Below are 144179 nucleotides of genomic sequence, written 5' to 3'. Positions count from 1 at the left end.
GGAGCAAGAAACAGGGTCTGGTCATTTTATTAACTCTATGCTTAGTACTCTTATCTGCCTTTTCCTAAAAGCTCCCACAGAAGACTATGGTTTTCCATCATATGTGATTTTAAAGAGCAGAACTACTATGCAATCAGGTACAATGTGAGGAAAATTATGAACATCATCACTTTATTTTTTTTCTATTTATTTTTTAATAGTGAGGCACCATGAGGTACAGTTGTAGACTTACACATTTTTGTGCTTGGGTTTCGATTATACAATGATCAAACACCCATCCTTCCACCAGTGCGCATTTCCCACCACCTCGGATCCCAGCATCCCCTCCCCCCCCCAGCCCCATCCCACCCTGCCTCTGTGGCAGGGCATTTCCCTCTCTCTCCTTTTGAGTGCCATGGTCGGCAAAAGAGGCATTGAGTGGCAATCATGCTTGGTCGACAATCTACCCTCATCATGCTCTCCCATCATGGGCGGATCCTCCCAACACCCTTTATTTGGTGTTCCTTTCTCTTTCTGAGCTCCCCCTTCCCCTAACATGTATGGTTGTCCTCCGGGTCATTGAGTAAAATTCCTGGTACTAATCTCTGCCATACTTGGGTGTTAGTTTCCTATTTTGTTACTTTATGTTCCCCAGATGAATGCAATCTTTCTATGTCTATCCCTTTCTTTCTGAGTCATTTCGCTTAACATGATACTTTCCATGTAGTACCACTTGTATGTAAACTTCATGACTTCGTCTTTTCTAATAGCTACATAGTACTCCATTGTGTAAATGTGCCAGAGTTTCTTCAACCAGTCATCTGTTCTCGGGCACTCAGGTTTTTTCCAGATTCTGGCTATTGTAAAGAGTGCTGCAATAAATAGACAATTGCAGATGTCACTTCGGCTATACTTTTTTGCCTCTCTGGGATATATTCCCAGGAGTGGTATTGCTGGGTAAAATGGGAGCTCAATTTCTAGTTTTTTGAGAATCATCCATACTGCTTTCCAGAAGGGCTGAATCAGTTGGCATTCTCACCAACAGTGAAGGAGTGTCCCTTTCTCACCACATCCGCACCAGGACCGGTTGCTTTTGTTCTTGTGGATATGTGCCAGTCTCTGTGGTGTGAGGTGATACCTCATTATGGTTTTGATCTGCATCTCCCTGATGATTAATGATGTGGAACATTTTCTCGTGTGTCTTTTAGCCATTCGGATTTCTTCTTTGTCAAAGTTTCTATTCATTTCATCTCCCCATTTTTTGATGGGGTTGAATGTTTTCTTTTTGTGGAGTTGAACCAGTATTTTGTATATCCTTGAAATTAACCCCTTATCAGATGTGTAGTTGGTGAATATCCTTTCCCATTCAGTTGACTGTCATTGTATTTTGGTCACTGTTTCTTTTGAGGTGCAGAAGCTTCTTAGTTTAAGATAGTCCCATTTATCTATCTCTGTTTTCACTTGCTTGGCCAGCGGTGTGACATCTTTGAAGACACTATTAGCTTCTATGTCATGAAGGGTTTTGCCAACATTTTCCTCAATGTATCTTATAGATTCTGGTCTGAACATCATCACTTTATCCCCAGAGGTTTATATCTAATCTCAGTTACTCCCAGAAAGATTAGCATCATGATTTTCTGAGGGTCACAGGTGGACAACCGGTTAAGTTCCAAGTCTACCAGACATGTCGGTCTAATGACTGTGTATGTAGTATTCCTCTTACACGCTGTTTGCACACACATCTTGAAGTGATACAGAAGGACAAAGTGCCAACTATACACACATTGTTATCAACTTCCCATTGTCTTGTATCCATTGACAGATCAGAAGCTTCTAGACATTTTTGGTTTCCCTTTACACAAATATGCAGATAGGCATACCATGTGTGTCATTCTTAGAAATCCTGGTGGTCTTGAAAAGTTTACAAGCAACAAAGACGCACTGTAATAAAAGACTCAGATCCCCAAAAGATTTAAGAATGAAGGATAAATTTTGTTTAGAATTCAAGCTCGACATATTTGAATATGATATGGTGAAATTATATATCATTGGTTCAATATATGGTGCAAATATATATATATATATATATATATATATATATATATATATGGAGCAATAGCACAAGCCCCCGGCCTGGCCATGCTGGGTTCAATTCCTCCACCCCTCTTGGAGAGCCCGGCAAGCCAAACATAGTAACAACAAGTCTCACAATGGAGACATTACTGGGCCCACTCAAGGAAATCGATGAACAATGGGAGGACAGTGCTATAGTGCTACATGGTGCAATTGGGGATATCCACACCACAATGATACAAACCTACGATTTATTTTATACTATAGTAGACAGGTAAAGGCCCTCCCGTTGATCGTGGATTTGCTCGAGCGGGCCCAGTAACGTCTCCATTGGAGACTTTGTTGTTACTGTGTTTGGCATATCGAATACTCTCGGTAGCTTGCTGGGCTCTCCGAGAGTGGCGGAGGAAACGAACTCGGGTCGGCCATGTTGGCCGCTTGTAAGGCGAACGCCCTACCCTCTGTGCTATGCCTGGGTAGGCTGAGCGATAGCACAGCGGGTAGGGCGTTCGCCTTACAAGCGGCCAACATGGACGACCCGAGTTCGATTCCTCCGCCCCTCTCGGAGAGCCCGGCAAGCTACCGAGAGTATTCGATATGCCAGACACAGTAACAACAAAGTCTCCAATGGAGACGTTACTGGGCCCGCTCGAGCAAATCCACGATCAACGGGAGGGCCTTTACCTTTACCTTTTATAGTAGACAGGAGATGAGAGGGAAGGAACCATTTCAGGCAACACCATTTGGTTTTGTTCTTTTCTGATGTATTTGAGTCTTACAAGTGTGAGGTGGTATCGCATTATTTTGACTTGCATTTCCCTGATGGTAAGTAATAGGGACCATTTCATTCATACGGTTGTTATCCATCTTTGTATCTTACTTGAGAAGTGTCTGTTAACTTCCTCATTTTTGATTTTCAAGTTTATAATAAAATTTTGTGCTCTTTTATTTATAGCATTGGCAGTATTTTCATATTAATGAACATTATTTTTCATTACTGGGCTGGAGCGATAGCACAGCAGTAGGGCATTTGCCTTGCACGCGGTCGGTAGGCCAAGCCAGTTTCAATTCCTCCGCAATTCCTTCGCCCCTCTTGGAGAGCCCGGCAACTTCCCAAGAGTATCTCGCCCGCAGGGCAAAAGCCTGGCTATTTACCCGTGATGTATTCAATATGCCAAGCACAGTAACAACAAGTCTCACAATGGAGACGTTACTGGGCACACTCGAGGAAATCGATGGACAATGGGAGGACAGTGCTACAGTGCAGTGCTATTTTTCATTACTATTTAAAAGTTTACATCTGAATGGGACATCATTAGTTGTTGTTACCTCTATTTTCGTATGCTGAATATTTAAATTCGTTTCTGGCTTTATGTTTTCCAAAAGAACCATGGAAACATTAAAGACTTTGACATTTTTGTGTAGACATTTAGAAGGGACCATGAAATATAGCTAATAGTTTGAGTTTCCAGTCAAGACTCTTCAGTTTTCCAGAAATATTATACAATTTTATCATATCCATTAAATAAAGGGCTGGAGCGATAGCACAGTGGGTAAGGCGTTTGCCTCACAAGCGGCCAACATGGCCGACCCGAGTTCGATTCCTCTGCCCCTTTCAGAGAGCCCATCAAGCTACCGAGAGTATCTCACCCGCATGGCAAAGCCTGGCAAGCTCCCCATGATGTATTCGATATGCTAAACACAGTAACAAGAAGTCTCACAATGGAGACTTTACTGGGCCCGCTCGAGCAAATCGATGAACAACGGGAGGACAGTGACAGTGACATCAAATAAAAGACCTGTCTCTCCAGGTCAGCTCTGAATATTATTACTTACCAAAGAGGATTACAGCTGGATGAAGGAATCATAGAACATCTTGCAATCATTTCTCTAATTCAGAGTACCAATGAGATTAACCATAAATGTGTTTTGTGCTGGAAATCTTAGGTGATCAAAAGCAAGCCAAAAGTTGGATCCATGCATGACTGGGCCCCCGAGCACTGCTAAGTGTGGTCCCAAGAAAATTATAAAATGAACAGTTTTAGGGTCTGCAGAGATAGCACAGAGGGTAGAGCGTTTGCCTTGCATGCGGGCAACCCGGGTTCGATTCCCAGCATCCCATATTGTCCTCCAAGCACCATCAGGAGTAATTCCTGAGTGCAGAGCCAGGAGTAACCCCTGAGCATCATTGGGTGTGACCCAAAAGCCAATAAATAAATAAATAAATAAATAAACAAACGAACAGTTTTACTGAAGTATCTTTACTTCTATTTAATATCATTGTAAAAGTGTATAATGGGAAATGTACTCTGGTGAAGGAATGGGTGCTGGAACTTAAATGACTGAAACCCAGTCCAGGACAACTTTGTAACTATATCTCACAGCAATTAAATAAATGAATAATTTAATTAAAATAATATCATTTATAGAATATGTATATATTTTTTATGGGCTGGAGTGACAGCACAGTGGGAGGGTGTTTTCCTTGCACATAGCAGACCTGGGTTTGATTCCTTTGTCCCTCTCCAAAATCCTGGCAAGCTACCAAGAGTATCGAGCCTGCACAGTAGAGCCTGGCAATCTGCCCATGGAGTATTTGATATGCCAAAAAAAAGTAACAACATGGACTGGAGAGATAGCACAGAGGGTAGGGCATTTGCCTCGCGCGCAGCTGACCTGGGTTCGATTCCCAGCATCCCATATGATCCCCCGAGCACTGCCAGGAGTAATTGAGTGCATGGGCCAGGAGTAACCCCTGCGCAATGACAGGTGTGACCCAAAAAGAAAAAAAAAAAAGTAACAACACATCTCACAGTGGAGATGTTAATGGTGCTTGCTTGAGCAAATTGATGAACAATGGGAGGACAGTGATTTTTTTTTCATAAAAACACCCATCTGTATTTCAAAATTGGACTAGAATATTAAGCCAATGCTGACTATGAACAAGTTCCAGCAAAGAACGAAATCCTATTTGCACATAGGTTCCTCCAAAAGTTTGTTACCAACTTAAAAATGTGTTTCTAGGAGCAACTTGCCTTGCTTCAACCTGCAGTTCTCTCTCAGCTTCTGCCTTTCTCAAATCCTGATTCTGTAGATTTGGAGACGCCAGGATACACAAGCCTCATGCCACTTTGGATTCAATGTGAAAAAGAATCTGACTGCTTGCTAGCTCAGGCCTGTCAAAACAGAACTGCCACCCTTCCCTCTCTCTGTGCAGTCTCACTCAAGACGGGGGAAAATAAAAAAGCGAAACAAAATCCAAAGTTAGCCTTTTTTTATGTGGCAAAAAGAAAATCAAAGCCACTCCAATTCCTCGAGTGTTTTTTGGCTTGAGTGCTTTTCAGAGCGTTCCTCACTGATGCCTCTTCCTCCTCATCGTCCTGGTCACTTTGTCTGATACAGTCCGGCCAGAGACTAAAATATATTGAAAGCTCCCTGGAGATGGGAAAGAAGGTTCTTTTTATCAGTCAATTCCCTTTGTCAGAGAGAAATGTTTCTCTGTGCATTTCTCACCAGAAGCCTCTGCACTACCCTGGCAGATGTGAGGTCCTAGGGTTCCTAGGGGACCTAGGAGAACTCTCCTAACATCAGTTTTTGTGCGAAGATGTTGGCAAAAATTGTCTTTAGTAATGGCCAGATGTGCATACACACACGTGTTCTATTTACATGACCATGTTGAGTACATGTGTCGGCTCACATGTGTCTGTGTGTCCGTGGGTTACATATTGATATGTTTCTGTCTGCTCACACATCCTCATATGTGTATGTCTGCTTGTCTGTTCATGTGTGTATGTGTCTCCTCACATGTCCACGTGTGTGCTCATCCCTCTGTGTGCTGCGTGTGTGATTCTAGTAGAAAGATCTAAGTAACATGTTGGACTGAAAAAGAGAGACAGTCAGTATTTGACTTTGCTTGTATGAAATGGCTGGTAAGCCAATTATTTTGATTATCAGAGAAACCTACCTAATGAGTCTCTTGTTCATAATTCATTCTAATAAGCTAGAAAACGTTGACACCTTATGTTCATTTCAGCTGTAAAAGCCACTGAGAAACTCAAGGACCAGTGGTGCATCTTTCTCATTATGGGTTCTTTCTTCCTAAATGTGTTGTTTATGTGAAACAGGAAAATGCCCACTCTCGAGAGCATTTGCTTCTTTACCAGGGAGTGAGTACTCGGACCCTGAACAAACAGTCTGAATTAGCATTTCCCTTTCTTGCCAGCAGTTCAGTGGCATTTCAGAGTCCACAGCCATGGTGCTCCATGGGGAGCAGGCAGTATTGCTTTCTCTCCCGTGGCAATATTAAGCAACCGCATGTTATGCAAAGCTTCCTAAAAACATTACACATGAAGAAAACGTGAGACTCCTTGCAGACTTGTCTTATATATGGGCATATTAAGGCAGAACATTTTGGCAACTCTGTACTTTGAAATGAAAATCAAAGACTTTCTGCTACCCTTGGATGGGGAGACATTTCTGTTAAATTGTTTGAAAATGACATTTCTGCTACTTTTGCTCCAAAATAGATGCAAATAATTATAGATGTGGCCAAATATATAGTTAACTATGTAAATAGTATTTGGCAATCTGGATTCTCTCAAAATATACAGATGTAAGTTGAAATGATATAGAACAAAATAAAACAATTTAACTACATAGAGAAATTGCCAACATTCTATCAAAGGGGTAAAATCTAGCTAACTTGATATATAATTGCTCATATTTTAAATAAAGCTTTTCTTTTTTAAGACTTTGGAAAATCTTGCAAGGGGAAATGATATTTTCAGGATCATTTTGTATCGTACTTATGAGCATTTCTTTTTTGAAGCAGTGACTTCAGTTTCCCTGAGAAGGTTTTTAACTTTATCTTGACATTTGGATTGAATACAAAAGTTTTAAAAGTTAATTAGTTCTTGCAGTGGTTTTTAAGAAATATAGAAAAATATAATGACCATTTTTACAGTTATTACACTCTGCATCAAGAAAATTATTAATTGAAAATTGAATAATCCTAAAGAGATATGTCTACTTAATATGGCTTCACAAAATTTTGTTTCAATATTTAAAATCTTGTCTTAAATTTGATAACATTACAAATAATCATGGCTGTATCCTTCCTAAAACCCTTTTTATCTTTAGAAAATATAGAATGAAGTTTTAGCTTTGCACAGTTTAATTTTTAATTAAAGTATAAAGAATTACATTTTTGGAAAAGAATAAATCTTTTACTCTAATGTAATTTTTAATGGCATTACATTATTTTGGTTATGATCATGCAAATTCTCTTTTTTTGTAGATGAATCAACACGTAAAACTGTTATTTTCATTACAGCTGTTTCCAGTTGTATTCAACTTTGAACATGGAGTTGAATAATAAAATCTTCAAATTGCAGTCAATTCTAAAGTACAGTGTGATGGAATCAGTTAAAAATAAATGAGCTATGTATACATAATATCAATAGGTAACAATTTTGAAATGATGTCAGATTCTTGAATATAACTTCAGATGCATATTATGGTTTTTGTATAAAATGGATAATAATTAGGCATTAGTATTTAAAGCATCAGTTCAATTTTTCAAAATATTTCAACTGCTCACTGACTAAATTCTTTTTTTAATGGTTAAATATCTTTAATCATAAAATTTGGCAAATAAAGTAATACTTGGCTCTATATATCTTTTTAAATTTTTTTATTAATGAAACACCATGAGGTACAGTTGTAGGCTTACAAATTTTTGTGCTTGGGTTTCAGTTATATAATGATCGAGTACCCATCCCTCCACCAGTGCCCATTCTCCACCCCCACTGATCCCAGTATTCCTCCCACCCCCACGTCCCCATCCCACCCTGTCTCTGTGGCAGGGCATTCCCTTTTGTTCTCTCTCTCCTTTTGGGTGCTGTGGTTTCCAAAAGAGGCATTGAGTGGCAAACTGTCTATAGTTCACTGACTAAATTCTTATGCACTTTAGAGACTCTGCAAAATCTAACAGGTTATGGAATATCAATAGTAAGTCTATGTCATTCAAATTCTATATTAAAGCATTATCAAATATTGATCAAAATAATTTAAAACAGAGAAGAAGAATATTGTTTGAGGATGAGAGATTTTTGCAACGAGGCTCCCTCTTTCCAGACTGTAGAAGCCTGTATTCTCTCTAGAGCTTAAACTTACAAATAAAACCCATTATACATTTAAAAATATATATGTATTTTTCGAATGAGCTTAGTCTTAATACTTATTTACACATGTGCACCATGGGTGATTTAAAGTGTTATATTTAGAAAACCATTGCCTATAAAACGGTATATTCCAATGGAGCCCATCCAGTCACTTATAAGTTCAAACTCATCACACATAGTCATTTGATTCTCTGATAATCATTAATGATTCTCTTCTGCTTCAGTGTCTTTTTGGTTGAAACCAGAGAAAAAAGTGTCTTCATTCTACCCTTTTCTGTTTGTGCTGGAAGCAGATGTTAATATTTTATATACAATTTTTGTTAACTGATAATTGGCAATAAAGACAAAATAATTTACTGTTTCAAGATTCCTTGATGTTAACTAATTAAGCCAGCAGCAGGCCTGGAGCATGGGACAATGGCAAACTTTCAGATGAATTAATTTTATGGAAGGCCAGCTGAGTAATTGGACTCCAATTATAGGCAGTTTAGCTCCATCATCACCTTCATATATAATTAAATTCAATTGGTTGATACAGCTTCTATTTTTATGAGGCCACTTACCAGCTTTTTGAACCCCACTGTGACTTTGGATTCAGGCCAATCAATTATTAGTCATTCCTCTTTCAAATGGAAATGTTCTGGATTAGTCCTATCTTCAAAATGATCCCATTTAAAATCTCTCTCTTTTCGTAAATTGTGGTATAGTTGGATCTCTATTTTTGATACTGCATAGCAAAGATCTTCATTTATGCGGAAATGTAATAAGATGGGCACGGGCAGGGCAAGGTTCTATGAGTCTGATGGCTTCCTGAGATTACATCCAGTGTCATTTCATTTGCAGATGAATTTTGTGCATGTGAAAAAACAGCAGGATAGATATCACTATCTACCTTGCTGTTCTCCTTTTTTTAGGAATTGATCTCAAAGTTATTTTGCTTGTTATTCTAAAGCTCAGGCTGTTTAATTCTGTTGAACAAGACAGTTTTATGTTTTCTGGAATATAAACCAGGACTATAACAAAACTACTTACTCACATCTTTGGACAAGTAAAATTCCATGAATATAATGTGATTGATAGAATGCCAATGAGATATGCATGTATAAAAATTTTCCTTGTTCTCTCTTATACTAGGATTATACTAAGTATAACTAAGTTTATACTAAGTTGAGAGACTATTTAAATACAACATATTTTGATTTAGTACATTCTATTTATTGTCATTTATTCATTATTACAAAGCTAGTGTTTTTTTAAAAGATCTTTAGAAATGAAAATTATTCATAAAAATTCTGTTTGATATAATTTAATATTTTAAGAGTGTATAATATAGCAAAAAATCAATAGAAATATTAATAGCATCTTGCTTTTAATACAAAAAGTTGATAAAATTTTACTGATAAGTCAATATAATTATATTATAAGCATCGTTTTGTTCTTATTTCTGATATTTAAGCATAGTCATAAACTATTGATGATAAAAAACTACTTAGCAATTGAAAGGGAATATTGGTAATGATCCTTCAAAATGCAGCAACGGAAGCCTGGATCAATAATACAGTGATTAGGGAGTATGTCTTGCATGTGGCTGACCAGGATTTAATCTGCAGCATCCCCTATGTTCTCCCAAGAGCCTATTGGAGTGACCCCTGGGTGCAGAGCCAGGAGTAGACCCTATACATCGTGTGGTGTAATCCTTCTGTGGAAAACACAGCAAAATGATGGAAAATCCTATTATTGTGTTTTTGTGGGTTTTTTTTTACTTTCCTATCTGAACAAAGCAAGACTAATGTTTGACTAAAAAAATGAGCCAGCAAGGGGGCAGTTGAGATAAATCATAGTGCTACGAGGGAATTCAGGGACTGAGGTACATGTGACCTACCTGAGTTTGTCCCCCAAAACCACACAGCCCACATAACATTGTCAGCTTCAACTCTGAGCATCTTGCGCACTGCCAGGGGACCCTGGGTATGCTCTGCCCGAGGCCTACATCCTGGGAAGCCCCACATTGCACTCTTGGGTCTTTGCATAGAACTAGAGTTCCAGCTGGTTAAGAGGCTCCTTTGGAATGTCCAGGACTCTTAAGACCATCTGCCAGCCCCTGCGCCCCAGCTCCGAAGTCCAAACAATGAAGGCCATCCAAGGCAGAAGTGTGGAAATATTTATTGCTGTTGCCCGGGACTTAATTTGAAGGACTTCAAGTAATGCTAGTATTATTCTACCCCTTTTTTCTGGTTTCAATTTTCTGACAAAACGATTTGGAATTTAGGAAATTAAGAAATTGACAATGAAATGCTCAAACATGAGTTTCATTGAATAAGATAATAAGGTAAAGGTAAAGGTAAAGGCCCTCCCGTTGATCGTCGATTTTCTCGAGCGGGCCCAGTAACGTCTCCATTGGAGACTTTGTTGTTACTGTGTTTGGCATATCGAATACTCTCGGTAGCTTGCCGGGCTCTCCGAGAGGGGCGGAGGAATCGAACTCGGGTCGGCCATGTTGGCTGCATGTAAGGCGAACGCCCTACCCAAATAAGATAATAAGCAAGATTAAACCCCAGGGTGGTTAAAACTCTTAAAAATATACTATTTGGGAAAATTGCTGACATAAAATTATAAAGATTAATCAAATCGTATGGGTTACACTAAATATAACATGTAAAGAAGAGCTTAATTTTATGTTTTTTATAAAGGTAAAGGTAAAGGCCCTCCCATTGTTCATCGATTTGCTCGAGCAGGCCCAGTAACGTCTCTGTTGGAGACTTTGTTGTTACTGTGCTTGGCATATCGAATACGTCACGGGGAGCTTGCCAGGCTCTGCCGTGCGGGCGAGATACTCTCTGTAGCTTGCCGGGCTCTCCGAGAGGGGCAGAGGAATCGAACTCAGGTCGGCCATGTTGGCTGCGTGCAAGGCAAACACCGTACCGCTGTGCTATTGCTCCAGTCACCATGTTTTTTTTTTTATAAAATATAAATATTTTCTTATAGAGAAATAGTTAATATCATAAGTTTGCATATACATATAATGATGTATGTTATGTATCTCTCAAGATAACATTGTAATGAGAAATATTCCAATTTAACTTTATAACATTCAATTAAAAATAACTTTACTGAAGATAAATTTGATATTCTGCACCCATCCATAATCTTTGTCTGCAAATATTTAACTTAGTTTAAAACTCTGTAAAATATTTGATAAATTAATAAACGTCAGTCTTATTTAACAAATACACTGCACTGTAGCACTGTAGCACTGTAGCATTGTTCATCGATTTGCTCGAGCGGGCCCAGTAACATCTCCATTGTGAGACTTGTTGTTACCGTATTTGGCATATCAAATACGCCATGGGTTGCTTGCCGGGCTTTGCTACGTGGGCGAGATACTCTCGGTAGCTTGCTGGGCTCTCAGAGAGGGGCGGAAAAATTGAACCCAGGTCAGCCAGGTTATCTGTGTGCAAGGCAAACGCCTTACCCACTAGAAACTTTATTTTAGATATGCTCATCTGTAGTTTAAAGAATATGTGGGTAGCCACAGATGGTGGTCTTTAGGGATTACTCCTGACACTGAGCTCAGAATTATTACTGAAAAAACTCAGAGAACTATGTGAGGTGCCGAGAATTGAACCCAAGTTGGCTGTATGCAACGCAACTGCCGTACCCACTGTACACACCTAGCCCCCTTTATTATTTTCATTTGAAGACAAAGGAAAATTATCATGTGATGGGATAGATAGCACAGGATCCACGGTGTTTACCTTACTTTTGTCAGACTGAGGTTCAGCTTCCTGAACCTTATATTGTCCCCCAACACTAGCCAGGAATGACACCTGAACACAGAGCCAAGATTACGCCCTGGTATTTGTTAGATGTAGACCTAGAACAAGAAATACAAAAGAGATAATTATTTTTCTATGACAATAATTTTAGAAGGGCCTTTTCTTATTTTAAATTATATCTGTATTGCTCTCCTTTCCGGAGGTGGGGGAGGGGGGGAGCTGTGCCACACTCAAGGTTTCTCAGGACTTTCTCCTGAATCTGTGCTCAGAGGTCAATCCTGGCAGTGCTCAGAGGACCATATGGAGAGTGAGACATCAATCCCAGACCATGCATCCACTGTGTGCAAACAAGCAACATACCAAGTGTACTGTCTTTCTGCTCCAACAATAATAAGATGCCAGCAGAATTCTGCTTCTCCTTGATATGTCCCTTCTAAAAATATTTTTTTACAGTGTATCTACAATGCAATGTTGTGAGTTCTAGAGGATCTACTCTATAACAGTCGCTTATAATGGTTTAACCATGCAGGAAGAACCTGTCTGCAGCCAAGCAACTTGAATGGAGAAACATCAGGTTCCTTTTTGCACGTTTGAGAGGCTTCCCGGACACAGCAGCTCTATGCTCTTCCAACATCTCTACTATAAATGTAATGGCTACCCAAACAGCATCATATTGGAAGAAAGGCCTGGAGATAATCATTCAAGAACTGAGAGTCTCACATCAGAGTGTGATGTGAGGCCTAACGCATATTACCCTAACACACTATCCAATTTCATATTTTTGTGTGAAGGGGACAGTTAGTTCAGTTCTCCTCTTTGTATAAACAGGACCATTGGAGTCACCTGCACATAAAAAATAAAATGTAAGCTTTAAAAGTTTTTAAATATCTGGTACTAGTAACAAAGCACTATGTAGGTCATAAATTCATTGCAGTCTTAAAACATGATTTTATTATGAAATACACATTACTTTGCTTCCTGCAGTACTTGTAAATTCTGTGTGAATTTTAATAATACAATTTGGGGAGCAAAGAGAGAGGCAGCATTGCCACATCACTAGATGGGCTATTAACCGAGGATGTCATATCTAAAAGAAACATCGAAATAAGTGGAATTGACTAGCCCCATTTTTTAAATAATTTTCATTATGCTTTTTTGGAATTATACTGTTTCAAATTTCAGAGAGAAGAACAACATAAGAATTAATAGTGCTAATCCAATGATTTTATTTTTAATATACACTAAAGAGAAAATACATATTAATATTAAAAATTAGCAAATCTCATCAGAATTTTTCCAAAGTGCTGTGCCAATCCCACTATATTTTGAGTGAGTCTAATATGCATAATATTATGTTTGTGTTTTAATTTGCATTTCGATACAATAAACATATAAAATTATTTAAGAGTTGACTTACAGTAAAACTTTTATGCATTTTTTTAGTTACTGGGAATCTTAATGTTGAACAGTTTACTACAATCTACAGTTTTATATCTTCAGTAGTTTTGTTTTTCTAAAGGGTGTCATCAGTTACCACTAGTATATTCATTTTTTTTTTTTTGCTTTTTGGGTCACACCCGGCGATGCCCAGGGGTTAATCTTGGCTCTGCACTCAGGAATTATCACTGGTGGTTCTCAGGGAACCATATGGGATGCTGGGAATCGAACCTGGGTCGTCCACGTGCAAGGCAAATACCCTACCTGCTGTGCTATTGCTCCAGCCTTACATATTCAACTTTTTAAAAGAAAAACAAAACATGATGATGAGAGATTTTGGACCAATTGGATAAACTTCAATTAAATGTAGACAATCCTTAGAGCAATGTTTCTCATTATATATGACAACACATATTATAATTAATGTTTGACTTTGCTGTAGTTTAATCAGTGCAGGTTTGTTATTTTGTGAACTGTCTCAGTCAGTCATAGATCTGGTATTACGCAAAGAAAAAATAAGGGGGGTTGGGGAGTGGGGGAGTGGAGGAGGGGATTTGAAGTTACTGATCCTTGGGAATAGATTTTCTTCCAAGGTTCCAGAATAGAGTTTCCTGCACTCCCAGAAACAAGGAGAAAATGTAAGAAAGAAATCTGACAGTCTAGGCAGCTGTTCTTGGAAGAGTCAACTGATTAGTGTTCACCCCCCAACACACATACCAAGCACACACACACACACACGCACTCTGCATCGCCAGCACACAACAAAAGCCACCATGTGCCCTGGTGTGTGCGTCCTGGCGTGCACTGAGAACTGGGCCCTCTGGAGCTGAGGCCGCATCAATAACTCTGTGGGGAGCAGCAGTACCAGAAGGGACCAAGGGCCAGCCAGGGCAAGGCTGGTGGGTGATGGGCCACAGATCCATAGACAATGAAGAGAAGGACATCAGAGGGCTTCATCCTGCTTTCAGGGGAGACCAAACATCGTATCTTCACAACAAAGCGCTGCCTGACAGATGGCATCTGAGTGGCTCACTCCAGCTTCTGGGGAGAACTTCAGAGAGGCCTTTGTGCTCCAGAGTTATTCTGCTCAAGGGTTTAGGGACCCGGAGCTACTCTGGCTCAGGTCAGGAGAATCAGTCAAGTGTAAGCCAATTTGTTTACCCAGCTCCCTGGCATTATTTGTTGGGTACCTGCAACCCGTTGTGGGATTTCCCAAACCTGGCGTGCATATTGTCAAGAGTTGGCCAAAGAAAAACAAGATGCTGTGGCAGTCACATGGACAACAAACCTGGCTTTTCCATTTTTTTTTATGTTTGTTTTGTTTTCTTGGCATTGGCGCAGGTAATCATTTTCTTTTGCTTCCTTTGGATTGCGTACGACTTTATTATAAGATATTTTCTGGATATTCATAGCTAACTAAAGCATATTTTATGTTTTATGCTGGTGACAAAACATAGCTGGGAAAGTCAGGGTATCATCAATTAAATGAAATTCTAACACTGGATAAGTATGTAGAGTCATATTTAGGAGAATGTGCTCTTTCCTTGAATCTTACTTAACCATCTGAACAGTGTAACTCTTTCATTCTTGGTATTAGAGATGCAAACAAGTATCATGCTGTTCTGGAAGAATGCCATTATCCAAAGGTGACATAAGAACACGGGGAAGTTCCTGGGAACTTCTCTGATAGTTGTATGTAATAACTTTGCCCAATCAGTGCTATCAATATAAGCACTATCGTAAGCATATTGCTGAAACTATATTAAAATATTAAAAGCAAACCAAAAAATGGCAACAAACACCTCCGCATCGAATCTTTTGAGAGATTCTTCCTTACTGTTTGTGCTAAAGTTTAAAGCATCTGGAGATTAGCTTTGAAGAATTTAGTTTTAAATAAGTGGAAGAATTCTTTTTAATGTGGGAGTCAAATGAAATAGAATTTTTCCTATGGTAATTTCAAAATTGCAACATCATGTAACCTCCTCAACATCCTTGCCTCTGTGATCTAGAAACTTACCTTAATTCATTTCTTCCCATTCCATTCACTTAATGGGTTAATAAATTCATCTCCTTCTATTTTATTATTTTTGAATAAAATATGATTTGCCTCTAGGTTTATTTCCTTTATACTAAACTAAGTATCACTTGTTTCCTGCTGTAATTTTGAGTTTAGTGATTAGCATGATACTTGGAAGAAAGCATTGACAAAATTTTATAAAACCATCTTGTTAGGTTTTCACTTTGGTAAGCAGTCAACAACCCACAACTATACTCAAATTCATATAATAGCTGAATACTTTGTAACCTTGATGAACCTTGTAAAATTGGCCTTGGATATTTCAAGAAATAAAATATTAGAAAAGCGTTATAAATCCACAGCAGATTTTAAGGAAATAGTGAGGACTCATTATTGTTCAATTTAATAGAATAGAACTCTGTGATGGATATTTGTGAATATGTTCAAAAGTATAGCAATATGAATATGTATTAGAATTTGCTACCAATTCAATTACTCTTTTCCACATCATCAGTTAGGTAAAAGCTTAACTAAACAAATTAATATTGAGTAGTTCCCCGAAGGCCAAGAAACTTAGCTTTGTTATAATGAAGAGGAAATGAGTTCCAGACATGTGTGTTCTCTGGGGAAAAAGGCAGAAGTTCAAGTCTGGGGATGAAGGGCAGCCATCCCTATTGATCCCCCTTCTCCAAGGGTGGGTTTCATGGAAGAAAGTAATTTAGAAGTAACCAGGGATTTAACTACCACACAGATCAAAATCAATTGAGAGCTTCAACTGTAATATCCACGTGCTGTTGGATTATTAAGTGATAGACTAGGAATTACATAAAGGCTTTCTTTGAGAGAGAAAACAATTCTATTGTCTTTTATTTATATAACAGTAGATTATAGGACATATTACATAAATACCATCATGTAAACATTGTTTAAAGCAGATGATAGATGTCAAGATAATGAGAAAAGTAAAATTCCATATTTTCATCATTGCTTTATTTCAAAGTCATTGTAATAAAAAATTGAAAGGGTAGATTACTCCATCCCCACATTTACTTTGCTGAGACATTTTATAATACAACTGAAGAAAATGTCTGAGTATAAGTTATCCAATTATAACTTATAATTGGATATATAAGAAATCCAATTATAAGTTATAGAAGTATAAGAGTATAAAAATCCAATTAGTTGATTGCTTTGAGTTTGAAGTTTTGAGGTATATTCGTCTCAGTTATTCATTCATTTACTTATTTATTCATCAAATACTTAAATGAGTGAGTGCTGTTTGCCCAGAAATTCTGGACATTATAAATGCAATATTGAATAAAGCAAAGAATTACCATTCATGAAGAGAGGCAATTAAATATGATCTTTTTGAAAATATGCAATGTATATATTAGTTATTGATAAGTCTGTAACAAAGTAGACACCTTCAGGAATATGGATTTTGGCATAGTTAGATAAATAAGTAGGTATAGGAAGAGAATGGGAAGAGAGAGAGAGAGAGAGAATGTAGAAAGACAGAAAGAGATGGCAGGAATCCAGTCAGAAAGAACAGCGATGCAAAGGTCCTCGAGCAGAAATTGTCTGGGAAGACCACAAAGTGTTAAATTAATCAGACTGAGATGAGAAAAGGAAGACAAAGAAAAGTCAGGTAAAGGAGTAGCTCAATCATATTGCAACATGCTAAGTTTTACTTGTATATTTACTAACGTGATCAGGGCTCTAAAATTCAGAAATAAGGACTGAACATTACTCTGGGTGACAGGGAAGTTTAGAAAGTTTAGAACAGGCTGAGTCTTGAATGGATCGTTCCATTTTAAAAATGGAAGTAGAAGGTCTAGTCATGATGGAGGGTGGGGAACAGATGACTGGATTAAAAAGGAGGGCAGAACACTGACGAGAGATGAGACAATAGCAGAATAGCAAAATAAAAAAGAATAAAGGACATCAACAAAATCTTAATTTGGTTCCCCAGAAATACTGACATGATTGTTCCATTGGAATCTTTCTTTGTAACAACCAAATTTGAGTTAATTTAGCTTTAAATAATAATAGCTCTAATTGTCTTCATTATTCCATTTGCAATATTTTAATCTTTATATTTTATTCTTACTTTATTAACCTTTCTCAAATTGTCACCTATCTGACTCTAACTTTTGGATAACTTATTCATTCTCTTTGGATTCACTGAATTCAAGCACATCCTATTTTCATGCAATTTCATCTGAGTATTTTTGAATTTCTGGAGCTCTCTTATTTCCAAATTTATCTTCCATCTTGAAGAATGATATTGAGCAAGGCAATTGGATTTCTCTTTTTGTAGGGGTGTAGGTGGGCCTTACCCTCTTCTGCTCAGGACTTATTCTTGACTCTGCATAGGGACCAAGCACCAGCGACCTGAAGGGACCATATATGGTTCCAGGGACCAAATCCCAGGTAAGTAGCAGGTAAGTAGCATGCAAATAAATATCTTACATCCTGTCTTTCTCTTGATATTCAAAATCTCTTCATAACATGATTTACACATCTTAAAAATACAAATGTTGGGACTGGAGCAATAGCATAGCGGGTAGGGCATTTGCCTTGCATGTGGCCAACCCGGGTCCGATTCCGAGCATCCCATATTGTCTCCTGAGCACCGCCAGGAGTAATTCCTGAGTGTAGAGCCAGGAGTAACCCCTGTGCATTGCCAGGTGTGACCCAAAAACCAAAAAAAAAAAACAAATGTGATATTTCGTTTTTGTTAATGCAGATAATAATTTTTGGATCACTTTTTCTGGACTTCACCAATGGAAACATTGCATGCCTTATTGATAATCAATGAAGACATTACCAAGATTATTGACTTTAAACAGAATTCTTGACCAGGGGAATTTGAGTACTTTTTCAGAGGATATAATTTTACTATTTTTAACAGCTTAAAAGTATTATATCCATACATACTCTATAAAGGGAATGGATTGTTTTTGTGATTAGGCAGTTAAGGGAAATGAAAACATTTCCTATTTTGATTTTGTGTCTCTGTGCCTATTATGAGAATCATCTACCTTGATGTGAACTTCTGTCACGGGACTTCAAATTACTAAACCCCTGAGTTTGTTTATCTAATTCAGCAGATATCTCTAGATTAAAGCTTATTTCATGGCTTTTCTCATATTCATAATTCCCTGTTTTTGATTTTTACCTGAAATCTTAATGTTCCTCAGTTTCTTCCCAGACCATTGATTCATGAAAGATAATCATTTTAGATTTTGTTTTGGTATTTGTTTTTGAGGTTTTGAATCATGCCTGATTGTACTTCATTATGGATATTGGTAGTACACTTGGGGCCACACATAGTGCCAGGGATTGAACCCTGGCAGACCTCATGCAAGGCAGGAACTCTGTCACTCTAGAACTATCTCTCTAGAACTTGTTCAGCATTTTAATTGATTCAGACAGAAATTTCTGCTGAATATTCATCCTTCATATTTTCTGAAATAAAAAATTTTATATGATATCTACACTTCCTGTGAGAGCTGATGAATATCCAGACCCATCCAGACACTGCAGAACGATCTCACTTCTCACTAAAATGACTAAGAGATAATTTCTCTGAATGTAAGGAGCCTCCGGATGTCAAACATCAGTAAGACAAATTTTTTCCTAATTTGTTTCCTACCTTTGATGAAATGTATCTGATTCTAGCACAGATTTTCTTTCTCATCCATCCACTTCCCTGTATAATAAAGTCTGTCATGAAAAAATTTATATATATGTAAAATTTAAATGATCACAAAAGAATCTTCTGCTCGCAGTCAGTCATATAGTTATTGTTTTATATATATATATATATATATATATATATATTTACACATATGTATGTCTAAAGTAAGTAGGTATAGGAGATGTATACATATAATACATATGCTATATAGGATATATAACATACATTATAGATTGCACATATTATCTTAGGTTAATTGGGACTCCATTTCCCATAATGCCCTTCCCTGAAGTCCGTTGGGATGACTTTGTTTCCAAGAATTCCCTACTTGTGCTTGCCTCACGGTTCTTTACTAACAGGCCATAAGACCTTATCACACTATGGTCCATTGTAGCTGGTACAATGGACCATAGCTGGTACCAGTGGATATGTAACCTAGTCCATTGTAGCTGGTCTTTCCTGTACTGGCCTGGTAGGTGTAAGACAGCTCTCAGGTTTGCTTCAACTCTGACTCTCATGCATCTCCTCTCTGATGATTAATGTCATCTCTATGTGACCCAGATAGCGGTCATTCTGTTTCTTGCTGTCCCTGTGAGCATATTTGTGGCAGATGTATCAGTTAGACTCAGCAGATTGCGTGAAAAATATATTTTGGGCAACGCAGTAGCTTTGTAAAATCAACTGATGTCTCAAGGTGGAATAAAGTAGTAATCACTTAATCACTTAACTTCCCGTTAGTCGTCGATTTGCTCGAGCGGGCGCCAGTAACGTCTCCATTTGTCCCTCTCGCGTGCTAGTGTAGCCCAATGGCATCTGTTCGCTCCGGGAACATGAAGGGCCTCAAACCGATCGTTCATGATCTTGACGAAGAAGTCTGACCATCTGGTAGGTGGGCGGCCACGCGGTCTTTTGCATCCCCTGGAATCCAATCAGTAACAGCTCTAGTCCAATGGTCATCTTTAAATCTCATTACGTGACCAGCCCATCTGATTTTCCACACCTTTGCAAATGAGACACTTCCCTGATCCTTGATTGTCGACGGATGTCAGAACTCCGGATTCTTTCTCTCATTTGAGTGAAATGTGATATTCCAAGCATAGCTCTTTCTATTCTTCTTTGGGAGACCTGAATAGCGTTCTCATCTTGTTTGCGTAGGGCCCAGGTCTCTGAGGCATATGTTAATGCAGGAAGAACAGTGGAATCAAAGAGATGTGCCGGAGCCGGAGGTTCTTCGTCCTCTTAGCTATTTCTTCGATGTTCTTGAAGGCATTCCAAGCCGCTCTCTTCCTCCTGCGCAGCTCGGGTGCCAGGTCATTTGTCATGTTGACCTCTCGACCCAGGTACACATAGCTGTTGCATTCGGGGATGGTCGTTCCATTGAGAGCGAATGGGGCATCAGGAACAAGGCTGTTTCTCATAAACATTGTCTTCGTAAGATTCAGCTGTAGTCCTACCTTTCCACACTCATGGTCAAAGTCGGCCAGCATTTGTGCCGCTTGGCTGATGTTTGGTGTTATTAAAACAATGTCATCAGCAAAGCGGAGGTGGTGTAGTTGCCGACCATCTATCTTCACTCCCATTCCTTCCCATTCCAGTCATCGCATGATGTTCTCGAGGGTGGCACTGAAGAGTTTCGGTGAAATGGTATCACCCTGCCGCACCCCTCTCTTGACATCAACGATCACTTCTTTGTAGAATGGTGAGATCCTGGTAGTGAATCTGCAATACAGCTCACGGAGGATCCTGATGTATTGGGCTTGAATGCTCTGATTGGCTAGGGCTTCAATGACCGCTTCCGTCTCAACAGAATCAAAGGCCTTCTTTAAATCAATGAACGTTAAGCAGAGCGGCATCTTGAACTCCCGAGAAATCTCAATGAGCTTGGTTATCGTGTGGATATGGTCGATAGTGCTGAATCCTTTGCGGAACCCTGCTTGCTCGCATGGTTGTCCTTCATCTAGTGTTCTGCCAATCCTATTCAGGATGACTCGAGTGAACAACTTGTAGATGACAGACAATAGGCAGATCGGGCGATAGTTGCCAATGTCATGAATGTCTCCCTTCTTGAACAGTAGTACGATCCTGCTGGTTTTCCATTGGGACGGAACCTTGCATTCAGACAGGTAGCGAGTGAAGAGCCGAGCCAGTGTATTGATGAGTACTGATGGCAGGTTCTTCAGGTGTTCAGGTCTGACCTAGTCTGGGCTGGGTGCTGTTTGTTTCTTTACCGATGAAATGGCGTGTCGGATTTCGGAAGGGAGAACGTTGGGAACGACATACCCATCCTGTGGAATTTGGTATGTCGGCAAGTGGACATGGCTATTGAAGAGATTTGAGTAGAAGTCATGGATAATCTTCTCCATTGCCGTTCTGGAGGATGTGATGGATCCATCAGGACGTCAGAGGGCAGTCATCTTGGTCTTAGAGTTGGCGAAGGACAGGCGGGCGTTACGAATACTTTTCCCGGCTTCTGCCGCATCTACCAGTACTTCTGCTCTTCTCTCTTTGAGGTCTTCCTTGATTGCATCTCTGCACTGCTTTGCAAGCTCGGACGTTAGCTTGCGGTTGCCTGAGGCATGCGCCAAACCACGCTGGCGAATTAGCTCAAGAGTTTTTGAAGATAGGCGACTTTTTGTGGCTATCTCTCTTTGGCGTTCCTTGCACATTCATGGAGGTGCTGAACCAGTCGATCGTATTCCTCGTCAATGTTGTCAACAATGGCAACAATGGCATCTTCCCATGTTGCTGCAATAGTACCAAAGAGTTCCCAGTTGGTGGTCATTCTGGGAGTTCTCTTTTTTCCCCATCCTTTACTACTTTTTTTTTTCAAAAAAAAAAGTAGTAAAGGATGGGAATATAGACTCTGGGCCAGGCAAATAGTCCTAAATCCTCTTGATCTAAGAAATGAGAACTCCTGGTTCCAGACCTTCAAACCCAGTCTGGGGTAGCACTATACACCCTTCTATTCTTGAGCCTCTGCACTTGAACTGATACCAAATACCACTAACTTCTCCAGTTTTCAGGCATCCAAATGACCCACTTACACTTAGGTCACATAGGGAAGACTAATCCTCAAGATAAGGTTCTTTTCTAGCTGTGTATCAATACATTATGCTGTGAATATTCGGAACCCTAACAGTGTGAGATTGGGAGGCTAGAAAGAACATCCCATTAATTAGCAAATTGGCAAAGTGCAGGGCCCAGGATTGCATCTTCTACAGGTATAACCTGTGATTCCCTTCAAGAGTAATTAAAGGTAACATTCACCAAAATGACAACAGAGATACTATTGCCAATTGTGGTTGTATTTCCATGTAATATAAGGAGGTGTTTATCTTGAATGGAGATAATTAAGCATAGGTATGACCCTGAACTTGAGTTTCTCCTTGTTCTTTCCCTCTGTTGTCTGTTTCCTACTGAACTTTTTCCTCTTTACTTAGGTCTAACATAATTATAAAAGTTAATGATAGATACCTATATTTGTAACATATAAACATTAGCTGTTTAATGTTAAAATATTTAGAGGAAATACTTATAGTATTCACTATAATGTTTATTTATGACTATGAGAGTTTTATCTTAAGGATTTTAATATTTAATCAATTTTACAAAATTACAATTAAAATTGAAATTAGCTGTATAAGGCTATATGGAGCACTGGGCATTTTTTTAAAGAGTGACTTTATCAGGGCATTTGGTTTTTCATTCTGTTTCTCATTTGCTCGTTCAATGGTTGATTCATAGAATTAAGGATTGTCTGTCAGAGTGAGGCACTTATACTGATAAAAATTGTACACAGTTATCTCAAACTTATCCTACCTCAAACTCTTTGAACCTCAGTTTTCTCATGTAAATATTATGAGTTAAATGAAATATTTTACTATTGTCCTTTCCTGCTCTCAATTACAAGTTTAAATAATCCTAAAGAGGTATATGAATTATTAAATTTCATAGGCAGTGAAACCTATTGTGGTAAGATTTGAAGGGAAAATATCTCACAAAAAATTTGAATTGATATAACACTAAATCTAAACTATATTTTGAATTGAATCTTCAGTACTCACTAAATATCTCCAGGACAAAAGAAGAGGAAATAGAGCTTGTACAGTGAGAGACAATATGATAGATTCTTAGAGTTCAACACTTCACAAAGGAACCAGGAGAACAAGAGAAATACTGTTATTGGCTTTTAAATATGAAAGTACTTTATTCCTACTCTTAGTTTCACTGTAAAATGCTGTTTTATATTGACAGAATCACCCAACACACAGACACATATGTTGAAACCAACTGGATTATTGAGGAGTATTCTACTTTAGTGTTTCACCCATATGAATATCCCTGACTTTCAGAATTGAGGTGCTTCAAGGATGAAAAAACATACTTTATTAGACCTGTCCGTTCCTTTTTTCCCTTTTGTTATTTAATTTAATCTTTTTTAAATATTTGTAAACAAATAGAGGGATCATTATGTATTGAGTAATTTGGAACAAAAATTAGAATTATTTCCTATGCATCACAGGGAAAAACAGTTGGAAACCAAACTGTCTGCTGGGGATTCAATGATTTTGCAAATAAGTCAAGCCTGCTATTTCTCCTCTGTGCATTTGAAAGACACAGCTAGTTTGCTCAGGGGTCTTTCTGCATTCATCTCTGTACTTTAGTTATTTAAACAATCTAAAGGGAGTTTGACTTTTTCCAGGGAAAGAACTTGGTTTATCCAAACAATTGTCAGATTTTATAAAAGATATTTAAGCCAAGCTGTTCTTGACATTTACTATTTCATTTAAGTAACCGGCACTGAAAGATGAGACAAACTTGAATCACTGGGTGGAAATGAATACAATTTTAAGTTACTTTTAAGCCATGGCTAAACTAATCTAAAATCTTTAACTCTTGGGTATACGTTGGGCAAAACACATCCAGGTAGCTTGCTAGTGGCAACCAATATCCACATATTCAAAAGAGCACAACTAGTGCGGAGAATTAACATTCCACATGGGAGGGCAATTTATGTTAATCACTAAACCAATATCTCCTTTCACTAATAATCTCTTCTGAGACTCTACAATGGTTTAAAAGTAACAATTGCCAACTGTGCACATCTTGAAATAGTGAATACAACATATAGTGCACATTATAATTTTAGTTAACCCAATCAAATATGTATTTTAAAAATTGTCAAAATTAAAAGAAGAAAAGAACAAAAAAGGACTTTGTACTAGGACTTAATGCACTGTTCAATCCCTGATAATAGGAATGGCACTCCCAGGCAAGGTCTGTGGTAGCCACTGAACTCTCATTAGTATCAGCAAGGTTACCTCCATGGTCCTCGGTACTTTCGAATATGAGCAGCATTGTTGCAACATTGGGCTCTCATTGAACTGTAGATTATGTTGGCTGAGCATCAGAGGGTGTGGACCCAGGCCACTCTGATCACTGCAAGGGAGTCCCTTCCCCAAAACATAAGTAATAAACATATATGAGATAATTTGCATATATTTCATAAGGGTTCAGTCTTCTGTCAAGGACAGCCCTTCTTTACATGGAACATCTGTACTCCAGGGACTCGTTGAATATGTGACTCAGACAAAACAGCTGTAAGACACTGAGAAAAGCTTACAGTTCTCAGAGGGAAGTGAGCAATGAAAGGAGAGAAGCAACATCTCTCATTGGTAACTTCTCTGGGGGAGAGGAGTCACCCAGGTAGCTCTCAAGAGCTACTAGAGACTGTGCTCTGAGGTTACTCCTGAGGTACTCAGAACCTCATGTGGTGTTCAGGGAAGCAGAGACTGTTAGAGATCAAATCTGGACATGCTACATGTAAAGCTTCTCTTAACCCCATTGAGCTTTCTCCTCAAAGCCCCCATGGCTAGCTTTATTCAATACTTAAAGATTTTCAACCCAACATAACACTGGGACTAAGGAAAAGTTTGTTCCTGGAACAAGCTCACCCACCTGCTGTCTATCTCCACCAGGAGCTCTGGATGTCAAAAAAATTATCATTGTCATCCCCCTACAGGAGGAAATTTCCAGCTTTTTCAACCATTCATTGCCAAATTCCCAGAACAAAGTGGCTCTGTGTGGTCTTGCCATGCTCAGAGGGATGCATTGCTCAAGGTTCCCTACACATGTAATTTCAGAGCACTTTAGCCAACAAAGCCAACTGTATGCTCGCACACTGACATAGTACTAGAACTACATATGTGTGCTGAAATGTACTCAGAATACCAGCAACAGCTGCATAGTGAGAAGACGAAGATAAATACTATCAGTGACAAATAAAGGGTTTCTATGAGGCTCTACGTCATAAAATTCACAATTAGCAATCTTTGTTACATTATTTTCTTTCTTTTCAAATTTACTTTATTTTTTCTTTTCTTTCTTTATTTATTTACTGCTTTTTGGGTCATACCCGGTGATGCACAGGGGTTATTACTGGCCTTTTCACTCAGGAATTACTCCTGGCGATTCTTGGGGGCACCATATGTGATGCTGGAAATCAAACCCGGTTCGGCAGCATGCAAGGCAAATGCCCTACCCGTTTTACTTTTGCTCCAGCCCCAAATTTACTTTATTTTATCTTTGGTACTGGACATGGACCTCAGGGCCCCTGCCTGAACGGGCATACTCTATCACTGAGGATTAAGAAATTGAGGATTAAACTGAGGATTAAGAAACAACTCTTCCTTAGTTGTCATCCATGTTTAGTGATGGTGCTCACTGATTTGGTGGTGGTACTCCTCAGGCATTGCATGCTTAGTTGGTGCTAATACACATGATTTTGCACTGGAAATCACAAGTTTTGTCGTGGTTCAGGGAATCTCAGCCAGTATAACTCTGCCTGTGTGAAAGCAGAGCCTCAAATTCACCGGGCAAATACTTCCAGTCTTTGACTGGTTTTCTGGGCCAACAGGGGCAATTGATATTTTGTTTTACTTATTTTTCAGTGTGAGGCATTGAACCCAGGCTCCGTTCCATGCAACAGCATCAAGTCTAACACTTGAACCACAGTTGTATGACCAAATATTTTCAATGTCATATTGATTTGTTCAGATTTGTACTTTTGAACCAAGACTACAGCATTTAGTCCTTAATTTGTGCTTAGAGGTCACTCCTGGTGTTTCTTGGGGGGGCAGACACTATGCATAGCTGCAGATGGAGCTGGGAGTAGTGGCAGATAAGGCAAGCACTTTAAACCCTGCATTACCTCTCCAGCATCTAATTTTAAATGCTTGACTTTTTTTTAAATGAATGGTGCTTAAGAGGAAGATGAAGGCAGGAAGGAAAGAAGGTGAAAGGTAGGGAAAAAAGAAAGACATAAATGCAATTACAAAGACACTGAACACTTTCAGAAACACAAAAAGCTGTTCTAAATAAGGAAAGTATGCAAACAATGTTTTCAAGAGTTTTTCTGTAGGGAAATAGAAGTAAACATAGTTAACAAAAATAGATCCAAACCAGGTTAAGTAATCAGTATTCAGCTTAGGAGAATTACTTGAATTTAGGGGCTGTGTGTGCTTGTGTGTGTGTGTGTGTGTGTTGGGATACTGAGGAAATTTTATTGATAAAAGTCACAGTCTCATGGTTCAGTGTCCTCAAACTCTAAACTGAGTCTTATAAAACTTGCCTTGATACAAAATGTATAGTTTAGAACGTAAGTTTGAATGTCAATCAGGTTTGCCTTTCAATGAAAGATCATCTCAAACCGAAGAAACTGGCACACATCAAAAAGAACAAGAACAAACTGTGCTGGTGTGTATGTGAGGAGATAGATACTCAATTTCATTGTGGGTGTGAATGCTGACTGGTCCAGACTTTTTGTAAAACAATATGGGCATTCCTTAAAAAACTAGAAATTGAGCTTCCATATGATCCAGCAATACCGCTTCTGGGAATATATTCCGAAAGTGTGTAAAAGCACAGTAGAAATGACATCTGCACCTGTATGTTCATTGCAGCGCTGTTTACAATAGCCAGACTCTGGAAACAACCTGATTGCCTGAGAACAGACAACTGGTTAAAGAAATTGTGGTACATCTACACAACGGAATACTATGCAACTATTAGGAAAGATGAAGTCATGGAATTTGTTTGTTAGTGGCTGGTCATGGAGAGTATCAAGCTAAGTGAAATGAGTCAGAAATAGAGGGACAGACATAGAATGGCTGCACTCATTTGTGGAATATAAAATAACATAATATGAGACTGATACCCAAGGACAGTAGACACAAGGACCAGGAATATTGCTCCATGGTTAGCAGACTGCCTCATGAGCTGGGGAAGAAAATAGCTAGAATAGAGAAGGGATCACTAGGTCAATGTAGTTGGAGGTATAGTTCAGGATGGGAGATATGTGCTGAAAGTAGATAAAGGACCAACACGTGATAGCCTTTCAGTATCTGTACTGCAAACCATAATGCCCAAAAGTAGAGAGAGAGTATGGGGCAAATTGTCTGCCATAGAGGCAAGGGGATGGTTCACATGAGTGAAGGGGATACTAAGGATATTGGTGGTGGAAAATGTGCACTGGTGGAGGGATGGGTGTTTGATCTGATTGAAACTCAGACATGGAAGCTTTGTAATTGTATCTCATGGCAATTCAATAATTAAAAAAAACTCAGGTTTTTCTTTGATATTTACTTAGCAAAAAATACTTTTTCCTTACGCTGTCTCCTGAAAAGGGAAAGCAATTCTTGTACTCCTTTAAGTTTCCTCTGAGCTTTCATACAATCAGTAATTATGATCATCTCCACTAAATATAGAGCAGCAATCTGGAGCAGAATATCTTGTGGAAAATCGTTGATGTGATTCATCTTAGACACATCAGGTTTTTAATAAAGTGTATGAAGAGGTAAAGGAGCCACAAGATACAACAACCTACAGAGGCACCCAAGAGGGCGGTTGCATGGATACAAATGTGGGGCGGATGGAGTGGTGGTGTCTCTCAGAAATCTGAACTGTGGGGTGTAATGGATAAAGACTCTACACAATTTCATGGGTTTGTCTGTGTCATTTCTTTAAACAAGGGAAGTATTGAGGCCAGACTGACACCTTGAACTAATGTGGAACCAGGTTTCTACCATGAGCAATAAGCTTGAGTGGATGGTCTTCCATAGGGTATCTACTTTGAGTCCCCTAGGTCCATCTCATAAAGTGTGCTACCCATAGCCTATTTTGGAAGAAAATCCCCCGAGCGCCAATTGGCTGGAGTCCAGATTTGAGAATCAGGGTATGTATTCCCGGTCAGGGTATGCTGGACTAGTTCCTGGGGCCTGTCCAGAGAACCCAATCCATCACAGCAGTTTCCCTGGCCCCAGTGCCAGTCCCTGCTGGGAACACTGCTGCCACCAACACTAGGGTTCAGAGTGTGCTGTGCCACCAGTGGGTCAACCTGGACCCAACGGTCAAGAGCATCAGCAGCCTTATGGTGTCCTTGGGTATCACACTCATAAAGAGACCACTAGCCTCCAGCATTACTCAAACAACTCTGATCCAGTTTTTTAAGAAATTAAACCACCAATATTAGGTATGCAGGAGTCACATCCACAAACCATCCCAGGCTTTGTCATACAAGTTCATTTATGGACCTTGCTCTATAGACCCACAAATAAATCTTAAATCAGATCTAAAAGATGCAGTGCATTTTCTCAGACCCACCCGTGGCTCAATAATTGGGGACATGTTGGGGGCCATGTGGAAGGGGATCAGATGAACTCAGTGGCTGCCCAAACAGAGCCCCTGACAGCCACTTGCTCCCACAATCCTAAATAGCCACCATATTCCTCTGGAGAGGGATCTCAGTGAGAAATTAACCTGCTGAAAACATGTGTATGCAGATTTTGTGACTGAAATCTCCAGGCTTTCTAGGAGTTGGGATGGGTTAACATTCACCTATTTCCCTATACTCCTAGAGTCCCTGACAGTCCATGAACCAACTCCAGTGCTACCATGAAAGCTCTTCTACTGGCTTTGCTCCAGAGACCCAAAAACAAATCTCGAAAGAGATCAAAAGCTGAAGTAAATCTAGGACCTACACAAGGTTGTATAATCTGGGGCCCATCGGAAGGGGCAGGTTAGCCCAATGCCCACCCAAACACAACATCTGGAAGTAATTTATTTGCAATATACAAACTTACTGCCATGCCCCTGGCCAGATTCCACCATCTCAGGATGAACATCATTCAGATATTTATCTGCTGAAAATTCAGGTATGTGAGTTTTGTGACTGAAATCTCCACGCTTTGCTCAGAACCATGTTGGACTAACTTCTTCCACCTGCCTGTACTTCTGGACACCCTGCTCGTCATATCCACACCCCAAAGTTGCCACCCAGTTAACAAAACTGCTCCAGCTATATCTTCCCAATGAAAAATCCATGGTGGAAAATGTGCACTAGTGAAGGGACGGGTGTTCCATCATTGTATGACTGAGACTTATATCCGAAAGTTTTATAACTGTTCTCATGGTGATTCAATAAATAAATTTATATAAAAAATACTGAACTGCATGAACAAACATGATGACCTCTTGATATGTGTATTACAAACCATTATGCGCAGAAGGAGAGAGCATGAGAAGAAAATTGTCATAGAGGCATGCTGATGGGGTGTAAGGGAAAGTGGGGATATTGGAGTTGGGAATGTAAAAGGAATGGATGGTGGACCACTATATGACTAAAATCCAATCATAAATAGTTTGGGAAGGTTTATCTCACGGTGATTCAATAAAAATGGCTACCATGTTTAAAATGCATAGTTACCCTTAAGAAAATATATAATGTATGCCTTTCCTATACCAGTTACTGAATTTGCATGTAATTTTCCATAAGTAATCAACATATTAATCAATATTTAATGTGTCAAGAATCACATTTTTGTAGGATATTTGTTTGCTTTCTGTAAACATCATACTTCTGTTGGATATCTATTATCATTTTAACCCTTGACAATAAACTGCAGATTCATTGTATCTACTGGTCATAACTTTATCTTGGGAATAATTGCTTTTCAACAGACTGTGTAATGGAGTTAACTATGTCAAGGTTGGCCTGTCTTTACTAAATTGCATTCTTACCTGATAAAATTCTTGAAATATACTGCCATTTATCTACTTTTCAATCTCCAGGCAAATCATGAACCTCCTGATAGGCCCTAATATCAAACAATCTTTGATGTAAGTTCTTTTTTCTCATGCTTATCCTCCATGCCTACCTCAAAAGTCAAGAGCCCTCAGTACATTTAAGGGTCTTAGTTATGATCTAAAAATGTGCTAAACAACTATAATTTAATGTGTTCATATCATTAATATGTTGCCTCTCTCTGAAACTATAATTTTAGGATTCCACTGTAACCCTGCTGTTTGTTTTTGGTAAATATCTAATTGTAAATAGTCAAGTTGGGTTTTTGTTCTACCTGATTATGTATCTTATGACAAGACAATCTTTTTTTTTTCTTTTGTAATCCATTGAGGAAGACCTCTGCCATAATATTTTACAGATTATGGCAGATAAAGCCAAGTAACTTGATGGAAGGTGAAACAGTGATAGTAGAATTGAGTCTGATTTTCTCAAATTTACAAGCTCATGTGTTAATCCAGTGTGCTTAATGATTTTTTTGGCATTTAAATACCTTAATTTTCCTTCATCTTACATAGGAAATAAAAAATTTAAAAAAAAAAGAAAATTGATACCAAACCTGGTAGTGTTAAAGATGTAGTCTTGATTATGTCCTAAAATAGAACTTGGGTTGACCAGATATCAGGCCACCATATTATCTTCTGTGCATTCCCTCTCTCCCCCAAAAGAGAAATTTTGAAGAAATAATGTCAGTTTAAGCTTTAATCACTTTTATTTTAGTAATGGGCCCAAGTTAAGTTTTTTATTAGATTGAGATTGAAACAAACTAGGATTAATATATCTTAATATATCAATGTATTTAGCAGAATTTTTAAAAATTTTTTGTAAAACAAGAATGTAAGAATAATTCTAAAGCTAAGACATCTATCAAAAATCAATATACATTTATGAGTTGAAATTATATGTGCAAGCTGGAAAAAACCTCATCAAAAAAACTTGTTGAATAGAAGTGAGATACATATCTGTCTAGATTTCCAAGAGGAACTAAAGACAATGCATTGTAGTCACAGGGACTTTATTTGTGTAAGAGAAGTTATGTGCAAAGAAAAATCTATGGGTAGCTTTAGCCAGCAAACATGAAGAGTGGAATTGAACATTTATTTTCAAAATAGTTTTAGGTCAGACCAGTTAATTTTGAGATGACTTGTAAAAGGTATTATAAATTTAATTTTAAAGAGTTTTAGAAAAATTGACATCTACTCATTTTAGTGGATAAGCTGACAAAATATTCATATTCAGTTTCATGCATATTTTTGTGGTGGATTAGAAATTTTGTCACTTACAAATTTGCCTGTAAAATATTAATACCATAAATAAGAAAAGTTGGAAATAATAATAAATGGCTTTAAAATCTCAAAACACATGAAATTTTCTTTAAGCACATGGAATGAAAGAAACTTTTAATTACAAGTCATCTACTTCACCCTGATACATAAATTTCATTTTTCATTTCAGCTGAAATGTTGCATCTTGCCAAAAAGTAAATAACTGTTATACAGTAAAAGGTTTGTCATTCCATTTTATGTTTTTTTCAAAACATGCTAATCAATCCCATAAAAATTGAGTCTCATAACTTTTATGTCTATGTCTTCAAATACAATATTTTCACATTTGAACAGTGAATGAAAGATCATAAATAGAGCAGTGGTTCCAAGAGAATTTTTTTATACTTAAATGTCACATAGTTAAAATGTGATAAAACAGTTGACATTGTAAATAAAAGAAGGGGTTTCTATTCACTCATTATAATACTAATAAATATAAAATTGAATAAACCTTCAGTCATTAAGACTGCTTACTACCAGTAAAATGTTGATCATAGTTAATTTAGGCACTAAATAAAAATTGATGTTTATCATTGATAGTGTATGAAATTTGTTTATGAAAATCATTTGTTTCATATTTTCTGCAAGATAAAATGCATGTGAATTCATAAATAAATGAAAAGTATTATAGTCTAGCCCACTGATATACCTAAAGCAGCACACATGTGTTTGGTTTTAACATACTTGCTCATATTCTCTTATAAACATTCTCTATCCCTCTTGGAGAGCCCTGCAAGCTATGGAGTGTTTCCACCCTCATGGCAGAGCTTGGCAAGCTCCCTGACGCATATTAAATAGCCAAAAATAGTAACATTAACTGGTCTCATTCCCCTGACCCTGAAAGAGCCTCCGATAGGTCAGTGTTAGGAAAGTCAAGTAAGGAGAGGCTGCTAAAATCTCAGGGCTTGGACGAATGGAGATGTTACTGGTGCTCCTTTGAGCAAATCAAGAACAGGATGACAGTGATACAGTCATTGTTTCATTGTTTTTGGGATGTTCATTGGGCTGGGATAGCACACTGGGTATTGCTGAGTGATCACTGCTGATGGTGTTTGAGGAGCCATATGCAGTCCTGATGTCTTCATCCCTTCATTGTCTGTGTTCATTTGAAAATATATATCTTTTCAGGGACACACTACACTACATTACACTTGAACATTTTGTAAATATTTCTTTGTAAAAAGTTGGACAAATTAGCATTTTAAATTCATTTCTTCAGCTTGTGGAAAGCAGGTTTGAGCCGGGGCTGGCGGGAGCGGCAGGGACCTCATGGGAAGGGGGGCTTTGTGGGCCGTCCCCCACGCCCCACCGAGGTCGCCAGCTGCCCCCCACGAGCGGCTCTCCGGCACGGCCACAGCCCCGGAGGCACAAGGACTTAGCACAGAGAACCAGCCGCTTGGAGCAGAAAAGCAAATGGACTTGTGTTAAACCGCACCACCAAGCCAGCCCGGAGGAGAAAGGGCGTTGACTGGCCCGCCCGCTCCTCTCTGGAAAGAAAGATGGCGGCCGCACGGGAGCCTTGTGGAAAGCAGGTTTGAGCCGGGGCTGGTGGGAGCGGCAGGGACCTCATGGGAAGGGGGGCTTTGTGGGCCGTCCCCCACGCCCCACCGAGGTCGCCAGCTGCCCCCCACGAGCGGCTCTCCGGCACGGCCACGACTCCAGGGCACAGAAACCAATCTCTTAACTAGCTAACTTTTAATAGAAATTCTTCCAGGGTCAACAAGTAAAATAGCAGAAATTCAAAACCGCGCGGCCGCTATCGCGGCCGCGCGACATCATTTTATTCTTAAACCAAGTTGTAGAAAGCAAATCATTTCACAACACTGTTTCAGCATGTCTGATTGGGGGGAGGGTGGGTCGTAAACTCTAAACAATAATTGTGCATCTTCTATCGAAATAATCTATCTAGTCAAAGTAGATAGAGTATTAACTAGAACTCATCTGCCTCACAAGAATTGGGAGGGGTGGGAGGTGGGGGTCTATTGGGGTTCGGGGTTAAAAATGAGTATTGGTAAAGGGAAATGTGTTTGGTATCTACATGACTGAGACCTAAACCCAAAAGCTCTGTAACTTTTCCCACAGTGATTCAATAAATAAATAAATTATAAAAAAAATTCATTTCTTCAGTTATGTTATGCACTTATATAATTGACAATAAAGCTTATTTTTGTTATTCTCATAAATTCATCTCTAAACTCATCAATAATATTGATAAAGGTGTTATTTAAAATCTTGTGGAGACACTTTTTTTACACAACATTCTCAATCACATGCTCTATAAAAATATTGTTTATGCACTTGAAGTGTTTTACTACAGTTTGTAATTGATTTGCTTTATTATTTATTTAATTCTATTCCTTTTCTCATACTCAGCTGTGCTCAAAGATTATTCCTGACTCTGTGTTCAGGGATTATGCTGGATTTGTGCTTAAAGATGGGATTCGGGAAACTATACGTGGTGTCACGGTTTGAAGCCGGCACAAATTGTGTGCAAGTCAAGTGCTATAACCCCTATGCTGTCTCTTTGTCCTCTACATTTTTTACTTAAAGTTTCATTCTCTACCTAAGGATTTGTTGTGTTATCCATGGATATTTCTTGCTGGAAATAAGAAAAGCATTCCTAATGATCAACTGTTTTCTTTATAGATGCCTAGAAAGAATACACACACACACACACACACACACACAAACACACACACACTCACACACACACAAATGATTTTCTAGCCTAATTTAGGGATATTCGTTTTTAACAATAAATATCAATGTAAATGAGTACTTTCTATTCCTAATGTGAATTTTGTGGGGAATGTGAAAACACATCAAGAAATTGTAGAAATACTGAAATTGCAATGCCCTTATCATCCAAAAATAAATGCCCTCAGATCATTTCCTTGGTCAACTGTGGAGGCTCAAAAATTAAGTAAAACTCAGCTTTTAGACGGTCAAAAGTAATGTTACAACTAATGAAATACTTTTTAAAAAACTGTTTCAATGAACTCAAGCTATTTTTATAATCATTCAACTCATCTTCATGCTGGTGTCCTAATTTTCTGCTATAGTAGAAGGATTGCAGTCAAAACTCATGAGTTAATATGTCAGAGGCTAGAACCACTGAAAGTTCAAAGCAGGTGAAGTCATTTATCTTCTCTGTAACAAGAAAATGGTTGGTATAGAGTAATAGATCAATATATGTTGTTATTTCACACTCCAGACATATAAGGAACAACACAGAGAAAACACAAAGCTCAAAGGAATATATTTCCCCACTCCTACCCTGAAGAAGAACTTGGGAAGATGAGTAAGTATTTTAGGTTCAAAATACATGCAAAATGTAGGCTTTTTAATTCCAATAAGAAATGCATCAAAAGAGTTATTTACATTCAATTTCCTTATAAATTATAAATAGCTCCACATACATTTGCTTCATATGAGATATGTCTGAGAGGGTTTTTTTTTTTGTGCTTTTTGGGTCACACCTGGCGATGCACAGGGGTTACTCCTGGCTCTGCACTCAGGAATCACTCCTGGCAGTGCTCAGGGGACCATATGGGATGCTGGGAATTGAACCCGGGTTGGCCGAGTGCAAGGCAAACGCCCTACCTGCTGTGCTATTGCTCCAGCCCCAGTCTGAGAGTTTTGATTTCAACTTTCTCTTAAAGTTTTTAATATTATTATTTTTTAGATACCTTAATGTAATATACAAGTAAATTTCTATAAAATGTGTCATCCTGGTTCTTTTAAAAGATTGTCTTATATGACATAGAGTAAAATCAGTTTGGGGCCAGAGAGGCAGTGTAGGAGATAAGGTGCTAAGTTCACTTGCAACTACCCCCAGTTGGATCAGAATACCACAGAAGTTAACCTTTAGCACAATCTGCAGTAAATCCTGAATACAGCTTGGTATGGCCCAAAAATTAAAAATAAAGGTGAAAAAAAAGCAATTTAAATACACATGGCTTATTTTACTTGGGAAAGAAATATCAGTGTATCTTTATCTCCTCCATTCCCCCAAAATTAAAAGTCGTTTTATGAATATGAAGATGAGCTATTAACTGTGCAGATGTTGACATTTCACCCCCAATTTAATACATTCTATCAATGGTAGTTTAAACTCATACTTGAGAGCAATGAATCATTTCATTCACTTTACCAGGTGATCTTTCCCTGAGAGCTTTTAGCAAATTCTGTCTTTAAAGAAAGTGGACTTGCCTTAATAGAAATTAAGGTGGGATACATAGAAAAGCTATTGAAAATGTTTCTAAAACATAGATTGTTAGGAGGCATCATTTTGATATTTATCTTAACAACTACTTTAGTACAAAAGAAATAGAATGACTTGTCATTACTAAAAGTTCTAACTCATCAAATACCATAGGTATTGCAGAGAAACATACATCTTTTTCAAATTGATAAAATGAGCAAGTCAATTAAAATGATTTTAATGCAATTTTCCTATTCTTTCTGAAGAACTTGAGACTGAAGCCAGTCTTTCCTAGAAGACAATAAGTGTAAATTCTCTTCAAAACAGATGCATTTCAATATGCTTAAATATGGTCTTGAATTCTTTTTGTCTCTCCTCTGACATTCTCTGCCTCGACAATGCTACACTTATCTACCAAATTTTGTTCTGAGAAAAGAACTGTAAATGGCACTACTTTATTATCTCCAACCGAAATCTTTAAGACATTGCTCTGAAAGGTTTAATGTCACCATGACACCTTGTATGCAAGGGGTAAGCATTGTCATTTTCTACCTCATTTCCTCCTCCAGGACACCTTGACATTGGAAAATAAGTTTTCCCAGAAAGTTAATTCATTTAAGTACCCGGCAGGCCATAGACAATTGACTCTTCATGGGAAGTCCATTAAGAGGGAGAGGTCTTCTAAATCAAGACATTCTCTGGGAACCACACTGAAGTTAATGGCTCAAGCTGTTGAAGGTTAATACCTGTCCCTAATATTCTCCAATCAAAAATCAGCTCAAATATGGGCTAAGCTATTGGACGTTTTCAGTGACCATGGAACACTTGTTTATAGTCTTGAGCAGGAAGCAGTTTTACCGGACTATAAAAGCGGGGCATTAAATTAGAGAAGCATGGATTTGAGTCATGATTCTGTTGTATAATCGAGGTCTTTTTTTTTTTACAAAGCAGGCAGTATCTTATAGCTTAGTTCTTCCTCTATAACGTGGCAAGCTTATCCTGACAAAGTCATTACAAATATATCGAGTCAACTAATGGAAATCGTTAGTTAAGTGTGTGGCATGGCTATTTTCACTGTGATTACTTTAGTCTAATTTACCTAAGATTCAGGCATCACCTGCAAATGGAATCACCTCGGGTTCATAGGTTGCACTGTGTGTAAATGTGAAGAGTAAATAAGTAAAAATCAAACTTCCATTTCCTAAAGCTCAATAATGGGCATGTGTATTTTAATTTACTTGCACCTGTCCAGTTTACTACTAATTATTGTTGTAGTTTGGGTGGCATGGTTAAATATTGCTAATGTTTTTGAATTTGATGTATAAAGTTACTGTAAGTCCCTGACACCAAAGTGACCAAAACACCCTACAATTGTCATGATGTTACTTCTAATTGGCCTCTTTCTCCATTGCTACCATCTCTCAGATTGCTTAATAATCACAGTCTCATAATAGATGTCCAAGTGTTTGTCATATTTTCACACTTGTCTATTCCTTGTTCTATTGTCCCATATACTAGGAATGAGTGAGATCATTGAGATTTGGCCCTTATTCTTCTGACTCAATGCTCTTAATATATGTTCCCATTCTATCCAGTTTGTGGGGAACTGTAGGATTTCTTAATTCCTTCTTTATCTATGTTCAATATAACTGCACATATATTCCAGAATTGCTAAATCTAGTCGTCTATCATTGAGCATTTGGAATGTTCCCATATCTGAGCTACTATACTAAGCACTGCAATGAATATAGATATGCACATAACTTTAGAAATTAATGGTTTTTGAGTTTGGAGCATAGATGTCCTGAAATGAAATTTCTGGGCCACGTGGAAGCTGCACTCTCACATTTTATGGCTACAGTTGACTTTTGTTTGGGAGTCACACTAGAGTCACACTAGGCTTTGTTCAAAGCTTACTCCTAACTCTTCTTTCTGGGATCACTCTTGGAAGTCTTGGGAGACCTTGGATTGAACCTGGTTTAACTGTGTGCAAAGGGAACACCCTTCCATCTGTACCTGCACTCCTGTCTCACAACTAATATATATATATATATATATATATATATATATATACACACATATATATGTATATATGTATATATATGTGTGTGTGTATATTAATTTACCATAGAGACAGAAAAGAAGACATTCCCAGCAATCTTGAGAGAGAGACCCTTTCTAACCACATCCTCTCCAACAGATGCTTGTTGTCTTTTAATTATGTCATTCCTGCAAGTGTGAAATGATGTCTTGTTTTGATCTGCATTTCTTCAATTAAAAGTGATGATGAAGACTTTCTCATATTCTTATTGGTTGTAATATATTCTTATTAGATAGCATATAACTTCTATCCCATTTATTGGATGAAGTTATCAGGTTTTTAGTTGTTGAGCATTGTGAGCATTTTATATATTTTCTATATTAACCAAGATTTTGTGTTAAAGCATTTTGTTGAATTCAGTAATGCATGTCTTTACATTTTAGGCTGAGTATCTTTTGCAATGTAAAACATTTTTGATGTCATTTCATTTGCTCAGTTTGTTCTTTTCTTTGTCATGGGGGTCCAGTAATTAAAACTACCTTTGAGACCATTATCCTAGAAAGCTTGACTTTTTTTTTTAATATTCAATGTTTTTTTTAATATTCAATTTTTTTTTTTATATTCAATGTGGGCTGGAGCAATAGCACAGCGGGTAGGGCGTCTGCCTTGCACGCAGCCAACATGGCCGACCCGAGTTCGATTCCTCCGCCCCTCTCGGAGAGCCCGGCAAGCTACCGAGAGTATTCGATATGCCAGACACAGTAACAACAAAGTCTCCAATGGAGACGTTACTGGGCCCGCTCGAGCAAATCGACGATCAACGGGAGGGCCTTTACTAACTTTACTAATATTCAATGTATTTTCATGAATCTGGTCAAATGTCATGGTTTTTAATCCACTTTGAGATAAATTTTGTGTATTATATTAAATATGAATCCAGTTTCATCTTTTTAGCATGGAATTTGGCAGTTTCACCATCACTTGGAGTGATTTTTCCTGTATCACTTCATATATGTTATAGATTAACTATCCATAAATTTTGCTTTTAACTCCTGGGTTTTCTATTTTATCCCATTCTCCAGAGAGTATATGTTTCATATCACACAGTTTGAGTACTACAAATTTGAGTGCGATTTAAAATTATTAAATGCTCTATCTGCTGTCTTTGTATTTCTTTGGCAATTAGAGGAGTTTTAGCATTCCATATACATTTGAATCAAACTTCTGTAATTCCATAATGAATATCATCAGAATTTTGAAGATTGCATTTAATCTGTATTATATTGTGAATTATGGTCATTTTGACAATGTTAGTTCTTTTGTTTCATGGACATGGTCTAATTTCACAATTTCCCATTTCCATTCTATGGATATGGAATAATTTTCCATTTCCTTTTTTTTTCCTTCAATACTGACTTAAACTTTTTGATGTGTAAGATTTATGATCCATTTTTAGTTATTTCTCAGGTATTTTTTTTGTTCATTTGGTGGGACCACACATTGTTATCCTCAGTACTCCTGGCTTTGCTTTTCTGGTTAGCTCTGGAGGACCAATGATGAGAACTTCCCTAGGGTCAGTAGAGTACAAGACAAGTGCTTTACCCATTACACAATTTCCCAAAACTCCCAGGTACTATCTTAAATAGGGTTGTCTTTTTTGAATTATCAATTTCTCTTCTAAATTTTTGTTTTCAGATATAAATATAATATATTTTTATACATTGATTTTGTACCCAATATGTCTCTGTTGGTTTATTTTCTTAAGAGTATTTAGTGAGGTCTTTGTTGCTTTTAATGTACGTTATCATGTCATCTGCCAATAATGACAGTTTGATTTCTTTTCTAGTTTCAATGCCCTTAATCTCCTTTTCTTGCCTCATTACTGTAGAAATTTAAAAAGTATCCAATAATAATGTTTTGATAAATATTACATACTGCCCCTCTCTGTGCTATCGCTCTGGCTGGATTACATACTGCCCCTCTCTGTGCTATCGCTCTGGCTGGAGCGATAGCACAGCGGGTAGGGCGTTCGCCTTACAAGCGGCCAACATGGCCGACCCGAGTTCGATTCCTCCGCCCCTCTCGGAGAGCCTGGCAAGCTACCGAGAGTATTCGATATGCCAGACACAGTAACAACAAAGTCTCCAATGGAGACGTTACTGGGCCCGCTCGAGCAAATCGACGATCAACGGGAGGGCCTTTACCTTTACCTTTACTGCCCCTCTCAGAGAGCCTGGCAAGCTACCGAGAGTATCTCGCCTGCACGGTAAAGCCTGGCAAGCTACCCATGATGTATTTGATATGCCAAATACAGTAATAACAAGTCTCACAATGGAAACATTATTGGGCCTGCTCGAGCAAATCGATGAACAACGGAAGGACAGTGCTACAGTGGAATACATCTAATACATTATATCAATTTAATGTTTTAATAATGATTAATAATTCAAATAATCAAGTTTATTTAATTATAGTTGAGAAAGTTGGCATCCTTCCTTTGTACCTAATCTCAAAGAGAAAGCTTTCAGTTTTCCTCTCTTAAATGTGATTCTGAATGACAGTTTGTTATATTTGAGCATTATTACACTGTTATTTTTCTATGTTTTATTGATACTTTTTAATTTTATGTGTGAATGTGAAATACTGTCCAGAATTTCTCTGCATCTTTAATATGACCATATATATTTTTCATTCATTTTGTTAACTACATTGACATATTTGTACATTGGTTATATACAATGTGTGTATTATACCATCTGAATTTGCCCAGAATAGATTCCCCTTATGGGATATTTACTTATGATTGTTTTTTACTAAGTTATTTTTGAGAGTATTTGTTTCACTGCTTTTCAGCATAAAGTCCACTAATATTATTTATCTGCTGTGGTGATTGGAAAATATCCCAGTCTGTTTTGAACATAGTTAGTTTTGGTATAAAAATGATGGTCTCAAGTGGTTGTGGTTTAGCACCCTCCTATCCTAGTTTGATACTTTCTGGTAAGTTCCAGTTACTTGACTTGCAGGTCTTTTCTCTTTTTGTCTCTGCTAAACCCACCCAGGCACCCACTAAAAACAGTCCCTAGTACTGTCTTTTCTGTGGTTCTTTCCTATAGAATTGAATCTCCTGAGGTAATGGCAGTTTTCTCCTATCTAGTTTCTAAGGAGACCCCATGGAAGGGTGCAGTGCTCTATTCAGTCAGGAGAGATATCACAACAGAAGTGCCGCACAATGACATTATTTGGCCAATTTGGCCCCATCCAACAGAGGTAAGTGATTGAAGAATAGGTGATCAAAAAAAGGTTTTTGAACATTGCTTGTAGAGACTGAATGATAACATTCTAAACAGCAACATCCCAGGGAATTAGTTCTTCCCAGTTCAGAAGAAATACAAATTCTTTGTGTCCCATTTAGTTCCTGCATGTTTCTCGAAGAACATAGCCATCTTGTTTACTCATCTTGGGGAAAATTGATTTTTTCAGGAGTACCTGCAAGAACTAATGCCAGGACACATAAGGCCCGTGGCATAGAACACCTCCCCCATATTTCTAATTAAACAAGAGAGTCAAACATTGAGAACAAATACTTTCCTGAAATATTATCGGTCACTTTGAAATCATTTAGTATTCACCACACCATGACTAGTATGACTACTTTATATGCAAGGAAAATGTGACTGGAAGTGAGTGAGCACTGCTGGGTGTGGCCCCCATATGTTTTAAAGTGGGAGGAGGGTGGTCAGAGAGATAATACAGTTAAGCAGGGCACTTGCTTTTAACACAGGCAACCCAGATTAGAACTCCAACATTCATGTAATCCCAGTTACCGGCCAGGATTAATTTCTGAGTGCAGAGTCCGGAATAAGCCCTGAGCCCTGTCACATCTGGCCAAACCACCATGGACTTATTGGGACTACCATAGCACTGTCTGTAGCACTGTCATCCTGTTCTTCATTGATATGATCTAGTGGGCACCAGTAATGTCTCCATTGTGAGACTTGTTGTTACTGTTTTTGTTATATCAAATATGCCACAGGCAGCTTGCCAGGCTCTGCCTTGTGGGCGGGATGTTCTCTGTAGCTTATCAAGCTCTCTGAGAAGGACAGAGAAATTGAACCCAGGTTGGCCACTTGCAAGGCAAACACCCTACTCTACCCACTGTGAAATCACTGCAACCCATGGACATATAGTAGAAATAAATTATATACAATAGTAACAGTTATGTTTTATTGACACCCCTTTTGCTAGGTGCTTCCTGTGCATACATTATCTCTAGCACAGAAAAAACTCTGAACTAGTGACTGATGCTTTCCCTGTCCCAGACTCTGAGAATCTGATTCATTGATGCCAGTTTACTTGTCTAGAATTATGCATGAAGAAAGATGAGGTGGTAAAAACAAAACCCATCTCTTTCTGCCTCAAATATCTAGCCCTGCATTTTTATTTGTAGGAGCACATATTTATCTATAAATTTTAAAAATTTTAAGAGACAACATCATGTCAAGAAAATTGTAGTAAGAAATGCTTTAATGATATAGGTTTAGCCTAGAGTGAAGAGACTTTAGGGATTCTTAAAGAAAGAGAAAACATGCTAAGTGATTTCCAGCACAGCACATTTATGTAACTATTATAGGCATATGCACAGTGTCTGTTGCTAATATTATTAAGCAACCATAAACCATCCTCATTTATGTATTGTATAAAACTCTGAAGGCGGCCAGGGGGGCCCCCGACGGCTCTCCCCCTCGCTGCCCGCACTTGGGGGGCCCAGGGCCACTGGCCCAGCCGGGGCGGCCTGGACCATGGGTTCGACGGTGGATGAAATGAGGGCCAAGCCAGTTGATGAATCAGATGCCATTTATTCCATTTTCTCCACCACCTGCACCAGTCTCTCTGAGCTTCCCATTCTAGTCTCCCACTGCCCATTATTCCCGTCTCCTTCTGTCTCACCTGCTCATCTCTCCGTGCTCCATCTTGCAGCCTGGGCTCTCTCTCTCTCTCTCTCTCTCTCTCTCTCTCTCTCTCTCTCTCTCTCTCTCTCTCTCTCTCTCTCCATGCTTGCCTCTGTATTCTTCTACATTCGTCTCTCTCTCTCTCTCTCTCTCTCTCTCTCTCTCTCTCTCTCTCTCTCTCTCTCTGTCCCCTTTGCTAGTTTCTCCATGGTCCATCCTTTCTCCCTGCTCTTTCTCTCACTCTCTCCAACTCTCCTGTCTCTCCACCTCCCCAGCTCTCTGGGCTTACACTGCACTCAGTCTCATAGCAAAATCAAAACAAGAAAGCCCTTCCTGAGGGACCACCAAATTCAAAGGGAACAACACCGAAAAGGTATTCCAAAGACCCTCCTGACTGCCCAAGGGCAAAATGCCTCCTAAGGTGTTTTTCTCCTTTCCTCAGTCCAATAACTCTATCAACATCTCAATACTAGTTATTTTTGTATGGACACAGTAAGAGAGAACATTGAGGCTTGTAGGGCAGCTCTCCTGGGAACATCTTGCCACAGATTCAGACTACAATGCTCAGGCCAAATTAGTCTTTCCTAACCCTAGCAGGGTCCAAATCTAGTTTTCACTTTTTGGATCATGACAGTATTTGTCCATGACCAAGCTCTTAACTTATAGTTAAGCATTATGGCACTTTGACCAGGCCCATCTCGATTCCAGGGTAGCACATAACTGTAGAACTCTTGTGTATAGCTAAAAAGCATACCCTCTGTAGGATAACATTGGTTTTTCCTTTCTGCCTTGCCGCAGGGAGCTTAGGTTTATTGAGTTACTCCCATCACAGTGCTCCCATTCTTCTGTATTTATTTGTAACTTCTTTCTTTGTGCTCTGTTGACTTGTAAATATTGTTTTTCTCTTCTCCTTAAGTCCTTTGCATAGTTGATTCAAAGCAACGTTCTTTTTGTATGGACACCACTAGATAGCATTTGCTATGCTTTAGTAACATGGGAGTCAATTGACTCTTAATGATATTTTCCTCTTGGACATCTGTTCTCTCAACTTAAACCTCAGTTGTCCTTGCTTCCTAGCACCCCAAAAGCAGGGTCCCGATGAGGGACTGGGTGGACCCAGGGCAAGCAGCGAGCTATATGCTACCCTGGCATTGAAATATGCCTGACCAAAGTATCATAACGTTTAACTATAAGTTAAGAGCATGGTAATGGGCAAATTCTGTCATGATCCAAAAGGCAATAACTAGATTTGGGCCCTGCAAGGGTTAGGAGTGATTAATCTGGACTGAGTCCTGTGAAAAGATGTTCCCAGGAGTGCTTACCCTACAAGCCTCAATGTATCTCTTATTGTGTCCATACAAAAATAACTAATATTAAGATGTTAATTACGATATTAAGTTATTGAACTAAGGACAAGAGAAACACCCCTAGGTGGTGTTTCTGCCCTTGAACCTGATGGACAGTCAGGAATGGCTTTCTTATGTTGATTTTGCTATCAGACTGGGTGTAGCATAGGCCCAGAGTGCTGGGGGCTGAGAGACTAGGTAGTTGGAGAGAGAGAGATGAGAGAGAGAGAGCAGGGCAGCAAAATGGAGTGTGGAGAGACTAGCAAGGGGGACGGAGGGTGAAGGATGTAGAAGAAGAATGCAGGAGGAGGCACGATGAGAGAGAGAGCCCAGGTTGCGAAACAGAGCATGGAGAGATGACTGGGAGAGAAAGGAGGAGAAGGGAATGAGGGGCAGCGTGAGACTAGAATGGGGGCCTCAGAGACTGGAGAAGGCATATGGGGAGAATGGAATAAATGGCAACTGATCAATCAACCAGCTTGTCCCTTGTTTCCTCCTCTATCTGTCCCATGGCATGGGCCGCCCCAGCTGGTGGAGCACCCCAGGGCCCCCAAAAGTGGGCGGCAAGGGTAAGAGCCATCAGAGCCTCTCACCCTGCCACCTGGAGATTAAACACATCCCCCCCAAAAAAAGAAAAGGGAGGAATTATTCTGCTTCAATCTTGTAAATCAGAATATAAATACATCCATACATCACCTGGATTGAACAGTATCATGCAAATATGAGTCATGGAACTAAAAATTGAATTGTATCTGAGAATTCAGTGAATGGCTTTGAACACATTAAATTCCTACTTTGGAAGCATCAAACTGCTGGTCATCATCCATTTCTTACCTAGTGGTCATTCTTTGACTGCAAAATAATGGCATGTGCATGACCAACATTTTTTTGTAACCTGTAACACTTAAATATCACTTCTACCACATAATTAGAAATACTGGCTAAATGTATGCTTCTAAAAGGGGCAGACATAAAATTATCAGATTTATTTACACTTCTAGAGCCCTTAGCTATACCATGATTCACAAGACACAGTACATACATAATTTGAGCTTTTGTTTTTTAGGGAAGATGTCAAATTACCAATAGAGCACTCAGCATTATTTTATTAGCAGAACAAAAAATAGCTTTGGGAGTTTTCTTCATTGTTTCACCTGCAACCTCAAAAGCACAAGCTGTGAATCCTGACAAACAGCAAGCCTGGTCCTAGAGAATGAAATGGACAGGAGACAAATGAACACACACAGACTGTCCAAGCCGTAAGGTCTCCTGAGCAGCCCTGAGTGGTACAAGGGGCTGGCCGCACATGCAGGCTGACATTGTTTAAATTGCTGGAGACATTACAATATATTAGGAACTTGAAGACCAGAGACTGCGTTTTTTACAGAGCAAATGAACAGGCATGCGTACAAGTACCAAATGACAATTTCCTATCCTATTTTTCCCCACATAGGTTGGAGCAATAGCACAGCCGGCAGGGCATTTGCACACGGCTGACCTGGGTTTGATTCCTTCATCCCTCTTGGAGAGCCTGGCAAGCTACCGAGAGTTTCCTGCCCGCACAGGAGAGCCTGGCAAGCTACCCGTGGCATATTCAATATGCTAAATACAGAAACAACAAGACTCACAATGGAGACGTTACTAGTGCCTGCTCAAGTAAATCGATGAACAACGGGAAGACAGTGCTATACAGTGCTATATTTTTTCCCACGTAGTCCCTACATCTAAGAAACACTAACCATTCTTTTCTACGCTTCCCTTGGTGCATGTTTATAGCTCCAAGATATTTGTTGTCTATTCCATCCTTGCCTGTTCTATTATTCTTTCCTGGGTGAGTTTTTGCAAACCCTTTGCATTCTCATACTTAAACTCTTTTACCTAAGGGCATATTCCATCTTGGGATTGGTGTGTGTGTGTGTTTTTTAAGGGAGACAAACTCCCACATATATCCTCAAAAAACAAAAAATCCTCAGCTAATGATGATCCTGAACCTCATTCACCTTAAGCTTTGCCTTGGTTCTCTGCAGGCACCTGAACTCACTGCAATCAGACATTGCAGGCTCTTGTTTGAGCTCCACCCTGAAGAGATTGCCTTTCAGTTTTGCAAAGGTCAACAATTTACAGGGGATTGAAGGAGTGATTGAAGGCATGCCCTCAAACACCTGTGACTGTCAGATCTTCTGGGAGTGCACTGGCAGCTGCAAAGAAAAAAAAAAAACTTCTCCCCAGTGAAGAACTGAAGAACTCAGACTCCTGGGGGCTTTTTCTCTTTTCCATCAAGACATTTTGGCTGTCCCTTTGGTTCTCCTTTAACCTGCCACAAATTGCAGTTTGTGGGAATTCAGAAAAGTTCTCTCGGTTGCAGCATTAAGTTCTAAGTGTGTTTGGGCAGGAAATGGAATTGTTGCCTTGATTCTATCTTCCAGTCTGTACACAGTCAGTGTAACATATGTGCTGTAATAGAGTATGTCTTGCAGGAAAAGCCAAGCCATTAGGCAGTGCATTAAGCAAAACCTCTCCAGCTACTGGCCCGAGGATGGCCGGCTCTGGGAGACTGGTCCTATACAAACAGAGCCCTTGAGATACATTTTCTTGCACTCTTTGTTTGTATTCCCTGGTGTTTGCAGATGCTATGTGAGTCTTTTGATTGATTCCATTTGTTTGGTTCAATGAGTAAGCCCAATGGGCTTTGTTCCCTGTGAGTAAAGATAGAAAAGAACTATAATGAAATGTTTCCACCTGCACATAAAGATCTTATCATATGTTATAGCAAGCTTTATCATGGTCAATGCTGATGGATTTTCTGAGACTCGTTAACTATTAACAAAATGCTCTTTTAAATCCTCTACCAGTCCATAAACATCAAATACCCATTGCTGATTATCTCTAATCTTTCTCCCACCACAATAAAAATCTCTCTTTCACATCTTGCATTTAATTATCTGCATGCATTAAATACAAAAACTTCTGGTGAGCAACAGCCTGAACAATTGTCTAAAATAAGCATGTAATTAGGATGCAGACTAGCTTAGCTGGGCAAGGTGTAATACGTTTGAAAAGACTTACCTGGCTATTACTAATTCTTTCATTTTTTATTTAGACAAACTACTTAAATATTTACTCACATGCTAATTTGCTTGTTACCACAGAAAATATATTCATCATTTAATTAATAGGAATTATACAAAATAAAATTCTATTTGATTAATTTTATTTGCTTATAATCTCTTCTACCATATGTGCCTGACATTATCTATATTATTTTGCGTATATCTCTATATATGCATATGTACCCTCATATATATGTGTGTATATTTACATATGATATATCCGTATCATTAAAATTCTTTACTTTCTGAAGTAATTTATTTTTCACATTTTGTTTTTAGAGAAAATATTTTATATTTATTGGGTTTTAAATATCTTCTTCCTGATACAGAAAATTCACCAAAAGAAAATGAAATAAGGAAATTGGTATGCACAAAGCATACAACAAAATTAAAGTAAGAATATTTTTGTCCAAAGTAAGTTTATAAAATAATATGTGCTTATTCAAACAAACAAAAAATTATGCTTTGCAAATTTTAGATTCTTCATTGTGGGCATAAAAATAGGATACCGACTTCCAATAAATCCAATTTCAATAAATTTAATTTGACCATCATAGAATTGTTTATAGCTAAATTATATCAGTGACCATAAGCATTCATTCCAATATTCACATGAAAAATGATGCTTATTTTTAAAGTTTTTATTGTACTATCAAATCTTATTAGCTTTGAAAGGTTTTTTTTTTACATTTTAATTTAGTCACTATGGTTGCTATAGTGTTTCATTTTTACAGTATTGATGTGCTAAGTTACTGGACTCCACCTGCATAAAATATCATGACTACTCACCATTGTTTTTATTTAAAGAATTAGTGAAAGTAATAACTTATCTGAAAGTTAACAAACTTTTCAAATTTCCTAGCATCAGAAGATGTTAGAAAGCAACACAATCTTTTTCTCTTAAGGAACACAAGGTTGCTTCATTGAGAGAAGATAGTTGTGCTCTATCTCTGTTTTAATTTCAACTTTAAAGGCTAACCATGAGTTATCTAGGTCATGTTACCCAGTGGCCTCCCTCAAGTGTACCAACTGGACCTCCATAAGAGATCTGAACACCCCTAAAAGAAAAATGTGGCTTTGAGTCTCTTAATTTGGAAAGCCAGAAGGGTTATTTTCAGCTGTCATTGATCATTCATATTGGAATGTAGCATGATAACCTAGATGCTCCAAAATTTCAAATCAGATATTAGATTCCACATTTTCTACATGAATTGCCATCCCTCTCCCATCAAGTACACATTGCTTCGGATGCTAATCTGGTCAGTTTCATGTAAAAAAAAAATCATTCCATGTCTACTGTAGGTGACTTCCAGATAGTTAATAATGTTTTGTTTTGGTTTTGTGGACTTACCTGGTGGTATTCATACCTTACTACTGGTACCGTGTTGAGAAATCACTCCTGGCAGAACTTAGGGGACTATAAGTGGTGTTGGGTATTGAATTCCTGTCAGCCATATGCAAAAGAATTATGTTGTACTATCTCTCAAAAACTATTTAAAATTTTATTTTTCATCTATTCTTATGCTGAAGGATCATGATATTTAGAAATTCATGTAAATGAGCATTTTATCTCTAAGGGAGAGAACAGAATTAATTAATAGCATTATAGGGGCTGGAGCAATAGTATAGTGGGTACTGCGTTTGCCTTGCACGTGGCCAAACTGATTTTGATCCCCAGCATCCCATATGGTACCCCAAGCACTGCCAGGAATAATTCCTGAGTGCAGAGTCAGGAGTAACCTCTGAACATTGCTTGGTGTGACCCAATAAAGAAATAATAGTAATAATAACAATAATAATAATGATAATAGCACTGTAGCACTGTCCTCCCATAGTTCATCATTTTGCTCGAGCAGGCCCAATTACATCTCCATTGTGAGAGCTGTTGTTACTGTGTTTGGATATTGAATATGTCACAAGTAGCTTGCCAGGCTTTGCCGTGTGGGTGAGATACTCTAGGTAGCTTGCCGGGGTCTCTGAGAGGGGTAGAGGAATTGAACCCAGGTTGGCCTAGTTGGCTGCATGCAAGGCAAATGTCCTACCCACTGTGCTATTGCTCCAGCCCAATAGCACTGTAATAAAAGATTTTAGGACAATTACATTTGCTTAAACAAATGGGCGCTTGCCTTACAAGCAGCCAACATGGCCAACCCGAGTTCGATTCCTCTGCCCCTCTCGGAGAGCCTGGCAAGCTACCGAGAGTATCTCGCCCACACAGCAGAGCCTGGCAAGCTCCCCATGATGTATTTGATATGCTAAATGCAGTAACAAGTCCCATGATGGAGACGTTACTGGGCCCGCTCAAGCAAATCGATGAACAATGGGATGACCGTGACCATGACCGTGAAACAAATTTATTTAACATATTAAGTATATTACATTTCTTTTCCTTGAATGTTTTTGTTATATCCAAAATACCCATTATGATTTATATCAATTTCCTTTTATAAATCTAATAATATTTTTAAAAATTCCAAAATATTTAAAATGAAAATTATATATTTTTAATTAACAGAGATCTGTCAAATCACTTATTAAAAATAGATACATTATTTTCTGTAAACAAGCTAAAGCTACCTTATACCCTATACCATGTCACACAGTCTATTTTCTCTTTGACTTGCTCTAACTAGTGGTTATAAAAAAGTATGAAGTTCTATTTTTCCCAGTTCATCCTAGAACTAGTGACCCAGGAAACAATTTCTCTAAAACTAGATCTGCTTACCTAAGACCAGCCGAAATGATCCACTCAAAATAAGATCTAGTGAAATGTGATTGTTAAGGTCAATGAATGTAGTGTTCATTTCTAGTCATTCTTACGATGATAGAATCTAAAAAAATCCAGAAATAAATAAAATTACATCTTAGATATTAAAATATATTTTTAGAGCAGCATCTCCTCTGGGAATCTACAAAGAACATGTTTCATTCTGCTTTAAAATAAAATAAGATGTGTTCACAAATATTGATAGTCACAACACTTATATTTGCAGATAGAATATACCTCCATCAATCTTTTTTTAAATATATAACATACACTATGACTGTATATATCAGTGAGTAAATTTTTTGTCTACATGTACATATATGTATATATGTTATCATCACTTGCAGATTCATATATATTTTCAGACTAATTCAAATTTATGTGTAACTGAAATAAACATGTTTGATATTTTCAGACCATTGTGAAAATTGGTGACAATTTTAAATAGTGAAACTTCAATGACCCCATTTGGGGTTGAACGTGACATCAGTCAAAAGTCTGTTTTCTCCCGTCAGTGCTCACACTCTAAGCAAATGTGCATTTCTGAGTCTAGTTAGAGAGTCTGTTGGAGGATTCTTTGCTGTATTTTTTGGTTATTGTTATTTTTCTGTTTACAATGGCTCCCAGGGGCCAGAAAGGTAGTAGAGTGGTTAGAGCAGCTCCTCTACATGCAGCCAATCTTGGTTTACTTTTGGAAGCACATGTTTCCCTCAACTCTAACTTACATGCTCTTCATTATTCCAAGCCCAACATGGCCTCAGAAAACCACATTCTTGAACAATTTCATTGACTTACCACCTAAGAATTATTTCGGAAAGCCTCAGGGTTTTCTCAACGCCACCTTGCACCCCAAATGAATTAAATAAAATAAAATGCCTCACAAGTACAGTGCTAAAGTGGTTCCAATCAGCATCCTTAAAGACAGAGTGTTGTGATGTGTCTCATAGAGAAAATATTTGCTCTAGATAGGCTTCTTTCAGGGATGTGCTCCAGTGTCTTTGACCTGAGTGTGCAACGTGAGTGTATAGACAATATGGTCCATCTCAGATAAAGAGAAATGTACTGATCTGTACCTGAGTTTGCTTTAGAGAAAACAAAGGTGTTAGCCAGTGGAAAAACTAGGGAAAGGAGGAAAATGATGCCAACACTTGCAGATTTATGAGCTGATTCTTCATTTAAAAAATCTTAGTGGGTGGCATTATTAAGAAGCTATAAGCCAAAAAAAAAATTTACATGTTACCCAGAGAGAAAATGGTAAAAGTTCAGCTGATATTGGTTGCCTCCGCCATTTCATCACCAACAGCACAGGAAAAAGTAGAAATTTGTAGGAGAGGAAAATTTTGTATAGGAGAATTTGGAAGAGGTTGAATTTAACTCCCCACTGTTCAGGGAAGATTGATACTGAGATTGGCTTATTTTTCAAGGACATTGGCAAAGTATAGAACACAATAATATTTTAATGAATAAAAATTGGTGTGCCTTGAGGGTCTTGGCCACCCAACCCTATTTTCTTCTTGAAATGATACCTTAGCCTTGGATAGGTCAGTTTTCTGTGCTCCTAGAACTTCACAGAATACAATCACCAGAGATGTGATATTTAACATTTATGCATTTATTATGGAAATGGTTCTTAAAGTTAGTCACATACTGTTTTCTTACTTTCATGCTCGTTTTTTATACTTTAACTTGTGCAAGACTCTGGTTTGTTGTCAAGCTTGAACATTGAAGAACATATTTAAACTTAGAAACATTTACAATTTGACATGAATTGCTGTCACTGTCACTGTCCTCCCATTGTTCATCAATTTGCTCGAGGGGGCCCAGTAATGCCTCCATTGTGACAATTGTTGCTGTGTTTGGCATACTGAATACGTCACGGGTAGCTTGCCAGGCTTTGCCGTGCGGGCGAGATACTCTGGGTAGCTTGCCGGGCTCTCTAAGAGGGGCGGAGGAATCGAACTCGAGTCGGCCATATTGGCTGCTTGCAAAGCAAATGCCCTACCACTGTGCTATTGCTCCAGCCCGACATGAATCACTTTATTTTTATTTATGTTAGGATTATAGCATATCCTTGATTTTAGAAGTCAACATTTATTAAGATTATACACAATAAATTTGACATTTCTGAAGATTAAATGCCATTTGTATATGTTACCTCTGCACTAAAAAATAAAATACTTTAACTTTCAATAAATAGCTTGCATTTAAATGTATTCCACACAAAATTGATAAATGTAAAATATAAAATTATACAACACAAAAGGAAAAATCTGTGCCTCTATATTTGTTTATTTGTTTTGGTTTGGGGGGCACACCTCACTGCTCTAAGGCTTTGTAGAGAACCACTTCTGGTGGAGTTTAGGCAGACACAGTGTGCGAGAAATTAACTGGGGTCAGACATGTGCAAGGCAAGCACCTTAAACACACTTTACACTATTTCAGGTTCTTAAAGATAATTTTTGTGTTTTTTGTTTTTTTGTTTGTTTGGTTGTTAATTGCTTTGTTTGGTTTTAGTTTGGGCTACACCCAGCTATGCTGAGGAATAACTTCTGGCTATGTGCTCAGGGATTATTACTTGCAGGCTTGGGAAACTATTGTGTTACTGTATGTAATATCAGGGATTGAACTCAGATCATCTGTATACGAGGCAAGCATCTAACCAGCTGTACTATTTCTTAGGCCCCCAAAGAGCAATTTTTTTAAAGAACAAAATTCTAAATAGCACAGAAAATCTAAATAAGTTAATCAACTGTTAAAAAAATTATAACAGTAAAAAATTACCATAAACCTTACCAAAAGAAAATAAGAAACAACAAGACATTTCAAATTAGAATAGAAATAACTAGATAAAAGATTTATAGCCAGTAATGGAAAATTAATAAGAAATTAGTACATCTTACTGGTGATGAAGCACAATGTCACAACTTATCTGAAAGAGCTATTGATCACTTATATGAAAACTGCTAACATACCTTTGCTATCAATTACACAATTACCATATATATATCACAAGGGAATTACTAAATTCTTTTATGTCACATAGTGTGTTATATGTACACATATGTTCAAAAGTATGAAAATCTACATATAAAAATGCCATTTATGTAATATTTTCTAAAACTTTATTTTTAATGTTAAATTGTTAGGTAAAACTAAATTTTATCAGGAATATATTGATTGGAATTTTTGTAATTTATCTTAGAAAAGTAGTTGACAGATTAAAAGGTAAAGGTAAAGGCCCTCCCGTTGATCGTCGATTTGCTCGAGCGGGCCCAGTAACGTCTCCATTGGAGACTTTGTTGTTACTGTGTCTGGCATATCGAATACTCTCGGTAGCTTGCCGGGCTCTCCGAGAGGGGCGGAGGAATCGAACTCGGGTCGGCCATGTTGGCTGCGTGCAAGGCAGACACCCTACCCGCTGTGCTATCGCTCCAGTTGACAGATTAAAATGTAATATTTCTGTTTCAGTTGATGATGACGATATCAATGATTATGATGGGAGGAGTATGACACTAGTAATGCAGGAAAGAAGGAAGAAAGAGGAGAAGGAAGGGGAGAGGAAGGAATGGAAAAGGAAAATAAGAAAAATGGATGTAAAAAAGAGGAGAGTCTACCATTATTTTGAGTTTATCTAAAATTTTGAAATAAAGTTTGGCAAGCTTTATTTCAAGTGCAATGGTCTTTTTGAGAACCATCGAAGGTACCTATCTAAAGATCATTATCTGATTCTAAAACTGAAGAAAAATCTAAGTGCCAATAATTCTATGAGTTAATCATCATTCAATTTATATCCTTCAACTATTTGACACTTAAAATGATGAGGTTTCATTTCATCTGTAAGTTTTACTGACATTCATCCAACCAATGTCTTACTACACTTTATTTTAATTAGGATACATATCTAGATATGATCAGATCAAAGTTAAATTATTTTAATGGTTTTAAAAAATATAAAGGAACTAATTTTGTCAAAAATAATATACTTCTAAGTATATTTTTATATATATTGTATCTTTCTCTTTCTTCTCCTTCTGTTATTTTTGAAACCTCAGACTTAAATGCAGAAAGCAACAAAGTCAGAGAAAATAAGTTTCAAATTATGTGTTTTTGACAGAGGTTTTATTTTTATACTGCTATTGCAAGGACTCAATGATGCACTATTGAATCTTACATTTTTCTTTATATCCCTGAGAAATAAAATGTATCAGATGGACCCTAAGTGCAGTTTTATGGAAAAGAGGAACAATGTGAAATTGACACTTTTGTTCTCAACTTATTTGTTATTGGTGTTATTTTGAGACATAAATCTATTTGCTCTACACAAGAACAAGTTGTTTTTGCTACTGCCAGAACTAAGGAGTCAATAGAGTTAGGAGAGTGTGAGTAGAATTCTGTACTTCCCTGCACATCATGAGCTAAATTGTCAATGAAGTCATTCCTAAGAAGCTTTATTATCAGTCCCTCTGTGAGAAGCAGAAAGAACAGCTTGATTTTTAAGATCCCAGACTGAGTACAAAGCTCTGGCAGTTATTAAGTTCACTTTTTCTATATAAATGTAAAATATTACTGCAAAAGTCATTGAAAAGGAATAAATATAGACCCCCACCACCATATTTTCACTTTCCTGACTTTAACTGCACTTGGAGAAATATCTTTTTCTCTCCCTTTATACTAATATTCTATAAGTCTCAGAGGATTTTTTCTTCATTTTCACCCTGGTGCTAGAGTGTTGAATACTAGTTGCACATAATGTCTTTGAAACCTCCAACACTTTATTTTTCCAGGTAATAGATTTGTGTGTTCTGCATCCATCCATCATCATATACTTTATTCCAAGTTAAATTTAGCGAAACTATTTAATATATTTCTACACTTTCGAGGGCTTCTACTAGGATGAATACATTAATAAAAATACATGGATTGATTGAGTTAATAAATTTTCTATCAGCTATAAAAACAACGGAGTTATTTATATCAAGAAGATAAACAATGGAATCTATTTTAATCCCCTATAGCTGACTTGAATTTCAGGTAAATGTTTAGTTTTTGAGTCCATAACTACTGTGAAGAATGCATCATTTGTCTCTATGGAAGAAAAATAAGTAAACAATAAATTTTTAAAAATTTACTTAATTGTGTGCTATATTTTTCATACAAAGGATTATACTAAAATAGCTCTCGGTGTTGCATTGTTTGATTTCTTTTTGATTATTGCACTTATTTATAATTTTTAAAAGCAATGATTAAGTAAATTTTCATCTGGGATTCATGTCAAAAATCAATTTGAAAGAAATTCTTATTGACCTGACTTGAGTCTTTTCTAACCCAACACTGCTGTTTTTCAGAATCCTCTCCTGAAAAAATGTTTTTAAAATGTAAAAAAGCACAGAATTGTGGGAAAGACATATAGGAAATTTTACTCTTCTACTTATTTCAATGGTATTAGACTCAGCAATAAAGCATAGACAAAGTCCCACACCCTTGTAAGCACAGATGATGAACTTTCCTAGGGTCAACTTGGATTTGCTGGACTTAAGCTTTGACAAATGGTGATTATGTCTTTCCTGTGGCATCCTCTGAAAGAGAAGCTTCCATGACTAAACCATCATCTACAGGTGTCTAATCAACTCTACAAAAAGCCCGTCCTTGCTTTTTTTTTTTTTTCTTTTTGGGTCACACCTGGAGATGCACAGGGGTTACTCCTGGCTCTGCATTCAGGAGTTACTCCTGGCGGTGCTCAGGGGACCATATGGGATGCTGGGAATCAAATCTGGGTCGGCCACGTGTAAGGCAAACACCCTACTGGCTGTGCTATCTCTCCAGCCCCCGTCCTTGCTTTTTAAGTAAGTTCTGCCATTACCATTTCTGTAAAACTTTGACAGTATTCATGACTTGCCATACTAGGAAACTACTCAGGCATGCTTTCTTTCTTTCTTTCTTTCTTTCTTTCTTTCTTTCTTTCTTTCTTTCTTTCTTTCTTTCTTTCTCTTTCCCTCCCTCCCTCCCTCCCTCCCTCCCTTCCTTCCTTTCTCTTTCTCTCTTTCTCTCTTTCTCTCTTTCTCTCTTTCTCTCTTTCTCTCTTTCTCTCTTTCTTTCTTTCTCTCTTTCTCTCTTTCTCTCTTTCTTTTGTTTTGGAGCCACATCTGGCATTGCTCAGTGCTTACTCCTCTCCTGGCTCTGTGCTCAGGGGTCACTCCTGGTGGGAGTCAGGGGCTCATAAAAGATGCAAATGATGCGACCATGTTGTGTCCTTGCAAACAAATGTCGCACCCACTGTATTATTACCCCAGTTCTTTCTCTGCCTTTCTCACACACAAACATATTATACTGCCATACTCTGATTGACCCAAGCCCTAATGCAACCAAAGCACCTGTCAAAAAAGACAATACATGTAAACAAATAAAATTAACATGTAAACAAATAAAAGAATGCAGAGAAATAGAGCACCCCTGGCCCTTGTAGGAAGCAACTCCAATGGCTAAGTCTAAGAACTTATCTAAAGACAATAGGAATTCAGAGACTGTGAAGAAGTCTCCGAGTGAATTGAGGAGAGTGCAAGAACAAAACAGAAGCATGTAAATACATAACGACCCAAAACCTCACTGTGTGAACTCCATGTCCCCTGCAAGGATCTGATCGACTATTTTCAACAGGACGAGAGTAAGGTCATTCCCAAATTCCCCTTTTCTGGGGGTTGGGAAGTGGGGGTTTGAAAGCCAGCTCCATCTCCGTAGGCCTTGGGGGAAATTATTGTGAGGGAGGAAAATGATTTTAAAAGAGGTAAAGGCCCAGGGAGAAGGGAAGAACTACCTCTTCTCCATCTTTTCATGTGTCCTAGTCAAAGAAGAACTTATGCTCCACATTCCCCCAGGCCCTAGAAGAATGCAATGTCAAAGTAACCCAGCACCAATGACAACTGCTTGACAACTAGGCAGTGGTACTGCCAGAGAGAAAGATTTCTACAAGCAGAGGGTGCTTTCAGCAGAACCCCTGTTGGTTTATAGCATCCCCCAATGTTTATTGTTTGAAGCTATCATAGAGAGGCAAGGTTTCTCCTGAGACATCAAACCTTGATTCAGCACAGAACAGGAGAATCTACACATCGAAAGGCCATGTCATAAGGTGGCTGTTCTGACCATCTAACAGAGACATATACATTGATATATGTTTGCAGATTGGCCAGTGTTCCATGAACACATACGTAGAGGAGGAACACATGCGCAGAGGAGGATTGGTAGATGGATGGATGGATGGATGGATGGATGGATGGATGGATGGATGGGAGAGACACAGAGCTTGCAGTAGACATATACCTGTTCAAATCACCCGAGACAGATTCTCCAAACAGAGCAGGCAATGTGCATGGGATCATTACAGAATAATTTTTTTGACAAGATATTAACTCAAAATTGCGATTTTTTCAATGATATTTATACATGGTCTAGTTCCCCAATTGACCACTGTGAAGATCCTCTGTCTTTCTTTTTTTAATGTAATTGAGAACATTTTTGAAGACCAAAGTAACATCTTGTCTTTATATAGGGTCCTTCCTGACAGTAACTAAGTAGATCATTTTCCAGAGTAATTGTGCCACTAAAGTGAAGTATTATACTAAATAAACCACAAATCAATGGAATATTTTATGCATATTCTCGAGAGGCTTCCATTTCAGATGACAAACTATGGTGACGATTTGGGTAAATATTTGCAATTTAAATAGCCAGATGTTATAATAATTAGACCACAGTGTACATGTTATAAGTTGCATTATATAAGTTGTAAAAGATCCCAAGAAACATCTCTGGTGTTGATTGGCAAGATTATATCCTGAATTATAGAAAAAGGAGTGCAATATAGCCCATGTAAAAATCATAAAAATCATGTATTCAGCTAACTTAGACCACGTACATTTCAAGTTGTTTTTACACCTGGTTAAAATATTATCTTTGGATTATTTTTTAGTGGCTCATTTAAAAGCTCAACAGCAATTTGGCCCATAAAATAGCACTGTTATGATAACAGTGTAATGAGATAAGATTAAATGAATCAGAAATGATGCATTAATTCTGTATTATAATATGCATGGGTTCAGCATTAAATGGGTGAACGTTCTTGGTCTGTAATCAAGGATTCTCTATTTCCAAACGTTTTCTAAAAGCTGATGTTTGGCAAGAAAACATCGCTGCTAGGCTGGCTAATCTCTATTCATTAGGGCCTTCTGTGAGTCAGCCCTTGCGAGTGAATATGCCAACTGTATGTTGCATACTCTCTCCAAAAACACTCAGTGGTCTGTCCTGACCATGCAGACACTGTCATTTAGAGGACAACTAGCACAGAGGTCCCAGCTCAGGGTACCACACCCGTCCTCTAGAATGACCTGCACCCAGTCCCATGGAGTTCCTGGATTTCTAGGCTTGTGATGCATACAAGTAGAAACAAGTAGAATTCAGATTTGATCCTGAAATTTACTTATTCCTATGATAAAACTAAAATAATGCAATCACTTTAAATGTGAGAAAATGTCTCTTGTCTTACTCTTAGGAATTGGATTAACATTTATGCAGGATTTGTCAAGTGATAAAGTGCTTAATTAAAGAAGCTAATTTTAATCACAAGTATCTCAGTGTTTGTAATACCCAGGATAGAAAGAGCTATAGTATTCTCTTTTGTTGGTGATGGGGGGGGGGGGGGGTGGAATACAGTATTCTCTGCCAAAGAATTATCCTGAGTTCTTCTCTCTGTGGTGGTTTTCTTTTTTTTTTTTTCCGTACAAAACTTCTGAAATAAAATTGCTTTGAAGGTTACTGTGAATTCCATTTTTTCTATGTACTAACTGTATTGTTAAACAATTTTATTGAAACAGAAAAGGAAACTTGTGAACATACTACCATAAAAAAATCTTTGGAATTCATAAGCGGTAGGGCTTTTGCCTTGTGCACAGCCAGCCCGGCTGAGCCGGGTTTGATTCCTCCGCCTCTCTCGGAGAGCCCAGCAAGCTACCGAGAGTATCTCGCCCATGGCAAAGACTGGCAAGCTACCCATGACGTATTCGATATGCCAAACACAGTAACAACAAGTCTCACAATGGGGATGTTACTGGGTCTGCTGGAACAAATCCATGAACAATGGGAGGACAGTGTTTGTTTGTTTGTTATGCTAATGTGAAATATTGATTTTATTATTTGACCATCTAACTCTCACTGCAGACTTTTCCCCACTCAATGTTCTGAGACCAAGGGTTCCACTCAGTTTTACATGCTTCATGGATAGAAAGGTGTCTCATAGTCATTGGAAAAAATCATCTTTCCAAATGCTAGTTTTTCTAGTAGTAGTAGTAGTAGTAGTAGTAGTGAACTGTTCAGGTTAATAGTTTTTCCTTTAATTGTTCTTACCCACCTCTTTCCCAGGTCTTCTCTCAGTGACAACACAGTCTGTTTCTGGAATAAAACTAACAAATATTGAGAGTTGAAAAATTAAGTGATTTATTATATTATATGTATCAAATATATCAAACATACATATAGATATGGTATAAATGTAACTTAGTGTACTTATATGAATGTTGCTTTACAATGATGCTTGCCAAAAACGTGCAATGTTATAAAGTAGTATAAAATAGCAGATCACTGTCATCACTGTAGGCACTGTCATCCCGTTGTTCGTTGATTTACTCAAGCTGACTGCAGTAACATCTCTATTCCTCCAAGCCCTGAGATTTTATCAGCCTCTTCTTACTCATCATTTCCCAACAACTGGAGGCTCTTTCAGGGTTAAGGGAATGAGACCTGTTGTCATTACTGTTTTTGGCATATCAAATACCGTCAAAGGGAAGATTGCCAGGCTTTGCCCGTGTGGATGGGATACTCTGGGTAGCTTGCCGGGCTCTCTAAGAGGCATATATTTATATTTATATATTTCTCACTATGATTTGTTGCCTACCATCTGAATTCCATCAAACATGGTGTGATAATTACTAAAAATGGGTAGGAAGTGTCTTATAATGTGTTGTGTGGTCACAAAGTTGCTGCGTGATCCAGGAAGCGACCTGGAGCCTAGTGGAGGTCAACAATGGAGATGTTACTGGGCCCACTCAAGCAAATCGATGAACAACAGGAGGACAGTGCTACAGTGCTACAGTTATACTTGTTAAATGTCTTAAGCACTGAACCATTTTCTTTACTTAAGCATGTGTCTGTTACTTGTATGGCACCTAACTAACCTAACTAATCTCTGCACAAATTTCACTGGAGATGGGTAAAGAGTTTTGAAGAACACACTTTGAGTTCCATGGAGCTGAGTCATTGGGGTCACCACATTTTTTGTTGGGGGGGTAGCATTTGGATCACATCTGGCAATATTTGGTGGCTATTCCTAGTTCTGCACTTTAGAATTACTCCAGGCAGTTCTCAGAGCACCATATGGGATGCTGGGGATCGAAATTTGGTCTGCCATGTGCAAGGCAAACACCCTACGCCCTATCCACAGTAACATAGCTCCAGACAAGAGATCTCCACCTCTTAAGGTTATTCTGACCCATCTTGTGATTCCTGGTGGCAGGAAGATTAACTAATAAATGCTGAATATCTAATCAATATTTGACTAATATATAAATTGATGCTAAAATTTCCTTGTATTATTGAAACATTCACATGTAAATTGTATCAATGTGGCGTACAAAAGATAAATGAAATTAATGGAAAGGAAAAGAGATGCTGAGAGGTAGTAGTAGCCAGAAGAGAAATAAACAGAGGCAAGAGGGGGGGGAAAAAACAGGTTAATTTTATCCTCAAGACTTAAAGGAAGCAGAGCAGAGTGAGAGGAAAAAAAAATCAGCTCTTCACTGAATGGATGAGTTTTGACTGCTCCTATTTGACTAACACTTGCTAATAATGCATAAAATTGATGCGTTAGAAATTCCTAATGGTGTACTCCAATATTCATTGTCCTTCCTTTAACAAGAATCCTCTGCATTTAATTTAATTTGATTTTCAGTTATAGAAGTCTTCCATGCACGTGATAACTAACAGACAGTAGTCAATATAAAGCTGGTTTCCAATAGAGGAATCCGAAAGTGACAGCATGGGATACACTGGTATCTCTGTGGAAAACAGAAAACCTGTTTATGATGTCCCCCCAGCAGGTGTAAAGTCTAGCTCATCACTCTCCATCTTTGTATAGAATTCTCCTGGGTCCTCAATGAGTTCATGTATTTTTCAAGTAGCAGATTGGAGTAAAGACAGAATTGCTGTCTTCTCACTTTTTCAATAAACTTCATTGAAGTTCCACAATATAGTCACCTTGCCACTTCCATGGAGCTGAGTCACATAATTCATTGCCTTTTGGTGGAAACCCAAAGACCATGACCTTGAGCAACAGTTTTCATATGAACTCATTTGCTCCTCATTATGTGAAGGACTTTCATCTCTCCTTGGTGTCCTAGCCCTCTTTGCATAGAATTAAAGCCCCTGTTTGGCACATTTACTTTAGAATATGCTGCCAATACAAATTATCCACATACATATCATTAAATTTGGTTTTACTCTGCTACTAATGTGATGTTAATTTGTTGTTTGTCAGCCTCTGAAGAATGAGGGCAAAAAAGGGGGGAGAGTATATATCCTACATTACCCTGTATTCACTTTTACTTTAAACCAGAATCATAATCAAGATGCATTTAACTTGTTTTGTTTCCTTTAAAAAAGTTTCTTTCAACCCCAGACTTTTGAAATTAAATTATTTCAGTTTAAGCTGGATTTCAATTTTTTTCCACTCATTACTGTTCACCTCCATTGACATGAATTTAATTGAAGGGAACATTATCTTAATCGATAAATTTTTATGTATTTGTTCACTGAACAAAGGTACACTTTCCTTTACCTAAGTAATTTATATATAATATATATAACATAATATATATTATATATTGTTTTCATAAAAGTAGTTCACAATAGTTCATTACAGATAATATTCAACCACCAATCCCACCACCAAGCACCTCCCCAACACAGTAAGAGGAAAGTTTGTAAGGATGTCTATATATCATTCTGGAGCCATTTAAGCCCGAATATAAGAAAATACAAACAAGGATGTTAAAACAAAACAAAGGTGCACTACTTCTGATAAATAAGTGAGATAGAGTTCTGCAGCCAACCACTCCAGGAAATTCTGCGGTGCTCTCTTTCAGGACCTTTGGTTTATAGTCTCTGAGTCTTGGCCGTTGATGAGATTACATGGAGCTGGGGGTGGAGAGGGAAACTCAAGCTGCCCCCTCTTAGGTTTCCTTGGTGAAGACATCCTAGTACATCCTAGCAAAACACCAGGTATCTAAGTAATTTTGATATATGGAATATGCTCAATCAGTATTTTAGACAGATATTGGCAATCTAAAAAGAAACCCATAAATATGTTGTGTAAATAAAATAGAACAAGGGGCTGGAGCGATAGCACAGCGGGTAGGGCATTTGCCTTGCACACAGCCAACATGGCTGACACAGGTTCGATTCCCAGCATCCCATATGGTCCCCCAAGAACCGCCAGGAGTGATTCCTGAGTGCATGAGCCAGGAGTAACCCCTGAACATCGCCGGGTATGACCCAAAAAGCAAAAAAAAAAAAAATAGAATAAGAAATATCAATACCCAATATTTTCATTCTCAGAGAATGCCCCTAATTTCCATGAGGTGTCTTCCCAAAACGAGACTACCTAACTTCCCCCAGTCCCTTGACCCTTACATTAGTCAACTGGAATCAGGAGCCTCAAATCCACCCAATTCTTCCCCATTTACTTTGTTATATCAGTTTGCCTTTTTCAAATATTAATAAATGTTAATAATAAATGTTTTCATAAATATATATATGTATTCTTATTAAAGAAAAACAAACAACTAATTTCTTGCTAAGTAAGGACTAGATTTCTTGTCCTACAAGTCTCTTTCTAATCTGATTCCTGCCCAAATCACAAAGGTTTCATTTTAAATAAATGGCTCCTGAAAGAGACCAGACCCTGCTCGTCGCATGTCAGGACACAGATAATGCTAAATGTCATTATACTCAGAGAACTGGCAGTAGTACTTCCTTTACATTTCTTTTCTCATGTCACCATTTTTATAATTCCTGATTCACTAAATCTGCTGATCAAACCCTGCTGCCTTAATTTTTTATTGTATTACAGTTATGTCTGACAACAAAAATGTTCCCTTACCAGACATTTCAGAGGACAACTTGTCTATGCTAAGTGGATATTATAGTTATTTAAACTCTGTATAATTAATTGTAGTCACATATTATGCATAATCTATATTAAAACACAATCTCTATAATAGATTAATAAAACATTAGCTTAAAAATAAGCTTGATTTTGTTTTATTGGTTGAAAAAACTTTATTGTTGCAACAATTCTAAACATTTTCTTAGCCATCTATGTATGAAAAATTGAGGAATATTTGGATGTAATCCTCCACGGAATGTTATCAATGAATTACATAAGATATCAAGTATTTAGGTTGTTATATATTTCTTTCTTTTGTTTTTACATATTTCTGTTGTAAATTAAATAATTCTTTTGAAATGCCAAATGAAGTTTTAATTCTGAATTTCTAAAAGATTTGTCCTTAAAAAGAACTGCACAGAACAAAAGGGAATGCCCTTCCACAAAGGCAGAATGGCATGGGGGGATGGGGGTAGGAGGGATTCTGGGATCATTGGTGGTGGAGGGATGAAGTACACGATCATTGTATAGCTGAAACCGAAGCACAAAAACTTGTAATATCCACACTGTACCTCATGGTGTTTCACTAATAAAATTTTTAAAAAAAATTTTTAAAAATGTTTAATAGTCAGTTAAAAAAAAGAAGCACTGCACAGAGTTTTACTACTTTTTTTCAGTATATGCATACATATAAAAATCAAGCCATTCATAAGCCAAAGAATCATAAGCATTAGAATATTGGAAGTTCTCTTATTCCTTTGCACAAAGGGGCCATTTGCAATTTATTTAACTTTAGTATTCTTGGCTTTATTGTGAAGTGCCATTAATTCACTGTCACTGTCACTGTCTTCCCATTATTCATCGATGTGCTCGAGCGGGTCCAATAATGTCTCCATTATGACACTAGTTACTGTATTTTGGCATATCAAATACGTCACGGGTAGCTTGCCAGGCTTTGTCGTGCGGGCGAGATACTCTCGGTAGCTTGCCTGACTCTCAGAGAGGGGTGGAGGAATTGAACTCAGGTCGGCCATGTTGGCTGTGTGCAAGGCAAACACCCTACCTTCTGTGCTATCGTTCCAGCCGCCATTAATTAATATAATAAAATAGTTTTTTTTTATTAAGAGGTGCTTTCTTTTCTGGTAGAAAAAGAAACCTGGTGTGTGTGTGTGTGTGTGTGTGTGTGTGTGTGTGTGTGTGTGTGTTTTTCCCCTCAGAATTGCAAAGACATCACACTGACAAAAGTGACTTTGTTTGGGAATGTTCAGTGTCTAGAGATTAGGCTTTGAACAAATGACTATCTGTAAGTCCAACCTGAGTTGGCATTCAGAGTATCACAATTGCCTTAATTCTGCTTCACAATTTTTTTATAGTAAGTTTATTTGAGTGCTTCAGGATCAGACTCTACTGTCTTTCCTGAAGATTTAAATATCTGCTTGCCAACAGGACAGGGTCCCAAAACAAGCCTAAAGGTGACTTTGAATGAGTTAAGCTCTCATCATCTCTCTTCTCCAGTACTGAGTGCTTTTTGTCCTTTGTGGGTGGATGATGTGGTTTTAGATTTAAAATCTTTCATTCATATAGTAAAAATGTTTTCTGTCTATGTTGTTGTGTCACTAGTGCGATCCTAGCCATGGAAAATGTTCCCATAGCTGGGCTTTCATTATTTCTGCAGGGTTGAGATCTTTGCAAGAGAATAAGGGATCAGACATTACTTATTGCCTATCTCCCAATTAGAATCTAGTGTTTCAATTTTAAGCATGAGGCTGATTCATCTACTTAACAGAATGGCTGCAGAGATGAGGTTGCTATATTGATTTTCGAAAACAAAGTTTGAGAGAGAGTTTAGATTTGGGGTACCTGCAAGATGGTTTAAAACTTGTTTTACTGGATAAAATTGAAGATACAAAAGCATTCTCTATTCAAGAGGGGTTTGATAAATTAATTACCCCTGCTAATTTGGTTGCTTTTACTTATAAGTGCAATTATAACTTTATGTAATTCCATTGTCTTTATTTTAATTATCAAAGTTAAATAGAAAGCATTCCAGTTTTAATTCTGCCAGCAGAATCAATATTCAATCACAACTTTTACTGCTAGTTTGAATTAGCCTTCAAATGAATGAAGAGGCACAATGCCTAAATAATTTGGCACTATTTTAGAGGCTATTGAAGAATTAGAAATACTTAAGTCTCTCTCTCTCTCTCTCTTTCTCTCTCTCCCTCTCACATTTTGTTATATTTAAAGATAGATCAGAAAGAGTACAATTTTAGTATACTGATCAGAAAAATGAGCTTCCTGTGTGAATAAATGCCCACTATTTATTAACAAAAATTTAATATTTTAAAATTTGACATTCACCATAGAATATTTTAACTTTAATATCTGAATGCATGAGAAATTAACATATTATTGTGACAAATTTAACTAATCAGAACAAATAGAGAAGCTTTATTTCTCTTTATCTCCCCCACACAACGTGCAGTCGATTAGATTTCTGTACATTAATGTGCTCTGTAAGTATGTTCCAGAATAAATTGATACCAAAAGTTCCTCCTACTACTGAAACATGCACATGTAAATTGTACAAATGTGGCACACTGAAGATAAAATGAAGTTAGTGGGAAAGGAAAACAGATGCCAAAAGGTAGTAGTAGCCAGCTGGGAATAAACAAAGGCAAGAGGGAAAAAAATAGGTTAAGTTTATCCTCAAGACTTAAAGAAAGCAGAGCAAAGTGAGAGAAAAAAATCAGCTCTTCACTGATGGATGAGTTTTGACGGTTCCTATTTGTTTTTCCTTCTGCTAATGCATCTGCCGTCATGTGCATCATGACAGCACTGAGGACTGGCTCTTCAGATCCATCACGCACCTCCCTCTAACTCTTGCATTTCATAATATGCCCTGTCTTTTCCCTTGGCACCCAGTGATAGAGAAAATAAAGACACCGAGAAGCAACCATGAGGGTTCTGGATTGAAGACCAAAGGAGTCAGGAGTTTCTCCGTTTCAGCCCCTGCAGTCTTTCCCTGAGTGAACTTAATCTTAAACATTTGATGAGAGAGAGTTTAGGGTTCTACATAGCAAACATTGCCATTTATAAACAGCTGTGTTTGTGTTGGCACACTGTTCAATCAATTTGATACACTAGCCAGTTGAGTAGAGAATGCAGAATTTTCTCCAGAGAGGAAAATAACATTTTCAAATGGTTCTCTGGTTTTGGTATTTTTAAAATAGAATCAGTGGATTAAGTTCAACCTGCCACTGACACTCTGCATGAACCACTATGCTGTGGCATCTTAATGCTAACTAGTTTTTGCATCAAAATGGTTGTGATGCTTTCATGTAAAAATAGATTTATATGGGTCTGTAGAAAGGTAGTATTGTTAAGTTTAAAAGAATCTTAAATAGGTAGCACTGTCCTCTTGTTTTTCATTGATTTGCTCTAGTGGGCCCAGTAACGTCTCCATTGTGAGACTTGTTGTTACTGTGTTTGGCATATCGAATACGTCACAAGTGGCTTGCCAGGCTTTTCAGTGCTGGCGAGATACTCTTGGTAGCTTGTCGGGCTCTCTGAGAGGGGCAGAGGAATCGAACACGGGTCAGCTGAGCCGGCCGCTTGTAAGGCAAACGCCCTACTCTTATGCTATCGCTCCAGCCCCCTAAAGAGGTTAAAAAAAAGTCCAAGTATATTAGTTTCAGTATTTTAAATCACCTCTCAGTGAAAGTTTTACAAAGTAGATATTTTATAAGACAAATATTTTAACTTTAACTTTAAAAAGCAATTTAACTTGTGAAGTTGGATTTGTGATAGCTAAATGCAGTTACAAAAAGTCCTTACAAAATATTAAAATAGTCTACAGATATTTGAATAATATGTAGAATTCAAAGTTTATAACTAGTTCTATTTGTCATAAACATTATACTTAATTCAAATTTTGTTTTTTTTTAATTGTGTATTTCACTCTTTCTGCACTCGTTGTTTTAGTTGTTTCATGGGATAGCCGTGACTTATATTGAGAAATCATTAAAACTCATATTGGAAAAGTGGAATTCATATCACCAGTTATTCTGAACACACACAAAGTTCTTAAAATAACTTACTTTACCATCTGTCTTTAAATTTGAAATTTTGATTCAAAAGAAATAAAATTGAAAACTTAGTTGTTCATTTATGCTAGCCAAATTTCCAATTGTCAACAAGATGATTAATAACAAGTTGATTAAACAGAGAGTAACTGAGTCTCCAGCCCCCGCGCCTGGCTGTTCTCGCTGGGGCCCCTTTGAAGGGAGCGGGTTGAGTTTCCCTCCCCGCCCCAACCAGGGCTCCGGCAGCCAAAGACCTCCAGAACCAGCCACCACCATGCTGAGACCACTCTCTGCACACATGAAGGTACTGGCAGAGGAACAAAGGCATGCGGGTCCCGGGGCTGAGATCTCCAAGCCTGCTTGGATCAGAGCTGAGCATCCTCCACCCAGATCCTCCAAATTACAGTAGGCAGGGTTCACACCCACCAACTGGCCCCCTGGCGCTGTGTAATCTCATCAACGGCCAAGACTCAGAGACTATAAAACCCAGCTCCCGGAAGTGACATCTTATTATCTCATTCCTACTTTGGACAAACTGGCAGGCTACCGAATGTAACCTGCCCACACGGCAGAGTCTGGCAAACTCCCCGTGGCATACCCAATATGCCAAATACCAGTAACAGCGATGGGTCTCATTCTCCTAACTCCTAAAGAGCCTCGGATATGGCACTATTTTAAAAATCTCAGGGCTAGGACAAAGGAGGCGTTACTGGGGCCTGCTCCAGGCAATCGACGAATAACAGGATGGTCGTGATCATTGTGAACTGAGTATAGGTCTTTGGGAAGTACAGTGAGTAAGATGGTTATCTTGCTTTTAGCTATACTGGTCCAATCCCTGACACCACTTATGGTCCCCAAAGTGCCACCAGGGGACTCTCTGAACCTGTGAACACCATTGAGGTCTAAACACATGACCTTATTCTTAGAGTTCCCTGAAACCATTGAACAATCTTCAAGGACCCACAAAAATAATATTGTAAAAAATACTTTTAGAAATTTTTACAAAATGATATTACTGTTCAATTTTAAAAAATCAAATAATTTAGAATGCATTAATGCATATTATTAAAAGCATTCCCAAATATATCTTTCCTAGAACATAGTAAAGTTTTTCTACATAGGTGATTACAGCTGCACACTGATCTGAGGAAACTACTGTAACTAGAAATACAAAATTTCATCTATGCATATAAATGGTTAGTCAAAGAAAGTGCTTCTCACTGATTAATATGATTTTCCAAGGTGGTCATGGTACGTAATTTAAAGGTCTAAATAAAGCAAAGTGAAAATTCCTTCAATTTACACAGCAATTACATTCCTGAAAAGCAACGTATTTAATGTATTTAATAAAATCAAGCAGAAATTACTTCAGTTTTCATGTGACATAGTGTTACGCTCTAGTTTCAAATTATTTAAGCTGACTTTAGCAAACCACATCAATAATGGCTTAGATATGAAAAACTTGGAAAGGACAGAGAACACACATGTACAGAATTGTTACATGTGTTTAAAAACATTTATCTTTTGGCTACACCCAGTAACAAAGGAAAATCCAAACCACCTATATTTTTATGACTAAATATTATTTCTGTTCCATATACAATGATCCACAGTAAAAAGTGTCACCTCTATTGGAAACCATCCTCTGAGAATTTAAAGATGATTTAGGTAGTGAAATAAATTAGCAGGAGCTTGTCTTTTTTGTTCCTGATGACTTTTTTATTCTATATCACAGAGAGAAAAATCAAAGACTTTTTATTCATAGGATGCATAGATTACATAAAAAGCAATGCATCCTTCACTCTGTGCAGTGATTTTATTCTTCGATATAAGCTAAAGATAGCTGAATGGATGTAAAGATGAGGAAAATCACCTTATACTGATAATGAAAAAAGTGAATGTAGGGTCAGAGAAATATTACAGTGTGCAAATTATGTGCCTTGCATGAAGCTGCTGTGGGTTTGATCCCTACCACCACATATAGTCCCCTAAATCTCTTATGGCCCTGAACATAGTTTCAAGAGTTAACCCTGAACATTTCTGGGCGAGCAACCAAAATTAAATTAAATTAAATTAAAAAATGAAAGTAATAGTGCTTATTAAGTATTCAATAATGATCTGATCTCATTTGAGTACATGTGATTAAAGACAACTGGAGAAATGTCATTGACGAAGACAGTCAACATTGATTGGCTCTGGACACAGATTAGGACCAACAAAATCTGGTCATGGAACATAACTGCATGACTCAATAAAACTCAAAATAATTGCAAATGTAGCAATTCAGGAGGGGTTGTGAATTTGGGATTTTTGCATGCTTTTAAGCCACGTGGGTTCCGGGGCCGAGATCTCCAAGCCTACTCGGATTCGCGGCCGCGCGACATCTTATTATGACATCTCATTCCTACTTTGACAAACTGGCAGGCTACCGAATGTAGCCTGCCCACACGGCAGAGTCTGGCAAACTCCCCATGGCGTACCCAATATGCCAAATACCAGTAACAATGATGGGTCTCATTCTCCTAAAGAGCCTTGAATATAATCTCAGGGCTAGGATGAAGGAGACGTTACTGGGGCCTGCTCGAGGCAATCGACGAATAATTGAATAAACTGAAGATCTTAGCTCAATGAGCTCCATTTCCACGTGTTTATATCAGGATGACACTGAGACACAGCTTCTTTCTCAAAAATCAGGATGCTGCTTCATCTGCTGAGTTTCAGCATCTCCCGATTACTGATAAAGAATTATTATCACTTCAGGCTCTTAAATAAGTTACTACAAAGTCAGGTTTATTTCTGTAACCCATAGAAAATGTTTGCACTGATGCTGGGGGCTTCTGGATCTTATTATTTATCATTTAGCATGTGGATCAATTTTAAGACTCTGGAATAGATGCTATTAGAAGTAATGGATCTTTGCTGGTAGTGGAAATAAATCCAGAAAAGCAAACTCACATCAAAGTGTAACAGAATAGCCTTTGTCTCTGGAGATGAGGATGAAAGGATGAAAAATATCTGTTTTGTTTTGTTTTAGAGTCTTACCAACTATACTTCGGTTTTACTTCTTGCTCTGTGCTCATAGGTCACTTCCGGTGGCCCTGGGCTGTGCTTGTGGTTTTGCCTGGGTTAGCAATGTACAAGACATGTGTGTTAGCCACAGTCCCAGTGAAAATGGAAAGCTCAAACATGACACAGATTTTTTAACCAATTCCCTACACTCATATTAAGGAGCAAAAACGACTTCTTCCTTGGGAAGAAATATCAATTTTATACTTAAAAAGAAGCTATTTAAAAATGCCCCAATATTTCTAAGATAGATTTGGCAAGATTTAATTTGAAACCATCAAATAAACAATAAAACTAAGTTAAACTTGAAATAGGAGACTGTTTTGGAGAATGTTATTTTTACTGCATAAGAAAAGAGAGATCCAAAGAGAATCAAACTCATTAAAAGAAATTAGTGAATAGTGAATAAAAAATTTCAAATATTGAAATATATTAAGTATTATAAAGATGTTCTAAAGGAAGGGCTAAAGATTCTCTGGGATAGAACTAGTTACCACTCCTGAAAGGGCATATTAGTTGGGAAAATCCAGCTTGAATTTAAACCCCAGGGAGTGAGATATGTGTCATCTAGAAAATAGAAGAAAGTGGACACTAATTGTCTTTTAATAACCAGGAAGGAAAAGGCAACTTAAACAGGGGTTTAATTCATTTGAAGGTTTCTGAGGAGGATTTTGTAGGAACCCTGGGATCTGACTTTTCTGTAAGAGCTAACAATTATAGTTTCCAATATTTCCTCTTAGAGCATTCGCAGTTTTTATATCCCTTGCATTCATGGGTAAATGCAGCCTTCTCTCAAGTATCTAGAGTTTATGTGTTGTTCCTCCTGGGGTCTGTCATATGAAATGTTAATTCCTATTGTAGTAAATGAGCCCGTGATATCTCAACAAAGGGAAAAACAGCTGTTAATCTGTATAATATCTCGAAGGGCAGTCGGGGGAGAGGACCCTACAGCTCTTCCCTAGTCGCTTGGGTTTCAGGGTGGGCACTGGCCGCTCTCCCAGTCAGTGTGAACTGGGCCCAGAGCACATGGTGGACAAAACGAGGGTCAAGCTGCTTGGTTGACCAGTTGCCGTTTATTCCATTCTCCCCGTGTGCCTGCCTCAGTCTTTCTGAGCTTCCCATTCTAGTCTCACGCTGCTCCTCATTCCTGTCTCTTTCTGTTTCTTCCATTCATAGCTCTGCACTCCATCTTGAAGCCTGGGCTCTCTCTTTCCACATGCCTGCTCCTGTATTTTTCTTCTAAATCCTTCTCTCTCTGTCCATCTTGCTAGTCTCTCCACACCACATCTTGCTGCCCTGCTCTTTCTCATTTCTCTCCCTGCTCTTTTGTCTCTCCACTCCCCAGCACTCTGGTAGTCAAATCAACATAAGAAAGCCCTCCCTGAGGACCCACTAAATTCAAAGGAACACCACCTAAGAGGTATTCTGAAGCCCTTCCAGACTGCCCAAGGGGAAAATACCTCCTAAGGTGTTTTTCTCCTTTCCTCAGTCCAATAACTATCAACATCTCAATACTAGTTACTTTTGTATGGACATAGTAAGAGATAACATTGAGGCTTGTAGGGGAGCTCTCCTGGGAACATCTTGCCACAGATTCAGACTATAGTGCACTGGCCAGATTAATCATTCCTACCCCTAGCAGGGTCCAAATCTGGTTATTTCTCTTTGTATTCTGACAGCATTTGTCCATGACCAACCTCTTAACTTATAGTTAAGAATTATGGCACTTTGTGCCAGGGTAGCACATAGCTTACTGCTTGTCCTGGTTCCACCCAGTCCGTCATCAGGACCTGCCTTTGGAGGTGCTAGGAAGTAAGGGCAGCTGAGTCTTAGGTGGAGATAACAGATGCCCAGGAGGAAAATATCACTAAGATTCATGTTACAAAGGCATAGCATATACTGTCTTCTGGTGTCCATACAAAGAAGACATTGCTCAGAATAAACTATGCAAAGAACTTAGGGAGAAGAGAAAAACAATATTTACAAGTCAACAGAGCACAAAGAAAGAAGTTACAAATAAACACAGACTAATGGGAGCACTGTGATGGGAGCAACACAACAAACCTAAACTAGCTGAGGCTATATAGGAAGGATAAAACAGTTTTATCCTACATTAATCAAAGACCACATTCTCATGCAGAAAAGGGTGTTTTTATTTAGATTGACTTACTCTCTATATCAGTGCTGGAAAATCAACCCAATGGCTGTTCATTGATTTTTTTATTATTATTTGCATCTTGTTATACTGTATAATTTATAACATGATGGGCCATTTTTGAAAAACAGTCAAATCATTATTTAAATATGAATTGTATATATTTAAAAGTTACACATATTCATATGTGTTTGTGTGAGAATGAAAAAATAGAGAACCCTTCCCATTCTCATTTCAAGATAATATTTCAGGAGTTTCTGATAACAGGTGCTAATACAACCAAATGAAATTATGTGCAGTTTTGAATGCAAGATTCAAATTAGTAACTCTTTTTACATGATGCATACCTATGCAAATGTTATAAGGATGCAATCTGTTTGATTGAGTAACCAGAAAATAAAATTTAAATATAAAAAAGGTCAAGAATGAAAACTTGAGTCACTCAAAGAAAAAAAAAAGTTCCGGTAGTAAGGAAACCTCTCCAAAATAGACTGAAAGGGGGAATATTTAGAATGAAACAGATTTTAAATGGTATCTCCTCAGAAGAAAATCACTCTCAGTCTTAGAAAACAAAGAAAACAAAGCAATTATCAGAGGACTCTTAAGCCTCTTAATTTTAAAAGGACTCAAGGAGACTTACTATTAGGCATACAAATAGAAGAAGGGTACTTAATTATATATGTGTGTGTCTCTCTCTCTCTATATATATATATATAAATATATGCATTTGCCCTTTACTCCCTTGCTGTCATTATTGACGTTCATGATGTTGGTGTTGCAGTGACTAGGGGTGAACACACACATGGCAGTAGTACTTGCACTTATTTTAAAGTTGTGCTTTCAGGGATCCTCCCATCAGATCATAGTCCTCAAGTACTTGATTATGTGCTCCTGGGGTTTGCACTACTTTGGTTGTGGTGCTTCCACACATGCTTATCCTGGAGAGCACCTTCAGTTGAGGTCCATGAGTTATGTTTGTGACCTTCGCCAAGGTCATTACTGCTCAACAGAGTCATCTTTGGGACTCAGAAACCAGAGATGGCACTGGTATGCTACTATGTTACCTGTCTGTGGCTTTAGTACTTGTTTTTGTTGCTGTGGTCACTGACGATGGCACCCCTTTTTGTAGTGCTTACCCACACTTGGGCCTGGAGTGATAGCACAGCGGGTAGGGAGTTTGCCTTGCATATGGCCAATCCGGGCCAACAGGGTTTGATTCCTTCGACCCTCTCAGAGAGCCTGGCAAGCTACCGAGAATATCGTGCTGGCACAGCAAAGCCTGGCAAGCTACCTGTAATGTATTTGATATGCCAAGGACAGTAGCAACAAGTCTCACAATAGAGATATTACTAGTGCCCGCTTGAGCAAATTGATGAACAATGGGAGGACAGTGCAGACAGTGCGTATTTTCAGTAGAAGGGATGGCATTGAACAACAGGAATTTCATGAGTTACTTTGACAAGAACAGGAGCCGAAACAAAGACAATTCATGCAAGCCAGATTTCAAACACTGGATACCTAGAGAATAAAACTGGTGGAGGGTTGGGTGTGGATATTGTTTGACTGAAAACCAAACATGAATAGCTTGTATCTAACACAAATACTTTGGTAACAGAGTTATGAACATCTAAGAAGAGAAATTAATAGGAACAGCCAAAATAAAATTAATAAAAAGAAAAAAAAGAACATGTTCCAACTTTACTGGAAAGGGGACAAGAAAGAGCTCAAAAAAGGAAGTAAGAAAATTCCTTTTTTATTTTCTTTCTTTTTTCTTTTGTTTCTTTTTGTTTGTCTGAGTAACACTTGGTAGAGTTTAGGGTTTACAGCCTGTTCTATTCTAAGGAATCACACCTGGGATTACAGAGTGCTGGGAGTAGAACCATAGCCTTTTGCATTGCAATCCAAATAGCTTAGGTGCTGTAATAGCTCTTCAGCCACAAAGTTAAAAATTTTGCAATATTTATATGATGACATAAATATTTAATATGTTATTCTAAATAAAAATTTATCTAAATTCTGTGAAAAAATAACAGAAATGATTACATATAAATTAAATATACCAAGAAGACAAAGAAAAGTTTTATTTTTGAAAAAAATGTTATTTATTTGCATTAAAGCAATTGAGTTGGCAAATATTTAAGGCAAACACTGATAAAATTATCAAGAGAATTATCAACTGCCTAAAACGCTTTTACATACTGTCAAAATATGAAAAGTTCCCCAGACAGAAAATAAATAGCTGTAAGGAAGTTAAATAATACAATTAAAAGCTTGATTTCAATGATTGATATGTGCACATACATTCTTTAAAGTCATTACAAAAATAATCTTGCAGTAGATGACAAGGTAATTTCTATAATTTTCTCATGGCATATCATTAAAATCATAGTTTTTGGCTACAGCGAATGAAATGAAAAATAAAATCCAAAAATTTAAATAACATCTTAATGCAATTAATAGCTATAGAATAAAGTGAAATGATAGGCAAATACTAAAGAAAAAATCAGAAATATATATTTCATAGCAGAAACTGCATCTATCTATGTACAGGCACAGTGGTAGTTAAGAGTAAATTCTTTAAAAAAAGAGTAAATTCTTCTAGCATACTTATTGTAAAGATGAAAGTTTTAAATTAAATTAGGTTAACTTTTGCACTCAGAGCACTAGTAAGAAAATCAAAATTAGTCACATTAGAAACCAAGATGGGGCAGGAGCAACAGGACAGGAGGCAGGGCGTTTTGCCTTGCATGCGGCCAACCCAGGTTCAATTCACAGCATCCCACATGGGCCCCTAAGCACTGCCAGAAGTAATTCCTGAGTGCAGAGCCAGGAGTAACCCCTGTGCATTACTGGATGTGACCCAAAAAGCAATAATAATAATAATAATAATAATAATAATAATAATAATAATATAAAATAAATAAAACCAAAAATAAAACAAGACCAATCAAAATACAAAAGGAAGAATAACAGATAACATATTTCATAAATCATTACCAACAGTAATGTTGTTTAAAAAAGTCTAAAATATTTATTCAAAAAATCAAATCAATCTGATCCTATCATTAACACAGCAAGAAGAGAGAAGGAAGGGCAGGACATGCAGACTGAAAGTGGACAGAACTGGCTGAAGTTGGCATGTGTGAGACTTCTCGGGCTGCTTCTCTGAGGCCAGGAGTGGCTGCTGCTCATGCCCCAGACGCTGCCCTCAGTCCTGTGTGGCTACAGAAATGCTGCACTGACCCAACAGATTGGTGAAAGTCTAAAGGAACAGTGCGTTAGCACTTTGCCTTTCCAAACCCTTATCCCACGTTTCTTGAGCAATAAATCTATAAATGACACTTAGCCTTGATTGTTTTCCTGTGGTTACCATGCAAAGCATAATCCCTTGACAGTTCTCATCAAACACCTGTCATTACGGAGCGCCCCCTCTGAACCCTGGGAATCAGGAGAAATAAACACTATTGATGAGGAGCGGGGCTCTCTGCTGGCGCTTAGCCCCTAAGAGAGTGTATCTCAAGGTTTGGAGGGAGAGACTGACATTGAGTCTCTCTCCCCTCCATGATCCTAAGATTATAAAAAAAAAATCCTTCAGCACTGTGGAATTATTTGCAGTTTTGTTTTGTCTAGATAAGGTATAGGATATTTATACTCTTGTCAGCTTCTGGGATTGCCTCACTTTGTACCCATAAACTATCTTGGCTGCTTTTCTCTTCTCAAACACAATCACATCAAGTCTTGCCCTAAATCAATGCCTTTCTCAAGAATTCAGAGGTGGGGGTCAAAGGTGACTTTTATCTTATCTGTGATAATTCAGAAGACAAACTGTTCCATGCATTTCTTTGTTGAAAGTAATTCAAATGGCAAAACCTTGATGGATTTTAAAATTATATCTAAAATTGAAATTTGGAACCAGTAGGTACCAATTTAAGTTGAAATCTGTCTCCATTTTGTAACCGACCAATGCTTTCTTATGGTAGAATAATCGACAAAAACAAGGTTTAGCTTTGGTATAATATCATGTTAAATATTTGGCATGTCAAAATGTCACAAGTAAAGAAGAAAATAAATAACAACTTAAAATTTTAGCATTTTAAAATTATTATTATGATCTTCAAATATGGAAAACTCCTATTGATAAAAAAAATACACTTCATTTTCACTGAGAGTGGTTCTGAAAAACAATTTTTAGAAGTAATGTAAATCCCATTAAAAAAATTAATCATGCAAGAAATTAAATCCAGGGAAATTAGATAAACAATATGCACCTAGTATAAAAGTATTAAGCCATGCTAAAGTTAGCATTGGGAATGGACAATATCTTTGGGTTAAGTGAAATGATTAAGATAGAGATAAGGACTAGCCTGGGGAACCACACCCAATTGCAACACTGCCTCTATGTTAGCTCATCTCTTGGCCCAAATTCAGAAACTCATGATTAAATATCAAAAGAGATCAACTAGCCACAAAAATTTCTCAGATATGCTGCCATGTAAACTCACTGTCCCGTTAAATATTTTGGATTTTCTGAAACGGGATCTTTAAAGTCCATTCAACTAACATTCCAGTAGGAACTCTCCAGGTCTCATGGGAATGTAACATAGAAGCCAACCAAGCTCACTCAACAAAACGGTAACTCAGAAGGCTCAACTAGCAACAAGGTACAGAGGACCATCTAACAAGGACTTAATTTTCCTCTGATGAAATACAGCAAATTTTCACAAATTTTCTTTCACTGAGAATTTTTTTTATAATACCATTAGCCATTTAATGTTAACAAACAATATAGAATAAGGGGTTTGGGGACAGCTATGGGTGCAGAATTGAGGGGTGGTTGGGAAAAAGGGGACAATGGTGGAGGGAAGGTCACAGTGGTGGTGGGATTGGATTTGAAACACTGGGTGCCCCTAACAAATGCATGATTAATAACTTTGTAAACCATAGAGTTTAAATAAAATGGGGAAAGTATACTGTAGATGTCTAGTTGACTAAGATGTAGAAGATACTTCTTTTACTTTGTATACGGTCCTGAGGTGAGTGTAGTCTCCAATGCAAATGCTTTTCTCTATGATATTCACTGACTAGAAACTTGGATTAAAAATTGTTTTCTACTTTAAATGTTAATATCAAAATCTCACTGCTAATATAATTTGTATTTAGCTTATTTTTGTATTGAAAGTACTATATTAATATGATATTATACAAGAAGAAACATATTTGGTATTTATCTCTTGTTTCAGCACAGATATTATAGAACCAGTGGGAGTTTTTAAGTGATGAGAGTCATAAGGGTGTCTTTTGAGAGATTCCTTACTAAGGTAACTTTAGAAAGCATCTAAGAATAAATGCTGGTGCTGGTTGGCAGGAGCATAGTTATTTGATTAGAGGTTGAAACAAGTTCAAACTCACATCCTTGCTTTACCTCTGGCTGTATCAATGGTGAGTGACCAGTGGTTTTGAGATTGTGCTTATAGAATGGTACTTCCAGAGAAAACTGAAAGGTGTGATTCAGGGTGCTCTTTGGGTATATGGTTGGGTGGCACTCAGTGAGGGTACAGAAGCTCTTTGCATTCTCACATACCTCACTGTACATAAGTCCTTTCTAAGGTCCCTCTATGTCCTTCATTCATCCTTTTATAATAAACAAACAAACACACAAAACTGGGCCTGAAGTCATAGTACAGAAAGCAACACCTGGCTTTGCATGTCAGCAACCTGGGTTCTCTGGCCTGCTCCTCAGCACAGAGATGAGTGTTCCCTCAGTGAAAAGCCAGGAGTAAACCCTAAGCACGACCAGGCATGGCCCCAAGACAAAGCAAAGCAAACAAAAACAAAGTGTTAATTTTTTCCCTTATTTCTTAGACTCAGGGGCAATACTTTTACTTTTATGAAATAACCTTAAGGAAGAATATATGATCCGGTAAAAAATTTATAGACTTAATATTAATAAAACTATTATTTTAATAAAATAAGAAAAATCATCTCATGGTTCCATATTCATTTTTTCTTCACATAGTTATTAAACCCGTTGGCATTTTTCAAGGTTCAAATAGAAACTTCCACACACATTGATACCTAACATTTCAAGCACAATGGGAGGAATAAATCAACTTTTATAAATAAACTCAGTATGTGTGTAATAGATAATTACAAATCACGTGTTTTAGATATTTGCAGGTAACTCTGAGTGCAGAAAGCTAAGGCATGAGAGTGAGGGGAAATTGCACAGCAACAAAAAAATTATATTCCCAGACACTTGAGAAGTAAAGGTGGAAAGATCTTGATGTGCGATGAGTGTGTTATGTGAAGTGGATATGTTCTACATTGTTTTTTATTTGCTTCAGTCAGTAACAGTATTTAGTATTAGATAACCCTGAAGTGCCTCCATAAATAGTTTGAAAATTTAGAGGTGACTTAGGTAGAAATTTCTATTCGAGCAGTGAACAGACCTAACTTGAAGTCTTCCTTTGAGTGAGAAAGTGTGAAAGAATGCAGGAACCTTGCTAGCTAAAATGCTTGTGGGTGAGACAAGATCCCCTTCTTTGAAAGACAGAGAAAGAAAATACTATAAGGTTTAGAGACCAGAGGTCACAAAAGTTTATTATATGCAAAATGAACCTAAAAACCAACATAGAAACAAAACTCAGTAGGCATGCAAATATAGGCATTCTGAATGCATTCGTGAACACTGCCAAATTATAACCTTCATAAATGTGGGGAATTTGCTAAATACATTATCTTACAAATGGGAAAGTTGCCAGCACTCGTAACCATTCAGCATAGATTAAAATATAGAATTTTGGGTAATGTCTCAAGGTCCCTGTCCAAAATATGGAATATAAGGAATGCCAGTTAGCTACTGAAGTGTTTTTCTATTCTAGAAAAGAAGATACCAAGTGCTATTAACTAATATGCCCAAACAAAATTCAGTCCTGCTTATGTGATTCATTCTTGCTCTGCCCTCAAATACCTTAAAATATTTTTTCCTGATTGCTGGCACCAATCTCTAATTATGAGAAATTAATTTTCTAATTTTCTGACACACTGAAAATAGTCATCAATTAAACATAACACTGATCAAATAAAATATTAAGATGATAAATGTATCTATTATTTTAATGTCAACTAAATATAACCAAGTTCTTAAACAATGCCTATTGTCGAAACTGTCATTGAGTCTTAATGTTAGTTGAGTATTAGCTGTTTATTTTACTTACATAAAAGAAGACTTCACATAAATAAGATTATTTATACAGAATGGAAATTAATTTATCATTAAAGCTACAGAGAAAAATAAAAATGCACATTTGAAACAAACCATCCTGGGTTTTAAGGGTTCCAGGCAGAAGACACAAAATATAATGAAATATTTGTACATGTGACTAAAGATTAAATGTGTGAGAAGGAATTTCAAACTAGTATTGCATGAGTCTTTAAAAAATATGAGTTTAGAATTCAGTTGCAACTAGTTTAAAATGCTCTACCATTCATAATTTCCACTGGAAATATTTTAAACTCACAGATCTTTAGGTTCTGTATTTACCACATGTCAAAAATATCTAGCTAAGACTGTCCTATCCCAAATGAGGGATTAAACAAGAATAAAAACTTACACGTCACATATGGTAGAGATTCAACTCCTTTTGCTTCCCTGTTTTCTGTTAGCATAAAAACAAGAGGCATGTCATCTCTTTTTTTTTTATTAGTGAAACACCATGAGGTACAGTTGTAGATTTACAATTTTTTGTGCTTGAGTTTCGATTATATGATGATCAGATACCCATCCCTCCACCAGTGCCCATTTTCCACCACCATGGATAATATCTCCCCCACCCCCACCCCCATCCCCCCCTGCCTCTGTGGCAGGGCAATCCCCTGTTATCTCTCTCTCCTTTTGGGTGTTGTGGTCTGCAAAAGAGGCATTGAGTGGCAAACATGTTCAGTCCATAGTCTACTTTCAACATGCATCTCCCCTCCTGGGAGGATCCTCCAAACACCCTTTATTTGGTGCTCCCTTCTCTATCTGAACTGCCCTTTCCTCTAGGATACCCGGGTGGCCTCTACGTTATGGAGTAATGATCCTGGTGCTGATCTCAGCTATTCTTGGGTATTAATCTCATATTTTGTTACTTTATATCCCCCAGATTAATGCAATCTTTCTATGTCTATCCCTCTCTTTCTGACTCATTTCGCTTAGCATGATACTTTCCATATTGTACCACTTGTATGTAAATTTCATAACTTCATCTTTTCTAACAGCTACATACTACTCCATTGTGTAGATGTACCAAAGTTTCTTTAACCTGTCATCTGTTCTTGGGCTTTCAGGTTTCTTCCATTTTCTGGCTATTGTAAAGCGTGCTGCAATGAACAAACAAGTGCAGATGTCACTTCGACTATACATTTTTGCCTCTCTGGGATATATTCCCAGGAGTGGTATTGCTGGGTCAAATGGGAGCTCAATTTCTAATTTTTTGAGAATCGTCCATACTGTTTTCCAGAAGGGCTGAACCAGTCGACATTCCCACCAACAGTGAAGGAGTGTCCCTTTCTCGCCACATCCACGCCAGCATTGGTTGCTTTTGTTCTTTTGAATATGGCCAGTCTCTGAGGTGTGAGATGGTATCTCATTGTGGTTTTGATCTGCATCTCCCTGATGAATAATGATGTAGAGCATTTTCTCATGTGCTTTTTTGCCATTCGGATTTCTTCTTTGAGAAAGTTTCTGTTCATTTCATTGCCCCATTTTTGGATGGGGTTGGATGTTTTCTTCTTGTGGAGTTTAACCAGTATTTTGTATATCCTTGATATCAACCCCTTGTCAGATGTGTATTCGGCGAATATCCTTTCCCATTCTGTGGACTGTCTTTGTATTTTGGTCACTGTTTATTTGGAGGTGCAGAAGCTTCTTAGTTTAAGATAGTCGCATTTATCTATCTCTGTTTTCACTTGCTCGGCCAGTGGCATGGCATCTTTGAAGATAACATTAGCTTCAATATCACGGAGGGTTTTGCCAACTTTGTCTTCAATGTACCTTATGGTTTCTGGTCTGATGTTGAGGTCTTTAATCCATTTTGATCTTACTTTTGTACATGGTGGTAGGCAGAGTTCTGAGCCCATTTTTTTTGCATGTAGCCGTCCAGTGATGCCAGCACAATTTGTTAAAGAGGCTTTCCTTACTCCACTTCACATTACTTGCACCTTTATCAAAGATTAGATGATCATATGATTGAGGGGAGATGTCAGTGTATTCAACCCTGTTCCATTGGTCTGCAGTTCTGCCTTTGTTCCAGTACCACGCTGTTTTAATTATTACTGCTTTGTAGTACAGTTTGAAGTTCGGGAGGTTGATTCCTCCCATTTTCTTTTTCACAAGAATTGCTTTAGCTATTCGTGGGGGCTTATTGTTCCATATAAAATTCAGGAGTGTTTGCTCCATTTCTTTGAAGAATGTCATGGGTATCCTTATAGGGATTGCATTGAATTTATACAATGCTTTTGGTAGTATTGCCATTTTGACAATGTTAAGTCTCCCGACCCATGAGCAGGGGATATCTTTCCATTTCCTCATGTCCTCTTTTATTTCCTGAAGTAGCGTTTTGTAGTTTTCTTTGTACAGGTCCTTTACTTCCTTAGTTAAGCTGATTCCTAGGTACTTGATTTTCTGGGGCACAATTGTGAACGGGATTGTTTTTTTCATGTTGCTGTCTTCTCTCTCACTGTTTGCGTATAGGAAAGCCATGGACTTTTCGGTATTGATTTTATAGCCTGCAACTTTACTATACGAGTCTATTGTTTCTAGGAGTTTTTTGGTGGAGGTTATTGGGTTCTCTAAGTAGAGTATCATATCATCTGCGAATAGTGAGAGCTTGATTTCTTCCTTTCCTACCTGAATGCCCTTAATATCTTTTTCTTGCCTAATCGCTATTGCAAGTACTTCCAGTACTATATTGAACAGCAGTGGAGATAGTGGGCATCCCTGTCTCGTCCCTGATCTTAGAGGGAAGGCTCTCAGTTTTTCCCCATTGAGGATGATGCTTGCTGTAGGCTTGTTGTAGATGGCTTTAATTATGTTGAGGAAGGTCCTCTCTATACCCATTTTGGCTAGGGTTTTCATCATAAAGGGGTGCTGGATCTTGTCAAATGCTTTCTCTGCATCTATTGATATAATCATATGCTTTTTATCTTTTCTTTTGTTGATATGATGGATTATGTTGATTGATTTTCAAATGTTAAACCATCCTTGCATCCCTGGGATGAATCCTACTTGGTCATGGTGTATGATCTTTTTGATGAGTAGTTGGATTCTATTTGCTAGTAGTTTGTTGAGGATCTTTGCATCTGTGTTCATCAGGGATATCGGTCTGTAATTCTCTTTCTTTGTGGTATCTCTGTCTGCTTTTGGTATCAGTGTGATATTTGCTTCGTAGAAACTGTTCGGAAGTGTTTTTGATATTTCAATTTTGTGGAAAAGCTTAAAGAGGATTGGGAGTAAGTCTTCTTTAAAGATTTGGAAGAATTCACTAGTGAGTCCATCCGGGCCAGGACTTTTGTGCTTGGGGAGAATTTTTATTACCATTTCAATTTCCTTGATGGTGATAGGTCTGTTCAGGTATTCCAGGTCTTCTTAGTTCAGCCTTGGGAGTCTGTAGGAGTCTAGAAATTTATCCATTTCCTCGAGATTTTGATGTTCTGTGGCATAAAGCTTCTCAAAGTACTCCCTGAGGATCCTTTGAATTTCTGTATTTTCTGTTCTAATAAGCCCCTTTTCATTTCTGATTCGGTTTATTAGGGTTTTCTCTCTCCCTTTCTTTGTGAGTTTTGCTAGAGGCTTATTGATCTTGTTAATTTTCTCGAAGAACCAGCTCTTGGTTTCATTGATCTTTCGGATTGTTTTTTGGGTTTCCTTCTCGTTAATCTCTGCTCTGAGTTTTATTATTTCCTTTCTCCTGTTCAGGTTGTGCTCCTTTTTTTGGTCTTCTCCAAGCTCTTAAGCTGTGAAGTTAGGTTACCTATGTGTGCTCGCTCCTCCTTCCTGAGGAATGCTTGTAGAGCTATAAACTTTCCTCTTAACACAGCTTTTGCTGTGTCCCATAAGTTTTGGTAACTCGTGTTCTCATTTTCATTCGTTTCTAGGAATCTTTTGATTTCCTCTTTGATTTCCTGTCTAATCCACTCGTTGTTCAATAGTGCACTGTTTAATTTCCAGGTGTTTGATTTAGTTTTCTGTTTTTGTGTGTGATTTACCTCTAATTTCAGCGCATTATTGTCTGAGAAGATTGTTGATACAATCTCTATCTTCTTAATTTTATGGAGGCATGTTTTGTGGCTCAGCATGTGGTCTATCTTGGAGAATGTTCCATGTACGCTTGAGAAGAATGTGTATTCAGCTTTTTGTGGAGGAAGTGTCCTGTATATATCTACTAAGTCCCTTTTTCCATTGTTTCCCTCAAATGAAGTATGTCCTTGCTAAGCTTGAGTCTGGTTGATCTATTAAGAGGTGACAAAGCAGTGTTGAAGTCTCCCACTAGTATTTTGTTGCTACTGATGTCTTTTTCCAAATCTATGAGTAGTTGTTTTAAGTACTTTGCTGGTCTCTCATTAGCTGCATATACATTTATTATTGTAAGTTCTTCCTGTTGTACAGATCCTTTGATCAATAAGAAATGTCTTCACTATCTCTTATGACCTTCTTCACACTGAAATCAATATGGTCTGATATAAGGATGGCTACCCCAGCTTTTTTCTGGGATCTGTTTGCCTGTAGGATTGTTTTCCAGCCTTTGACTCTGAGTCTGTGTTTGCTTTGACTATTGAGATGTGTTTCTTGCAGGCAGCAGAATGTTGGGTTCAATTTTCTAATCGATCCTGCCACTCTATGTCTTTTAATTGGTGCGTTTAGCCCTTTGACATTGAGAGAGATTATTGTTATGGGATTTTGTCCCATTGTTCTGTTGAAATTTGGTGTATTTGAGGGGCCTTTCTTGCCTTAAAGTAGCCCATTTAGTTGTTCTTGTAACCACGGTTTTGAGTCTATGAAGTTCCTGAGCTGTTATTTGTCTGTGAAACTGTATGTTGTTCCTTCTATTATGAATGAGAGTCTCACTGGGTAAAGTATTTTTGGGGAGGCATTTATTTCATTGAATTTTTTCACTATGTCCCTCCACTGTTTTCGGGCCATGAGGGTTTCATCAGAAAAATCAGCTGTGAATTTTCAGGATGCTCCTTTGTAAGAGATTTCTTTCTTCGATCTTGCTGCTTTCAGAATTTTGTCTCTGTCTAAGGTTTTGGTCATTTTGATCAGAATGTGTCTTGGGGTATTTTTATTCGGATTTCTTCTAGCTGGCACCCATTGGGCCTCCTGAATGTGGTCACAAGTTTTCTTCAGCTCTGGAAACATTGTAGCAATGATGTCTTTGACAGTTTCTTCTTCATCAAGGTTTTCTTCCTGTCCCTCTGGGACTCCAATAATTCTTATGTTACCCCTCTTGGCTTCATCACGATCTTCTCTTGCCATCTGTTCCCAAATTGTGAGTCTCTTTTCCATTTTCTGCTTTTTTCTGGAGAGTCTCTGAACTTCATCCTCGAGCTCACTGATTCTGTTCTCAGCAGCTGTTACTCTGCTGCTGAGGCCTTCCACTGAGTTTTTCAATTCGCTTATGAGATTTTTCAGGTCTGACATTTCCGATTGCATTTTCCTCATTTTTGCCTTCAAATCCTCTTGTCTTCTATTGGCATTGCTTTCCATTGTTTCTTTTAGTTCCCTAAGCATCCTAAGTAGCTCCCTTCTGAATTCCTTGTCAGAGAGGTTGTCTAACACTACAGTACTGTTGGTGTCATCTGGTCTAGACTCTACAATATGAAAGTTTGGTGGGCTTTTACGTTGCTTTACCATTGTGAAAAGTGTGGTTTAGTCCTTCACGTTCACTGTTTCTATTCTGCTTGATATGCAGTGTGAGTTAAGATAGGCTTATGAGTCATTGGTACTGAGTTTCTAGTGGCTGAACTAAACTAGAGAATTTTCCATCTAAAAAGGTAGCTTATGGTTCCTATGGCATACGTAGTGGGAAAATATTTCGCGGCCGCTAATGTGGCCACGGCTCTGGAAAGAGTCCCTGGCACTGGGCGAGGAGTTGGGAACGTCTCCTGCTTGGAATTGGAGCTGTTCAGCTTTGTTGCCCAGAGCTGGGCCTCCGTGCCCGTCCCGCACAGATCAGGGGAGAAAACTGGCTTTCTAGGAGCTGGATCTAGCTGCGCATGCCCAGAGAGGGTCCCAGGTCCTTGGGGGCGGGCTGTACCTGTTTGGAATTGGAGCCGTTCAGCCTTGTTTCCCAGAGCTGGGCCTCCGTGCCCGACCCGCTGGCATGTCATTTCTTACTTGCAAATTGAAAGGGCAGAATTTTGTGACTTTTCTAGGTCAAATGACACTCTACTGTTGGGCAAACTTTAAGTATTGCAGGGAAGGGCATACAATGAAAACAGCTTGAAAGTCAGGAAAGGGAATCTGAAATCTGTCTAAACACTGAAAATCACCCCTCTTCCAGGTTCTTAGATTTTTGTTCCTCTAAATAAAGAATACAGAATAAAGAGTTGTCACTATCGCTGAAAATATTCTAATAATAGGAAACATTTAACATGAAAGAGTAACATTAACGATTGTTCGATAGAATCATTTGACTGGAAAATAAAATTTTACTGGAAAGTAAAAGCCTTGGAGACTTGTACACGTGTGAAATCAGGGGAGGCAACTCCAGTCACTAAAATCAGAGTTGACTATCAGAGAAAACTTTGCTCCTGACAAAATTTTAGTGATTTAAATATTGGGCTGAAGTGATAGCACAGCATTAGGGTGTTTGCCTTGCACGCAGTCAGCCCAGCTGAGTCAGGTTGGATACCTCCACCTCTCTCAGAGTCCTGCAAGCTACCTAGAGTATGTCGCCCGCTTGGCAAAGCCTGGCAAGTTACCCCTGCGGTATTCCATATGCCAAACACAGTAGCGAGAAGTCTCACAATGGAGATGTTACTGGGCCTGCTCCAGCAAATTGATGAACAACGGGAGAACAATGCTACAACACAATGCTACAAAATATTGCCAAGGAAAAGTTTCAGTTTGTCAAGTTCTTTCTGATGCTTTTTGTGATGAGCACAAAAGGAAATGATGTCTTAATGGTACAACCAATAGGTTTTGTAGTTATTCAAATGCGTGTAATCCAGAATAAATTTTATATTGCAACCTGTAGGGAAAAATATTTTCATGAATCTAGTCTAAGTTTATCAAAAGTTGGTGGTTAATATTAAGTGGAAATATGTTTATATATGCTATAAAAATTCTAGTAATTCTAGTGTCTTAAATAAGAACCGAAAATTGGTGATTGTCAGGAAGAGTGCATTTGTAAAGGTTGGCAATCAGATTTGTCATATACAGACAGTAGGAACAAACTAAGATTTTTATTTGATATGAAACTCTTATAATTTTATATACTTACTAAGATTTCTGTTAGTTTTGTTTGCACAACCATAGGTCCTCTTATTTCCTTGCTCAGAGATCACTCCCAATAGTGCTTACAGTAACATACATGGTAATACAATAGAGTATGTGCATTACAATTATATAGATTAAATTATATAGATTTGTTTAACAATTTTCAAGGACCTGTCAAAAATAAATAAATTCAAATTTAAGTAAAAAATACATTTAAATATAAAGGGAAAGCTAGAGAGTATCACACATATAACAAAGTAAAAGCAAAATCTAGAAAGGAAAGCAATCTCATGAAGAATTGGTTGTCTTATACAATTCTAAAATATGTATTTAGTTAATACTTTGCTTACTATTACTTCAAAATACATTAAAACAAACTGAATTAAGGCACATGCAAGAACAATTCAAACACATTTCAAATTATTGTTTTGTACACTGAACCACATTATTTTGTAATAATATTATTCTTTTGACATTAATTTACTAATTATAGTTACATTAATATTATATCCTTGCTCCATTTGTAGAGATGTTGGACATTTTGGCTGAAAATTCTTGATTTTATTAAGACAAACTGCAGCAGATATATCCTGCAGACTTTGGTAGTTTGGGTGCAGACAAGATATAAGGGTGCACACAACAATTCTTAGCTTTTTGTGTTACTGATTGTACTCCAGAGCCCATGAAATTCTCACTACTGCCATCTGAGTAATTTCTATCTTAAAAAGCGGTAAAGTATGTGATATTTTTATAATTGTATGTGACACATATACACATAATATAGATCCATTTATAAGGCATATACACTATACCGTAGCTTGATTGTGTACATAGGTGTGTGTGTATATTTATACACAGAATTACACAGCATTCTTCTAATAGAATGAGCCAATTCAAATGAACTCTCCTCCGATATATATATATATATATAATTTTTTCACAGTTGCCACGTACTCCATAATCTTTGCAGTGCCACATTTCTGATGTCTATATTGACTTGAGCATTTTGATGTCTTGAGCATTTTGATGTCAATATCATGACTGCTGTCTGAGCGAGGATGTTGACCTGCCAAAACTTTTCTAGAGCCTCCTGGATTGGCACACAAAATCTGCCCATGAAAATGATGAGACAATTGACTCTCAACCAAAGCTACACATTTCAAACCAGTTTCCCTCAACTGCATTCACAGCATCACAGAATCATACTATTCTGCTAATAATTAACTAAAATAAATGTACTTTGAAGAGAAACACACAGAATTTAAAAACTATTTCTCACCAATCAGAGTTGGTGAGCACCGCAGGTATAATTACTGAGTGCAGAGCCAGGAGTAACCCCTAAGCATTATTGGGTGTGACTCCCCCCCAAAAAAAAAGACAAATAAAATGGGGCCTTAAAGTTGAAAGAAGGTGATGATGGGATTTTCATGCAGAGATATACTCTGCTTTTCCTAAAGGTTTTTCCTGAGATCTCCACCCATCTCAGAGAGCCCGGCAAGCTATCAAGAGTATCTTGTCTGTATGGCAGAGCCTGGTAAGCTACCTGTGGTGTATTTGATATGCCAAAAGGTAACATCAAGTCTCATAATTTGTTATGAGATATTACTGGTGCCCAGTCGAGCAAATCGATGAACAATGGGAGGACAGTGCTACAGTGCAGAGTTGAAATAATTTTGCAAACTTTGCTAAAATATATAATCATGTGAATATATCATTAGCTTATTTCCCAGAACTTCGGGAGTTCTGTGGTTTATTGTATATCTGCTGCTACAAAGATATGACCATCCTTTTTTTGGTACTCATTTTGATATTATTATTTTTATTTTATAGTCATGGCGACTTACAATACTGTTAATGGCAAGGTTTCATGCATACAGTGTTCCAAACTCACACCTTCCTCCAGAGTGTCCTCTTCTCCCAGCCTTGCCTCTGGTTCCTAACCTGAACCGCTACCCTTGCCTTCTACCATCTCCCCAAATTAGTAAGCTTATTTTTTTAGATGAACTCTCAGATTCTTTTCCCTTTGGCCTTGTGATAACGCCTATTTTGCCTCGTTTTACCCCACCTATGACAGAGAGTATTTCTCATCCGTCCTCTTCCATCAGGTTGACGTCAAATGGTATGATATCGTCCCATTCTATCCATGTAGCAGGAATTGCATGTTTTCGTCATTTTAAAAAGGTAAACATCAAAGATATACTCAACTGTTATTAAAATTAGCATTAAAAAAATCCCAATCCAAAATTGAAAAGAATAGTCCACTCCAAGTGACAGGGGCTGTGGGTAGTTAAGTCCTCAGGTCCGTGTGCTACAGAGCTGTGGTATAGCTCTAGATGGGAGGTATAGCTGCATACCCAAGCCATTGTCAGCAACACTGAAGGCAAGGGACTCAGACCATGGCTACCAAACTAAAAGATGTCAAGGTGGATAGCTGGCTGAGGGGAGAGTGTGTGGAGTGGAGCCTTGATATACTGGTAGACGAGAGTTGGCACAGATAGTGAGATTGTTGCTAAACATTGTATGTTTAAAACTCAATAGTGATAACTTTTAAACTCATGGTTCTTAAAAATCTTCTTGAAAAATGGGGATAAAGAATTAACAAAAATTTTCTAAAGAAAACATAGAGATTGCTATGAAGTATATGAAAAATATTCTGTGCCACTTATAATCAAGGAAGTACAAATAAAATAACACTGTTAGATTACCTGGAGAGACTGGTGCGTATCAAAAGAACAAAAAAGAGATGATGGTGGGGAGACAGAACCTCTCATGCACTGCTGGTGGGAATGTTAACAGGTCTAACACTTAGAAAACAATGCAGGCACTCTTAAAGAAAATGAGGTTAGGGTTTGAGCAATAGCACAACAGATAGGACTTTGCCCCCAGCAGAGATTAGTTCAATCTCCTGCAATGCAGATGGCCCCATGGCCCAACCAGGAGTGATCCCTGAGCACAGTCTGGTACTATCACTGAGCACCACTGAACGTACCCCTTTACCCCCCCAAAAAATATAAGAAAGAAATATTTTACTATACATAAGTTCCCATGTAGTGCAACTTTTCCTATGTTCGAATTACAGAAATTGAATAAACAATATATGTTACTAAATCATTTCTCAAATTGTATTTTTTAATAATTGTTTGGAATCAATACACCTTTGATACATGCCTTTTCTACAGACTTTCAAATAACAAACTTATGGTTTCAATTTACATTAATTCTCTGCCATGGTTTAGAAAACAGATTTTATTCTAGGTTTAGTTAATATTCAGTGCACTGTGTTTTCTTTTACATGTGAGTAAAATTATTTTGAAAAGTAGCTATAGGCCTCTGGCATTAAATTTGCTTCTCCTAACCATCAGTATTTGAACAATCTAAAACTTTTTTGTAGAGCTCTGTGTGATAGTACAATGGATAAGGCACTTGCTCTACATGAAGTCCACCCGAATTTGACCCCTGGCTTTCAAAGGCTTCCCTGAGCACTGCCAACTGTGGCCCTGGAGTGTGGAGCCTGAAGTAAGCCCTAAGCACCACTGGGTGTGTGTTCGTCAAAAACATTTCTTGTAAATTTTACATAGTTTTAACCTAATGGCTTGTTATTTTTAGGATATGTTGTTATGTATAGCTACAAGTTAAACAGTGAACAATATTGAAAAACATAAAAAAATTGGTTCTGTGTTTTAGATTATTCAGCTAGATTGTTTATAGATAAAAATTATTTGAATAATTATCTCAGTTCTATTAATCAATTTTATGATTTGATATGTGACAGAAGATTGCCATCTAGTTAAACTCTAATTAAAGAACATGAGCGGTGTAGAAGCTATTTTTAATATTCTGAATGTGACTGAAGCTACAAAGTATCCCTGGTAAAAATAATAACTTGCTTAGAGAGAAAATATAAAAAGTGAATAAAAATTTAATCTGTTTTCAGCTTAAACAGATTTATAAATGAATGTTTATTTTTCATGACCAAATAATAATTTTTATATTGGTATATTTCCTTCATTTTTAAAAATGAATATTCTTGCAAAAAAGTTATGACCACTAAGCAATTCAATTCCATTATAATGCAGTCATTTTTTTATTTTTGCATATTTACATCTGGAGTTTACTAGAGCTTACTGGGAATAGTTCAAGGGCAGTTGGTATCAGTTTTAGTAGATAAGAACCATCTGATCTTCATTTCTATTTCAAGTAGTATTTAGTCATTCAAATTTAAGAAAAATTTAAAAGAGTGTTATATGGCATATTTCATTTTTTTAAATTTGTTAGCTTCATCATTTATTTATTTAAAATTGTTTTATTTTCCTAAAAAATTGAAATGAGAATCTGGCCTTATAGTACCATTGATGATCTAGCCATATGGGTCATATTATATAAATATATTTTATATATTATATAAAATATTGCCATTTATTGAAAAAATGTAATTATTTGATTTTGAAGAGTTAGGTTCTTTAATTTGAAACCATTGTTTTCTTGTTGATGTTAGATATTCAAGTTGGATGCTGATAGAATAATTGCCCTATTTGACTTTAGAAAATGTGGTCATTGAAAAAAAACTATGACACTTGTCTAAACAAAGCAACTGTCAACTCATATCACAAGCTCCTTCTAAATAAAGAACTCCAGTACATTAAATTTGTTTTTCTTTAATGAACCTAAGCCTTTTCACTGTCATTACTCATTCCTTTTAAAAACAGTGGAAACTGCAATACATTAATCAACTGAGACCATTTGTCTTGCGGTGCATATTTTATTGATATAAATATATAAGATTTTGGCCCACTCAACTTCTGATGTTTTGATTTTACAGAAATTTTGTATATACACTGAAAGTTGTCATTTTTTGAAATAACTCCATCCTCTTTTCAAAGATTATACTGATAATGAGTTGAGGACTTAAGGTACTTCTGCTAAAAATCATTATTAAAAAAGGATAACAGTAGGAATTTCTTGTTGATTATAATCTGCTATTTATTTACCTATGGATTTATATAGAATGAATAATAAAATTCATTAATACTTGAGATTTTTATCATATGCTATTTATTAAAGACATAGCAGAATATGTTTTTGTCCACTTCTATTTTCTATTTGTACAATTGCAAGGTTGTTAGTCAATAGGATTAGAAATAAACATTACTTTTGATTTGTTATGGTATTGCTACTGGTAGCCATAGTGAATCTATGACAGTCATGTGTATAAATTACCAGTGCTCTAAGCATGGCATTTGACATTTTACATAATTAAAGTATAGTCAACTCTTATTCTACATAATAATCTGAGCATATAGGGATTATTTATACAATTATTTGTCTACCTTGGTGATGCAATTGACCTTTCTTTCTTTTTTTAAATTTTTTTTTGCAATTGACCTTCTGTTGCTGACAAAAAATCACGTGTTCAGTTTAAGACCCAATCTCTACTAAGATGCATAGATTGGTTAAAAAAAATTCAGGAATACTAACACTCTAACTACATCATGGTATACGGCTCCCTATAAGTGTTACTTAAAGATAATTCTACTGTGAAATTATCCTGTATGATAATATTCTCCCCCAATAAATGTATTAATGAAGTGGCTTGTCAGTTAGGTGGTGAGAGGTAGAATTTTGCATCATGTTTACTCTAATAAATTAAAATGCATTAAACAAACTTCTCATTAAATAAAAGTTTTCTGATTATTATATGTAATAAACTAAAATTAAAGGAACTTGGCTTCTCACACCTTCTAATTGTGCAAATAATGTTTTTTTTAGTTTTATAAAGTTAATAATAAGTGAACATGCATAAAATTATATTTATGTTTTTATTTCCATTAAGTGGGAAAGCATTACTATTATATCAACATAAATTCAATTTATGAGGTCATAGATTCATTAAAATAATTTAGAGCATTCAGGACAGATAGCTAACTTATACTATTATTAAGTAGCACAAATTGTATAATATTGAAAACAATGTAATAAATGTTGAGAAAATAAAAAATATTAATTAGATATTTGCTCTTGAAATAAAGGAAATTATGACAGTTTTAAATGAACAAGTTTAGTTGTGAAGTATCAAGGAAAAATGAGTCATTAGAAACAATTCCATTCATGATTTGTCACTGATATGAACAATAGAAAGGCTATGTATATTCAAGGGGTAGAAATATTCTTCTGATTCAATTTTATTTTGAAATAAATTAAAATTGATTATAAAATTAGCTCATACAAGTAAAGCTATATGTAGACCCTTTCAAACTTGTTCATTATCAAACTCATCCTTACTTTGAACATAATTTTAATTAAAGCTTTTGAAATTATTTTATATCTACAAAGGAATGACTTTACTAAGTGCCTACTAAATTTATTTCTTTCCACAAGAAAATTGAAATATAGGGCAATAAAACGAGATTATACTACAAAATTAACATTTTGGCACTCAAGTATGTAATATATTAAGTTAAAAGTCGCCTAGTTGTTTTTGCAAGAATCATAGTTGGTTTCTGATGTGATCCTCTATTGAAAGACATAATTAATGCACTCATAATAATTTATCATTATATTTCAGCCTTCATTTTTTTAGCAGTACAAAGGGATTGTACCTGAAATGTATATTTTATAGTTCTGCTCATTAATGTAGAGAAAGAGGCAGCACTATGTAAGCTGAAAAGATTTATGTTAGTTCCCATTTTTTCAAAATTTAACAAATTTTTCAGTCAAGAAAATAAAGTATAATGTATCTTATAATGTGCAGTGTATTTTATCTTCTGGTAAGATAACTAAATTTGAATGAGCTAAATTTGTGGATTAAGGGTTTAGAGTAAAAACCAGAAACAAGAATGGGTGAATAATTTCCATGTCACTGATGTCTTTTTTTAAGTTTATATAACCTATATTTTTATGTTGGTTATCAAATGATATGTGGCGTGAGTGAGTGGGAATATGAGTTAGTGGTAATGTCAAGTATCCAAAACAGAGATTCAACAAAACTGAAAACATGAGATCTAAGGTGCAATTGCTGAAATTTTGTAATGCGCCTGTGAAGTTCAGAGCGGGGATGGGACAGACGTTGGGGTAAGGAGGGAATTTGGAAAACCGGTGGAGGCAAGTTGACCTTGTTGGTGGGATTGATCTTGAAATATTATATGACTAAAACTCAACTATCAATAACTTTGTAAATTACAGTTCTCTTAAAAAATAAAATAAATAAGTAAATAAATAAAATTGTGACATCTATAAGTGAGCACCATGCAGACATTTTAAGTCATAGTTTCAATACTTCTTATTTATTTTATTTCCTTAATTTTCAATGTCTCGGTCATACCTAGGAGTGCTCAGGGGTCAACTTCTGCATCAGCATTAAGTACAGAGTGACCACTGGCAGAGCTTGAACACTGAATTGGCTTTGGCTGCATGTCAGAAAACTTTCTTACCTCCTATACTATCTCTCAGGCTACCTGTTCCATATTTTTAACTCAAATCGGAGTGATAGCTTTTCTTTTGTTTTTTTGTTTTCTTTCTGCGTCACCCCAGTGATGTTCAGTGGTTACTCCTGGCTCTGCACTCAGGAATTACTCCTGATGGTGCTCAGGGACCATATGGGAAGCTGGGGATTGAATGCAAGTCAGCCACATGCAAGGTAAATGCCTTATCCACTGTCCTATCATGCTGTTTCTATGGTAAACTGATAAAACATGCAGGTGAGCTGGTATTTTTATATTGTCTAAAAAAAAACTTAATGTGTATAATTAATTTTAAGGCCAAGGTGGATAAAAAGTGAAAACTGTCTTCACAATTTTTTTCACTTAAATTATTAAAAATTAGAGTCTGCCAGAAGAACATTCTCAAGAGATAGACTATGATGTCTTCCTAAAGCAAGGTGCTTCCACTTAGCTAATGCCTTAGAAATATTTCAAGAAACTGGCATATGGTACTTGCTGTTTTTATTTGTATATTATAAATTCCCATCAAATTAATTATTGTATCACAGAACAAAAGTGTCAAAAATATATAATTTTAATGTGGTGTAACAATAAAATAAAATTAATTGACACAAAGTTTTGAGTTTTCAATGATATTCTACTTTAATAAAAATAAATTCTTCATTTTCAAATCAAAGTATGTTGGACTCATACCACAAAGTTTAGATTACCAGAAAAGTGGGGCAGAATAGGGATTAAAATTTGAATGGGACCAATAGACAATAGTGAAAGGGTATATTATTTAGATGGGAAAATAGTGTTTTTTCATATATTTACATGGCATGAAGGTTATACATACAAAATATTTTTCATTGGGGGTATATATATACATATATATATATATATACAGAGAGAGAGAGAGAGAGAGAGCAGCAGTGGCTATTTCATGTGGCTGACCCGGGTTCTATTCCCTCCCATCTCATATGGTGCCCCAGGAACTGACAGGAGTGATTTCTGTTTGAAGAGTCAGGAGCGAACCCAGAGCTTGGGTGGGTGTTACACCCCACACCAAAACATGTCTTGTAAACCAATTTTTCATTTTTCATTTCATTTCATCATCCTGTTATTCGTCGATTGCCTCGAGCAGGTCCCAGTAATGTCTCTTTCATCCTAGCCCTGAGATTATATTCAAGGCTCTTTAGGAGAATGAGACCCATCATTGTTACTGGTATTTGGCATATTTGGTACGCCACGGGGAGTTTGCCAGACTCTGCCCTGTGGGCAGGCTACATTCGATAGCCTGCAAGTTTGTCCAAAGTAGGAATGAGACAATAAGATGTCATAAAAAAAAGTTCTGATAAGATGTCGCGCGGCCGCATTTTATAGTCTCTGAGTCTTGGCCGCTGATGGGATTACACGGCGCCAGGGGGCCAGGTGGTGGGTGTGACCCCCGCCTACTGGAATTTAGAGGATCTGGGTGGAAGATGCTCGACTCTAATCCGAGTAGGCTTGGAGGCCTCGGCCCCTTAACCCGCGTGGCTTTGTCCCTCTGCCAGTACCTTCATGTGTGCGGAGAGTGGTCTCAGCATGGTGGTGGCTGGTCCTGGAGGTCTTCGGCTGCTGGAGCCCTGGTCGGGGTGGGGAGGAAAGCTCAACCCGCCCAAGTCCCAAGTCCTGAAACCAATTTTAATCTCAATAAAAATAACAAAAATAAAATTCAGAAAATGTTTGTTTGTCATACACAAACAGGGGTATAGAATCATAGTTTCTACCTACTGCGAGAGAATTGTCTCAGAAACAAGATTCTGCAACCAACACATAACAAGCCAGAGTCTGAACCTCTCTGTGCCCCCTCTCTTTATGTTATGGCAAAGGTTGTTTTTCCCCTGCTAAATTAGGTGTGGAATGGTCTTAAGATGGGGAGACCTACAGTATTTGATATCTTAATTGTGAAATAATCTCATATCATAATGCTTTATAACAATATCTTCATTGTTCTTCTAAGACATTCTTCATACACCTTTCTGGAATTGACTTTGTGGAACTATGGCATGTCTGTCCATGCGACTCTTTCATCTAACTGTGTAATGAGAAAGCTGAAAGTCCCCTAAATTTATGGGGAAAATTCCCTTGAACTTTGATAGAAGACAGAGTTCCCACACAAAAGTTACCAGCTACTGACTTACCTTTAAGAGTTTGCTCTTCTGGACGTTTTGTGGCAGTCTTTAACCTGTGATATCTGAGCAATAAACTGTAGTGAACCCTGTACTGGTTAGGGACCCCTTACCCCATCAATAAGCACTTGCCAAGTTTGTTCGTGATCCATTTAGTTTTCCAAATATTCATCAAAGAAGTGTATGTTAATATATATTTATTTTTCAATGAAAATTATGGAACATTATCAAATCCAAGTAGAAACTACTAGAAACATCCAAAACTTTTGAATGGTTTCCATTTCTGCTTTTATCTCCAGAGCCCACAGAGTTTTCTCCAGGAGTGAATACATGCAAGGAAAAAAATTTAGAGTTTATAAATTTAAGAAAATAAAAGTGATATCAAGCATCGCTGCAGAAAATGTCATGAAGGTCAAAGTTAAGTAGAGAAAGAAAGATTAAGCATCTGTAAACTGAACAACCTATTGTCAAACAACTGTTGGGTCAAAGATGGAAAGCCAAGTAGTAAAATGATCTATCTTAATGAAAAAGAATAAAGACAGTATCAGAAACATTGACATACAGGAAGATTAGGGGAAAGTTCATAGAAATATTGGTTTATATCAAGAAAAAAAAACATAATCTTCAAATAAGTAACCTAATCTCACAGCTTGAGAGCCTGGGCAAGAGAGACATATGCATTCCAAACTTGGTTTAAAAAATAAAGTAACAAAGTGTGACATAGAAATCAACTGAGTATAAATTTATAAAATAATACTCAGAGTAAATGAAGCCAAGGAGATTTTTTTCAGTTTTTTTTTCTATTTCTTTTTATTTGGTTTGTTTGTTTATTGAATCAACTAGATATACACAATTACAAGGCTGCTAATGATCTGGTTTCAGTCATGCAATATTCCAACACCCATCCCTCCACCAGTGTACATTTCCCACCACCAATATCCCCAGTTTCCCTCCCAGCCCCACCCACTCCTAACCTGTCTTGCTGGCAGTCACTTGCCTTCTTTCTCTTTCTCTTTTTGGCCATTATGGTTTTCAATACAGATACTGAGAGGTTATCATGTTTATTCCTTTACCTACTTTCAGCAGGAGCTAATTTTTATAAAAGGAAAAACAAGACTGAGAAGTGTTAGATGTATTCATGCATTGAGAAAAAAAGAGAGAACACATATGAATTAAATTGGTGATGAAAGGGTAGAAATTACAACTGATTTCTTCAAAATACCCAAGTCCATAAGAGGTTACTATAGCAACCTTTTTCCACTAAACCTGATAGCCTCGAAGAAATGGATGTGTTTTAAAAACCACGCAGCCTCCCAAGACTGAATTAGAAGAAAACATAAAATATCTTATGATTAACAGCTTTTAGTAAGGAAGTATGAGTAAGGAAATTAAAACCAACTAAGTATGAGTTAAGTAATTTGAAACTGTATCGAAAAATTTCTTTCTCCAAGAGTATGGGGAATATTATCTGCCATGGAGGGGGGGAGGGGGAGTATACTGGGGAGATTGGTAGTGAGGAATGTGCACTGGTGGAGTGATGGGTGTTTGATCACTGTATGATTGTAACCCAAATGTGAGAGCTCATAACTATCTCATGGTGATTCAATAAAATTTAAAAAAAGTCCTCTCTCCAAGCACAAAAGCCCAGTTCATCTGTGTTCATTAGTGAGTTCTATCAAGTCTTCAGAGAGATATTGTACCTCTCCTCTTCAAGTGCTTCCAAGGCATCATGAAACAGGAATGCTTGCTACCAGAATCTAGGAAGCCAACATTTCCCTAACACCAAAAACAGATGCGCATAACTACAAAAAGAAAATTACAGGCTTATATCACTGAAGAAGAGTAAAAAGATCCTCAACAAAATCTCAGGAAACCAAATCCAACATTCTATCTAAAGCATTTTCCCACACAATTAAGTGGGATTCATTCCACGGCTGCTGCAAGAATGCTTAGTTCAAAACAGAAAATTCAGTTACTTTAATATCACATATTACTAGCCAAGGGAAAAATAAAATTTTTATGATGATAAGAATAGATGAATAGAAAACTTTTTAAAGAACTTTCAATGTCCATTCACAACTAAAAAAAGTACCCTCACTAAAACAGGGTTACAAGAAAGAGGTCTCTGGATAAAAATAGCCACAAATAACATACATACAAGCTGCATCAAGCTGAACAGTTAGAAGCTGAAAACGTCTCCTCTGAGATCAACCACAAGGCAAGTATGTCCATTTTATCTTCTATTGTTTAATATATTTCGAAAGTCTTTACCATAGCAACCTGGCCAGAGGAAAAGAAAAGTATCCAAATCAGAAAAGAAAATAGGAGCTGGACTGATAGTTGAGTGGGTACGGCACTTCCTTTGCATGTAGTCAACCCTGGTTCAACTGCATACACCACCTATGATAACCCCAAGCATGCAGAATTAATCCCTAAGTACAGAACCGGAAGACCTGAATACTGCTGGGTGAAGAGAAGAAAGAGGTGGAGGAGGAAGAGAAAGAAGATGAAGAGGAGTAGGAGTAGGAAGAAGAGAAGAACGTGGTGGAAGGAGGAGAAGGAGAAGGAGAAGGAGGTGGAAGAAGAGGAGAGTGAGGTGGAGGAGGAGGAAGAGGAGGAGGAGGAGGAAAGTGAGAAAGAGACAGAGGTGAAGGAGGAGGTAGAGGAAGAGGAAAAGGAGGAGGAGAAGGACAAGAATACGACACATTCAATTCCATGACCACCAAAGCAAAAGATGCCTGTATACTGACTATATAAATATAATTTAAGCTGAAGGAGCTAACGGAGGAGAAGCTTGATATATACAATTAAATAAACATTTCAAGAATTCTGTTTCTTTTTTAATGAAACTTCTTGTGCTTGTCCATGAGACCATAAAATGTGGAATAGTGCTGGAGGCCACTGCTATTTTTATCTGAAGTGCACACATAGTTTAAGATTTTTTTAAAAGGAAATGTCATTTCAGTGATGTGTTGCTATATTATTGCATGTACCAAAGTGACTTTCAAAGCCATAGTTTGCAGCGCCCAAAGTCAGGCACTCAAAATTCTCAGCACGCTCAAAGAAGCTTAATGATTAAGACACTAGTTCTTCAAATGATGAACCACCAGCATTGTTTTTTCACTTTCAGCTTTACAGTTCTTTTCTTTGAAGTAATAAATGATCTGCAAAGCTAGCTGTCTTTCTGTGTGTGTGTATCAGTGAAACTGCAAAATTCTGAACAAGCATGAAATGACTTGGGATCCCAAATTCTCTACAAAGGAGTATAGGAATTGCTGATGTCAGTTCAGAGGTGTGGTTAATCACTTCATAGTTGGATAGGTTCAACTCTCTCTGTGCCAGAATATTAAATATACTATTATGGGGGTGGGAAGAAATTGGAGTAGAACAGGATAATTATATTTGTAGGTACTGAAATACCAGTAAGTAGGCCACTGCCAAATTATTGTGTGATTTTGTTTTGTTTTAAATCTGGCCTTACCTATAATGTTTGTATGGTCAATAAACTTCAAATTTTGGCATGAAAGTGGGATTTTGCAATGAAGAGATTAGAATGTTCCTGATAAGATAAAATGCTAAATTAACTTGATTCTTGGTAAGATTATGCAGAGGTTTCCAAACTGTAGCCTATAGATATATCCTTAAAAAACCATGAACCTTGCTCCAGAAGAACAGTACTGAGGGTAGGATACTTACCTTGCACACAGATTACTGGGTTCCATCAATCACTGGCACCCCACATGGTCAAGTGACCTCTGAGCACAGAGGCAGGAGAAAATCCTGAACACAGCCTGGTTTGACCACAAAACAAACAAACAAACAAAAAAATCTTCAAATAAATAAAAATCATAGAAGTAATAACCACTGGTACATCTGGGTGAATTTAATTCTTTTTCAAAAGTAGATACTTATTACCCTTTAATACATAAGATTAGGTTGCTATTCTCTACCTCATGCCTAATTAAGAATGGTAACAAACCTATTCTAGATTCCCAAGATTATGCATCTTAAATGCAAAATAAAACTTTCTCACTTTCTCAATATTGGCATGTTGATTTGCAATGGATATACTGGAGCACTGGAGCACTGTCCTCCCGTTGTTCATCAATGTTGCTTGAGCAGGCCCAGTAATGTCTCCATTGTGAGACTTGTTGTTACTGTGTTTGGCATATCGCATACGTCACGGGGAGCTTGTCAGGCTTTGCCATGCTGGCGAGATAGTCTCGGTAGCTTGCCAGGCTGTCTGAGAGGTGCAGAGGAATCAAACCTGGGTCGGCCGAGCTTGCCGCAGACAAGGCAAACATGCCCTACTGCTCTGCTATCACTCTAATACAAACCTGAAACAAATGTAAAGGATATAGCACAACACAGCTGAAAAAAAAATACTATGAAAACACACATAGGAATAAATCATATACAATCTCTTGTTTTTTCTTCTATGACTAGTTCAATACTTCTCCTGATACTTATAATAAAGTCAGATGAACAACTACACATTTCTGACTCACAAACAAATAAGTTTTGAATATAAAGGAAGAAAGGGGTAAGAACCCTAAAGATTGCTTTGAATTTTCAAGTCTGTAGGAATGAAACAGTTCTAACATCTACACCATCTCTGTATCATCATTCCTGATTTCTGCTGACGTATATGTTCTTCCCTACTTACCTAAAATTCCAGCAATAGTTCTTAATTTTTCCTGTCGAGGCTACATATATAACTCCAGTCGGTGTCTATACTGAAGGTGCCCTCTGGGGTCGATAAAAACATTTTATTCATGTGAAAATTGAACTTTCTTTTGGATCAAGGCCAGTATTATTTTTTCAATTCAGCCACCATTATGTCATCAGACTATTTTTTTTTGATTACCAAGCATAGAGTAATTGATAACAGGCAAGCTATACTATAGAGTGACTTATCTTTATGAAAATAAACCACAGTTACAATTTGAAAGCTATATGAAAGGGAGATTAATAGGTCATAGGAGAAAGGCATTCTATAAATCACCCAACTCACTTATCCATTTTCAGTTGCAGCAATTGGCAAGTGATTCCAGAAAATTTGGGCTTTGAATGATCAATAAGAGACAGTACCTTGGATGTTCTGAATAATATTAATTTATTACTTGTTCTGGTCATGTGATTTAAGGTTCTATACATCTTATTTCAGGTATGAGGCAAATTAAAGAATACTTTCCTCCCAAGAATGGCTCGTTTTGATTTGCTTCTTGTGCATGAATCTTTTTCTCTCTCAGTCTTCCCATTCGAACAGATTTTGTGGAAATAATTGTAATATTATAGTATGCAAATATACATTGCTATACAAATAGAAAACATCTCAATTCATAGAAGAAATAATTTTGCATTTCTTAGCAAACATTATTTTAAAGATGAATTTGAGGATTAATTATTTAATGAGGAGTCACTTTATGAATATAAATGGATTCATGAGACATGTTTATCAGTTTGAAGTTTAAGCAAAATTGAAAAGCAGTAACAAGAGTTTATTGTAAAGAACTTGAACAACTCTTTTAATTCAATGTGTCATTTGAGTTGTTGTTAAATAGCCATAGCTTATTTTGAAATACAAATTAATTATCTATTACAAGCATGCTGCTGCTTATCTCCTTCAAAGTCTCATTAGTATGCAAATGACTCTAATTAGGTCACTGTCAGACAATATTAGTGCAGTTACTTTCCATGGTTGAGACTGAAATGTTCTGGATCCTAATATTTATGAAACTTTTGATGAAAACAGCTTTACTTCATTGGGATTATTCTGAACTTCTTATTTTATCAGAAAAAAGATAATATAAGCAAGCAATCAATTTTTAGAATGAAAATATAGACATGATTAATTAGGATATTGAAACATTTTTATATTTCTAATGCAGATTGTTTCAATGCCTTCATCATTTTTATCATCTGCTTTTACATATATTCTAGAGAATGGATAAATCTAAAAACAAACAGTACAATTAATTAATAATAATAAATGATTTAATTAATATTCATGTTTATCAACTTGTACAAAAGTGTAGGGCTATCGCTGTCACACTCTGCCTCATAGTGTGGATTTTAGTGAAGCTTCTAGGTCTCTCTTCCATTGCACTTTTATTTTTTATATTGTTGTGATTTCAGGGATACCTTTTCCCAGTGGAGAGCATAGCGAGCTTTCTCCTATCATTCAAACTCTCTGACATGCTATTTATTTACTGCTGAATGTAGTATAAATCTGAAGCAATATTTTGGGTAAGAAATATCAAGTAAGAGAAAAACAAGCATCTTTAATAATTTCCGGACCCGTTTACACTAAGGAAGCTTAGGTTGTCACTCTGTGTACTTGCATTAATGCATGATTAATAAAGAGACTGCAATTGGGAGAAAGTTGATTTTAAAGATGGAACCAGAAAAATAACAGGAAAAGAGACAGAGATCCATACATTGATGGACTAAAAGTGTTTCAGAGAAACGAAGATATAGAGAAGAATGGGAGAAATTTATTAAGTCTGATCTCTGCCAGAAAATGCAGCGAGAACAGGCATTTGAGGACATTAATAAGGAAAAGAGAAAAGGGCTGAGAAAAGGGGTCTGAGCACGTGTCTTTATCTGCGTGCAGGAGCACACCCACGTGACCACCGCATACTCACTGAATGCCACCATCGCTCCGGGACGCAGAAGGAGATCCACACAGGGCGGTCTGATTGAGTGTGGACACTGCACCGTGGAAATAAAGACCATGAGACTCCTCTCACCTCTCAGAAACAGCTGCTGGGCACCGGACAGCAGAGAACATGCTCAGGGAAGAGCAGAATCCTGTCCTTCCCTCTCCACTGCTTCTGTAGGGTGTTACATGAAGGTTAAGAGTCTGTGTACAGACTTAGAAACCCAGGCCACTGACTCCAAGTTGAGTTCGCAATATTAAAATGAGTGTTGTGTTTTCTCTGGATGGCCTGTTCTTCTTCAAGTGGCATTTGTGAGGAGTAAGAACTAAAAAAATAAGCATCACTCATTGGTGGTGGAGAATGGGCACTGGTGGAGGGATGGGCACTTGATCACTGTTTAACTGAAACCCAAGCACAAAAGTTTGTAAGTCTACAGCTGTACCTCATGGTGTTTCACTAATAAAAAAATAAAATAAAATAAAATAAAAAAATAAAAAAACAACAAATAAGGATCACTCAAAAAAAAGGAGAGAAAAGGAAAGAAAAAAGGAGATACCTATTGTATACCTATTCTATATATAGCCATAGAATGGTTATGTTAACTACATTCACACCTTACAAATAAAACACATTACTGAGTTTCTCAGATTTGTCCTTTTAAACACTCATTGGGGCCTGGAAGAAGCAGCCTACTTGGTTGTTTCCTGGCATCACATATGGTTCCTCGAGCTTCACTCTGACTGATCCCTGAGCACAGAGCTAGGAGTAAGCCCTGCATACCCCACACCTCCCAAATAAATAAAACATGAACTACACTATATTGAAAAAATGTATCTGCTCATTCTAAGCCCTACCACCTTCCACAGCAGTACTCCATTTTGTCTCCAATTAAATAGTGAGCTTTTTAAAGCATTATTTTTTTGGAGATGTTTTAATTATTAGGTTTTTCAGAAGTTCAAGTTTTTTTAGTTAAAAATTTCCTAACAAAGAACTTGAAAGCAGGGGCTTGGTACCCTATAATACTGGATGAGCAAAGGCTAAGAATATTACTACAAATTATTTTTGATGTTTTCAAAATATAACGAAGAAAGAAAAAATCCACATAATAATCACTTCCATTTCGAAGTCATATGCAATGCATATCAAAATCACAATTTAATTATTATAATTACAGACTCAATGAATTTCACACCGTATCAGATACATTTGGTGATTATATTCTTAATGACATCATTGGTATTAATGCGATCTTGAATATTATGATACAGTAGCATTGAAATTTAGCAGCCTTGTCCTAGCATTTATTATGTACAATCTGATTTCACTTGTATCTTTGATTATTCTTAGAAAAAAAACAACATTTAGTCTGCTATGCAATCAATTTCTATCATTTTTCTGTTTTAGTTTTTTGTTTTGTTTTGTTTGTTTATTTTTGGCTTTTTGAGTCACACCTGATGATGCTCAGGGTTTATACCTGGCTCTATACTCAGGAAACATTCCTGTTGGTACTTGGGGGACCATATGGGATGTGGGAGATGGAGGCCAGGTAGGCTGTGTGCAAGCAAATTCTCTGCCTGCTGTACTATTGCTCTGGTTCTTGTTTTGTGTTTTTCTGGAGAGGTGTGCCTCATGTTTCTCAGGACTTATTCTCAGCTTTTTGGTCAGGATCACTTCTCTTGGGGCCCAAGGGATCAGAAATATTGCCTGATATGAACCAAGGATGACCACATGCAAAGCACATGTTCTACTTGCTGCATTATCCACTCTGGTTCCACAAATTATCCTTACATTAAATTCATATTGTCACTGTCCTCCCATTGTTCATCGATTTGCTCGAGTGGGCCCAGTAACGTCTCCATCGTGAGACTTGTTGTTACTGTGTTTGGCATATTGAATACGTCACGGGGAGCTTGCCAGGCTTTGCCATGAGGGTGAGATACTCTTGGTAGCTTGCCGGGCTCTCCGAGAGGGGTGGAGGAATCGAACCCGGCTCAGCCAGGTTGGCTGCATGAAGGCAAAAGCCCTACTGCTGTGCTATCGCTCCAGCCCTAAATTCATATGATTTGTTTCTTATTAGCCTATAACATTAAATAGCACTGCTTTCTTATAGTAGTGCATGAGATCCAGTGACTATCCTAAATAAAAATGATCATTCTTATTATCAAAATATTATACATTTTTATAATTAAATTATAAATCACATATTTAAATAACCATATGCCCATATCTATTATTGGTTGTGCCATAAATTCTAAGATAAATATTTGTATATATATATTTATAAATTATAAATTATTTGCTGAGTTGCCATAAGAATAACGGACATCAATAAACCTAACCTATAGAGAGGAGTTATATTGGCAACTGTGTTGCTGCTTTTTCTGGACAGAAATGCTCCTTTGTGCTGGTCTCAATACCAGCCAGTCCCTGTAAGAGTGTGAGGCAGAGATCAGGACCTTAAGCTTAAGGAGAAAATTCCACACTAGGATCCTCAAGACTGAACCATCTTAATCAAAAGTAGCAGAAACAAGATTTCCATTGAAAGAGGTTTTTTTTTTTAAATATTACACTATCAGGTACTACCCCAGATATAGCAGTGATTAAAGAATATCATAGCTATTTACACAGTTGAGTAAGTAGGAATAATCTTTTTTTATTCTTTTTTATTGTTGGGGTCTTGGGGCTACACTCAGTGCTCCTGGGAGCTTCCTGCTGTGTCTGCAATCAGGGATCACTTCTGGAAGTGTATGGAGGATCAGGTGGGATGCCAGTATAGGACCTGGATCAACTACGTATAAGGCAAGTGTTCTACCCATTGTATTATCAATATGGTCCCACCTGATATAATTTAGTAACATTACCTACCTTTTTTAAATTTTAGAGTAAGAAGAATGATGAATGAAATATCCAGAAGATTTTTTTTTCCTGTAGAGCACATAAACTTTACCCATCTATATTTAGGATATGAAAGTATATTTGGAGGCCACACCCCAAACTAACATAAATTTTTCTCCAAATATCCTATTTTTTTAACTGTACCTCATGATGTTTCACTAACAAAAAAAATTTAAAAAAATGTTTTCACTATTTTTTTTTTTATGTATAGAAACTTGGCATATCTAATACATCACAGGGAGCTTGCCAGGTTTTGCCCTCCGGGCGGGATACTCTCTGTAGTTTTCCGGATGGAGGAACCGAAACCTGGTTGTCTGGGTCAGCTGCGTGCAAGGCAAATGCCCTACATACTGTGCTATCACTCAAGCCCGGGTTCAATTCTTCTGCCCCTCTTGTAGAGCCCGGCAAGCTACCGAGAGTATCTCGCCCTCACGGCAAAGCCTGGCAAACTACCTGTGACAAATTTGATATACCAAAAACAGTAACAAGTTTCACAATGGAGACATTACTAGACCTGCTCGAGTAAATTGATGGACAATGGGAGGACAGTGCTACATTGCTACCCCATGCTTTATTGTAATATAAATTATTTATAGATCTATAAGAAACCTGTCAATATTGTTATAATTTTAAAAAAGATAGTTATCTAAAAAGGATGGCAAGGTTTAAAAATATTATTGTGGGGACATTTTTCTATAAAATATAAGACCTATAGTTACTGTTGCAGAGATAGTTAAATATTTATTTATGCAATAAGAAACAGCGTCCTCAAAAAGGACCTCAAATGTGAGGAAGAGACAACAGCAAAAAGGGAAAGTTGACCTTGGTCTTTTATGAGCCAATTTTGCAAGATTAGCTATTGGTAAGCTGTTGGATAACATTGGTTTGTCCTTTTTCCCTCACCACAGGGAGCTTAGGTTTATTGAGTTACACCAACCATGGTGACCCGAGGCACATCCATTCCTCTGTGTTTATCTTTAACTTCTCCTCTGTACTCTGCTTCCCCTGTTAGTCACTATATTCCCAAATCAGACCCTGTGAATTGTAAAGTCAGATTTTTCTGAGGACTCTGGATTTTGTATATGTAAGTGAAATATTGCTTCCCTCTTTCCTTTATGTCCTTTGCATAGTTTACTTTAGAGCAATGTGTAGACACAGGAAGACAGTTAATGCTATGCTTTTATAACTTGGGGAATTGTAATTTACTCCAAATAATATTTATTCCTGGGCATCTGTCACATTTACTTGAGCCTCAGTTGCCCTTAGTTCCTAGCACTCCAAAAAGAAGGTCCCAATAAATGGACTTGAATGGACCCAGGGCAATCTATAATGTATACAGGCATTGAACACGAACAAGCTGTAAGGTACCCTGGCATTGAAAAGAGACGGACTAAACAGTATAATATAAGAAGTATAATATAAGTATAATATAAGTACAAACACTGTCCACTGTCCTCCCATTGTACATTGATTTGCTCGAGCGGGCCCAGTAACGTCTCCATTTTGAGACTTGTTGTTACTGCGTTTGGCATATTGAATCCAGGCTTTGCCGTGGGGGCAAGATACTCTCGGTAGCTTGCCGGGCTCTCTGAGAGGAGTGAAGGAATAAAACCCGGCTTGGCTGGGCTGTCTGCGCACAGGGCAAATGCCCTACCACTGTGCTAATATAAGTATAATGTAAGAAGTATAATAAGTTAAAGCATGTTCATGGAACAAATTCTGTCACGACCCAAAAAGAAGTAACTGAAAAAGTACTGATGGAATTTGTTAGGACTAACATGGCCTGAGAACTGTAGTCTGGGATATAGTGAGATGTCCTGAGGAAAACCACCCTGTAAACTTAAAATTCCTCTTACTGTGTCCATACAAAATGGCTAGCAATATTATTAAGAAGTAAATTTAAGATGACTTTTTAAAGATGAATACTGCTAAGGAAAAAGGAAAGTAGGACTTCTAAGATGGAATTCCACCCTTGCACAGATCTCTGATCGGGATGAAATTTTGTCCTAGAAGAAGCTTCTCCTGAAGGAAGAATCGTAATTGCTACCCCAACTCCTAAGGATTTTCTCTCTAACTAAGGCTGTGAGATGAGTATAGGGGTGAGGTTGGAATAGGGCAGTGAGACGGGAATAAATGACAACTGACCACCAACCAGCCAGTGGTATCGCTTTTCCCTTCTTCATGTGCCATCGCTGTCAACTAGCCAGTGGGGGGAGATGGCTCTTGGCTACAGAACACACACCTTGTGCACCCACACTTTGAACTCAGAGTGTGTTATTTTTTAAAAAGTAAAATTGAATATCTACAACAAATTAATTAGTTAGGTGGTAAACACATTTCTGATAATGATCATTACTGAAATAAGGAAGAAAACTGACTGGATGAATTTTATGGACAACTATACCCATGAGTTAAACTTGGTGCTAACCTTATGTGGTCAGACTATGGATGATTTTTATATACACAAATTTATGTCTAATTTTAAAAGAATATGTATTATTCTTATATATATTTTACAGTGATATATATTATAGACTTCTTAAGGATGCATCCATAGGCAACTAAAATCAGTGTTTTCTGGTTTAAGAAACAAATATAAAATCATTTGTCTATACCTTTAAATCAAATGGCACTTGCCTTGCTAGCTCTTTATGTCTCCTCCCTCTGTCTCTTTCTTTTCTCTCTATTTCACATCTTTTCAACACAATCAGAAAGATCTTGTAATATATAAGTAAGAAAGAACATTTCTTGGCTTAAAGTTTTCTCATATATCACATCTTGTTCATAACAAAACTTATCATCTTTCTCAGAGTCTCATAACCAGTGTTCAATGCCTCTTTATTTATTTTTTTTTTGTTTTGCTTTCTTTGGTTGAATCTACCTAGTCTGGATTTTTTTTTTTTTGCTTTTTGGGTCACACCTGGCGATGCACAGGGGTTACTCCTGACTTTGCACTCAGGAGTTACTCCTGGTGGTGCTCAGGGGACGATATGGGATGCTGGGAATCGAACTGGGGTTGGCCGCATGCAAGGCAAACGCCCTACCCGCTGTGCTTTCTCTCCAGCCCCATGGATTTTCTTGACTCAGCTAGAAGATCTCACTCAAGTAATGCTACTGTTGTACCAATTTCTCCACTAGACCATAAGTATATTGGAGAGAGGACTTTCTTTTTGCAAGAGCAATGCTTGGAAATAGGCAGCATTTAATAAACATTGGTTGAATGAATAAGTAGTAAGAATTAATAAGTAATAAAACTCTGAGAAAAAGGTATAACTATTGTTTTGCATCTTCTTGTTGTAGTCAAGATAGATCCCAGTCTTATATTTGCTATGTATTTGTCAGTAGCCTTTAAGGAAAAGGAGCACTTAAAATAATTTTGGTAGAGGAATCAAAAGACTCTAACCTTAACTCCTAATCTTTAACCCTAACCCTAACCCTATCCCAAAATTAAAAAATCACGAACTGTCTTTGTACTCACTCAGTACTGACTTGAATAATTCCCTTTACTTTTAAAATAAGTTCAGCAACAGTAGAGCATTATCTCAGTTCACCTAATTTATGTGTTTTCTAATTCACATTGCATTCCCTTTAATTTTTTAAATAAGTTTTTTTTTTTGAAGCATATGTAGACTAACCTTTGCTGAAAACACAAAACCTCATAGGGCTACAATCAGGATCAAAATCACAGTCACTTGTTGACATATTTTTTTCAGTGTTTTTATTTTTTTCTCACCTAAAAAATTGGGGCCAGAGAGCCCCATTAGTCGGATGCATCCCTTGTATATGACCTAGACAGTTTAGATCTTCTGCACCTCATATGATCCTCTCAGACCTTCAAAAAGTGATTCCTGAGCCCAGAACTGGGAGTAAGTCCTGAGCTCTGCCAGCTGTGACCCAAAAACAAATCAATAAAATTAAAGTTAAATATGCCTCTTGAGACATTTATGACTGTTTTTGAATTACTAAAATAGATTCTCAAATAAGTGAATGTCACTGGTTTGCTTTCTTAGAAAATATCAAGAAAAATTACATTTCTGAGATTATTTTTAACTGAGTATTTGATAGGAAATTTCACACATTTTAAAACATTTCATCTCAGAGCCAAATGCTTCTAGTGAAGATCTTTTGAAGTCAAGCACTTTCCTTGTGACAAAAATATTAGAATATCATTATGTCATCTATTAATAAAGTGCTATTTTTGCAGTTTTTGACACATTGAAGTAGGCTATCTATGTGCATTATGCTGATAATCACTCATGTGTTCAGTATTTATAATCTGAACATTCATCCTAAATGGGATTCTTTATAGGATATTACTACTCATTTTTATTTAGTTTTTATATGAAAAATTGTAAACTGAAACTACTATAACTTGAAGGAGCTACAATAATAAATATAAAGATGTTATCATATCTTTCTCAGCTGAATGCACAAACATTTGAATTCTATTTTTCTGAGTAAAGAGAAATTTTCCTCAAGCTTCATATATAGAGGTATTTATTCTGTCATTGTTATTGGTAATGATAGTTGTGAAAACTGCTGGTATTACACATTTGGAATCCCCACCAAGCTCCTACCCTATGAAATTCATTATTCGTGGTTATAAACAAATATTAAAGAAGTAGAGTATTGTAGATTTGCTTTTCTTGTTTACTTTCAATGAATGCCCCCTGTCTCTTGTCTCATTGTGGTACTAGAAGATGCTACTATTGGAGTCTTGCATTTTAAAATGCAGTATTATTTAAAAGCAAGTGATAAAAAAAATGAACTAAACCCTGCATGTTAGTCCCGGGTCCAAATTCCAGTTACTTGAAACTCAGAATTTTGAGTAAAACAATATATTTTCTTCAGTTACTATTTTTAGTAAATCCTTCCCTGAACAGATAAGGTTTCATGATCTCAAAGATATCAGTCAAATTCAGAGTGGAACAGAAAACCCTCATTTTGACTACAGAGGTCCCAATGATTTGTAGGACGAGAGAAACGATAGTGTGTAGTGAGACCAACCTGGCTTTGATCCTCAGCATCCAGTATGGTACCCTTATAACCACCATGAGGAGTGATTTCTGCTTTCAGTCCAGGAGGAAACCCAAGGCATCTCCAGATGTAGCCCAAACTATAAATAAATAAGTATATAAAATTCCATTTTAGCACTAAAATGGTTTCATAAACTGCATCCGATTCAAATAAAATGAGACAAGTTCTAATATCTTCAATAAATGTGCTTTGGAATCATTGGATAAATTAATCAATAGTTGAGTGTATCAAATCTAGTAATGGTTTAATTCTAGTGTCCAAAGACTCTGAGAGAGATTACAGATATAACTGCCAGTTCATGAGTTCATTAGATTGAAATATCTGTCTTATTTACTTTCTGAGGATGATGGGAATCCAGGGGGATAATAGGAGGTCTTTACCAAAACTTTTCCAGGGAGAGGAGCAAAAAACATTCGCTGGTGCAGGCAGGCACCTGGGCCTTAGGAAAATCGCTGGCCTGCAAAGCTGGGTGAAAAGGTCGAAGATCAACAAAGCTGACTGTCATTCTCTAGTGTCTGAGCAGATGAAGGCTCCTGGAGGAAGGAAGTCTCTGAAAGGCAGGAAAGTCAAAGTCCAACTCAGTGTCCTTTCCAGAGCCTCAAAGAACCAGGAAGTACCACCCACAGTGTAAAATTGTAAGTGGGAAGAATCAGGGTGCTAATGAACTGATTCTTTTCAGAACACATGGTCATGATCTTATTCTCGAACATTCTCAGTTTTGCATTCAAATATCTGCCTCTTAGCTCACTAAAAATTAGCCCACCTAACACCCAGAGGAAAATGCCTCTAACTTAAGACAAAGCGCACATGGTCTAATTAGGAGAAATCTCTTAATGACAATTTCAAAAGGGGTATGGGAATACAATGCCAAGGAAATGTGCCCATCTAAGGAGGCATGGCCAGTGTAAAAAAAAAAAATCAATATTCCTTTTTTTTTTGCCATTTCCCAGACACTTAGACATTTAGCCACAGTTCACAAGGCTTAAATTACCTGAGAATGAAGAGTGTAGCAAAAAATGAATCATTATATCTACCATACAGATTTTTGTTCAATGACAGAACTTTAAATGTTAGCTGGAGCTTAGGCATAACACGATGGAAGAAACTCTGGAGTCGAGAAAATGATGGTTATTTACCTGCTGTTTGTGGCATGGCATAGATGAGAGCCGAGGAAAGCTTCAAGAGAGTGACACACTCTAACTGATTCACTCACTGAGTGAGTGTGTTATGCATTTATTAATGTTCTTTATTGGGAACCATTATGAATTAAAAAAAAAAGGAGAAAGTTCTGTTTTTTTTGTTTTGTTTTTTTTTGTTTTTTGTTTGTTTGTTTTTTATGTAGGAGTATGTACTGCTATTTATTCAGCCACTAATTAGCTGATTGATTTGGGCATGAATTCCACTTACTTTTTTTTTTCTCATAGTTTTATTTATTTATTTATTTATTTTTCTTTTTATATTCATTTATTGAATCACTGTGGGAAACGTTACTAAGCTTTCAGGTTTAAGTCTCAGTCATATAATGATCAAACACCTCCCTTCACCAGTACTCATTTTTCACTCCCAAGAACCCCAATATATCCCCCTCCCACCCCTCCCAATGCCTGTGAGACAGGCATTTTTGATGATTTCCACTTAACTTTTCTCTACTATCATTACATTCATTATTTTGACAAAAGATGCACCATTATTGTTTAGAATTTCCCCCCTCAACAATAAGAATTGCTGAAAAGGCATTGTGAAATACTTTGCTCTCCACAGCTGGTTATGAGAATCATATAATTATTTTGGATTTCTGTAAAGAGTCAGATAATTATGAGATTGGTTTTTGTACATCTGGTGTTATGGCTGTGCCAGAGAGCCGCTCATGGGGGGCAACTCGTGCCCTCGGTAGCACGTGAAGGATGAGCTGGTACCACCCCCCTTCCCATGAGACTGCAGTTGCCCCATCATTGCCGGGTCATACCTGGTTTTCCTATAAGCTCTGAGGCCACCTTACTGCTGGCGGGGGGTGGGGGGGGTGAAAGAGAGCAACACCCTTTCCCTCCCGGGGAGGCATGGCGCTGGAGTTTAACGCATGGGCCATTCACTTTTCTGCCGCAAGCTGCTGGGCTCTACACTGAGACCTTTTGTCTCTGGAGCCACGGCCATGCTGGAGAGCCACTCGTGGGGGGCAACTCGTGATCTCGGTAGAGTGTGAAGGACATAATTATTTTGTATAATTAATTGTTTCTCACTCTGCACAACTTTAATTTGTATATAGTCATAGTCATTATTCATGATGCAGGATTGCTATCACTGTCCATCACAAACTGCCAGTGTCCCTCCACTGTAGTCTACAGGTTCTGTCTTGTCCAGCCCCTCCCTTTGGCCCAACTTGGCAGTCTCAGGTAGGTGGTTGTAGTATCAAAGTTCTTGCTCCATTTCTTTGAATATCACATATGTGTGATATCAGGAGTACTCTTATTACTCCTAATAATCTATATTGTTGCAAAATGTACACTTTCATCTTTTTTTAACAACTGAATTGCATGCATTTTTTTATATATTTTACACAAGTTTTTCACAATTTTATGAAAATTTTTCAATTTTTACACAATTTCTTCATTCATTGTTGCTTGGCATTTACTTTTTTTCCTATTAAATAATAACAATACACATGCTATCATGAATTTTACACATACAAATAATTTTTTAAATTTTGCTTTTTATCTCATTGACTGAGATACCAAGGATTAAAAAAACGGTGCTGTTTAATGGTTCTGCTATTGATTATTTTGGGGTGGGCCTTCCAAGTGATACTCAGAGGATCTGGAACCCACTCCCACAAATCTTGGCCAAGTTAGTCCCACAACTTAAAACTTGGGCCTGACGTTGTAGTATCGTTTAGGCCCAGCAGTGCCAGGGACCACTGTTGCAAATTTGGCTGTGCTTCGGGGTCACTAATGTCATATATGGCAGTGATTAGAGAATCCCAGGGTATGCTCATGCCCAGGACCATGTGATGTCAGCATCAAGGTGGGAGACTGGGAACATGCAAGACTTGTACTTTAAAACCTGTGCAGTCTCCCAGCAGCTTTATTTCAGTGTTTAATAAATGTTTCTGACAGAGAAAATGTTTTATCATGAGTCAGTCATACAAAAAGACGTTTATTGTAATCTAGGTTCATGAAGCACTATTTAACATCTGTGCATTAATTATTGCCTCAGTAATTGAACAAAAATGTTGGCATTAATGATGAAAGTAACAAAGGAAAAATTATAATTTATAAAATTGATGTTTTCTAATTTCATAAAAATTATGTTATTTGTCATGGTTCATATTATAGAATTTATTGTTATTTTAAAGTATTTTAGTGAAAGTTGAATTTGTTGAGATGAATACTAATTCTAGGAGTTTCTTAATTATCCAGCTTTTATCTAATATAAAAATGAGCTTCCCTTTTATTAAATATGTGTTATAGTAAGTATTACTAAAAAATGGCTTCTCTTGACTTCTGATTACCAAGGATATTGATTTCAGTTGCCAATGTGTTTTAGTCATATCAAAAACAAAGACAAATCAAAAAGGCCATACTTGAATACAGTCTAGCAACACCAATTAAGAAAAGGCCAAAGTAAAAATGGTTCTTCTTGAACCTGCTGAGTTTTATTCAATTAGTATGTCGGTAAAGTCAAAAAGAGAGAATTTGTGAAACCCAGGGGTTTGAAGATCAATGTATTCTTTTTAAGATTCTAGGGTTAAATTCCCCATGATGTATTTGATATGCCAAACACAGTTAAAACAAGTCTCACAATGGAGACGTTACTGGGCCCACTCGAGCAAATTAATGAACAAAGGGGGGACAGTGCCGTGCAATTCTCAGGACAGTGTAGTGCAGTGCAGGGTTCAATTTAGTATCTTTGACCAAAAGGACTTAGCAAAAGAATTAGGAACAAGCTAATATAGTGATTATGGATGGATGATTAATATTGATGTAGGCAGGTAGACAGGGAGGGCCCCCTCTGAGGCAACAACAAAAGCCAGCCCTGCAGAAAATAGCAAAACAGGAACTAAGGCTTGATAAGACCCTCCCCTGGCTCCAGCAACAGACCCAAAGAAGCTCCTCCAGGAACAAAAGGCCAGGAAAGGAATTTCAAAGAAGACCATCAGCACTCCCATCCTGCCTGGTAACCTCCTTAGCAAGGGACATTTACCTGGGAAGAAGCCCCACGTGGGGCAGGTTGGAGAAAGCCTATAAAGGCCACCTTGAACAAAGGAAGGGCGCGCATATGCTGCCTGAGCCCATGTGGGCTTGCGCCCACATGGCCGGGCACATGTGGTGTCCAAGCACAAGTGTCGCCTGCATCTCCCCTCTTGAGATGTGTACTTTCATGCTTTCATGTCTAACCTTCTCTCTCACTCTCTCTTTCTTTCTTTTCCCCCACTCCACACCTTAAAAATCCTCCAAATAAAATCTATTTACTTCACTGCTTGTCTGCTCCTGAAATTCCTTTCTGTGAGGCGAGACAAGAATCCAGTAACCCTGGGTCCCGAGTGGCAGAGGCAGGTGGGGAGAAAGTGACTGTCTTTCTCCTCCCCACTTCACATAAGTCACCCGTGGGGCGCACCGACATCAATATGGGATATGTGTGTACAGTATCTTCCAAACTCTTAAGTATATATAGGATATATGCATGAAAAGTGTCTCAATTTTGTTTTTATTTCCACGGTCTCAGTACAAATTTGAGAGATTCAAACGCAACTCCTGTTTCAAGTGTTCAAAGAAAGAGTGGGGTTAATAGCTCAGGTTAAACCTAATCTGTTAGCACACATTTAATGTTAAAAAGAAGCCCTACAATCCACTGTAGACATTATACTATTACTAGAATGGTGGTTTAGGAAGGATTCACATATGCAGGCAAGCAAGAGAGAGAGAAAAAGATGAGAAAGGATCCAAGGGGAAATACTCAGTTAAGAGTCAGGAAGAATTAAGACAGTAGAGAGGAACAAGAAAGAAAACAGATAAGTGAAAAAAGAGATGATATTTCTTCTAGAGAGAATAGGGAAAAGAACAACAAAAAAAAGGGAATTGATACCCATTAAGAATAGAAAATGTTATCTAGCAGAGAATGCTGATTTGTTATTTAAGAATAAGAGAGTTCTGTATGATAGGGGTGGTACCGATAGTTATAGGAGAGTTAGGTTCATAGGGAAGGTTACAGAGGTTATGCCCTGAGGTGAGCTTTTAAAGATCTAAGGAATTATTCAAGTATACATGGCTCTTCTACATTCTTTGTGACTAAAGATTACCAGGAAGAAGACTGAATGGGAATTTTTGGAGGAAATTTATGTAGGTGTAAATAAGATGACCAACTCTGTTTATTATTCTTGGTTTTCTGCCCTGTTACAAATGCACATAGCAGGCCCATCTCTCCAGAAAAATAAATTAATTACACAACTTTTTCATAAATCAAACATATCTGCGAAAACAAAAATTGTCTCTAAAAAGCTTTTATGACTAATTGATAGAGTATTAAATAAAAATCAAAAGAGAGCCAGCTATTTTTTTTTCAATTCCTTTGATGGAGAGAGGAAAAAAATAGAAGAAGACTTTGACAAAGAAACACTTTTACTGTTCAAAGGGGACTTGTTTAGGGAAAGGAGCACATTAGCATCTGATGGTTGAGCCTTTCTTTCAATGTGAAATGAAGCTGCTTCATAATAATGATCTCCTCCCTTCTGACTTCTTTAAATAAACACATTCAAACATAAAACCTCACATTGTGGCATGAAATGTACAGCTCCTTTTACCTTTAATGAGACCAGGGCAAACAAACGAAGGGAAAGAATGATATGTTAATGAGAGGAGGGAGTGGAGGCAGCCCTGGCAACCCAGGATGTGAAACTCTTTAATTCTTCCTTGCTGTGCAGAGAAATTCTTTGACTTGTTAACCTTCGTTCATTTTGTAGCATATAAAAGACCATATGGACTTCCAATTGGGAAGCCTCTTAGACTCTTAAACATAAGAGTTTCCACTCCTTCTTCAGCCGTTAACATTCCCTTATAGAAGGATGGGCCCTTGGAACAGGCAACTCCTGGATCTCTAAAATCACAGCTCTCCGGAAAGCTCCGCATTGGTCTCATAGCCCTCAAAACTTTCATTCTCACCACTTAACTGAGAGGTTCAGCTCCCTCTCCTACCCATGTTCTAAGCCTCCTTCTTTTCAAGCCTGACACTAAACCGTGTGTGTTCCTAATTATTGAGATGCCCCCAATGATCGGTCTTGGTCTATGTTGAGTTTTAGGAGTTGGAATTATTTCCATCATAGTCTTGTTTATCAGACATTCTTGGTGTGAATTTGATTCTTCCATCTTGTTCACATTTTCCTCTTTGATTTCTCAAAGGCACACTAAACTTGCTCATTTTGTAGTTTGTGGTGGATAACTCAAAAACATGATGTATGTATGGGTCTGCCTTGCTGTTCATGGCATGTGTCCCTTTATCTGGTGTCATCTGTACCAGTGGGCTGCAGTGATAGCACAGCAGGTAGGGTGTTTGCCTTGCGCACGGCCAACCCAGGTTTGATTTCTAAGTTCCTCTCGGAGGGCCAAGCAAGCTACTGAGAGTATCCCACTCGCCCAGCGAAGCCTGGCAAGCTACCCGTGACATACTCAATATTTCAAAAACAGTAACAAGTCTCACAATGGAAACATTACTGGTCCCAAATCGAACAAATCAATGAACAATGGGAGGATGGTGCTACAGTGCTATCTGTACCAGTGATCTCAAACTTTTACACTGTCTCTCCATTTCCCCTGTAAAAAAATTCTCTGAAGCTGAGATTGAGTTTTCCTTTTTCCGTTTCCTTCCTGTAAGTTCTTCAGAATATAACGATAATAAACATTTTATAAACCTATAAGTAAAGACTGTTTTTGAGAATTTTGACATACATAAAGTAACACAAAATGATATCTACAAGCCACTGCCATTAACTCTCCCTTATAGCAGGATCTGCTGTTGGAATGGGCAACTCCTGAATCTTTAAAGTCACAACTCTCTGGAAAACCCCACAATGATCTGGCCCACAGTTTGAAAGTATGCCTTTAAGAAATCAAAATATTATAATTGAAATTTCAGAGTGAATTCTTCCCCTTTGTATATGAATCTCTGGTTTAAAAGAATTAGGTAGACCTTTGGTTTGTGGTCATGGTGGTGGAGTTTTTCAGGTATGACCTTTCCGCATGTTCAGAGATTGGTGATATCCATTTCTTGCCACCAACTCTTATCAATTTTGTCTCTTTACTCTTTTCTCATTAGCATTTTTGTCTTGCTAGGAAATGTGTCCATCCATGACTCCTAGAACTCCCTCACATCTTACATCCAATGATATGATAAATCATGTGTCATTATGAGATGACTTGTTTGTAGCCCCTGAATATAGGGTTACGTGTGAATACACCAAACTAATAATCCATAGCCCAGTGCTGATTTGCTCCTGGATAATAAGGTCTTTCACATAAACTTCAAACATCTATATTATATTAGGGAGTTTCTAATCAGTTATTTTGAAATTAATAAAGTCCAATCTGGTACCCAAAAGATTTCAGTGTAAAACATATTTCTTTGTCTTGTCATGCTGACACTTAAAACTGTAACCTTTTCCAGGAACGTTAAGTAAAGACATGAATGGTTCATTGAATGTATAAATCTCTCACCATTTTCTGAAACTCATTATGGAAGGTGTGACATAGAATAAAAGTTTTCTGTAATTATACAACATGAGACTCTTCATATATTCTCTTTTCTTTCTAGAATTTGTCAGATCACAGAACAAGCCAAAAATTTTCTATGCCACAAGATATACATCTGTGAGACTCATACGAATTTAATTTTTTCATTCATAAGGAAACTAAATCTTAATTAGAGGGTCTTTCGCAAGTTCCTATGGTAAATAGCAGCTTAATAAATTCTTAGAGAGTAAATAGTATTGCATTCTTATTAGCTAATGAAGCAGTCACCAAACCACTATGACTAGGTTTTGTGACATGCTTGCATTTGTAGGATCAGGTAAGATATGCAGAAAAATATTTTGTTTTTATTGGGAGGAATATTTCCCTGGTTTTATTTAACATGTTCATAATAGACACAAAAGTCAATTAAGATACCTTTAGTGGAAAAACCCTCAGAGAGTGATACAAACAAAGTTATACAATGTCCTCAAGACACAACACAAGAATTTCTGCTCTGGAGAAAGAGAACACAGGAACCCCAATTCAGATTTGTGAAGAAATATTCTGTTTAGAGACATTTCACATATCAGATTCTCAATGGAAGTTTTTTTTTTAATTTTTATTAGTGAAACACGATGAGATACAATTGTAGACTTACAGATTTTTGTATTTGGGTTTCAATTATTCATTCATTCATTCATCATCCTGTTATTCGTCGATTGCCTCGAGCAGGCCCCAGTAACGTCTCTTTCATCCTAGCCCTGAGATTATATTCAAGGCTGTTTAGGAGAATGAGACCCATCATTGTTACTGGTATTTGGCATATTTGGTACGCCACGGGGAGTTTGCCAGACTCTGCCCTGTGGGCAGGCTACATTCGATAGCCTGCAAGTTTGTCCAAAGTAGGAATGAGATAAGATGTCATAAAAACATGTCCTGATAAGATGTCGCAGGACCGCGAATGCAGCCGCGCGGTTCCGGGGGCTGGATTTTATAGTCTCTGAGTCTTGGCCGCTGATGAGATTACATGGCGCCAGGGGGCCAGGTGGTGGGTGTGACCCCCGTTTACTGGAATTTGGAGGATCTGGGTGGAGGATGCTCAACTCCAATTCGATTAGGCTTGGAGATCTCGGCCCCGGAACCCGCGTGGCTTTGTCCCTCTGCCAGTACCTTCATGTGTGCGGAGAGTGGTCTCCGCATGGTGGTGGTTTGGGTTTCAATTATACAATGATCAAATACCCATCCCTCCACCAGTGCTCATTTCCCACCAACACGGATCCCAGTATCACCCCCACCCCCCCATCCCCCCTATCCCACCTTGCCTCTGTGGCAGGGCATTCTCCCTTGTTCTCTCTCTCCTTTTGGGTGTTGTGGTTTGCAAAAGAGTCAGGCCTGATTTTCAGGGAGAAATGATGGGCGATTTACTTTCCATTAATCACTTTGCATATAAGGAAATGTCGCACAGCTGCATAAGCGACCGCGCAGTTCAGAAAAAATGTCCTGGTACCCACATGCCAGAGTCATGCTTGTAGAAGCTCATAGTCACCGGGATTCCATCTGGAGAAGGTGGGATGGCAGCACCTACTCCATCTGGGACCTCCTGGTGATATAGGCTCTGGTTGGGGCTCAGAGCCTTCTCTGGGAGCTGTGGGGCCCTCCAGCCAGTTTTCTTCTTTGTTCTCAATGGAAGCTTTATGTGCGCAATGGAGCATGTTCATCTTTTTTACAATAGGCATGAAAACAAGCAATTATGTTTTTAAACTAACAGAGCTTCAGGAAAATATGCATACATATATGCATATGTATATATAGAGATACACATATTTTAAGTATGAAAACACATCTGTCGTTAATTTCTAGTGATACAGCCCTAAAACTTAATGCCATAAAGCAATTATTTTTTAAATAAATAAACTATGGTGTTGGCGATAAATAGTGCAAGAACCAGAAAATTTTTATACACTTAACAATATATTATTATTAAGAAATCGAAGGGTAGGAGCGATAGCACAGCGGGTAGGGCGTTCGCCTTACACGCGGCCAACATGGCCGACCCGAGTTCGATTCCTCCGCCCCTCTCGGAGAGCCCGGCAAGCTACCGAGAGTATTGGATATGCCAGACACAGTAACAACAAAGTCTCCAATGGAGACGTTACTGGGCCCGCTCGAGCAAAAGAAATTGAAATGTCAAATTTTTAAATCAACACTGTCCTTGGGGTCAGAGAGAGAGTACAGTGGGCAAGTTGCTTTTCTTGCATGTGACCAACCCAGGATTGATCCCAGGTACCTCACATTGTCCCCAGAGACTACAAGAGGTGTTACCTAAGCACAGAGCCATGAATAAACCCTGAGCAAAACCAGGTGTGCCCCCCCAAAAGGAAAATAGAGCTTAAGAAAATATACACCATAATATCTTGTAGTACATAAGTAAATATAAATAAATCTATATTTAAATGAAAAAAATACTTTGTTTAGGGTTATTTGGAAATTAAGGCCATTAATTTATACTTGTAGTGATTACTCTTGGAAACAATTTCTTCAGTAAGGAAAAGGATAAAAGTGGCACCTGTTCTAATGATGTCACAATTGAAAACTAAATTTCAAAATTTTCATAAGTTTCTTCAAGAATCTTCCAGAATAAAGCATTGCCTTTCTAACACTAAGGTACAAGACGTGCTTACTTAAAATCAAGACATCATGACTACTATTAACAATTATTATCTGCACCAAATTTCTAAGGTCTATGCCAAGGGGAATGCAGTATATAAATAATCTATCATGTGTGTGATTCAAAAAAATCTCACAACATCTGAGTGACCGAAACAAAAAATTAATAGGTTTAAGGAGCTGGAGCAATAGCACAGCAGGTAGGGCGCTTGCCTTGCATGCAGCCAACCCGGGTTCGATTCCCAGCATCCCATATGGTCCCCTGAGCACCACCCGGAGTAATTTCTGAGTGCAAAACCAGGAGTAATGCCTGTGTATCTCCAGGTGTGACCCAAAAAGCAAAAAAAAAAAAAAATTAATAGGTTTAAGAAAAAATACAGTGTCTAGAGTGTCTCCCTTGCATGTGGCCACCTGAGGTTAATCTGTAGCACCACACATCATACAGTGCCCACCAGGAGTGATTGCTGAGCACAGATCCAGGAGTAATTCCTGAGAATTTCTGGGTGTGCATCCCCCCAAAGCAAAACATAATAGTTAAACTTTAGAAGAGACTAGAGAGCAAGGAACACATGTTTATCTTTGGAGAATAGATAAAATGATTTTTTTTGTCTGAGATGAAACTTGATTTGAGTTTCCAAAGGCTAATTCCTGGAGGGCAGGATATGGTGAGAAGCGAGGAGGGCTCCATAGCACACCGACAGAACTCTTTCCTTATTTCTCCAACCCAAACAGAATATTGTGTCAGGAACTTGTTCAATCAAGATCTCCTGGAGGGAGAATGCAGTTGTGAAAGGAGCAGGACCATGTCTGGTGGACAAGTGTTCTGTGTCTCTGAGCAGTGAGAAGGGAGCCCATTCCCAGCTTATCTTTAAAACAGAACCCTACATTTTTTAAAATCTTAATGAATCACCATGATGTACAATTACAGACTTACAAACTTTCGTGATTGCATTTCAGTCATACAATATTCAAGTACTCATCCCTCCACCAGTGTCCATTGTCCACCACCAATGTTCCCAGTATGTCTACCTCACTCCAACCCTATCCTCCCCCGCCCTGCCTCTGTGGCAGGCACGTTTCCTCTTATTCTCTCTCCTTTGGGGTGTTATGGTTTGCAATACAGGTACCAAGCGGCCATCATGTTTGGTTCATAGTTACTTGCAGCACATATCTACTATCAGAACCCAGGACTGCTCAATGCTTTTGCAACACCTACCTCAGCTCAGGGAAAGATTCTTGGGGCTACCAGCTCCATCTACTGGGTCCTGAGCAGTTCAGCCCAATAATAAAGAAATGGTATGTAATGCCACACACTAATCATTTGCTTCACAACTATAAATAATAAAGACTTACTGAAGTTGAGCTGATAGAAAAGGGTGTGGGATTGGCATCTAGCAGAGGAAGATCAAATGCCTGAGCTACTGTAAGTTGCTCCAGTGATCCGTGAGAGAATAATTATTAAGTGCAATGAGATGCATACATTTTTATGTGAGGAATTATTTTAATCTTAATTATTAAATCTCTATGATACAATGTGTGGGAATTAGGATATTTCTTCTGCTGCTGCTCTAAAGTTCACTTATTTACAATTCTTTTGGCTATAAGCACTTATATTTATTGATTGAGTCAAAAAATTTTAAACTACTTTGTAAGATTCTTTATTGTTCAGTTTTTAATCATTCAGCCCAAAATTAACTGGGAGGCAATATAACCCCAGAGCCATGGTGTTTCAAAGATTCTCAGAGATAATCTGTTGCTATGCTGAAGTCAAAGATGAGACATCAAGAGACCATTTAGTGAGAACAATTAAGGGTGTGTTGATTCAATGGAGAAAAGGCCAACTTAATAACCTGTCAACACCAGGAGTATCTGTGTCTGAGAACCACTCACCTTAGGAAGGTATGTGTGTTTGTCTCTGTGTGAAAGAGAATAGACAGAACCAGACAGAAACACAGACACAGAGAAGAGAGATAGTGCCTGTGTGTGTGTGCGTGTGCGTGTGTGTGCATGCATATGTGTGTGCGTGTGGTGGGTGGCAAAGGAGGGGAGAGAATTAGGGGAAAAGAGAAAAGGGTCTGGGAAAAGTTATGCAAAGATGGAGAAAGAAATGGAGGAATGGAGAGAGGGGGAGAAAAAAAGGAAGAATGAGAGCTAGAGGAGAGAGGGCAAAGAAAAGAGAGGGGGAAGAATGAGTCTAGACAGGAGAGAGGGGCAATAGCAGGCCCGGTGGATTCTGTGGGAGGTCAGGAACTCAGTAATACAGAACTAACTGCCCTCCCCCCACACACACACCATCTTTTCCAGCTCTTTGGGGGAACACCTGTCCCTTTGTGTTAACTTCAGCTGTTGCAGACACAATAGGCTTTGGGCATCTCATCTATCACGTGTTTCCTATGCCCACACCATACCCCTAATGCATCCCGACCTCCCCCTTCAACATAACATGGTTTCCCCAACACTCTGTCCTTGCTCTGATTCTCTTCACACAAGAATAGAGCTTGCACCTCTTGGAAATCTCTTGGTGCCATTACAATGTGTTCCTAAAATAACCTTTGGGGTGTGAGAGATAGTAGATGAGCAAGAAGCTTTTCACTGGGCATACAGAAGTTTGAACATGCACTCTATGAGGTTCCCCCAGCGTCACCAGGAGTGATCCTTCTGCCAGCAGCCAGGAACAAGCTTTGGATACAACCATATGTGGCCACCAAAACAAAACAGAACAGTGAAAAGCATGCACACTAATAGGAAATCAGTCCGTATTCTCAGGGGAATGCAGATCTTTTGGGAGCCTCTGAAAAGATACACTGTGAAAAGTTACTTTACTTCAAAGAACCAGATCCTCCAAGATAGGGTAGACTGTCATGCTGAGGGATAAATTACGAATAAACAACACTCACCAAGTGCTTTTCTTAACACTGGCTGGTCACTAGACACTGACAACCAACAATTACAGTTATGCAGGATGCAGTAGAATGCAGTTATAATGCATGGCAATATGCTGAGGAAGGATACAGTTTGATGTTCTAAGTCTCCCCACCATGGAAATTCTGAGCACTGATCAGCTCAGGGTGGGGGGTCAGATGAGCATCTTAACACAGAGCAGATTTCTCCAAGAACAGAGAAAAAATATGGGAGCTCAGTGGAACTGCTGACTTCCCATTACACAACTTCTCTGCATCAATTTTGGAAGGAGCCCAGGAAGGACTTGAAATTTTCTTTCCCACATTATTGTGAGAATGTTATTGCAGGCCAACCAATAGCCTCTAAAACAAAGATTTGGAGTCAAGACAAAGTAAATGAAAGGGCATCTGAATTGGGTGAAATAGAAACCATCCACAGAGAAGAAAACAAGCAGGAATTGCTAAAACCTGGAACCAGAAACAGAACATGCAAGGAGGACTCTGGCCTTGCATACTGCTGACCCAGGTTCTCATTCCTGGCACCCCATATGTTCTCCAGAGCCCACCAGAAGTGATCTATGAGCACAGAGCAAGGAGTAAGTCCTGAACCGTGCCAAGCAGGACCCCTCTGTCCTCAAAAGGGGGAAAAATAGCCAAAGATTCCTTTACAACTCTTCAGAGAGATTTAAAGCATTTGTTCAAGCAGAGGGTTAAACCAACTTTTGGGGAAAAGCAATGCAGAAATCTTTGGGAAACTAAAGTGAGACCTTTAGAAATCAGACTCAGAAACTTTGGAAGAGAGTGTTGAAAAATTCTGGAAAGTAGAACAAAGGCGCAAATATAGAAAATGGAAGGAAAGGATCCAGATAGAACCTATTTTTGTTCAAGCCACAGTTGAGGTGCCAAGGATTGAAAGAGAAAAACAGAGAGAGCAGAAATAGCATCAGGTAGTGTACTCGAGACAGCAGGGGCTTCTTTCTGGACCAAGATTGCTCTGACACCCCCCGCTATAGCCTCACTGAGACCCTGCGACCTGTGTGAATGCTTGCAGTGTTTTACATGGGCATAATTGTGTCAAACCTACATGCATGTGCTGTGTTTAAGTAACTAATCCATGTGCTTATATATTTATACTTACGGGTCTTTCTCATGCTCAGAAAGGTCTGAGGTATTAGTAGAATCTCTAAACTAGTAGAAATGAGTAGGAATTAGTAGACTAGTAAATTAGTAGAGACTAGTAGAAATTAGTAGAAACTTTAAATTACAGCACTGTCACCAGAGTTTACTAGATTATAATCCAGGGCACAGAGTTATGAACCACACATGGTGACAGGGATTGAGCCTGGCAATTATACATTTTAGGGCAAAAAGTAGTATGGACCCTAATGTATGGTCAGGAATTGAGTTGGGGTTGACTGAATACAAAGCAAGAGACTGACCCACTGCACAATATTTCCAGTCCCTAAGAATCTACTTTCGTTAAGTGAATGATCAGAAAGCTTCCCTCACTATTTCTCCCATGCTACAGCTGTCCCCTGGGTAGTTTCACAATACTCCTACCACAATTCCCTCACATAATAAAACATTGAACTGACTAACTGTTAAGGTTTGATCACTTGATCACTTGACATCCTGTTACTCATCGATTTGCTTGAGCGGGCACCAGTAACGCAGTAATATCTCCCTTTGTCCCTGTTGTGTGCTAGTGTAGCCCAGTGGCATCTGTTTGTTCTAGAAACACAAAGAGCCTCAAACCGATTGTTCAGGGTCTTTACAAAGAAGTCTGACTATCTAGTAGGTGGGCAGCCATGCGGTCTTTTGACATCCCGTGGAATCCAGTTTGTAATGTCTCTAGTCCAGCGGCCATCTCCAAATCTCATTATGTGTCCAGCCCATCTGATTTTTGACACCTTGGCAAAAGAGACAGCATCCCTGATTCTTGACTGTCGATGGAGGTTGGAACTCTGGATTCTTTCCCTAATTTGAGTGAAGCATGATACTCCAAGCATAGCTCTTTCAATTCCTCTTTGGGAGACCCGAATAGTTTTCTCATCCTGTTTTCGACGAACCAGGTCTCTGAAGCGTATGTTAATGCAGGAAGAACAGTGGAATTGAAGAGATGTGCCCAGAGCTGGAGGTTCTTCATCCTTTTAGCTATTTCTTCGACGCTCTTGAAGGCGTTCCGAGCTGCTCTCTTCCTCCTGCGCAATTCAGGTGCCAGGTCATTCGTCTGGTTGACTTCTTAACCTAGGTACACATAACTGTTGCATTTGGAGATATTTGTTCCATTGAGAGCAAATGGAACGTCAGGAACAAAAATATTTCTCATAAACATTGTCTTCGTGAGACTCAACCTGTGAATTTGACTTCTGATTTCTGATCCACTTAGGCCTTGAATATGGCCTCACCACTTCACAGATGTGTCCATAGACCCACATTTCTACAGCCACCATGTTTACAGATGGGAAGAATGTCCAGGGTTGTTCCCTCACACAATTCTCCTGACCTGGTTGCAGTGTCTTGATAAATAGTGACAATGGTTTTGACTCTGTAAGTGTTCTGAGACTATGAACAAAGAGCTGCTTTAAGTCAATAATGTTCACTATAGTTTATTGGCTACCGAGAGTCCTGGTTATAATTTCAAACCAAGAACAAGGTCTTTCTGCGTGTGACATGCAATGAGCCATGAAAAGAACGAAGTACATTCACTGCCCTGGAGAGATTCCAGCAGCTTCTCCATGTGAGATCAGTATATAACAGATGGGACTGGGGTGACTGATTTAATTAGAATATTTTAAGAGCAGAATGGTGAACATTGCACAGCTCTATCAGTCAGAAGGAGGGCTATTAAATTCACCAAAGTAATTGTTTCACTGGGAGGATATGTCAAATAAAATAGATCCGTATGTAATAGAGTTTATATCTTTTTAATTTGAAGGGAATTTCAGATGATGATGATGAAAATGAAGTCATTATATAACATATGATGGTGATCTAAATCTTTATGAGTTCCTCAAATGGTTATCTTGTCTATTAATTGAAGAATCTTTCAGCCTTAAACATTGTTACCTAATTACTATTGTCCTACCGAGTCCAAACATTGGCATGAATTATTAGAAGTGAAAGTAGTTTTGTTAGAGATAATAAAAATAAAGAGATGTATTTGAGACATACAAAAACAGTATAGGGCTGAATCAATACCAGAGGAATTAAGAAATATATCTTGTATATGGATGATCCCATTTATTTATTTATAGCTGGTTTTGGGTTTGGGTCCTCAGATTTACTCCTGAATCTGCACTCAGGGATCACTCCTGGTGATATTGAGAGACTGCAGGTGGTGTGTAGGATCAAAGCTGGGTCAATTTGCACTTAAGACAAGCAACTTAATCTTTGTAATAACTCTATGACCCACAAAATTTGATCCCCAACATCATATGATCCCTGGAACATTACTGGGTGCAGTCCTGCCATCCCAGAACATAGCCGAATACTCTGGGTATTCCATAGTATCAAGTGGTCCAAGTACAGGATATGAAGGAATATAGCTGGAAAATAAAAAATGTCCACACAAATACAAATGAAGAACATAAGACCTGACTTTGGTAAGAAACTTACCACATTGCTGGTGAAGGATGAAAGAGAACAAGGAAGAGAATGATACAAGGATTGGAGAGTGGAGGGAACTCTTGAAGAGGAGGGGTGATGGAAGGCTTTAAACTGTTGAGCCCAAACCCAAGCAGAATCAGTCAAATAAATCATAAAGCCTAAAATGTGATGATTAAAATACCTGTCATAGACACAGACTGGGGTGGGAGGGGAATTGGGGACACTGGTGAAGGGAAGTAGACACTGGTGAAGGGGTAGTGCTGAAACACTGTCAGCCTGAAACCCAGCATGAAGAAATGTGTGACTCACATGACAAGATATTTTTAAAAATTAAAAAATAGTTAAATGTCAAGTAGCATCGTTTCCTCATCCACTTGGATTTAACTAGACCAGTTATAGAGATTTTATAGGAGAGGGGTGGAAAGTAGGAAGGAAGGAAGGAAGGAAGGAAGGAAGGAAGGAAGGAAGGAAGGAAGGAAGGAAGGAATTGAGATAGGGAAAGAAAGGAGAAAGAAAATGAGGAATGGAAGGAGGGAGTTTGTAAAATCTTATCACGCCGAAGGTTGTATGTTCACGGGCTCACTGGATGACACTGTCTCACTGCCTGCGTTCGGTGCTCTTGAGCTGCTGTGTGTGGCCTGGATCGGAATGGCTGTTGGCCAAGGGCAGACGAAGAAGAAATGATGGCCGGGCTGGTCTATATCAATAGTAGTTTATTCCAATCCTCTTCACTCCTGTCTTTCTCTGCCTCCTTCTCTCCTGGGCCCCAATATTGGAACCTCTCTCTTTCTGGCACTGACTCTGGATCTCTGGAGCCCGAGCTCTCTCGCTTCTGACTCCCTTCTCTGAGCTTACGTGTTAGTTTATATAGCAGTCACATAAGGCGGTGACATAAAGGTGGGTTGAATACTGACGAATCAACAAAGAGAGGTAAGACCAAAACTCCAGGAGATTAACTCAAGGATAAAATCTCATCTACAGAGATTACTTCAGATTACTAAGAGATCCGCCCAAGGGTGGGATCTCAACAAGGGTGTGTTCTCCCCCCAGTTAGTAATCTACTTAAATAGTTGTAATAAATCTACTTCTAATATTTCTAGCAATGTCATTCTGTATGAGCACAGTAAGAGATATAAATTTAGTTTGGTTCTTCCTGAGAACATCTCACTATACATTCCGCAGTCCTCAGGCCAGGTTAATCTTCCTAGATCCAGCAGGGTCCTAGTCTTGTCGTTACTTACTTTTGGATCATGACAGCATTTGTCCATGATCATGCCTTCAACTTATAGTTGAGTGTTGTGGCTCTTTGGCCTGGCCCATTTCGATGCCAGGGTAGCTCACTGCTTGCCCTGGGTCCATTCAGTCCCTCATTGAGACCCTGCTTTTGGGGTGCTAGGAACTAAGGGCAACTGAGTCAAGAAATCAGATTCCTAAGAGTAAATATTATTCGGAGTCAATCAACTCCCAAGTTACAAAGCAAAATATTAACTGTCTTCCTGTGTCCACACAGAAAGGACATTGCTTACAATACAAGTTCAGTGTCCTTAGATGGGTGTGACCTGACAAACCTAAGCTACCTGAGGAAGGACAAAAGAGTGTTATCCTACATCTCCCCCTTTTTCTTTTTACAAAAACAAAATTTGAAACAGAGGAACAATTCCAGTATAAAACAGTCTCATCAGTTGTACTAAGATTTCAGTCTAACCCTGGACTCAGAGCAGTGCTTTAGTGAAGCGTCCAATTGTCCTGCACTGTCCAGGGGTGAAAAGAGTCACCAATGATGAGAGTCATTTAGTCCCGTTCTGAAGAAATGAAGTGTCTGGATCAAAACTGAAGAGTTGTTCCTGTAACAGCATCAGTAGTGGTTGCAGCAATCAGTCCCAGGGGAGTAGCTATTAGGAGTCCAATAAATTTCAGGAAGCACTTGATCAGTCGAGGAGTACTGGAACAGGAGCATCACAACTTCTGGCAGGAGCACTTCAGTAGGGGAATGCAGCCATTCTTCGGTCAGGTTCATCAGAGTCATAGATGTACAACCTAGCTTATGTTTGAGAAAAACACTTTTTTAAAGTTATAAGAGGCTTTGACCATCGGGGTTTGGTCTCTGTGTCTGTGAGTAAAGAGAAAGACAGGGAAGCTCCAATACAAATGGATATCCTAGAGGGAAATGAAAAGGTGTTTGTCAAGCCATTCCTTTCTCCTTCAGGAACCTGTGAATTCCAAGGGAAGGGTAAGAATAAAGAATTGTTAATTCAAAATATGGAGGCCTGGCAGCGTCTAATCCACAGCCTGTAAAAAGAGAGGTATAAGGAATGTCTTCATGTGAACTCATGATATGTTAAAGGAGCCAGAGGTCTTGCTGCAGTTCCTCTGACGCTGGCTCCTCTTCTTTCCCTTGTGACTTCCAGATGAAATCATTTTGGTGATGACTTGGGTCTGGAATTTGAAGGGTTGTGGGTCTCTGGTGGTCTGAGATCCAACTCAGGTGGGTGAATTCTACTACTGATGAGACGTAACGGGACCCAAAGTTTCTCAATGGGGTTATCATCTGTTGAAACAAAAGCGTAGCCTTTTCCTCGAATGAGGAGTTTTCATGCTACCCATTCCTTGTCAATTTTAATCCAAATAGGAGAATTGATAGTTTCCTGAGTCTGTGCACCTTCCTGAAAATGCCTCTCAGATGCTGTATAGGGCTCTCCTTGAGGCAAATATAAGAAGTTTAAAGTAAACAACATCAAGGACAAGGAATCAAGCAGAGGTATACCTCCTTTTTTGTATTTTAATAACCGTGTTTTGAGGGTTCTATGGGCACCCCAACTATGCCTTAACCCTGTGGGTTATATGGGATTCCAGTAATATGTTTAATTTGCCATTCATCACAGAAATTTTGAAAAGCTTTACTAGTATATGCTGGGCCGTTATCAGTTTTAATAGCAGAGGGAACGCCCATTACAGAAAAACATTGTAGTAGGAAGGAGCAGACTGCTTTGGTTCTTTCAGAGGACATGGGAACAGCCCATAGGAAGCGAGAGTAAGTATCTATAGGTACATGGAGAAAAGGTTTCTTGGGGAAGCATGTGACATGAGTAATGTCCATTTGCCATAATTCATTGGTCTGTAGGCCTCAGGGATTAGCCCCAGCCACATGGGAGGTACAGTGTAAAGGAGCACAAACGGAGCAAGCACGGACAATATGCCTGGCTTCCCGCATTGGGATACGATGTTGAACATGAAGACGGCGGGCATTTGTGTGTAAGACTTGGTGCTCTTCTTCAGCAGAGGCAAAAAATGGCACCGCCAAGAGATCAGCAGCTTCATTTCCCCGAGTCATAGGTCCAGGAAGACCAGAATGAGATCTGATATGAGTAATAAAAACAGGTTCCGAGTGCTTTTGTAAAAGTGCTTGTAGCTGCTGAAGCAATTGTTGGACTATAGGATTGGGGGCATTTAGAGAAGCAGTCACGATACCAGGGAAGAGACCAACCACATAGGCTGAGTCCGAGACCTAAGCTACCTGAGGAAGGACAAAAGAGTGTTATCCTACAGGAGTTAGGGAAAGAGGGAAGGAGAGATGGAAGAAAAGAAGGAAAGAAGAAATGAAGGAAGGAAACATGAAAGGAAGGAAGGGGCAGAAGGAGGAAAAAGAGGCAGAAGGAGGAAAGAAAGGATGAAAGAAAGGGTGGGAAGGAAGGATAATGGAAGGGAAATGGAATATTCTAAAAATATTGTTTAAAATATAGTTTTTCTACAATGAGAGAATGTTAATAAAGGAAATATAACAAAACTGCAATTCTTACAGAGAGCATTTTGCACTATGTTTTGAATGAAGTTTAAAAAGCAAAAAGCAAGTACTAATATCTGATTTTCATCATTATTTAATTATAAACATTTTATATTTAAACATTTTATAATTAAAAATGCCATGGCTCTGAAATCTATGCTTATGGCAATTAAGATTAGAATATCAAAGTGTTAGATTTCCCAATCCTAGTAGATTTTATATGATGTGCTCTCCCCAAAATAATATATATTTTTATATTTTGTACAAATATTATGTATTTTATAATAGAGCAGGTCCTACTAAGATACATACAATAGATATAATACGAGGTTATAACACTATATGATCAGTAAAAACACTATACCATGGTGCTTAGCAGGAATGGAATCAATGTTACGATAGAATTTATGTCAATCTTGCTTAGGTGAGCTGTTGTTTAATTTCTGTTGAAAGAGAAATGAGAAGGAATTAGCTCCTTTCGCTGATACAGATTCAGTCTTATTCATGTATTCCTAATGCTTATTTGAATTTTTCTGTTTATGGTCAACCTAGTTTAAGAGGAGTATTTTAAAATGTATTTTTATGTGTCCATCCTTCTAGTAATCTATTTTTCATTATCTCTTCGTAAAAAGGCATATTCTAAATAAAAGAGAGTTTATATGTATATATCTGCATAGAAATAAGATTTTATGGTTATCTTTTTGAAACAATGTACTTAATGAATCAAAAATAACATATGCTTACAATGCTATCATAAGATAAAATGGTAAGTGCTTAGATTACAATTTCATATCCTGGTTACTATAGTCAGCAAGAGAACTGATAGTTGCTGATGAAATCAAGAAAGTGTAACAGAGTCAAAAGTGCCAAGGGGGTCTTGATTATGTAGTACCAACTCTACTTCATCAGACCCTAAATTCAAGGCTGTAAAGGCAGGAGAGAGAGCTCAAAAGGCATAGGACATTCATTGTAGGGAAACTCAGCTTCTGTCTAGACAATTCGCATAGGGTCCCCAACTTGCCAGGGTAACTGCAGCTTTGAGTGGACCCAAAACACACAAGCAAAATCAGTTATTTTAGTATTCCAGGCCATTTTAATTTTAAAATAGCAATTAAAATGTCTAGAAAACAAACTACTAGGCTGATGAAATACTTCCTGTTTAGAGAAGATGGTGGCATTCCACAGGAAGCGCAGAGAAGGCATTGTGTCAAACTGTCCAAATAGACGCTAGTCATAGCAGGCTGAGTTACCACTATAATAGCCAGTGAAAAGGCTCAGCTTTCTTAAACCCCAAACAGTAGCAGAAAACACAAAGAAAAGAGCCTCTGAGGTTGCTATGTGCAGATATCCAGGTATAGATCTCTGCCCTTCCATAGCCAACAATTTGACGCTTACTTGCCTTTCTTTTTTCTTTCTTTCTTTCTTTTTTATTAATTTTTATTAGTGAAATACCATGAGGTACCGTTGTAGATTTACAAATTTTTGTGCTTGGGTTTCAATTATACAATGATCAAATACTCATCCCTCCACCAGTGCCCATGCTCCACCACCATGGATCCCAGTATCCCTCCCACACCCATCCCCCGATCCCATCCTGCCTCTGTGGCAGGACATTCCCTTTTGATCTCTCTCTCCTTTTGGGTGTTGTGGCCTGCAAAAGAGGCATTGAGTGGCAATCATTGAGTGGCAATCATGTTCGGTCCATAGTCTACTTTCAACATGCATCTCCCATCCTGGGAGGATCCTCCAAACACCTTTTATTTGGTGCTCCCTCCTCTTTCTGAGCTGCCCCTTACTTGCCTTTCAAGCCTCTGTTTTGCATAAAACATGAATCTCACTTGCTGGTCTCTGTTTCTTTGCCTGCCAATTTCCACTCAGGAGAAGCCTGTCTTCTCTCTTGAACATGTACTTTTACATTTTCCTCTCTCCCCACACATCTTTCTAAATGAGTTCCAATCAAAAAACTGGTTTCAAAATAATAATAATAATAATAATAATTTGACTTTTATGACAACTTCCCTACATCTAATAATCTTCCCAGATGTGCATAGAATATTCCAAATGCAAATACTATGTGCTTTATTTTTGTTGTGTTTATATATGTTGTTTATATATACAGCTGAATCTTACAAAGACAATATGTATGAGAAACAGCCTCGTTCCTGACGCCCCATTCACTCTCAACTGAACAACCATCTCTGAATGCAACAGCTATGTGAACCTAGGTCGAGAAGTCAACATGCCAAATGACCTGGCACTCGAGCTGCGCAGGAGGAAGAGAGCAGCTTGGAACGCCTTCAAGAGCATCGAAGAAATAGCTAAGAGGACGAAGAACCTCTGGCTCCGGGCACATCTCTTTGATTCCACTGTTCTTCCTGCATTAACATGTGCTTCAGAGACCTGGACCCTATGTAAACAGGATGAGAATGCTATTTGGGTCTCCCAAAGAGGAATTGAAAGAGATATGCTTGGAATATCACGTTTCACTCAAATGAGAGAAAGAATCCAGAGTTCTGACCTCCGTTGACGATCAAGAATCAGGGATGCTGTCTCGTTTGCCAAGGCTTCAAAAATCAGATGGGCTGATCATGTAATGAGATTTAGAGACGACCGCTGGACTACAGCTATTACTGACTGGATTCCACTTGATGTCAAAAGACCGCGTGGCCGCCCACCTACCAGATGGTCAGACTTCTTCATCAAGATCATGAACGATTGGTCTGAGGCTCTTCGTGTTCCTAAAGCGAACAGACGCCATTGGGCTACACTAGTATGCAACAGGGACAAATGGAGACGTTACTGGTGCCACTCGAGCAAATCAACGATTAAAGGGAAGTCAAGTGATCAAGTGTGTTTTTATATATGTTGTTTTTTTATATATGTTTTTATATATGTTGTGTTTATATATATTTGTGTTGTGTTTATATATATTGTTTATACATGTTGTGTTTATGTATGTGCTTTACTAATTGTTTGTGCTTTTTCTCCTCCTCGATATGAATTCAAAGACTTCAGAGTAAAACCACACAAGCGTGTCAGAGATAGCAAATAAACTGAATCAATTCTTAATGCTCTCCTTAGGGTCAGTACTATGCAAATACAATAGTAAGACACTGAAGGCACTTGTGTACATGTCAAAATCACATTTCAATTCTCCTTACACAATGCGACAAAAAGGACAGTAATTTATACTGCCAATAAATGAAATAGTGTCAGGCTTTTGAGACACTCTAAATGTTTTATTGAATTGGGGAAGGAATTAATCCAGCCAAATATTTTGCACTTATGTGAACATGATACTAATATCAGATTGTCAATAAAACCAAAGCTTCAGGCAGTAATTATTGAGAAACAAATATTTGTCTTAACGTGACATATCTTGCCTCTGCTCCTGCTTCTGATGCAATGAATAAATTGTGTTCTGGTCTGCACAATATAGGAAATTAACTAGAAAATATTAAAATTAAGAATTTAGACTCTAAATTTAGGCTCAATAACACACTGAAGCAAATCTTATTTTTTTAAAAGTCTGAATAGCTCACACTTCATATTTACAGAATATTTCTTAAATGAATGAATCCTTTAAAGTCTATGTGCTATGTTGGCACGGATGTGGTGAGAAAGGGACCCTCTTTCACTGCTGGAGGGAATGCCGAGTGGTTCAGTCCTTTTGTAAAACAGTATGGACGATTCTCAAAAAACTAGAAATTGAGCTCCCATTTGACCCAGCAATACCACTCCTGGGAATATATCCCAGAGAGGCAAAAAAATATAGTCAAAATGGCATCTGCACTTCTATGTTCATTGCTATACTGTTCACAATAGCCAAAAGCTGGAAAACACCTGAGTGCCTGAGAATAGATGACTGGTTAAAGAAACTTTGGTACATCTACACCATGGAGTACTATGTAGCTGCCAGAAAGAATGAAGTCATGAAATTTACATACAAATGGTACTACATGAAAAGCATCATGCTAAGCGAAATGAGCGAGAAAGAGAGGGACAGACATAGAAAGATTGCATTCATCTGGGGAACATAGAGTAACAAAATAGGAAACTAACACCCAAGAATAGCCGAGATAAAAACCAGGAGGTTTACTCCATGGCTTGGAGGTCAGCCTCACACTCTAGGGATAAAGGCAGCTCGGATAGAGAAGGGAGTATCAAATAAAGGATGTTGAGAAGATCCGCCCCGGAAGGGAGATGCATGCTGAATGTAGACTATAGATCGAACATGATTGCCACTCAATGCCTCTTTTGCAAACTACAGCACCCTAAAGGAGAGAGGAGAACAAAAGTGAGTGCCCTGCCATAAAGGCAGGGTGGAATATGGGGATGAGGGGCGTGGGAGGGATACTGGGATTAGTGGTGGTGGAGAATGGGCACTGGTGGAGGGATGGGTACTCAATCATTGTACAACTGAAATCCAAGCACAAAAATTTGTAAGTCTACAACTGTATCTCATGGTGTTTCACTAATAATAAATAAATAAATAAAGTCTATGTGCTAATTGGTAGCCAATATGTGACCATTTAATGTAAGAAAGAATAAATTTAAAAGCACCAAAATATCACAAAATAATATTTTAAACAAGGGCATACCTGTAACCCATGGTTTTGAACTGGAAGATGAGAGAATATAGTGGTCTGCATGTACCCTCAAAAATTTCCAAGACAGAAAGTTAAATATATGCATATTGCTACTAACTTGTTGAACTTGTTGCATAAACCAAAATGTTTCCTATGTCAAAACTATAATTTCAATTGGTAATTCCACAAGAATGTCAGTTGTTATTTCTGATGGAATTGGAAGTCAAAGCTAACTTAATTATCATTCCAGACATATGGATTCCTCTTCTAGCTATGGGTACTAATTATACTGATTACTGGCTGGTTAGCCCTAACACAATATAGAACAGTTTCACAAAACTAGTAATATTGAGATTTTTGGTGGCAAAGATTGAGTTCTTGGATTTGGTTTCCAGGTCTCTCCCCACTCCCCCAATCCAATTATTCCTTAGGGGATAAATATTCAACATATTTTTCATGATTAACACTAAGTCTAGATAAATGAATTAAAGGTATTCATCCATTTCTTGGTTTAAGAATCTGCCCATGCAATTAAGACAACTAAATGTGATGTTTTTCCACAATAAGAATAAATGACCAAAATGTAAAAATAGCTCACCTCTCTTCAAATATTTTGCATGATCCCACATTGTTGAAACTGAAATGCTTAAAGAGAAGAATGACTTGCCAGAGTGGAAGTGTGTAGCCATAGCATTGACTGGATTATCCGTGACCAGTTAGAGAAATCTGCATACCATCAGCAGGTACTGGCGGGTGCTCACAACACACTAATGAGCAGTGTGTTATTTCAACAGTCACCGTCAAAGGACATGTTTTTTAACTTCTCTATTTTTAAATCCATTGAGATTATTAATGTGATAATTATAACTCTAATGTGATAATTATAACTCGAATTATGGACTTATTACCACACTTCTAATATTGTTCTTATCATTTTACATAGAAGGTTTTAATTGAGTGTGTCTAATCAATAATAATATGAGGTAGCACTGACATCATCAATTTAGAGAAGACTCAGGTACTGGAAAGAAAATGATTTTTCAAAGTCCTATATTTATTAAGGTAATAAAATCCACAAACTTGACACGATAGTGTTATATCTTTTACACACATATAAAAATGCAGGAGCAGGAGAAATGCAGGTAGGGTGTTTGCCTTGCACATGGCCAACCCTTTTCCATTTTCTGGCATCCCATATGGTCTCCCAAGCATAGCTAGGAGTAATTCCTGAATGCATAGCCAGTAATAATCCCTGAACATCAACAGATGTGACCCAAAGAGAAAAAAAAAAGAAAAAGAAAAAGAACCCCCCCCCAAAAAAAACAAAACAAAACCAGAATATGCACATACACAATTGTGCCCATTATTATCTCTTTTTCAATAATCTGATCTATTGAAACAAAAGGATATTGGAAGAGTAACTATGGGAACCTGATGGTGGAGCTGCTGTTGGACCACTGAAATCCTGAAACCCTATTATCTTTTCCTTAAATTGTATTAAAACAGCATGATTTTACAAAGTTATTTATAGTTGAGCTTTAAGCATACAATATTCCAGCACTGATCCTACCACAACTGTCCCAGGTTCCCTCTGAACCCTGCCCTCAGCCTGCTCAGTCACCTTTGTTTGTTGATTGTTAAAGTTTGAGTCTCATCATTTCAGTGCCATTGATTCTGTGCCGGGATATTTAGCTCTAGCATCCCTTAATACCACCTTTGTACCTGAATTCCCTGGACCAGCCCCCATTGCTTCTGATCTGTCGCTTCTCTCCCTATCCTCCATTCTATTCCTTTCCTATATTCTGGTTCCAAGGTTAATCTGGGTATCCCCTCTTTAAACTATTATGTTCTCTCATCTAGTTTATCTAAATACTACATATAAGTTATACATTACTTTATCCTTCTGCTTTTCTTAATGTAACATGATGCCTTCCAATTTCCACCATTTTGCAGCAAATTGTATAATTTCATCATTACTTATAGCTATATAGTATTCCAATATTTAAATATATATGTATTAAAAAAAGGCCCTCTCGTTGATCATCGATTTGCTCAAGCGGGCCCAGTAACATCTCCATTGGAGACTTTGTTGTTACTGTGTCTGGCATATAGAATACGTCACGGGGAGCTTGCCAGGCTCTGCCGTGCGGGTGAGATACTCTCGGTAGCTTGCCAGGCTCTCCGAGAGGGGCAGAGGAATCGAACTCAGGTCGGCCATGTTGGCTGCGTGCAAGGCAAATGCCCTACCGCTGTGCTATCACTCCAGGGCTGGAGCGATATATGTATATGTATATATATATATATATATATATCATATACCATGTCTTATGATACACTTGTATGTCTTTGAACATTCAGGTTGATTCAAATTCTTCCCTATTGTACTGATATCTGCCATGAATGATGGTTCATATATGTTCTTTTGAAAGAACGTTTTTCTGTCTTGGGGATAGAACCCCCCCAAAACTGGAATTATTGGGTCATATGTGTGCTCAATTCTGAGTTTACTAAATACCCCTCATACTATCTTCCATGGTGGTTGGACCAGCTAGCATTCCCACAAACAATGTATAAAAGTTTCTTTTTTTACCATATCATCAGTATTTGCTGTTCTCAGACACTATTTTAAATGGGACAAGTACTTTAAACTCTTTCTTCTGGGATTCATTATTTGCATATAGGTATGCAACCATTTTTTTTTTGTGTATTGACTTCATAGCCAGCCACTTGGCTATATAAGTTTATTGCTAAAATGGTTTTAATAGTTTTATGATTTATTATTCCTAAATAAGAATTGTGGACAATGAAATAATTAAAATCTTGTTTAGTGTTAACCTGAATAATTAGTTACCAACTACACTATTATTTAGCTGTAAAAAAAGGAGATATGTCATTTGATAAGACATGGAAGAGCCTTGAAAAGACTATATTCAGTGAAATAAATTAGACAGCATAAACAAATGCTTTATTGTTTCATTTGTATATAGAAAATAAAGGGGAAAAGAAAGCAAACAACATACAATAGTTACTTAGATTGTAGAAAGGAAAGTGGTTGTCATGAGAATAAAAAGAATTTGGGATAGGCATATAAAATATAGGAGTTCAGTTGTATGATATGAATGCAGACTGGAGCAATGCTTATAATTAACATAAGGTCTATATAGTTGTTAAACTATAATGCCAAACACATAAAACCTACATAATGACATAAACCAATGTTACTGCAATTAATATTTCAAAACAGAAACTACTGCTACCCAATGCTAAAATGATAAACCGTATACTTGGTCTAAAACAAAGTGTCAATTTTGTGTGGGAATTATCTTAAACATGAGCTACTGATGACTATTAGATATACCTATTTTATTCCACTTCAATGTAAATGATTGATATGGTATCAAAAGGAGTACAAATAGTCAATCGGGCCCCATGAAAAAGGTTTCCTCATGAAAAGTGTACTCCACATGTTATAATTCAATCAGTAGACCTGTTTGGTTCACAATTATGGCTTTGGTGTGTGAGACATGGAAAAATGCAAAAATCCTAAGAACCTAGACACAAAGTGTTATTGCTACTGGATCATATTATGGTAAATATAATAAATTAAGGTTGCACTTAATTATTATCTTTTGACATAAAAATAAAAATAAATGTAAAATCAAATTGATGAGAGCATTGGATTTATTCTAGAAGCTCCAGGGGATAATTTATTTTCTTGACAATTCCTGTTTCTAAAAGCCTTTGCAATCCTTATATTTTGATCCTGCTCTATAATCAAAGGTATTATTAGAGCATTTTTCTTTTACTCTCTCTCTCTCTCTCTCATCCACTGTCAGCAGTCACATGGCTGTACATGTCTCTGGCTTCCCATCTTCCTCTTATCAGAACCCTTATTCTTATATTGGACCCACATGGATAATCCAGGATAATCCTCCCATATCATTTCATGATCCATCTTTAATTTAATCACATCAGCAAATTCCCCTTTGCTTTTCGTAGTAACATATTGGCAGGTTCTAGGGATTAGCACTTGGATATTTTGGAGGGGTCATTATTCTGCCTATCTCACAGAGAAAGATAATAGCAAGTGCAAATTAGTCTAGACTTAAATCCTGCAAATGCATGCTTTCATCTCTAAACTCACCGTATTTTAGCAAACACCCTAGAATGCTTCCATTGTGTCTTGGAGCCCTATTTCCCCAGCTCCTTACCACAAAGGGAAGTGGGAATCTGAAAAAATTCTTTCATATATGATCCCATTGTGAATGTTTTCAAATTTCACTAGTATGAAATTATTTTTGAAAAGCTGAATGTCTCCTTTAGAGAAATGTTGTTCACTTACTATTCCATTTTTTTCTGATAGAACATTTGAATTGTTTAGTCCCTGTTGTTAAGTTTTGTGAGTACTTTATGTATTTTGGAAAGCAACCTTTTTATCTGGTATGCTGAGGGCAAATATTTTCTCCTATTCAGTTAGTTTTTATCCACATGACTGACGCCATTTTAGAAACTCTTAAAATAGGTGTAGTCCCATTTGTGTATTTTTTTAATCCTGCTGCCTTTGCCATTGGAATTAAAATGTTGCACAGATTTCACAAGTTCTATCCTATTTATTTCCCATATGACCATACCGTGATTAATGTCAAATGGGATAAAAGATCCATCACCATTATGCTGGGAAGGGTCATGGAGAGCTGGGGTATGCAGAGCTAAGTCCCCATGAAATGAGGGATGAAGAGTTGAGGTCCTTGTGGAATGGTACTGAGCACAAGGTTAGTGAGTGGGAGGAGCCTGCACTGCCCTTGATCAGATCCTCACCAGAAAAAGCTTGTTGTGTGCACTAGTGTGTGCACTATTTCTTGTCTTTGCACTGCACACTTTAAACGTAGCTGGATATGCTCACTCAGGTTCTATCACATACTCACAGAGCTTCATATGTTCCCCATTGTCTTATAATGATCAGCCATGTGTATTTTGTCTGCCATGGAAAATTCTAGCTCCTCTTTCAGATTTTCTACCACATTATTTCCACCAACTTTTAATTCTCCCACTCTGCAAGTGCGATGCAAGCAATTTAGAGAAATGTTGGTTATGTCTCAATATATGCCAGTGTTTTACAGCAAAATGTTGATGGTGCTTCCAATATTAAATATTTATTTGGAAATAGTAATTGAGATATTATGTACCTACAGAGATATTTCTAGCCCATCCAAGTCTGAAAATGCTATTACATTATTTAATATAGCTAATTTTATGCTATATAGAAAACATGCTTCTATCCTATTTGATCCTCATCATTTTATAATAAACTGTCTCAATGTTTTAAATGATATTTTATTTAGCAGTATTTCAGCGGGCATTTTAACTAATATTTAACTTCAAAGTTAATTCTCTTTCTACCTAAAGGATCATTTAGTTCAACTGATTTATTTTATGCAAGAGAAAACTGAGCTGAATATATAAGTAACTTGCCCTTTCCTATGTAATTGGCATAACTAAACTTACAGAGAAGATTAAACAAGAGGAAATTTTATTTGAAGAACTAACTAGGAGAGAGACCATTTAAGTATGCGAAAGTGGTAGAAGGTTTGCTTAACATGTCTATAAAGTTTCTTAAATTGCTTTTATCTGTCATCAAATGTGGAAACTGATTCGAGACTACTGCATACAACCTCCCATAGCTAGACTCTAAGCCAGCCTAAAGTTATTTGTTTATTGATAGACACAATGGCAAATTTTGCCCATTTGGGCCATATTTTTATTTTTCACCTTAGCTAGAATTATGTTTTTAACACTCTCCTTGAGTGTCAAGGAGAAGCATTAATCACTATGGCATAATAAAGCTTACCCTAATCTTAATTGAGGAATTTTTTAATGGAGAGACTCAGAATCCTGAAGGAGCTGCTTCTGGGCATGAATGGAGTTGAACGAGAAAACAAATGCCTTTATCATCCTTTAACTAAAATTTAGACTTTCTCTTTAAGTTAAATATTGGCATAAATCACAATAATGCAAAGAACAAGAGGTTTTAGTCACCAATACGAACTATATACTTTCATATTACACTCAAGTTACTAATGATATAAAAACCCTTTGAGCATATTCATTATCACTTAGAAAATATGAGACATATATTTTTTTCTTTTGGGGACACACTTGGCACTGCTCTGTGCTTACTACTGTCTCTGCATTAAGGGATCAATTCTGGCAAGCACTGGGAACATATGGGATGCTGGAGATCAAAGTAGTGTCAGCCACATGCAAGGCAAACACCCTATCCACTGTACTATCACTCACGCTCGACATATGGATATTAATAAACTTACTATCCCTCAACAAATGGATTTATTTTATAATCCCATACATATTATTATATATTTAAAATATTGTATGTTTAGGAGCCTCCCTGTGGAATCAAAAGAATTTGGTTAAAAAGTATTCCATCAGTGGGTAAGGTACTTTGAGTACACTGAGCTTGAATTGGACTATCAGGACTCTTGCTATTTTCCTTTTTTTCTTTCATTTTGTTGCCACACCTAGCAATGCTCTGGACATTCTCTTGGCTCTGAACTCTGGGATCACTCATGGAAAATTTTGGGGACTATTTGGGTGTCAGAGACCACAGCCACAGCCACAGCCATCTATTCTCCGTGACAAAACACTTCAAATTTAATGGCTTGAAACAGCAACTATTTTATTCAGTCTTTGAATTCTGAAATCACAATTTCAAAGCTACAAGTGAAAGAAAATGCTTCTAATCTGGCCTGTTTGGTATCGTATCTGAAATACCCAAAATTTCAAATCTTCAAGCATCTAAGTTTTGTTGGTGTTTACTTTGGAGCCTGACCATTGCCACTGGCCATCTATTTCACCCTTTTGCTCAGCTTCTCTTGACTATGTAGATGTCCTCGAAGCACAAAGGGCCACTTATTATTGAGTAACAACAAGAACAGCTGAAATTTCAAAGAGAAAGGAAGTTGTTTTGCCTTTTAAAATAAGTTTGGTGTTGGGATCATAGAACACCATTTCCTCTATTTGAACCTCCACCTTACTGCTGGAGAAACATGCTCAACCTCTTGCTTGTAGGCTATTATTCACATGATAAACATAGCAGTGAAATGAGAGTGACAACAGTTGTCATTCTTGCCAGGTACTCTCTGCCATGCAAACTTACATGCATTTGATTCTTCCTCTGTGCTGGCCCAAGATTATCAGTATTTTCTGGAATCGCATTTCAGTGACTTGATTGATGTCAAATGCAGAGACCATTCTACAACCCTTCACAGTAACATATGAGAAATATGCAAAACTTTTCCTATACTTTCAGATTTCCTTTGATATTTATGAAGTCTAGTCTTTTCCACTGAACAGTAATGGAAGCTTTTTAAAAATAGGAACACAAACCTAAAGTAAAAACACTCCTATATATTTTTTCTTACCTATTAAATGCAATCTTTATCTATTTGGGATATAAGTGATAATGTGATCTTGCACCTGTTATCTTGCATGTGCTAGCAGTCATTATTTACATCATATATATTTAAACTATTGGGCTTTCCAAATCATTTTATTTTCCTCAAATTCACATTTATTTAAATCAGCAGTATTTTCAAGAGGTGACCTGGCCTTAGATGCTTAAAGATTAAATAGAAGACCAAGATGATTTTATTTCAGTAATTCATCAAGGACTTATT

This window comes from Sorex fumeus, unplaced genomic scaffold (assembly GCF_029834395.1).
Source record: "Sorex fumeus unplaced genomic scaffold, SorFum_2.1 ptg000008l, whole genome shotgun sequence".
NCBI lineage: Eukaryota > Metazoa > Chordata > Mammalia > Eulipotyphla > Soricidae > Sorex > Sorex fumeus.
The sequence above is the reverse complement of the archived record's forward strand: the minus strand, read 5'-3'. Positions refer to the sequence as shown.